The sequence below is a fragment of the Eschrichtius robustus genome, chromosome 15 (genome assembly GCF_028021215.1).
Source record: "Eschrichtius robustus isolate mEscRob2 chromosome 15, mEscRob2.pri, whole genome shotgun sequence".
In the NCBI taxonomy this organism is placed as follows: Eukaryota; Metazoa; Chordata; class Mammalia; order Artiodactyla; family Eschrichtiidae; genus Eschrichtius; species Eschrichtius robustus.
Genome location: NC_090838.1, coordinates 19,819,484 through 19,959,255, shown reverse-complemented (window position 1 = coordinate 19,959,255; position 139,772 = coordinate 19,819,484). Strand labels below are relative to the sequence as shown.

General features: G+C 53.7%; 3 protein-coding genes across 6 annotated transcripts in view; 2 read left to right on the top strand and 1 right to left on the bottom strand.

Moving 5' to 3' along the window:
• The window catches only part of DTNB (dystrobrevin beta), a 251,519-nt gene extending 246,390 nt beyond the window's left edge, over positions 1-5,129 (top strand). For all 3 annotated transcript variants that reach the window (XM_068563945.1, XM_068563946.1, XM_068563944.1), the window contains 2 exons: positions 2,985-3,019; positions 4,882-5,129. In XM_068563945.1, coding sequence (XP_068420046.1) covers positions 2,985-2,989 — 5 coding nt within the window. In that variant the 3' untranslated portion in view covers positions 2,990-3,019; positions 4,882-5,129. The remainder of the gene's footprint in view (positions 1-2,984; positions 3,020-4,881) is intronic.
• A 26,874-nt stretch (positions 5,130-32,003) lies between these two features.
• LOC137777337 (basic proline-rich protein-like) lies at positions 32,004-34,793 on the bottom strand. The gene is made up of 3 exons (XM_068564144.1): positions 34,543-34,793; positions 33,387-34,403; positions 32,004-33,258 (listed from the first exon to the last, which is right to left on the bottom strand). The coding sequence occupies exons 1-3, from the start codon at positions 34,791-34,793 to the stop codon at positions 32,004-32,006; spliced, it is 2,523 nt and encodes an 840-aa protein (XP_068420245.1).
• DNMT3A (DNA methyltransferase 3 alpha) lies at positions 32,857-138,628 on the top strand. Of its 2 annotated transcripts, XM_068563893.1 has the most exons (24): positions 32,857-32,944; positions 60,226-60,473; positions 73,322-73,426; positions 87,453-87,723; positions 93,648-93,691; positions 94,133-94,279; positions 118,151-118,366; positions 118,591-118,749; positions 119,178-119,285; positions 119,501-119,657; positions 119,986-120,135; positions 120,243-120,287; positions 121,036-121,115; positions 121,685-121,797; positions 121,916-122,099; positions 122,347-122,431; positions 124,648-124,793; positions 125,607-125,697; positions 125,888-126,036; positions 127,407-127,492; positions 129,290-129,359; positions 130,052-130,170; positions 130,937-131,074; positions 131,645-138,628. In XM_068563893.1, the coding sequence occupies exons 2-24, from the start codon at positions 60,408-60,410 to the stop codon at positions 131,655-131,657; spliced, it is 2,742 nt and encodes a 913-aa protein (XP_068419994.1). In that variant the 5' UTR covers positions 32,857-32,944; positions 60,226-60,407; the 3' UTR covers positions 131,658-138,628. The 2 variants fall into 2 exon arrangements, with proteins under 2 accessions (XP_068419994.1, XP_068419995.1); XM_068563894.1 differs by having other exon boundaries at positions 130,937-138,628.
• Positions 138,629-139,772: the final 1,144 nt, after the last annotated feature.

Below are 139,772 nucleotides of genomic sequence, written 5' to 3'. Positions count from 1 at the left end.
GTGGCTTCTCAGAGGAATTAAAAGCAATAGAGAAAGGTATCAGCACGGGACAGTAATGCTTCCTCATTTTATTGTATATAAAACCTTCTTAATAACTTATGTTCAAAAGAGCTGTGCTAAATGATTTCCATGTATAACCTCATTCAGTCCTCAACAACCTGGTGAGATATGTAATATAATGATATCCCCATTTTACCAATGAGGAAATAGGCTCAGAGAAATTTAGGTCAACTAGCTATTAAGTGGTAAAGACTGGATTTGAACTAGGTATTTCTCACTCCAAACTTCATGCTCTTAATCTTCATGTTTCTATGTTACCCTGAACAGATAACACAATTCTCTTTGGACATTTGAGAGTTAGCTGTTATTTCTGTGGTGTATTAATATGTCCAGTTGCTGGATTCCTTCAAAATATAAGCTCCACAGGGTAGAGACTTCGGTCTGTTTTGTTCAGGTTGTATCCCCAGTGCCTAGAACAGTGCCTGGCATGTAGTGGGATGTCGGTAGATTCATAAACATAAGGAAATAAGCAGGGTGGTGTGCAGGAGAACACTTTGTCAGGGAGAGAGGTGGGCGGCTGCCCTGAGGGGGCTGTGGAGCGTGCGATGGAGCCGGCCCAGCTCTCTCGGGTCCCTGTTGGATGCTCTGCACGTAACACGCTCTTCCTGTTTGATTCCACGGCCCCATGACGAAAGGATTCTAGACAGGGCTCAGGGTGGTTAAACAACGTAAGGCAGTAAGTGGCAGAGCCTGGACTCAGCCCAGGTGTCTCTAACGCCAGAGCCCATGCTTTAGTCTGAGCAGACTGCGAGACCATGTGAAGGGAGAGAAGTCTTAAGGAAGGGTGGAAAGAAGTGGATACGGGAAAGGAAGTTGTGATGGGAAAGGGGGAGCATCTTGGGAGGGGGGTGTCCAGAACTTTTACCCATAGTGGCTGGTGTGGGTAAGAGGTGAGGTCTTTGGAGTTTGTCAGCAAGGACACTGGAATTGCCAAGGAAGAAACGGGGAGGAGAAAAACATACTCCAGGTGCTGAAATCATCGAGTGAGTCAGAGCGAGGCCTGGGAGAAAGTGGCCGATAGCTATGATGAATTGCTGAGAATGATGTATTTGGCATCGAAAGGTCAGCAGTAGAGGGCAGCGGTGTTTGAAACATCTAGAAATGCGGCAAAGAAATGGAGAGAAGACTGACTTCCGCATACCGATGGGGGACTAGGAAGAAGGCAGGAGGGTTGTAGTGCAAGAGGTGAAGAGAAGAGGAGACACACAGAGATAGATTTACGCTTATGTAAACACATGCTACAAACACATGCATGCACGCACACACAGTCCAACCAGATCCCGGCATTCATGTGGAATGTTCTTGGCTGAAGACATAACAGCTGCTTCTTTGGCCTCTCTTCCCTTATACCCCCCTCCCTTCCCAATAGCTTTTCCCATGGCCTTTCCTCAGTCTGCCCCACTCCCCCGAAGCACACAGAGGACTGTGCCTTGACCACTTGGGCCTTGCCCTGACCACAGACTCTAGCCTTAGACCTGGTTCAAGTCTGGATGTAGGCTCTGTCTCACACATGGACTGGGTATGGTTTCCCTTGTCTGGTACCTGGTACCCTCAGGGGCCCTCTGTCTTGGCACCTGTGTTGCCCTGTCAACATCTCTTCTTTCTTTGCACCTCTTGCTTTGTATGTCTATGTGAAATCTTTTCGTGAGAATGCCTGAATTTCTGTTTCTGTGGCTTTTAGGTGTCATTCCCAAGGGGAAGAGTATTAAGAGTTGGGGTGAGAGATGGGTAGAGTTTAGAAAGGATGTTTGACTCTCAACATTGTATAGGTCCTAGGATATGTCCCTATAGCTAACATGTGGCTGTTATGTGTGTATAGTTCTAAAACCAAGGGTTTTTATGGATGGACCTTCTGATTCTCCACTGTGATCTAGGCGTGAGATTTTACTATAGACTGAGGTAGCAGTAACTACTGTCACCTAGGCATTAGAGGGCAATTAAGTATCAACCAGAAAGAACGATTTGCTTCTTTGGGGTTGAAATCATGCTGACATAATACAAACACAACTGGGTCAGCACCCTGTCAGGCATAGTCTGCTCAGCGCAAAAACTGTGAGAGCCAAATGGGCACTTTTGAAGAACTCACGACCCAGCCAGACTTCCCAACCACATTCACCTCTACCTCGGCCTCTCCCTGCCTACCCTGGCTCCCTGTCTGGCTGCCCCCTGGGGAATGCTTCTGCTCCGCTGGATTCCCACTTTGCATCCCCTCACCTTGAGGGGTCAGTACTTGTAACCAAGACTATATAGATGAAACGCAGGCTAACATAACTTCCCCATATTACTTCAGAGCCCTAAATTCGTCTCAGCTACTCCACGGCCTCATTTTCTGTCCCTGTGTCCTTCAGAATCACCTCTCCCAGAACCTGCCCCCACGGTGTTGGGAGCTATAAATCCAGTTTGCACACTTAACGCTAGTACGTGTCCGGTAGACTGACAGCAGTGGTCCTTGGTGAGAATGGATGCAGGCTTTTGAGGGTCCAGGCGATGGTTCAAGATTTCAGGGTGAACAAGAGTATGATTTAGTATCCCAAGCAGATATGTCTGCGGGAAGGAACTACTGCTCCTATCATAGTTTAAACCATTTTCACCTTGTTCACTTTCAGAACCACACAGACTGTGCCCCCTGATGTAACTGCTCCCTAGGTTTAAGGTAGATTCCTTTCTATGTTAGTATTATTGTCTTCCTCCTCCTGAGAGGCACTTGTTTCCATGGCTCTATTAGGTCAGTTGCAGTTGCTGGTTGTAGGTTGGGTGACTCCCCTCTGTTTTCATACCTGGTCGGGCAAAGTCGACCTACGAGGAGCAAAAGGGGAGAGGCAAGCCCAGGAGCCCATGGGTCAGGGAGGCCCCAGGAGAACATCCGGGTGGCGAAGAGACCCCGACTGTGACCTCAGTATATCGTTTGTGTCTGTGCTGCACAGGTTAGCGGAGGAGCCGGGACAGAGAGGAAGCGCGGGTGAGTACGGTGCTCTCTGCCCGCCCCACGGCCCCTTTCCCTCCGCCCTCTCCCTCCTCCCTTTCCCTCTGCCCTTTCCCTCCGCCCTTTCCTCTCTCACACTTCCCAAGCCAGAGCCACCCCAACACGTGAGAGCCAAGTTGGGGTTTCCTTTACGAGCCCAGCTGCTCCTCTTCTCTGCTCAGCCCCGCCAGCATACCGGCTGGGCCGTCCTGCACTGCTGCGGGCCTGGGCCTCAGGCAGGCCTTGGTGTCACCTGTGTTGGGATGCAGGTGGCACACCAGACGCCGCTGGCTGAAACCGGCTCTGGGAGCGGGCGTCAGAGGTCACTCCCGGGGCTGCCGCTGCCTCCTTGCTCCTGATTTCCCCCAGCCACTATCATTTCTCTCTGGGGGTCCACACCACAGCCAGCGTGGGGTCACGCTGACTCTGCAAAGCCGACCAAGTCGTTTCCCGTGATGCCTGGCCAAGCTGCACCTTCTCACTTCCTAAAACAAATTGATAGAAGTACAGATTTCCTCACAGGCAAATGCCCATTGCCTTTAGGAATTAGTCTTTCACACTTTTCCATCTCAGGACCTTAACTTTTATCTAGTTCCAGTTCCAAGGTATTGCAGTTTCGGGACATGCGCTGCACACTGAAAGGAAGGGACGAAAATAATTGGACAACTAATCTGTTCAAGAGAAGGGTTCTTTCAAGGATAGATGCCTTTGGGGCAGCCTTGAGATTTCTCTTTATTTTTCAGTCTTTTCTTCCCTCCCCTCCCCCACCTCTTGTGTTTAAAAGTTAGGCCATCTTCCTCAGTTACAGATCTTCCAGGCAGAAAAGCCAGGGCTGCAGCCCATGATCCAGAAAAGGAACTTTCCCAGGCCCTTCTCAGCAGTCTTATCCTGGAGCAGCCTCCGGGCTTTTCCTGACACCCCCGCCTTCCCCCCCTACCCCCGTCTGCACCAACCCGTTGGTTCTGTCCTGCTCGCACTCCAGGACCTGCTGTCTCTGAGCCTCCACTGACTCAGGGATCGTGCAAGCTAAAGATGGGCAGTGCGAGCTGCGGAAATTCTCTCGGTGCCCTGGCAATCACGGACCCTCCAAGGCTGGGGCGGGCTTCTCCCTGAACTCACTGCGCGTGCAGACGAGGCCCTTCCTGACAGCAGGCCTTGGCTGCCGCAGCCATGAGGCAGTCAGGAGCTCACTTGCCCTCGGGGAGCCTGTCAGAGCCCCTCTCCTCAGGGCACACAGGAACTGGGGGACGAGGAAAGGCGTGTCTGCCACCTGGCCCACCCCTCTTCGTGCACATGAGGAAACTAAGGCCCACCACCCAGGAGCTTGGTGCCAGAACTGGAATCGGAGCTGGATCCTCTGCTCCTAGTGCTGTCCTCTGACCCCAGGAGGAATACTGAGAAACTCACCACTAGTGGAGAGTCAAATGAAAAGCCTGCACACTCAGGTGGACCCTTAAGTTCTGCTCTCTTCGGGCATGAGGCTAGGACTTTCTTCCCTTCCACTCAGTGCTTCTCAGCACATCTCTGACCTCTTTGCCCTTCTCAGTCACAATTCTTCTTCCCATGAAACCACCACATTCCAAACCTTGCACTGCGAACACAGTTCTTTCCTGGAAACATTTCCTGACCCTGTGACCTAAGCAAGGACTCCAAAGACTCGAGATACCCCCAGAAAAGAGAACGCGCCCTTCCCTAAAAGGGGGTGTGAGCACTGTCGCTCTTGGCACGTCCCGAGTTGAAAGGTAAGCGTCCCAGCAGCGCCATCCCTGCACATTGTCTTGTCCCCAGCAGATGTTAGCAGCCTTTGCTCGGAGACCCTCGGCAGTGCCCGGGAGTCACGGTGCGTCTGTCCTGCACAGGCACAGGGGACGTGGAGTGAGCTGGCACCGACGCGAGCAAGGCGAGGTGTTCCCCCAGAGGCGCATTCCTGTCCATCTTTCCGCCGCTCACCTGGACCAGGCTTGCAGGCTGCCAGACGTCACCACCCGCTGGGGCGAGGGGAGCCCAGACGGTGGGAAGTGGGAGGGACTGCTGGTGCTGCCTCGGGCACACCCCCCACCTCGCCCAGTCCTGCATGAACTAGCATCTTCATCACTCCCCTCCGGGCACGGTCTCATCTCTGCAACAGGAATTTACTGGAGGTTGAAAAGAGAAAAGAAACAGCACGAATCTCCTGTGTGTGTGTGACCTGGTGGAGTTCTTGCTGGCGTCTCGCCAGCACTCGGGGTGCTCCCCAGGATGGGGGCACAAGTTTCCGCCTGACCTTTGACCTTTAAAAACCAACAGGTTTTCTTCCCTCTATCATGCAAAGACAGCTTCAGGCCCTGCTCTGTTCTACCAACATTCACACCCTGGCCACTGTGCTAAAAATAGCCTCCTTCCTTTCTCACTGCCTAGGCTTCCGCCCTGTTTGATGCCGCTGCGCTGCTGCCCAGGCCGGAAGCGGGAGCAGGGAGAGAGCTCTACACTGCAGCCCCGACAAGTCCTCCTCCTTCCCCTCCTTCTCCTCCTCCTTCCCCTCCCTCCCCTTCTCCTTCTCTTCTCCTCCTTCCCCTCCCTCTCCTCCTCCTTCTCCTCCTCCTTCCCCTCCTTCCCCTCCCTCTCCTCCTCCTCCTCCTCTTTCCCTCTCCTCCTCCTCCTCCTCTTTCCCTCTCCTCCTCCTTCTCCTTCCCCTCCTTCCCCTCCCTCCCCTCCCTCTCCTCCTCCTTCCCTTCCTTCCCCTCCTTCCCCTCCCTCTCCTCCTCCTCCTTCCCTCTCCTCCTCCTTCTCCTTCCCCTCCCTCCCCTCCCTCTCCTCCTCCTTCCCTTCCTTCTCCTCCTTCCCCTCCTTCCCCTCCCTCTCCTCCTCCTCCTTCCCTCTCCTCCTCCTTCTCCTTCCCCTCCTTCCCCTCCCTCCCCTTCTCCTTCCCTCTCCTCCTCCTTCCCTTCCTTCTCCTCCTTCCCCTCCCTCTCCTCCGCCTCCTTCCCTCTCCTCTTCCTTCTCCTTCCCCTCCTTCCCCTCCCTCCCCTCCCTCTCCTTCTCCTTCCCTTCTCCTCCTTCGCCTCCTTCCCCTCCCTCTCCTCCTTCCCCTCCTTCCCCCCTCCCCTCCCTCTCCTCCTCCCTCTTCTCCTCCCTCTCCTCCTCCTTCCCTCTCCTCCTCCTTCCCCTCCCTCCCCTCCCTCTCCTCCTCCTTCCCCTCCTTCTCCTCCTTCCCCTCCCTCCCCTCCCTCTCCCCCTCCTTCCCTCTCCTCCTCCTTCTCCTCCTCCTTCTCTTCCTTCTCCTCCTTCCCCTCCCTCTCCTCCTTCTCCTCCTCCTTCCCCTCCTTCTCCTTCTCCTCCTTCCCCTCCTTCCCCTCCCTCTCCTCCTCCTCCTCCCCTCTTTTCCTCTCCTCCTCCTTCTCCTTCCCCTCCTTCCCCTCCCTCTCCTCCTCCTTCCCCTCCTTCCCCTCCCTGCCCCCCCTCCCCCTCCTTCCCTCTCCTCCTCCTTCTCCTCTTTCCCTTCCTTCTCCTCCTTCCTCTCCCTCCCCTCCTTCCTCTCCCTCCCCTCCTTCCCCTCCCTCCCCTCCCTCTCCCCCTCCTTCCCTCTCCTCCTCCTCCTCCTTCCCTCTCCTCCTCTTCCTCCTCCTTCCCTTCCTTCTCCTCCTTCCCCTCCCTCTCCTCCTTCCCCTCCCTCTCCTCCTTCCCCTCCTTCTCCTCCTTCCCCTCCCTCCCCTCCCTCTCCTTCTCCTTCTCCTCCTCCTTCCCCTCCTTCCCCTCCTTCCCCTCCCTCTCCTCCCTCTCTTCCTCCCTCTTCTCCTCCAGCCAGGGCAGAAGAGTAGCCAGGCCAGGCGCGCTGACCCGTGACCACCAGAGGGAGCACCGTCCAGGTGCTGGTGCCGTGGTGGCCCAGCCTCTCCCCTCTCCGGGTTCCATTCTGCTCCCACACACATGATAATCAATCCCAATTCCCGGTGATTTTCATTTATTCTTTCCTCCTCCCTGGGCTCCAGGATGTTATTTTTAGTAGCAGGACTGCTATAAATATTTATAAAGGGCAGTGACTGGAATGAAGTGAGAGGCTCCACAGCTGGCTCTCGCAGCACCCGCAACACACACGCCCCTGCAGACCCCTGCCCGCTGTCTGAGGAGGTCTGTGCAGAGGCCGTGGGCTCACCCCATGGCCATGCTCGGAGCGTCATGCGGAAGCCTCGCGAGGGAGCAGTCAGGGTGAAGCAGCAGGGATGGGGCGCTCTCCATCCTTCCCTCCACACATCCTCCTCCCTCGGTGACTCCCATTCCTGAAGGCGGTCAAGGCTCCTGTGGGGGGACGGTGCCCTTGTCTTAAGACGAGGCATGAGGGTCAGGCGCAGCTTGGAACACTCCAGATGTGTGAGAGCGGGAAGGAAAATGGGAGCCAGGGAGCTGGTTTCCCCCAAGGTGTAAGAAAGAACACTCCCCCTCTGAACCTCACGAGAAGCCCCCGCGCCTGGGGGAGAGCCTGCGCCCGCAGCGGCTCCCACGCTGCCCTGCCGAGCCCACGCTGACCAGCAGTGAGCTGAGGCCCCGGGAGGCCGCAGCGGCTCTGGTGAAAGAGAAACCGCACGTTTCTCTGGTGTAAAGGTGCTCCCCCGCGCTCAGGAAACGGGGATCCCAGCTTGCCTGGAGGGCCAGCAGGGGCAAGGGGGAAGTAAGCAAACGGAAGGTTCTGAGGGGGACACTCAGTGCCAACCCATGGGGAGATCAGGTGGGGAAGGGCTGGGCCGGGGCCTCCCAGATGACGCTGTTGGGTGACTGCTTCCCCCACAGCCCTGACTTCTCACTTTGTAGGCTGTGCCCCTGAGGACAGGGCAGAATCCCCGCCTCCTGGTTCCTCCCATGGACTGCTTGCTTCTCAAAGAGCAGAAAGATTCAAACGGACAGTCAGATTAAAAGCACCAGTGGCTTCAAAACAGCCAGGTGCCTGGGCCAGCTGCGGTGCCTGTGCGGATGTCTCCTGGGCCCTGCCTGGCCCCGCGGGGCTGACGCTCTGCTGCCCTTTGCCAAGCAGTAGCATCAACGTCTTCGAACACAGGAGAGGCTCCAACCTCCCAGCCTCCCACTGTTTGCCAGCACCTAAGGGTGGTAAGGGGACTGGAGAGAGCCACAGGGACGACTCAGCTGCCGGCTGGTCCGTTGTTTAAATAAATTCTCTACAGTTGATTTCTTTTCGAGCTAGAATATCTACCATTATCTAAGGCCCCTGAGGTGCCTCCTGACTGCTTGGCATCTGCTTTAGAATGCAAACCCATATCAAAAGCTTGAAGCTGGCTCCCTTTCCTCAACCCTGACCCGGAATGGGACACAGGTGGTCATCCTATAGTGGGTACGTACGTACTTCTTAATTGCTCTGTGACCATTCAGGAGCCAGCCTACTTTAACCTAGGTAGAGGATCTTTTGAGAGAACTGACATATACCGTCAGCATCGTGGGCCCCGTGGGCTGGTGCTGATTTGTAGCTGTGAAGACCCCTGGAGAGGTCCCAGATGCATCCCGGGTCTTGAGGAAGTCGAGGCCCCACCAAGCTCAGGTTCGTACATCCCAGCCATGCTGAGGTTCCATTTATTGTCACAGCCCTCTCCTCTGCTGGGTGTGCTTTTTCTACCAGCAGACTCCCTCTCTTCTGCATTGCTTACGCCCTGCTCCTGTAGCCCATGACAGCTTCGGAAAGGTACAGTTGCTATGGCAATGCCTAGAGCCATCTGAATTCCTGCTGCACCTTCTGGAAGAAAAGGGCATGTGAGGAGCCATGCAGTAGATGCCAAACCTAGCCTTCCCTAGCCTCCTCTGTCAGGGGTCAGGTGACTGCTACAGATGGAGTGGGGGAGGTAGGTCGCCCACCTTCCTTGGGCAGATATTCCATCGCAGCAAGCCACATGCACCTGGACAGGTTGTCCGTGTGTGTGGTTCAGAAAAACAAGTGAGGTCTCCTACCAGGGCCTCTTAGGTGTTAAGAGACAATGCCAGTGGTTCTCAAACTTAGAATCAGTATCCCCTGAGGGGCTTCTTAAAATATGGAGAGCTGGGTCCCACCCCCAGAGTACCTGATTCAGCAGCTCTGGGGCGGAGCTGGAGAATTTGCAGTTCGAACAAGCTCCTGGGTGGTGGTGGTGCTGCTGTAGGTCTAAAGACCACACTGTGAGGACCACTGTACTACACATTCATGAGGAGAAAAGCATCCACATCAGTACAAGAAGCCATCGCCAGTCAGGTGGAAGAAGGCCAGCGTCCGCTGTCTGCTCTAGAGGGAGGAAGGGCTTCCCGTTCCAGGAGGGCTCTGCAGTCGCACTTCTTGGCGAGGATCCCCGGGGGATGGGTGATCCTAGACTGTTTCTTTTTGGTCCCCACCAATCAATAAACAAAGATCTGCCCCTAGACATGACGGTGGGGGCAGCGTCATAGGCGAGGCCTTGAACTTGCAGAAGACCAACCTCACAGATGCGTAGTGGCTGAGTGGGTCCTGCACAGTCTAGAATGTTAGCGGTCAGGGAGACAATGACCTGCCTGGCTCGGGAGGGAGGGAGAAGAGGGGAGAAGGGGTGTTGCTGGCACTTAGCCCCTGCAGTTGGCGCTTTTACACCAAGATGCCTTCCCCAGAATGCAAATACCATATGCTCCACTAAACGATATTCAGGCCCCAGCTGGGCGGCTTACCTTCAGCCTACCTGAAGCTCCCACTGCCTGGGGTATTGTTCTAAGAGAGAAAGCGATGAGAGGAGGACCCGATAGGTGTTGCAGCCCCTCCCAGTTACAAACAGCAGGTGCCAAGGATTCTGACACCTCTGCACACTTAACCCCGCCTGGAAAACCAGGGCTCTAAGCGGTGGGCTTGGTGACTCTCCCACCGGGTGTGTCTGCAAACAGGTGGTGTGTGCTGACGCCATCTGCCTCCTGCCTCCTACCCCACGGGGGGACAGCTGGCATAGGGCCAGGCGTGACGTCAAATGGGTTTACCAATTCCAGAAAGCACTATTCGTTTCCCAGCTCTGTGAAGGTTTGGGTGGGTGTGACTGCTTTCATTTAGAACACGTAGAATCCTTAAGGGAGGCCACGAGGAGAACTGGGACTTGCTGGGGAGGGGGTCCTTTGAAGAGGCAGACACCAGATAGCCATGCTTGGTTTTCTGAGACAAGTGGAGCCTAGCACTGCTAGAGGTAGAGGTTAGGAAGGGACATGTAGCCTAGCATGGGACTATTATTCAAGAAGATACTTGATATGCACTATGTGCCAGCCATCAGGCCCCCTCCTCAGGTCTTCAGTCCTCACTGAGTGCAGGACCTTAAAGGTTAAGGATGAAGCCCTGTCTGAAGGCATAACTAGGGGGTGGGGAGTGGGCTTGGAGGAACTGCACTGCCCTCTGAAGCCCATCAGCCTCAGGACAGTGGGTGCCAGCTGAGGCCACTGCAGGGAGGAAGGGAAATGGTCACTTAGAAGTGTTGATCTTTGGGCCTGTGAATGGGAGCGGAGACCGGGAAAAGGGTGTCCCCATGAATTTAAGGGTCATGACTAATACATACTTTATAGCTCCTGGGGCCCAGGCACACTACCAGTGAATAAGCAGTTATAGTTCGTAATCAGTTATAGCCTGAATCCTCTGCAGCCCCAGCAAGTGTCCTCAGACACACTTCACCCAGCTTTGGTGAGGGGGGCAGTGAGTCCTCAGCACATGCGCACGGGAATGTACACACACGCACACACACACTCGCACCTGGGGGGCCCTCTGGCTCGCGAGGTTTAGGTGTCAGGTACTGCGGTTTTCCCTGAGGAGAGCAGAGCCTTAGACTCGGCGCCTGACTTGGGGCTGGGAGAGTGTCTACACAACAGGCCTCAAGATCAGCTGCACATGCTGGGCTTTTCATTCAGGTCCCTTACAGGTCACACCTTCACCACCACACCTGTTCCAAGGCCTCAGTCACTTAGTCTCCTTCCCTCCCCCCAGAGATGGCATCCTTGCCCACCAGGCATTCAGCCCCTCACTGAGGAAGAATTCAGTCTGGGTCCTGAATTTAAAAACCTCTAGAAATTCTCCCCACAGCTCCTCAGAATCCCAGGCCTTGTGGTCAGGGCTCCCTCCAGGCTCCCTCAGAAAGCAGGCCTTGCAGCTCCTCCTGCCTCTACCAAGCCTGATGGCCACTGGGGGGCGATAGGCCATGTGGCTTTGGTTCACCTCATCAACCACCTGAGGAACTCTGCCCTCTTTGGGGCGCCCCTGATGGCGTTGGTCTTTTAGAAGAAAGAACATGCCCCAGGCCTGCTGGAAGAGCAAATCTGGGACGGGGCAACAGCTGGGTACAGATGTTGCTTGGGAGGGAGACTTGGTGGGGGCCAGACAGCCAGCCTGAGTGCCCCTCTGGGCCAGCGTCTGGGGATGGGAGGACTCCAGGCTTGGGATCCTCTGTAGGTCCCCCTCTTCCCTTGACTGCGGGTCAGTATTTGTCCTATTTTCCTCATTGCCTCGGCGACCGTTCTGGGGTCACCCTTTGCGGCCAGCCTATCCTGGGAGACCAGAGTCTGGCCATCAGAGGAGGGGAACAGAGGATGGGAAATACGGGAGCAGCAGGGTGCTGTGAGGGCTGAAGGACCAAGGGAGGAGAGCGCAAGAGGAAGAAAAGGATGGAAGAGAGGCAGAGCCCAAGGTGAGGGGGGACATTTCACAGTGAGATACAGGGGACTGGACTGCAGGCTGAGACAGGAAAAACCAGGATGGAGGAAGTGAGGAGAGGCCGGTGAAGGAGAGGCTGGGAGGAGGCAGGGTCCCAGGTGGATTCTCCTGCCCCGGAGCCCTAGGTGAAGGGCATCTCGTTCCTTTGCCCTGGCTCGCTAGCCCCACATTTTACCCTAACTATCCCCACTGGCTTTCCACCCCATCCCGATGAACTCAGGCTGGGGACAGGGCTGCCTGTGCCTCCCTGGGACCTCTACTACCCCCTAGCACCGCCCCTGCCCCGGGCGCAGGCCTTGGCCTCCCCCCACCCCCACCCCCACCCCCCCCCGCACCCGCCAAGGCAGAGGCCTTATCTCCCCGCCCCTCCCTCCGCCCCACATCCCACCCTGACCCCAGCCCATTTATGGAGCCGCTGCAGCCTCCGAGGGGGCTGATGGAATTTCCCTGGGGCTTGTCTGGTTCAAGGAGTCGCTTATCTTCCCGCCTTCAGCCATCACTGGAGAGTGGAGCGGAGTTAGACTGGGGTCACTGGGAGGCCTCTGGAGCCAAACTTTGCAAACCGTGGGGTTTAATGCCAGGGTGGAGCTGGGAGAGGCCCATGTTTAACATTTCTGTTTACCGAGGCCAACCCTGACCTGCCCGTGGCCCACCTCACCTAGCTCCTAACTGGTCTTTTCCTGCCCCCATTTTATGATGGAGGTTGGGTCTTTCTTCCCCTGCATATGCTTTCCTGGGAGCCAGCTCCCTGGACAAGGTCACCATCTAGATGTGTTGTAGACACAGAGCTACCCTCACAAAGGTCTTTTGGCTTGGTACACCCAGGGGCACCTGAGACAGGAACTCCAGCAGAGACCTGGAGGCGCCCCTTGTCTGGAGAGTACTGTCCAGGCCCTGTGAAGACGAACCAAGGAAATGCAACTCTGCCTTGAGAAACCAGCCAACAGAGTGACTTAAAGACATCTAGGAGGGAGTTAGTGAAGGAAAATACTAGAACAGAGAAAACAAGATAATTACACACATAATCAGCTGTAGCCGTTGTGTTAGATGCATGAACATCTAGCTTACTGATGCTGCTGGCTGATGAGAACCAGGTGGGCTTCTTCAAGAGGGCTTTGCTCTAAAAGGAAGGGAACGAGCATATATTAAGTACCTGCTGTGTGCCAGGTGTGTTCGCATATGCAAGCTCTAGTGTCATCGCCCAACCAAGCTGCGATGTAAGTTCATCAATTCAGAGGACGAAGACTCTGAGAGGTCAAGTAACTTGCCCCAGATCACACAGCTGGGAAGTGACAAGCCCATCCATCTGCTTGACTGTGATGCAACTCCACTTCCCACCATGTCAGACTGCTGAAATGGCAGAATTTCAGCAAAATTTCAAGGAAGAGGAAGAATATCCCAAGTTTGGGAAAGGAGGAGCAAGGAGATGGCTCAGAGAAGGGAAGGGGAGTGTTGAGTCAGTTGCCTTAACTGGAGCCTGATTTGCCTACTTTGAAAACCAAAGTGGAGAAATAATTGCCCAGATTTGCTGATATTTAAGACAAAGATTCTTAACCAGGATAGTGTCTCTAATTCCTACTGCCACCTCCACCTCTGGTCATACCCTTCTCCTGTGCTCCCTAGTCAATGCAAATGGAACCTCTACCTGCCCCAGACAGTTTCGTTAGTCTTCCCCTAAATACAGACTCTATGAGACCAAATCCAGCAGGAAGAGAAGGAAGGGACAATGGCATGAGCCAACGCCTGTGTGTCACGCACCCATGCCGTTCTGGGCACATTGATGACTTTCCCTAAAAGGTACGGCTGGCACCATCACCCCCTGTCCACAGATGAGACAGCTGGAACAAGAGAAGCGTTTTGCCAGGGACACGGGTGGCAAGTGGCAGGGACTAGAATCCAGGCAAGCTGTCTCCAGAGGCACCTCCTAAGCCCTATGTTCTGCCTCCAGGGCCAGCAGACATTGACTGAGCCAGGGTTCTGTGCCTGGCGCTGTGCCTTCCACGTGTCATCTCATGCACGCAGGGAAGGAAGAGGCGGAGTCTCAGCCTTGGGTTCAGCCAGGTGGCATTTCACTAGGCCCACCCTGCAGTTGGCGCGTAATGTCCGGGGCGCCTCCATTTTCACCCTGACTTTGCAGGACAGGTTTGGAAGGCCCCCTATCCACCTGTCACATTCAGCTCTGACCAGGCCTCACACTAAGGGACTTACTGGGGGCTCCAGCAAGAGCCCCGGGTGGCAGAACCGCCCGTCCCCCATCCCCTCTATGGGGAGGGACATCAACAGGAAGTTAATTGTTAGCCCCACAGAGACACTGTGATGTTGCCACTGCTATTCAAAGGTTAGGGCAAGCTGGAGAGCTTTAGAGTGTGAACAAGCCATCTTGACCCAGGAAACTGACGCCAAGGATATCGAATGGTCCGGGGCCACACAGGAAGGTGATGGAGGAGCTCTTGGAGGATGTGCTGGTCCTTCCGGGCTTCCTTGTGTTAATATGCACCAAGGGACCTGGCCCCGCTGTTTAGGATCATCCTGAATGTTAGGACAGGGTGTTTAAGGACGCTCCTCCTTGAGAACATAGCAATCACTCCACACCTCACTTTATAACCTGGTCTTAGGTGAATCCTTGAGCATTCACCCCACCCTCCCTGCCTAAGCCGTGTCACAAAGCATGCTCATTAACTGCCAAGGATGCTTCTGTCTGCTCACCAGGCTTTTCCAACCATAAGACAGAGGGTCCCCTCCACACACGATATCCACCTTCGGAGAGGAAGGTCTGCCTGGAGCCCTGTCCTCCAGTGATTACAGAGGGGATCCCCTCCTCTCTGCTGCTTTTAAGAATCTTGCAAGATTAGAGGGGTAAATAGGTACTTGTTGCATTAAAATAGAGTTCCTAATTTGCCATCCACACTTAGTCATGTGTGGAAAATGTTGTCTCTGCCCTCAAGAGGCTACAGCCCAAGGTAGGAGGGTGTATATGGAGAAAAGGCAATAATGCAAAGTGATGCTTGTTAATTACCAAACACAGGGTACAGAAAAGTGCTAAGGGAATCAGAGAAGGAGGAAGAGTTTCACCATAGGTAAATAAAATGATACCCAAACATGAAATAACAGAAGTAACATACCTGTCTCCTATTACACGAACTCATTCCTTCACTGGCTCACACACAGCCTGTCCAAGGCTGCTTTTAGATGGAGTTCCAGTGAGTTCTTTTACTGTTTCCTACATTTGTAAGATCTTCAGTGTGCCTGGTCTGCCCCGTTAGCGTCTTTGTTTTTAAAAAACACATACTAAACACTATTTTTGAAGCAAAACCTTCCTCCTGGGATACAACTTTCCTTCACTGGCCCTTGCTTTTGAAGTCGCGCATACCCTTCTCCGAACCAGCGTGCCTCCTCTGAGGTCTCTTTCAGGCTGGAGGCCTGTGGGGTATCAGTGTGCTTCGCCTGTTTTCAATTAAACCCCTCAAGCTGAAGCGGAGTAAATGGCTTTAGCAAGTTGATTTTCCAAAGGGTCAATCTTATTTTTGAACCAACATGTCAAAACAAAACAACTCAACCTACAACACACACAAAGCAAATAAATACATCTGTTTGCCGATTTACCTTAAAAATTACTAGGGCAAAGGGAGATGCAGAGGGCACACAGGGCTTCCGGGGAGGGGAGGAGGATCTCTTTCAGTTTCCCCCGCCATGGTGGGGGAGTCAGAGAAATGGCAGCACAAACCGGTGTCCTGGCCTCAGGGTGCTCAAGACTGGGGTCAGGCCTGGAGGGTTGCTGCCTCCTCCCCTGCTCCGGCCCAGGATCGGGCCGGGCTGATGAGAAAGCACCCACTTGGCCTGCGGTCGCCTGCCTCCTCATCCTTGCCCACTATAGACGCTGGGCCAGGAGGGGTTCTGGCCCCCGTGGACATGGGCATCAGAGGCTGGGAAGGGGGATGCTCCCTCCTCAGCCCCACAGCAGGCTGACACCTCTTGGGGGGGGGTGTTAGCGGGTGACCCACACTGACGCTGGCACTTGCGCCTGCCCCGATCTCACCTGCCCGCTTGGCCCTCTGGGGAAGGAGCGCTCTGAGGAGCACAGCCCCAGTGGCTGAGTCCTTAGCATCTGGACTAAAGAGGCAGACACTCTGCTTGCTGTTTGGGGGCCAAACTTGAGGGTATAACAGAGGGTGGCTTAAAGTCATTTTCTTTGGCCCAGAAGGTATTTTTAAAACAATTTAGTGGGTTGCAAATGGTGAAATATCAGAAGATTTCATAGAAAAATCCAGATTTACAGCTTCTCTGGAAAAGTTAGAATATCTGGCTGTACTGGTCCCATGATTTCCCCCATGGCAACAAGCCTGCTAAAGACCCTCTGAAGACTCTCAGACACCCTCCTCTCTCATCGCCAGGCCTGTGTGTCCTGGGGCGCTGCTCTGGGGGCCGCCGAGGGCATGGAAACGTCGGGCTCTATCTTGCTCGAAGGGGTGTCCCTGCATCCTCTGAAGCCCCAGCCAGAGAACTCCCACCCCAGCCCCCCACCATTCCCAAGCAGCAGCCCACAGGGAGCCTCTCTCTGACTCTGAGGGGGTGTATGGGAAAAAGGCAACAATGCAAAGTGATGCTTGTTAACTACCAAACACAGAGTACAGGAAAGGGCTCAGGAATCAGAGAAGGAAGAAGAGTTCAACCATAGGTAAATAAAATGATACCCCAAAATTAACAGAAACAACATACTGTCTCTTCTTACATTAACTCACTCCTTCACTTGCTCTCATACAGCCTGTCCAAGGCTGCTTTGAGATGGAGTTCCGGTGAGTTCTCTTACTCTTTCCTATGCTTGTAAAGTGTTAAATATGCCTGGTCCGCTCCATTCACGTCTTTGTTTTTAGAAAACACATACTAAAAGCTATTTTTGAAGCAAAACCTAAAATCATTTGCACTTTGTTGCTACTTTCTAGAGTGTGACCTCAGACAGGTCACGCCTTTTTCTCTGCATCTACAAAATGAGAAGATAATTCTAACTTGCATGTTGTTTATAAAGATTATATTGAAACACGTGAGACACCTGGAACGGTGCTCGGCATGTAGCAAACGGTCAATAGCCGTTACTCTCCTTCCTTCCTCTGACACCGCAGGTGCTGCCCTTTCAGGCCCCTCCGCCTCGGGGAAGGGCTCCTGAACCCCCTAGGCCAGGCCTTCCTGGACTCACAGGTGAGAGGCTGCGCTGATGGGGACGTAGGAGCCTGGTGCTGCCAGGGCCTAAGCTCCACACCCAGTGCCAGGTGGCTCAGAGTCACCCCAGGGAGTCTCCCCGGGGCTGGCGAGAGCTGCTCAGGCCTGGGGCACCGATTCATCTCCCCTGCACAGACACGTGAAACGCCACCTTCAGAGGTCAGAGGATGGGTCCGGAACGCCAAGCCAAACCTCTAAACCCCGCTGCAGCCTTCACATCACAGAAAAAACCACTTCTGGGGGTGGGAGCTGACTCAGGAGTGCCAGGTAAGGACCAAGACAGGCTGGGGAGGGCCACCTCACAGACCTCACCCCCACCATCGGGTACACCCCTCCCCGGGAACTAACTGCCCCTCAGCGGGCGAGGCAGTTTTTTCAAGACTCTGAAACACCAAGGTTTAGCCCAGCCTTTTCTCCCAGGGCAAAGAGGCTGGTTCGCCTTGGATGAAAGAGAGCCCTCTCTGAACAACTTACCCTTCACCGGGGATGCTGGGCTCTCCACCGCTACATTGAGACTAAGGGAGGGTTCTCTACAGACCAAGAAGAATCTGCTTCATTCATTCACTTAACAAATATTTGCTGAGCAACTACTATGGGCCAGACATATTCCAGGCCCTGGGGATATAGGAAAGAAGGAGACAGGGTGCCCGCCCTCAGGAAGTTTACATTTTAGTGCAGGAGACAGACAACAGTTGTGTGAGGGCAGGTGGTAAATGCTCAGGGGGGAGAAGCATGGTGAAAGTTGAGAGAGTGAGTCATGGGGGGAGGTCATGCATGAGCTCTTCAGGGTGTAGGTCCCCGCCCCTACTTTTTAGGTGAACAAAGAGAAAACACACACTTACATTTGGCAGGAAATTCCCCCGGTAGGTCTCCAGTTGAGAACAGACTCTCTTGCCCTCGCTGTTTATGACTCTCTGGATCATGTCCCACTGTTGCCAGCCACCTGGGCCAGACTCTCCCAGCAACTAGTCCAGCCTCAGACTTACCCTCCTGCCTCATTTTCCCTCCTTCCTCCCCCTGCAGTCCACCCCTGGGTCCTGGACTCTAGGCCTTTGTTTCACACCCCAGTGGTTTTTTGTTTGTGTATTTGTTTTGCCAGTCCTTCTTTGACCACCTTCTCCAGTGACAAAGTTTACAGTCCCCCCATCATAGCCAGTCCCAGAGGATGACTTTCTATCTGCAGCAAAAAAAAAAAGAATATTCTGGAAGTTACACACTTTCCAGAGCTTTCCTCCACCCTGACCATACAGGAGGCCAGGGAGCCCATCCTGGCTGCCCCAAGGTATCCACCAAACCACCTCCAAACTCCTCCTACTCCTCCCCGGCTTGCCCACCTTCACAAGGGAGTCTTCTAAAATGAGATCAATTTAACTTCAGTCTGTGCTCTTTGGCAGAGTGGCCCTGCAGCCACTGCACTCAGTGCTATACTTCCTCAAAACTCCTGCTCCTCTCCCAAGCACCAGCCACTTCTCATTTATTGCCACAAGGGAGTTTTAAAATTTGACATGTGTGTGTAATTGCTGATTTGTGTCTGTGAGCTACTTGAGGGCAGGGCCCAGGTCTGTTTTGTTCATCAGTGACTGCAAAACCCTGCTCAACGCCTGGCAGAAAGTGGACGCTTAACAAACATTTGTTAGATGTGCGAATAAATTACACTCACAAGTACAATTATATTGGTAATTCACATACAACGTCAAAGACTAAGGAAACATGAAAAAAGAAGTGGTTTTGGCTGAGTGGCAGACCCTAAACCTTAGCTTCCTTATAACGGTATATTTATTATAAATAGGTCCAACCAAGAATTTTTCCTGCTGTGTAAATTTATGAGGTGTCTTATAAAGGTATGAGAAATGGAAACTCAGTTAATTGTAAAGAAAAAATAACATGACACACATTCACACACCCTCAGTTAATTGTAAAAACAAACCACACACACACACACACACACACGCGCGCGCGCGCACGCACACACTTCCTCCCGCGTAGCTCAGGAGCTTTGACTGGGTGCTCTGGGTGCTGTCCCTGAGACCTGCCTCTGGACACGGAAAGAAAGCAAGACCAAGTCCAACCAATCAGAAGTCAGCACCTCCAAGGCCCCGCCCCCTCCACATGGGTGACAGACAGCAGACTCCGCCCCAGCCCAGCGCCACCTGGAGGTCTAGGCGGACAAACGCGGCGCCTACCGAGACGCTTCTCTGGCAACCCGAGCGCGCTGAGCTGGCCCGGGTATTCGTGGTCCGCAGACTTGCGGCCTCCGCCCGGCACCACTCAGGCCGTTTAGGGGGCTACTGTGGGGTCATTGAGGGGGAGCCGCTGAGGCGCTGTCGACAGCTGTTAACCTGTTCACTCAAGTGACTTTTCCCACAACTTTCCGCTACTTCCTGTTGTAAATTATCCCTGCTTGGCCAGAAGAATGGGTGTGATGAGGAAAATCGGCTCAGAAAAGTGAAACAATAGTGCTTGCAAATGCTTCAGTAGCATCTCTGTTGGGCCCAATCTGCATGGACCCGGAGAGCGGGTGGCGCCCTCTCCCTGGTCGCCAGTCAGCGGGGTGGGGACGCAGGGGCTGCCCTCCAGCTGGTGGCCTAGACGTCCCGGCAGGAGCCCAGGCTGCGGCCTTGCGCTCAGATCTCAAGGCCGGGCCGCCAACGTGTCTTCAGCGGGCCCCGCCCTGAATGGGCCTGACTGGGTGGCCGTCAGCCCTGCTCTCCCTCACCTGCTCAGGGCACAGAACTAAAATCACCGTTATTCATTTCATGCTCCTTGTTCCTAATTTGAAAGGAGGTCTGAGGTCACAGTCAAGTAGCCTGTGCTGAGGGTAAACTGGGGCAGACACTGTTGGCGCCCCTGAGAAATATCCTTTCCCTCTCTCGTGCAGCCTAACACCTAATGGCCTCTATTTCCCCTCATTGTTCCGATTACCTGCTAGTTCCCTTGTCCCCAGAGACGTGCAAACCCCAGTGCTGGTCACAAAAATTGGCTCCCATGGCCCAGGTTCTCTCCCCCACCCCCAGCCTCTTTTTCCCTCTCCACTGCCCTCCTGCCCTGTTCATGTACCTCAGTATCCCCAGGGCTACAAGTCATGTTCAGCTCCTGGGAATTCATTAATTGTAGAATAAAAGGCTTGGTCTCCAGTAAAGAGATTTCAAGACATCGGGGGGCAGGTGGGTTTTCTAAATACTGTTTGGATGCCGGGAACCTGGGATGCTCTGGGGGGAGGGTACTGCAAGAGGAGGGGGAGGGTTAGAGCAGCGGGGACAGAGCTGTGGGCCCGAAGGCCCATACTCAGCAGGTGAAGAGCCTGGGTCCGCTGTCGCGGCCATCCTCATGTGCTCGGGGGAGTCCTGCCCCACCCTGGGAAACTCCATATGGGTACAGAGTGGGGCTGGGCGTTCAGGTCTGGTCCTGCTTGGTCACTCAGTTGCCAAGATGCCCCTCCGGGCCTCAGTGGCCTCCTCCTTAAAACTGGCATAACAGTCACTGGCCTGAGTGCCTCTGGGATTGTAATTAGGATCTAATGAGAGCTTGATCTGAAAGCCCATCTCAAAGATTATGTCCTATTGAGGGTATTTTCCTCATTCTTCTGTCCCCTTAGGTGACAAGGAATAGAGAGAAGGGGTGAGACAACTGATAAAAGCACTGTTAGCTGCTTTTTTAAGAGTGCAAGGGGTTCTGCTCTCCCAGCCGCCTACCAGATCCTTGGGGGTCATTTCTAACATCCCTGGCCCTGATCCTGTGTTGGGCTAGAAAAGGAATTCAAGTCGGAAAGGAAGGCAGTCCTGGGGAGTGGAAAGAGCTATGGAGTTGGGTCCTGTCCCCCCATGCCCCAAAGATGCTCCTGTGCCTCGATGGCGAGTGCCAGTTGGTGGCATGGAGATGGTGAGCCAGGTGCCTGCTTGTGTGGCTCTGCTCTGGGCGGGGCGTGGGGTGGGATGAAGAAGCAGCCCATGCAAACAACCCAGCTCGGACCTTCTGGGAGCTGGTGGGCACTCCGTCTGCAGAAAGGAGGTGGGACTCCTGAGTTTGTCCATGTCTCCCTGAAGTGCTGGGGGCAGCTGGGATTTGGGCATCACCACCTGTCTCGCTCCGTTCTGTCGTCTGCCCCTCACACTCTTCTAATACCGTCCTGTCAGGGCCCCCTGGGGGAGGCTCCGGTTGTCTTTGCTCCCCATAGTACACTGCAGCCCAACTGGCTTCCTGGTATGCAGACCCTTATATAATCCTCTCCCCTTGAGTGTGGGCTGGTCCTAGTGACTTGCTGTTCATGAACAGAATAGGGCGAAAGCGTCTAAGACTCAGTTATAAAAGTCTGTGTTGGGGGGCTTCCCTGGTGGTGCAGTGGTTAAGAATCCGCCTGCCAATGTAGGGGACACGGGTTCGAGCCCTGGTCCGGGAAGATCCCACATGCCACGGAGCAACTAAGCCCGAGCACCACAACTACTGAAGCCCGCACGCCTAGAGCCCGTGCTCTGCAACAAGAGAAGCCACCGCAATGAGAAGCCCGCGCACCGCAACGAAGAGTAGCCCCCGCTCGCTGCAACTAGAGAAAGCTCGCCCGCAGCAACGAAGACCCAACGCAGCCAAAAATAAATAAAGAAATAAATTTTAAAAAACAAATAAAATAAAATAAAAGGGACACAGTAAATGTGTAACACATTAAAAAAAAAAACAACTCTGTGTCAGGACTTCCCTGGAGGTCCAGTGGTTAAGACTCCAACGCTTCCACTGCAGGAGGCACGGGTTGAATCCCTGGTCGGGGAACTAAGATCCCATGTGCCACGTGGTGTAGCCAAAAAATAATGATAATAAAAATTTAAAAAGTAAAATAAAAGTCTGTGTCCTCCATCTTGCCCTCACACTCTCGCTCTCTCCTGTTCGCTCTAGCGAAGCCAGCTGCCGTCATGTTAGCTGCCCAGTGGGAGGCCCACGAGGCAAAGAACTGGGGGCAGCCTCTAGCCAACAGCCAGCATTGAACTGAAGCCCTCAGTCCAACAACACGTGAGAAACTGAATCCAGTCAGCGACCATGTGAGTAAGCTTGGAAATGGACCCTTCCCCATCAAACCTTGGGATGACTGCCGTCAGACACCCTGAGCCTGAGACCCCACCAAGCCACCCACAGATTCCTGACACACAGAAACTGTGTGATAATAGATGTTGTTATTTAAGCCACTAAGATTTGGGTTAATTTGTTATGCAGCATAGATAAAAAATACACATTTGGCAGGATATGTACATTTCCTCCTTTCTCCTCAACCCTGTTGCCTCATCAGTGCTAAGTCTCTTTGTCCTTGGCCTTCATTCACTCCTCTGGTTCCCACCCTCTACTCCCTGCCCCTGCCTTTCGGAGGCTCCTCTCTCTTTGCCGTCATCTCTCCCACCACCTAATTGGGGTTTCCCCCAGCATCTCTGTCTCCATACTCCTTGGAGAGCCCCTTGCTCATGGCTTCAGTAATGAGTAAGCACTGTGTCTATGGAGATATTCTTCCAGTCGTTTCCCCCATTCCACCCGCTCATCTGCGTTCAGTTCCATTTCTCCCCTGGCCCGTGAATATATACTTTATCTGGATGTTACTATAACAACCCAAATCAGCTAATATGTCCCTCCTCGTCATCTCTGTTTTCAGTCAGCAGTAGATGTTCCCTTCAGAAGGCGACTCAGAGCTTCCCCGGATCCCCTGCCAGAGCTGAGCACAAATCTCTCTTCCGAGCTGCCTCTCTCCAATTGAGACTCATCTTCTTTACACACGACTTTCAAGACATCAGATTATCACTCACTCTTGAGTCTCCATGCTTCCTGCTGAGCCTGCCTGGTGTTTCCCACCAGTAGCCTTATGTGGCTCATGCAAATGGACCAGGGCTCACACCACATGCCAGTTCTCGCATATTCTGCCTGTGTACCCTGGTACAAGTTGGTTCACTTCCCTGGCCCCGGTTTTCTATCCTGTAGCTAAAAACTAGAAATTCCCCAGATGTTCTTCAACAGGTGGTTGAAGCAAGAAAAATGAAAACACTATTGACACACACAACAACCGGGATGAACCTCCAGAGAATTATGTTGAATGAAAAAAGCCAATCTCCAAAGGTTATATACTGCATGACTCCATGTATATGACACTGTTGACGTGTGAAAACTACAGAAACAGAGAACAGATGAGTAGCTGCCCAGATGAGCAGTTGGGGCGGTGGGGGGAGGTAGCGGAGAAGTGGGTGTGACTGTAAAAGGGCAACATGCAGAATCCTGGGCTGATGGAAATGCTCTCTAACTTGGCCACGTCAGTGTCAATAACCTGGTTGTGATATTACACTTAGGTTTTGAGAGATGCTATCATTGGGGAAAACTGGTATAGGGTATAGGGGATTTCTCTGTAGTAGTTCTTACAATTGCATGTGAATCCAAATTGATCTCGAAAGAAAAAGTTTAATTAAGAAAAGACACCCCCTTTACTGAGTTGCATGGAACTCAACTTATAACCTAGAAGGTACATTACCTAGAAGGTACGTTCATTCCTAGAAGGTATGAATGAAAAAAAAAAAATCACTGCTGTTTTTGAATAATTTGACCACCTATAATTCGTTTTTTAATTCTTTTTTCTTCATTTTTTATTGAAATATAGTTGATGTACAATATTATAAAAGTTACAGGTATGCAATATAGTGATTCACAATTTTTAAAGGTTATACTCCATTCGTAGTTACTATAAAATATTGGCTATGTTCCCTGTGTTGTACAATATATCCTTGTAGCTTAAAAAAAAAAATCACTGCTTTTAACCCCCTAAAATGTTTGTATTTGAAAAGTAGTAACAGAACCACAGGCTTCCAATCTTTTACCTTGACCTTGAGTGGCACCTCCACAGAAAGCTAGGTGGACTGTGGCACGGCCCACCGTGCTCCCCTGAGACCATAAGATCCGGTTCAGTACACCTACTTTCCTCCCTGCTCAGGCGCGCCTTTCCTCTTTCGGCTGGAGGAGCAGTGAAAAACCGGGAAGAACTTAGGGAAGTTCCTCAAGGCAGAGTAACTGAGTCTGAGGGTTTGGGCCGGGGCAGAGGGAGAGAGATTAGGGGAAGTCACCACAGGCAGATCAAGTTCTCGCCCTCACTGTGCCTCCCCTCTAAGCCCAGGATGCCCTCACTGACCATAACCCAACCATCCTCTAGCCCTGGCTCAGATCCCGTTTCCTCAGGGACACCTTTGCTCCAGCCCACACCCCTTCTTGTTTGAGCTTCACAATTTAGCTTGTGATTAAGTGGCTAACGTTAGTCTGGATTGTGTCATGTGTAAACTCCTCACAAGCACAGACCAGCTCACCAGGTTCCTCGGTACAACGCTAGGCACTGAATACACGGTACAAAAATGACTGTTGGCTCGTAACACAGTCAAAGGGATAACCTCCTCAATTCATGAAGAGGTCATCAAAATCAAGAAGAAAGACCCACAACTTGACAGAAAAGTGGTCAAAAGATAAACTGAGAGCGCTCAGTGTATAAATGCAAATGGCCCTTAAACACATGAAAAGACGTTCAACCTCCTCACAGTCAGAGAAATGCAAAACAAAACGTATATGGCGAGATCACTGCTCACCCAACAGGCGGGCAGAAGTCCAAGAGTCTGACTACATACTCAGTTGGCAACATTCTCTTTTAGTATGTATTCCTGGTGAGAAGGCAAAATACTACAACCCCTGGGGGTAATTTTTAAAACTTTTTATTTTAAAACAATCTCAAACTTACAGAAAAGATGCAAATATGGTAAAAGAATTTATTTTTTTTCTAAACCATTTGTGAATGTGTCAACATGGTGCCCAATCACCCCCCAAAACTTTAGTATAGAATATATTTCTTTTTATCCTATACTAGAAACGTATTCTTATAAATAAGGACACTCTCATAACTAGAGCACAAACATCAAAATCAGGAAAGTAGCACTGATCCATTACTACCATCTAATCCTCAGACCCAATTTACATTTCTCCAATTGTTCTAATAATGTCCTTTATACCAAAAATATCCAATCCAGAATCACACACTTACTTGTGATGTCTCTTTAGTTTCTTTTTTTTAAATTAATTAATTTTATTTATTTTATTTTTGGCTGCGTTGGGTCTTCGTTGCTGCGCGCAAGCTTTCTCTAGTTGCGGTGAGCGGGGGCTACTCTTCGTTGCTGTGCGCGGGCTTCTCATTGCGGTGGCTTCTCTTGTTGCGGAGCACGGGCTCTAGGCGCGCAGGCTTCAGTAGTTGTGGCTCGCGGGCTCTAGAGCGCAGGCTCAGTAGTTGTGGCTCACGGCCTTAGTTGCTCTGCGGCATGTGGGATCTTCCCGGACCAGGGATCAAACCGTGTCCCCTGCATTGGCAGGCGGATTCTTAACTACTGTGCCACCGGGGAAGCCCCCTCTCTTTAGTTTCTTTCCTTCGATCTGGAACACTTCCTCAGTCTTTCCCCGGCTTTCATGACCTAGACACTCCTGAAAAATACAAGTCAGTTATTTTGTAAAATATCCCTCATTTGGGGTTTGCAATGGTGTGATGTTTGTGTCCTCTCAAAATTCATATGTTGAAACCTATCACCCAAGGTGATGGTATTAGGAGGTGGAGCCTTTGGGAGAGGATTAGGTCATTAGGGCAGAGCCCTCATGATTGGGATTCGTGCCCTTATAAAAGAGACCCCAGGGAGCTAGCTTGTCCCTTCCACTGTGTGAGGACACAGAGAAAAGACGGCTGTCTATGAACCAGGAAGCATCACCAATCATCTAATCTGCTGGCATCTTCATCTTGAACATTCCCCAGATCTGTGAGATAAGTGCTTGTTGTTTGTAAATCACCCAGTCAATGGTACTTTTTTATGGCAGCTCAAAGGGGCTAGGACAGGGTTTGTCTGATGTCTCCTTGAGATTAGATTCAGGTGATGCATCTTTGGCTGGAATACGTATCACAGAAATGATGCCGCGTTGTTCTCACTGCATCCTGTTAGGTGGTCTATCATTTCAATTTGCTCCATTACAGATGAGGTTAGCTTTGATCACTTGATTAAAGGGCTTTTCCATTGTAAAGTTATTCTTTTTTCCCTTTGCAATTAAAAAGTATTTTGCTGGGAAGTACTTTGAGACTGTGTAAATATCCCATTCCTCATTAAACTTGCAATTTATTCCTTTATTTATTTCTAGCACTGTGGACTCAGGGATTCTTATTTTACGCAGTGGGTTTATAATCTGTTGGTATCGTTATTTTGGTGCTCAGATTTTCCCATATTTTGCCAGTGGGAGCACTTTTTTGTATCTCATCATTCTTTGAGTGCTTCCTTAATTTTTAAGTGTGACATGTTCTGGGCTCATCTTGTTCCTTGCTTGACCCGACTCTAGAATCTGCCATTTCTCCAAGAAGGTCCAGTTCCTTTTAGTAGAGAATGGTATTTAGAAACCAAGATCTGGGCATGAGGTATACTCATCACTATTGAGGTTTAATTGCTTGTACGTGTTCTCAGTGGAGAGAAAAAGAGGAATATATGTATGCATATATTGGGTTGGCCAAAAAGTCCGTTTGGTTTTTTCCATAAGATGGCTCTAGTAGCACCTAGTTGTCTTTAACTTCATTTGAAACAATTTTGTTAGATTGTATTGTGACAGCTGTCATATCAGTGTGCATTTAAAAAAAACTTATCAAAATTAGTGAATTTTTGTGTAGCCATTTTAATATTGAAGATGGAAGAAACATAGCAACATTTTTGGCATATTATGCTTTATTATTTCAAGAAAGGTCAAAACGCAACTGAAATGCGAAAAAAGATCTGTGCAAGTGTACGGAGAAGGTGCTGTGATTGATCGAACATGTCAAAAGTGGTTTGCGAAGTTTCGTGCTGGAGATTTCTCGCTGGACGATGCTCTGTAGTCAGGTAGACCAGTTGAAGTTGACAGCGATCAAATCGAGGCATTAATTGAGAACAATCAACATTATACCAAGCGGGAGATAGCCAACATACTCAAAATATCCAGATCAAGCGTTGAAAATCATTTGCACCAGCTTGGTTACGTGAATCGCTTTGATGTTTGGGTTGCACATAAGTTAGATGAAAAAAAACCTTCTTGACCTTATTTCCACATGCGATTCTCTACTTAAACGTAAGGAAAACATTCCTTTCTTAAAACAAATTGTGACAGGCAATGAAAAGTGGATACCGTACAGTAATGTGGAACGGAAGAGATAGTGGGGCAAGCAAAATGAACCACCACCAACCACGCCACAGGCCGGTCTTCATCCAAAGAAGGTGATGTTGTGCATATGGTGGGATTGGAAGGGAGTCCTCTATTATGAGCTCCTTCCAGAAAACCAAACGATTAATTCCAACAAGTACTGCTCCCAGTTAGACGAAGTGAAAGCAGCACTTGATGAGAAGTGTCCAGAATTAGTCAACAGAAAACGCATAACCTTCATCAGGATAATGCAAGACCGCTTGTTTCTTTGATGACCAGGCAAAAACTATTACAGCTTGGCTGGGAAGTTTTGACTCATCCGTTGTATTCACATCACACCTTTGGATTTCCATTTATTTTTGGTCTTTACAAAATTCTCTTAATGGAAAAAATATACACAAATACATTTTACGTCTATATTTATTTCTAGACCTATCAATATACAGGGTGAGCCTCAGGCTAGAGTGAGAGGCAGAGGCTAAGCTGTCGCCGGGAGGAAGGGGCTGAATCAGCACCTAGAAATAGGGGAGGGAAGTTTATGGCAGTTGCTGTGGGAAATCCAATAAGAGGGTAAAAGGAATTGAATAAAAGGACTGTGTACTGGCACAGGCAAAACCATACAGAATGAATTTATGTCTATATGATTTTCTCTGTGAATGAGGATAATGACATTTTATGGGTTACAAAGCACTTTTATTTCCACTCTTTGCCGTAATGCTCACAACTTCTGTGGTGGGCATGAAGAGGTGTCCACTCAGCAGCTTTGGGTCTTCAGGGAGCTAGTTACTAGTCCATGGAGTTCCTAGGAAATGAGCTGACTGGCAGCTGGCTGAGGTTTTAAGAAAGGGATACTGCAATCCTCAGACCTAGGGCTCGCCCAGCCTCTGAAGGAATCCCTAGGAAGCCATGGCCATGCCAATAAGGAGCTGGCCTTCCCCAAAGGAGACTTCTTCCCTGCAGGCCCTCAGGTCCAGCCATGGAGGACAATAAGCCAGGAAGATTCTCCCAGGGGACCAGGCCAGGATCCAGCTCCCTTGTGGAGAAGTGAGCGAGTCCTGGCTGCCCCACCAGCGGGGTGGACAGGCCACCCCTGTGTGCTCTTTCCCTTCTCCTCTCTTCCAAAGTCAGTCTTCATTGTGGATAATCTATTTTATCTCCACCATCGGAGACTTGGTGTTTGGGGGATGGTTAAATTTATAACTTAGCCACTGTTACAGATAATAAGAAGCCACATGTAGACCACTGAGAGGAATGCACATTACTCAGATCCTGATTGTCTTCCTTTGGGAAGGAGAGTAAGTGGAGTTTGGGTTGTACATGGTAAGGGTTCTTTATTTTAGAAGGAGCATGTTAAAGATATCTTTATAGGGACTTCCCTGGTGGCACAGTAGTTAGGAATCCGCCTGCTAATGCAGGGGACACGGGTTCAAGCCCTGGTCCGGGAAGATTCCACATGCCGCGGAGCAACAATGCCTGTGAGCCACAACTACTGAGCCCACGTGCATCAACTACTGAGCCCATGTGCATCAACTACTGAGGCCCGCGCGCCCTAGAGCCCGTGCTCCGCAACAAGAAAAGCCACCGTAATGAGAAGCCCGCACACCTCAACGAAGAGTAGCCCCCGCTCGCCGCAACTAGAGAAAGCCTGTGCACAGCAACGGAGACCCAACGCAGCCAAAAAAATACATATATATATATCTTTTTATTGAGGTGAAATTCACATAACATTAACCATTGAAAATGTACAGTTCAGTGGCATTTAGTACATTCACAGTGTTGTGCAACCACCACCTCTATCAAGTAGCAGGACCATTTTTGAAAGTGCATGTGTGGGGAAAAGAGGGTATACGTGGATGCTGGGTGGCCATTGGGTGGAGTGCAATGTGTTTGCCCGGTGCCCCTTGCTTTGGAGAGCAACAATGCCCCTTTTCCACGGGGTGCTGGTTGGATCTGTCAATCCCCAAACCACCTCTTGCACCCACTTAAGGGGCGGGGGGCATGTGATCCACGCTACCCCACAGGCTGTAGAACCTGGTTCAGAGTGGGCTTGTGACTAGTCACAGCAATTGAAGTAACCCTCAGGACTTTTTGGCTAGGGATGGCGCCGTGAGTGAGGGTGACAATGAAGCACAAAACAGGACAACTGTGTCTCAGATCTTGAGGCACAGGGGTTGGGGGGGTGTTGTTAAAGGACATGGAACCTCATGTCCTAGAAGCATTAGGGAGGTTCCTGAAAGAAAGGAAATTATATTCTTCCACTGGGGCTCTAAGTTGGGAGAATGTGAACATGAGACAGCTGCCCACCATCTTGGAGTTTGTTTAAAGTAGGGAAAAGTGCCAACGTAGTGGGAAGCAGACAAGAGTGATGGAGAGAGAGCCAGCTCTGGAGCTGGCATTTGAGTCCCTGGATTTACCTGTGCCTGAATCCCCAGCCCTGGTCTTCCCAGTTGTCTAAACTCTATACTACTTAATCCTTTTGTTTGTTTAAGGTGGTTTAGGCAGGATCCTGTCACTTGTTTGTTACTACAGATGACCGATACTGCCCTAGCATATCCTGACTGATACTGCCCCTCACCCTAGATGATCTAGGGTCCACCAGGATACTGGCTGGGCCACAGTGGGGCAGACAGAAATGATGGGGCTGTAGGAGCCCAAAGGCAAATCAATCTGAGCTGGACCCAGTGTGATTTGTGGTCAGAAGGGCCCAGTAGGGTTAGCCAGCATTAATGTGTCCCTACCTGGGACAGCCTGGAGGGTCCTCCTCATGCCGAAAACGCCGAGGCCAGGCTCTGGAACCAGCCCTGTAGCCACACGGTTGCTTCCTACTGGACACAAGCAAACCCCCCAACATGATCACCTTGGGCCTTTTGACGCCAGCAACACAGACATCCAAGGTCACACATCATGGACTCCCAATGATTTCATCATAAATGGTTCTACTGAATAGAAACTTGCTTTGTTTTTGTTTTTGTTTTTTTGGCTGCACCACATCGCTTATGGGTTCCCGGACCAGGTATTGAACCCGGGCCATGGCAGTGAAAGCGCTGAGTCCTAACCACTGGACAGCCAAGGAATTTCCTACTGAATAGAGACTTACAGTTGCCCACTTGACCCTGAAAATTTCGGCTTGTTAAGAGTAACTGTAAGGGGGCTTCCCTGGTGGTGCAGTGGTTGAGAATCTGCCTGCCGATGCAGGGGACACGGGTTCGAGCCCTGGTCTGGGAGGATCCCACATGTCGCGGAGTAACTGGGCCCGTGAGCCACAACTACTGAGCCTGCGCGTCTGGAGCCTGTGCTCCGCCACAGGAGAGGCCGCGATAGTGAGAGGCCTGCGCACCGCGATGAAGAGTGGCCCCCGCTTGCCGCAACTAGAGAAAGCCCTCGCACAGAAACGAAGACCCAACACAGCCAAAAATAAATATAAAAATAAAGAAAAAAAAGCACAATACAACGGATACAGTCAGCCCTTTGTATCCACGTGTAAAAAAAAAAAAAAAAAAGAGTAACTGTAGGGAATTCCCTGGTGGTCCAGTGGTTAGGACTCTGTGCTCTCACTGCCGAGGGCCCGGGTTCAATCCCTGGTCAAGGAACTAAGATCCCACAAGCCGTGTGGTATGGCCAAAAGAAAAGAGTAACTGTAATGTTTTAAGGTAACTATAATGATTTCAGAGTCAGATGAAACATGCTTTGAATCCTGGCTCTGCCACTTCCCAACTGTGTGGCTTTGACTGAGCCTCAGTTTCTTCATCTATAGAGTGAAGATAACACAAACTACCTCAGAGGGTTGCTAAGGAAAAGTGCCAACCTGGTGCCTGGCGCACAGGGGACACTCAGTAAACTATCACTGCTATTTGCGGGCAGTATCATATAAGCCCTTAAGGAACGAAGAGGTATGGCAACCATCTTTCTAAACATGGTCCTCCCGTTGGCCAAACTTTAGCGTGTCTGTGGATGCCCATCTTGATGTTGAAAGCAAAGTGGCACAGAACCTGTAATGCACATATTCATTCATCCAAAGCTTATTGAGAACCTACTATGTGCCAAGTGCTGGGCTACAGAGATGACGGGGTGGTCTCTGTCCTCATGGAAGGAACATCCCAAGTCTCTGGAACTGGCCAGGTGGAGACTACGGATAGCATGGCCTATCATCAGCGGCATGGGGTGACCACTTGAGTGAGGGTGACAGGGAAAAAGGCCAGGACAACTGTGTAGGGAGCGGCCTCTGACCTTGGGGCATGGGGAGTGGGCAGACTGAAGGACCTGGAAGCATTAGAGGGCTCCTGGAAGGAAACCTCTTGGATGAAAGGTCAGCTCTGTGTCCCAAAGAGTTAGGTAACTGTTCCTGTGACCCCTGGAGGGTTGAAGTTGGTGGCGGTGGAGGGAAAAGTACGACTGGTTTCAGCAGTGAGGGCCTGAGTGTCCATAAGTGGGATGGTGGGTGCCTGGGGAAGGGAGCACACCATGTCCTGGGGCAGGGAGCTCAGGGCACTGCCATGTAGCTGAAGCACTGGGTGGAATGGGGGTACACAGTGGCAGATGACTGGTGGAGGTACAGGCAGAAGGAGCCAGGCTGGGGAGTCAGGGGGCCCAGCACCAAGCCCTAGCGGTGGCAGTTGGCAGAGTGATGAGCAGAGGGGTGGCTGTGCTGATGGAAGTAGACAGAGATGCCCCAAGTCAGAAACCTGGAGCCCTGGGAACTCTATGGGAAATGAGAACAACCCTCGCGGCAAAGGGGTGAGTAAGCATGAGGGCGGAGTGTAGGTGTGTGCACAGAATCTTAGAGCTGGAAGGGATCTTCAATGTCATTTAGTTCCACCCCCGAGCCATGAAATCTTTCAGTCTTCCACTGACCAACTGAGGACACTCAACTCTACTTGGACACCTCAAGGTACGGGGAACTCACTCCCTTCAAGGGGGCTCATCCTATAGAGGTGCTGGAGCCTCCCAGACAGCCTGGATAGGCCTGGCGCCCCGACCTTGGTCCTGTTGAGTGGGCCGGCCTCCACTCGGCGGCGGCACCTGGCGGGGGTGGCGGGTGGCGTGGGGCTTGCGGCGCGGATGGGCCGGCGCTGCTGTCCCCAGCCCCAGTGCTGAGGCAGGCAGAGTGCAGTGGGCTCTGGTGGAGGTCGGGAGAACTGCAGGGCGAAGACCGCCGGGGGCTCCGCGGGCTGCCGGGGGGAGGCACTTGACACCGGCCGCGGGAGAGGAGGGGCCGCTGTCCCTGCGGCCAGTGCTGGATGCGGGGACCCAGCGCAGAGGCAGCTCCAGGTAGCGGGGCGCCCCGCGGGGGGAGGGCTGCCGCAGGCCCCCGGCGGAGTGGCCGGGAGAGCGGCCGAGGCGGGGTGCCCGGGCCCAGCGCAGGGTCGGGGTGCAGCGAGGTCCGGCCCTCCGACCCGCAGCGTGCGGGGACCCCCCCCAGCGGGGGCGTAGAGGCCGGGAAGTCGGGCCGAGGGCGCTAGGACCGGCCGCGCGCCCAGGCCGCTCCCGTCGCGGCGCCCCGGGGCCCCCAAGTCGGCGCTGCCTCCCGGGCCGGCTCCGCAGCGCCAGGGCCGGGGCCAGCGCGGCCGCGGGGGGCGAGCAGCGGGCGGAGGCCTGGGCCCGCGGGCGGCCGGAGGGAGGGAAGGAGGAAGGCGGAGAGAAGGGGTGGGAGGGGGGGACCCGGCGGAGGAGGCGGAGAGAGGGAGCGCGACAGCGAGCGGAGGGAGGGAGCGAGCGAGGCAGGCAGGCGGGCCGGGAGGGAGGGAGGGAGGGCGCGCGGGCGGCGGCGGCGGCGGCGGCGGCGGCGAGAGCAGAGGACGAGCCGGGACGCGGCGCCGCGGCACTAGGGCGCGCAGCCGGGCCGGCCCGACCCCACCGGCCACACGGTAATGAGCGCCGCTGCTGGCGGCCCGGAGGCCGGCCCGGAGGCGGGCGGGGAGGAGGGGAGCCGGGCGGGGGGCACGGCGGCGGGCAGTGCCCGGCTCGGGGCACGCTCCCGGACCCCCGCAACTCGGCGCCGGGCGCTCGCGGGGCCAGGGCTGCGGGCGGCGACGGCGGGCCGGGCTGGCCGGCGCGGCGCGGGGGATTTGAGGGTTTGTTTATGTCCCCGCGGGCTCGGCAGGCGCCCCCTCCCGTCCCGCCCGCTCCCGGCGCGGAGCCCCCTCCGCGCCCCCGCCCGGCTCCGGGCTCAAGTTCAAGTCTATACAATGCCGCGGGGGGCCTCCTCCGCCGCCGGCCTCAGCGGCGGTGCCCCGCTAGGCGCTGCCGCAGGGGCCCCGGCCTGGCCGCCCCCGCCTTCCGGGCCCTGCCCCCGCCCCGGGGCCCAACCTGGGGCCTGCGGCCGGGGCGCCGGAGGGCGCGGACCCCGACCCGGAATAATCGGCTCCCGCCGCGGCCCGCAGGGAGCGGGGGAGGGGGGCGGGGGCCGGGCCCCGCGCAGGCTCCGCGGCGGCGGCAGAAAATGGCAGCCTGGCACGACCCGGCCCCCCGCCCCTCCCCCCGGCTCCCGGCCCTCCTCGGCCCGGCGGGGCGGGGGACCCGGGAGGCCCCCGGGGGCGGGCCGAGGGGTGATCGGGGGGCCGGGCCGGGGAACGCTGCGCAGCGATCTTCCTCCGGCCACCTGTGGCTGGGGGAGCGGGGTGCCAGCGGATCTGGGAGGGGCTGCGGGGGTGGGGAGAGTGCCACTTGGGGGGCACACCTCTCCGCGGAGAGTCGGGTGGCGCGCGGGGGGGACGTCGTGCCTGGCTCCTCCCTGCCCCCGCCGCGGGCCGTGGGAGCCGGGGCGGCGGCGGCGGCGGCGGCGGCGGCGGCGGCGGCGGTGGCGGCGCCGCAGTGTGGGGGCGGGGCGGGGGCGGGCGAAGATCCCGGGCCGGGGCCGCGGGGGCCGGAAAACGCAGGGGTGGGAGCCGCAGGGCCTGGGCCCGGAGCGTGGCTGGTGGGGACGCCCCGGGTCGCCCCCTGCAGCAGCACCCACCCCCCTGCACACACTCAACACGCACGCGGACACACTCACGCACACGCACCCCCGCTGGGCCGGTGCAGACGTGTCCTTGAAAGCTTCGCATCCGCACGGTGAAGGACGAGGCCTCGCCGAGGCTGCGGATCGGGGTCTTCGGCCCCACGTCCCAGCGCCCCGGGAGACCCCAAGCTTCCGAGCCGCAGGCGGCCTCGGTCCGTGTCCCGCCCTCACCCCAGCTCCCCTCCCCCTCCCTCCTCCCTCCCCCTCGGCTCTGACGGAGCTGGCAAGGGTCCAGGGCCCGCCCCCGGCCTCCCCCAGCCCCCCATCGCTGGGGCCCGCGGCCCTCTGGCTGCCAAACTGCTTTTCGCTTTCCTGGAGGCTCCCTTCTTGGGGGCACCCACTCCCTTCCCTCTCCCCCCCATTAGTTCCCCCTTTTCTCTCCATCCCTTCTGTCCTTCCTCCACTCTCTAGTGCAAAGCCAGTTGAGTAGGTGTTGGCCCCTTGGGTGGGGAGTGAGGGGCTTACTGGTTCTCAGGGGCTCTCTTCCCCAGCTCGCGAGAGGAGCCCCCTGTGCTTGCACCTTGACCCAAGATGGCGTCCTGCACCCAGCTGGGCAGCTCTGGCCTGTGTCTGGCAGGGAGGAAGGGCCCGGGCCCCGGAGCCACACAACTCGCCCCCTCCCAAACCAGAAGGGACAGGAGGTTGCAGGAGAAGGGCCGGCCGCCCTGTGACCCAGCTTGCCCCTTGCTGCTGGGCCCGGAGACTGCCATCACCATCCCTGAGGGACTGTTCAGTCTTCATGTTTCACCCTGGGCTGCCAGCGCTGAACCGGCCTCCTGGGCTGGCGGGCTGCGGAGGGATCCTGGGATCAGGTGCTGCTCCGCTGTGCCTCCTCCCTCCCAGGCAGATGTGACAGCTGCAGCCGGGGAAGCTTTTCTCCTTGGGCGATGCTGGAGAGCTAGGACTGGCCTCTGGGATTTGGGGAGCCCAGCTGTCAGGCGGACCCTCTTTGGGCTGTCCCCTCTGCTGGCAGGGGTCGTCTCCTGGTGGTTTCCTGAGCTGCCTGGGTTTGGAGGCTTGGGCTGTTAGGAGTTCCTGCCAGGTTGTTGGGCCAGGTGGTCCCCCTCTGCCTCCAGGTCCCATCGAGGCCCTGGTTGGGCTGTTTGACAGGGATCTCTGTGAAAGCGTGAGTCTGTGTGCGTGTGTGTGCATGTGTGCACATGTGCTGCACGCAGGCAGTGGCCCAGGCAAACTTGTGTGGCGGGTCTGGCACCTGCCCGCCTCCCTTCCCGGGCCCCACTCCTCTGTGCCCTGGCTCCCTCTCCAGCCTCTTGTCCAGCTCCTTGGGGCCTGTCTTCAGCTACTCATCAAATGCACACTTCCTGGCTCGGGCGGACCAAGGCTCTCCTTGTCCTCCTTCCCAGGCTCGTGGGCCTGCAACAGGAAGCCGACCTTAGAGAAGGTGAATTCCTTCTAGACTCAAGGAGTGTGGTCCACAGTGCAAGGGCTGCCCCCCGCCCCCCCCAGGCACTGGAGAAGCAGAGAAGAGGACAGCCATGCCATGTGTCAGGGTGTCTGCGGACAGGATTCCTCTGCGGGGTGAGAGTTGGACTGCAGCTTGAAGGTCCATTCCAGCTTTTAAATTCTATGGCTCTGATTCTAGTGGTGGAATTTCAGACCCAGGAGTGGGGGCGGGGTGGTCTCGCCTCACAGCGATAATCAGGAATGGCTTCCAAGGAGAGGAGGCCTGAGTGAGAGCAGGGCCTCCTGGGGGGTGGGCCTTTGAAAGGAGAGGGTGGTGTGAGGGGTGAGGGCCCTTCAGGAGACAGGTTTGTCACGTCTGACTCCACAGAGAGTGTAAAAGTGCAGCCTCTGGTTAAGCCTTCACACGTGTGTGTCCTTCTGTAGGTTTACGTGTACACTTGTGTGTGTGTGCGCAATTTCTGAGGTTTCCTCCCTGAGTCCAGTTTGCGGTAAGCTCCTGAGTTCCTTGTGGACCTTTTTGAAGCTGAAACTCTAAGCTTCTCATCCTTTCTTGGTCTCTCTGGTGACCAGCCCCCATCCAGGAGCCCACCCAGAGTCATCTCATTAGAACAAGATATGCTCCTAGTGCTTTTCCTAGCACAGTCACACATCACCACCATTGGGCCCCTGAAAAAGCCTGCAAGGAAGACAGACAAGCTATAAAATACTTGCCCAGGGTGACCTGGCTGGGAAGAAGCAGGGCCAGGCCTGCCCTCTGGGGAGCTTAGACTGTCTCCTGCTCCAGCTCTCCCAGGCTCCTGCACTGCGTGTTGGTCTCTCCTCTCAGTTTGTGGTCTCCACGGGACCTTGCCCTGGCCGCCTCTGGTCCCCCATCAGACATTTTGTGGGGTTTCCATGAGTGTCTGCTGGACATCTGTGTTTGCGTCCCTGTCCTCCCCCGAGTGGCAGGTTTGGTGGCCTGGCTCTCTTCTGCTTGCTGCTGCTCTGCCTTCCCCGAATAGCCATCGCCTGCTTATAGGCCAGTTCCTTAGGCTCAAGCCCACCTGAAAAACCTAAATTCTTTCCCGGACTCCATCAAGGCTCCCTTTTGTGGGAACCAGATAGAAAGGGGACTCTGAGAGCAGTCTTGACAGCTCTCTCATGGGTGAGTTAAAAATAGACCACCCTCTCCCCATCCTCGGCCTGAAATGTTACCATTAGAATCCAAGCCCTAGAGTTTAGGGTTGAAAGAGAACTTGAAGCTCTGAGAACACCTGGAGCTAGGTTGGGGGCTGTTTGGGTGTGGAGCCAGGCCCGGTTTCTTCCAGGACTGGAAGTGCTACCCAGAGCCCGAGGCCGGAAGGGCCAACTGTGTGCCTGTCACATGCTCCCCTCCCTCGGCACCTCCTGCCACCTTCCACTCTCTTGAGCCTGGGGTCCCTGACTTGGTGCCCGTGTCCCCTTCCCCCATCCCATGCCCCATTGATAGTTGAGTGTGTCTCTGGCCTCTAGCTTGGGAACAGGCAACAGTTAGGGCCACGGAGTGGCCTGTGGGAATTGTTTCCACTTCCATTCTGGTGTCTAATGGATGGTAGTGCCGGTCAGGAGCCCAACTGCCCTTGGAGGCTGGGCGTCTCTGTGGGCCTGTGTGCTCTGCTGCGCCTGAGCAGGGCTTTTAATAGTAAACGAAAGGTGCCAGATTCCTTTCCACTCAAATCTTGAGGGCTCGTTTTCAGTCATGTCTCTCTTTGACTCTCTTCCCTTAAGAAGAACGTACCAAATCCGAGATCCGTGCAGTGTCGGAGATTTGCGTGTGTGTCTCCAAGCCTGCCTCCCCTTGGCTAAGTGTGTGGGCAAGCCAGGGTGTGGTGCACGTGTGTCTGTGCATATTTCTGTGTACGCGGCGCGCAGCCGCGTGGGGACAGAGAGCCTGGACATGAGCTTGCACATGAGCCTGTCTCAAGGCAGCCGAAGGGAGGGCCCCGGAATCAGAAGGAGCGGCGTTCGGACACTTCGCAGTTGTGGGATCTGGGGCAGCGCGATTTCTCTGAGCCTCCAAGTTTCCTCACCTGTAACATGGAAACAAGACCAGGCGCTACACATAGGTTGTTGTAAGGATTAGAGGAGATAATGCTGGTTCCGCTCTTGGCAGAGTGCAGGCGCTCAGCGTTAGCGTGAGTGGCGTCATCATTTGGGCGGCTCGCGTGGCCTGGCACTGCAGGAAGTGCTCTGTGAAGTCTTGTCCACCTTCCTGCCTCTTGCAAAATCTTGGACAGATGAGGAAAGTGCTGATTCTGATTGAAAAATCTTCGGAGGTGGGAGGCTCCTCAGTGCCATTTAGCGATCTGTTCTAGAGTTTAACAGATCGCGTTGTCAACAGGTTGTCTTTGTATCCACCTTAAACCCCTTGTGCTATAGCTTCAGCTCTTTATTCGGATTCTGTCCCGAGTGCAGCCTGTTTGTTGCCCTGTACCAGGGTCTTGCTGGGCAAGACCCTGTGCTGGGCTTTGAGGGGACACACGGTGAGTTTAGGGTGTGCCCAACTAATTAGTGACCACAGACCAAGGTCAAGGGAGAGGGAGAAATAAAACACTCAAAGGACAGTGAGGTCACAACCAACTGGAGGGATCAGGAAAGGCTTCTTGGAGGAGGTGGCTCCTGTGATGATCCTCAAAACACAGAGATGGGGCTTCCAGACCAAGGAGAGGAAGCCAGGCTGCCGGGGATAGGGTGGCTGGAGTGTGGCGGAGACTCCAGGGCGGTGAACAGGGCCTCGGAGGCCAGCCTGAGGCCCCACGCTGATTTGAGGGGAGTGGGCCCCTGCGCTCTGTAACTCCCGTGTGGCCTGTGGAGAATCGCTTAGAACTTCCCTGCTTGTGGCTGTGAGGGGAGGCAGGGGAGACTGAGGGACGAAAGGGAGGGAGGGGAAGGGGCCGGCTGAGCTCATTTGGTATAGGATCTTGATTCCTTTATATTCTGTAGACTAGAGTTTAAGAGCTCAGACTTGGAGGGAGACAGAGCAGGGTTTAAATTACACCAACCCCAGGGGGTCGTGGCGATTAAGGGGAATGCCAGCGGGGCAAGGTCTCTGTCAGTGATGGCAATCATGATGTGAATGGGCGGACGAGGGTCCCTGGCCTGGCCTCCCAGAGGTCTCCGTGTCCCGTTTTTGCATCCCCTTCCCCAGGCAGAGGCACCCCAGCATCCAGAACATTCCTGTAAGGGCTGCAAGCACAGGGAAAGGGGGCATCAGCAGACCCTGACTCCACCCTGCCCTCTTCCCTCCCTCCTCCATGTGCAGCTGAATTGAGCCCCCAGGTTGGAGGGGAGGTGCCCGGGCTGGCGGCCGTGCCCCTAGGTGTGGCTGCAGGTGCCTGGCAGGCCCCGGCAAGGACAGCAAGTGGGCAGGGCCCGCCAGGCCACATCTCCCTTGCTGATCACATAGCAGGCCTGTCTGGAGGACAGCGACAGGGGGAGGAGGTGTGGACGCCTGGGGCTTTCCTAGCTGCATCCCAGCAGGGAATGAAAAAATTTTTTCAACTGTAGCTCAGCAATGCCCACTCCTATCCTGCTCTGGTCCCCTCTGACCTCCAAGGTTTCCCAGCCTTATTTACATCTGCAATCAGATTCCTATTTTCTCTTTCCTGAGGTCATGGCCCTGCTCACTGTCATCCTTATTGATCTTCCCTCTCTGTTTCTGTTTCAAATGTCAAGGTCATTTTTAATTCTGAGCAGTTGTTAGCTGCCCCCGTTTGGGTGTACAGAGGGGATGGAGGACCATCTCTCACAGCTCATAACTGGAGGGCTGGAACTTGGGTGTCCTGACGCCTAATCTGGTGCTCTTCCTGCTCTGCGGCTATGTAGACGGATCCAGGGGTCAGTGGGGAAGATGTTCCAGACCTAACAGATAAGCTAGAGCCCGGTATGCCAGCGGTCCTTACTTGAAAAGGTTAAAAGATGCTCAGAGGGGACATTATGGGACAGTGGGGTCAGATCTGTGGCTTACTGAGCCGTGGGTTGGATGTGGGCCCTATCATGGTGAATGTCGGGAACGCCTGGGCTGGGAGGCTGGGGGACCTGGGAGCCTGCCTTCCCTTGGAGGTTCCCCAGAGGACACCAGGAGGGGCAGGCGAGGGCGCTCGGGCCCATGCCAGGCAGCTGGGATGCTCTGGCACTCCAGCAAGCGGAACCTGTTGACAGGGGGCTTCTTGAGGAATGGTCCTGTGTGATTAATTTTGTAGATTCTGAAAGGATACCTAAATTTGTGGATAAAAAGGAATCTAATCAGATTCTCCCGGAGGCTTTGAAATGAGATAGGAAGCGTGTCTATTCTGACATGTTAGATGTCCATGATATGGTGTGGGGTTACCCCAATAAGCAGTGTGCAGAGTGTGATCTCATTTTTGTAAAATTCCTTTAAAATACATGCCAGTATGCACACTTATAGGCTAGCAAATGCTTAGAAAAAGTCATTCTGGAAGGATAACCCAGCAAACGTGTCAGCAGAGTCCTTGCCATTTTACTTTATACACTTTCGTAACCTTTGCAAAAATGTAAAGGCACATGCATTCCTTTCTTAATGACCACAACAAAAATAAAACCACACTTTTAAAGCTTCTGGATAAGAACTTACAAAAATTTGAGTCACCCTTGGGCTGGAAGGGTGGACTCTTTTATAATGGATACGAAACTGGCTTGGAGACTGACAGCAAAGGGTGGGGCTACTCAGGTACTTGTCTTTTCTGGAAAGGTTGCAGGGAGATTTATTGCAGACCCTGAGGTCTCCAAGCAAAGGCCTGGCCTGGTAGGGATTGGGTGAGAGTGGAAAACAGGCAGCTGGCAGCACCCTGGTTCACTCCGGGGCAGCAGACCAAGTTCACTTTATAGGCTGATGACTGGAAACTCTCAGTTCTGACCCAGGATGGGAAACAAATCATTGAGGATCTTCCCTGAAGGCTTCAATCTCGCTGCTGTTGTGACCCAAATGGTCTCGGTATGGACCTCAGGTGACCCAGCCCTGGCATAGCCTGGGGAGCCACATGCAGGGAGGACAATGGGGCTTCAGGAGGCCCCGCCAGGGGTGGAGGGGATGCCTGGGAAACTCGTCTGGCATGTGGGCTCAAGCTGTGCCCGCCTCTGTGATCTGGAGGCCCAGGAGCAGGTGGCAGTGACCCAGGTGACAGGGTGGAGAGGTGAGGAGGGACAGATATAAATTCCTCTGCCTGTTGCTTGGCAACAGTGCCCACCTCCCCCTTCCACAGTCCCATCCCCCAGCCCCCGCCCATGGGTGCCATCTTGGAGCTTGCTGTGCCCTCTGAGGCTGCCCCTGTTAAAAACAACAGGAGAAAGGGTATGTGGACTTCTCTGGCCCAGCCCTGCCCCACTCCTGCCCCTGGAGTGAGGCAGGAAGATAAATAAAAGGACAGTAGCATGGAAGCAAGCCCAGAGCTGGTCCCTCTGCAGACCGCCCGCTGCCCCAGGCTGCAAGGGGACAGACATGCAGGGCAAAGAAGTGACTGGCAGGCAGGCAGACCTTGATTTGCATCTCAGCCCTGCTACTGCCATAGCTACCGAGGGACCTAAAAGTCTCTGAGCTGCAGGTTTTTCATCTGTGAATCAGGGATAAGAATCGCATCCACGTTTTACTGGTATTGCTTGAATCAAATGAAATACTGTGTGAAAACTGTCAGCACTGCGCCCAGCACATAGTAGGTATGCAGGAGGTGTGAGTTCTTTTTCTCTGAGTCGGGTCAGGACAGGGCTGCATGAGGGTGAATCTGGGGACCTGGCGAGATGGCCCCGTTGAAGGCCCCCTTGCCTTCCAAGACCCCACAAATGTTGCCTGTCATCCTCATCACCCCTTAGGGGTCACAGGGCCTCCATTTCCTCTGTAAAGCCAGGATTTGGCTGGTTGATCTCTGAGTGCTTCAGCCAGCCCTGGCCATCTGATCTCTGGGCCTTGAATCTTGATGTACTTCTGTCAGTTTCTGGAGAGTCCATGCCCAGTGGGGACCCAGTAGGTCCCCCAAGCCCTGGGCCCTCACCCTTCCTGCCCTCTGCTCTCTTTGGGTCCAGAGCAGGCAGTGGCCTCTCCTCTTGTTGCTGGGCCTGCTGGCAGGGCTGGCTCTGCCCCCTGGCCCACAGGCATGGGAGGGTCTTGACCACAGCCGGGCCTGGCAGCTGGCACACAGCAGTGGTTCCTAATGGTTTTATTACCAGCAACAATGTGGTGCTTGTTGCCATCCTCTCACAGGCCTGTGATTCCCAGCCCAACTAGTGGTGGCCTGAGGGCCTGCCTGGTACTGGAGGCTCAGCTGGAAAGCCCAGTGGGGCAGGGCAATTGCCTCTGCATTTTCTTTTGTCAACACCCTCTGTGCAGCCTGGACTCTGAGATGGCATGGTGATATGCTGGGGCCCCAAGTTGGCAGGCCTGGCAGCTCTTGAGTTTTCTCTCCAGAGGGCCCTTGCTTCAGATTCACAAATAATGTTTATCTATTCATTTATTAAAGACCTACTATGTGTCAAGCACTGGCTACAAAGATAAAAGAGACTGAGCTGGTCCTCAAGGAGCCCGCAGGGGAGATGAGAGTCTGGCAAGGTGACCATTACATTGTGGGTGGGTGGAGAGAGCTCTGCAGCGTGTACCTGGAGCATTATGGGGGCTCAGAGAAGGGACGTCTCATTCAAGGGGGGAGGGAAGAGCAAGAAAGGGTTTCTAAAGGAGGTGAGGCTGGAGCTGAGTCTCAAAGGGTAGGGAGCAGTTAGCCAGGTGGTCCGGGGCATTTTCTCCCTTGATGTGGCGGGAGTGATGGGATATGGGGGATCATGGGATGTGAGGCTGGAGGGCTGGGCCGAGCTGGACCACGGAAGGCCGGGATGTTACCCATTCGTCGGCGTTGGGCTTGGAGTAACGTGCCCGTATTTGCATCTGAGAAAGATCATCCTGGGGCATCAAGGAGGAGAACTTGGGCAGCTGAGACTGGGGGCAGGGAGCCCAGGCAGAAGGCTGGTGCAGGAATCCAGGGGAGCAGCAGTGCAGGCGTGGAGGAGGGCTGCTCTGTGAGGCATTTAGGTGGGAGTGACTGGGTGATGGAGAGGGTGAGGGGAGCTGGCTCAGCCCGCCGCGTGGGTGGAGGTGCCATCCGTTGAGAGGGCTCGGCTGGAGGGAGTCTGGGAGAGATCTTCCTGTGGGAGGCAGGGCTAGAGTTGGGACTTGAGGATGGTTAGGATTTTGTGCAGGCGGAGCCTGGGCTGGGCCAGGCTTGCAGAAGAGGGAGGGCCTGTGTCACCAGGCCTGGATGTGGGGACCCAGGAAGGCGCAGCGTCCAGGTGATGGATTAGAAAGGCGGGCGCATTTTATTCCGTAACTGGTAGCAATCCCTGCAGATTTTTAAGGACGGAAGTAACTTAACCAGGCATTTGTACCACATACATTGGGCATACTGATGTTTGGGGGCTTGAGCAGGGGCTTCTGCTTCTCAGGTGCTCCCCCGAAAGATGAGCTGCAAGGCCTGGACCCTGTTCTTCAACTCCCCGCTGCACAGCCTGGGGTGAGTGTCATCACCCTCTGACAGTGGTATGTGAGTTGCAAAGTTGACATCCGCTCTGGGTTTAGAGGCAGGTCTGCCAATGTAGGAGGGGATAAGATGGGCACAGCAGTTTTGGTAAACAAACAGAAAAGAAACAAAAACTGTTTCTCTAAAGTAGAAATAGGAGTCTTTTGTGTGTCACAGGAAGAGCTGTTTCCAAAGAATTTCTAGAAAAATGGCGTGAACCAGGTCAGCATCACTGAACCCGGGCAGAGGCAAGAGGCGGCATGGCATTGTGCCAGGGCCACCAGGCTCGGCACTGAACAGACAGTGGTTTCACCTCAGCCCTGCCACCTCCTAACTGAGTCCTCCTCGGGAAGATCGCTTAACCTCTCTTAGCCTCAATTTGCCGTCCGCAAAGTGGAGACAACCTTCCAGACTTGTGTCGTTTGTTTGTTTGTTTGTTTCAAACACTGCTTCTTGCCCTAAACTTGGATATTTTATGTCACGTGTCTTTTAAAAGAATCCTTCTACAGTTGGCCTCGCGGGTATTTGAGGATTAAAATTCAGCTGTGCCTGGTCCCTGTCTGGCGCTGAAGAGACACAGCCCCGTACCGCGCGCGCCCCTTTTCCCCCGTCTCACATGCCAAGTTTCCTCTTGCTCTTTGCCTCCCGGGAGGCCTGACCCCCCAGTGGGTTTTGAGTTCCATGTTCCTGGGAAGCTCCACTTATCATGTTCCATTGACTCTCTTGTTCCCCAAACCTGGGTCACCCCAGTGTATTTGAAGAGAATCTGCTGAGCTAAATGGGAACTAGGGGAGGAGGTCAGTTCCTTGTCTCTTTTTAATGGAGGGGAGGGGAGGGTCTGTGCAGAGCTGCCCATGGCTGTGTGGAGAGCAGAGGACGAGGGAGGGAGAGGCTCTGACCCATCCAGGGCCCGGGCGGACCATGGCTAGGACCTTGCCCAGTAGCTGGCTCCTGTGCCAGGGAAAGGGGTGCAGGGCCCTAGTGGAGTCTGGGAGATGATCTCGGGGCGACCTCGGTCTGGATGGGGAGGCCAGCTTCCTCTGTGATCGGGCACACGTGGTGGCCATTGGGCTGTTTTGTGGCCCCTGTGACATGCAGCCATGGCCACGGGGAGACCTTGGAGGCATCTCTGCTCTCCGGAGGAGGCTTGGGTGGGAAGCTAGCTCCTCAGCGGGGGCTCCTGTGGAGGTGGCATTGGCGAGGAGGCCTGGGCCGGAGTCAGGCTGTGCCTGGCCGTGGGTAGGGTGGGTGGGGACCACTGTCAACTTGAGTGCAGAAACCAGTGTTTCCCTGGTTGGTACAGACCTGCGCTTGTACCCCTGTCACAGGGGCACCCTCTGGAAGCTGGTGTGTGTGGACCGAGGGTGTGGTGGTGTAATCACACGAAATGTACAGCATAATTAATCCGGCATACCCTTAGTGGTATGCATAATTGTGCTGCATGGTAATTAGGTGTAAATGGTAAGCAGTTCACATAAATGTTTTTGTAATTGGTATTAATTTTGCAGAGGCAAACTAAGTTTATGTGGTTTCTTTTTTCTTGCTCTGTTAGTTTTCTAGCACAGGCAATTCCTAGCTTTTGGAGGAATTCTACTGCAAATGTTTGTTTGTAGGGCAATGTTTTGTATTTTCTCTCAGAACAATGTTATGAATGGTTATGAGGTTCCCAAGCTGGTTTCCAAATGCCTCTTTGGCCCACACTTTAGGTGAAATGTGCGACGCGTATGCGGGGAGGCCTCGCCTGGAATCCTCCTGCTTCAGGTTCCTGGAGCCTGCCTGTGTGTGTGTGTGTGTGTGTGTGTGTGTGTGTGTGTGTTTGCACGCACATACATGTCTTTCTGCATGTGTCTGTGTCTGTGTATGTGAGTGCGCCCGTGTGGGTCTGTGTCTGTGTCTCTGTGTATGCCTGTGAGCCCTGAGGCCACAGTGGCAGGTTAAGGGTGCTGGTAAAGAGGTTATTTATTCTGGTTGCGAAGGCCCTTGCGCTGGGGGATTAGGGGAGGCCTCGCGGCATTAGCTGGGAGAGAGGACACTGGGTCAGGCCACAGCAGCCGTTCAGGAGCCAGCGAGAGCCATTCCTGGGCGTTGTCTGAAGTGAGAGTCTAGGTTTCTTAAGGACACTTTACTGGCCTTTCACCCTAATTAATGACATACTTTTTTTTTTTTTTTTGAATTTTTGCATTTAATTTAATTTTATTTTTTATACAGCAGGTTCTTATTAGTTATCCATTTTATACATATTAGTGTATCTGTGTCAATCCCAGTCTCCCAATTCATCACACCACCACCACCGCCCCTGCCGCTTTCCCCCCTTGGTGTCCATACGTTTGTTCTCTACATCTGTGAATGATGTACTTTTTAAAAAAATTCATATGTATTGAGCGCCTACCATGTGCCAGGTATCATGCTAAACACTCAACTCAAATTCTCTCATATCTTAAAATAGACTCAGGAGGTAAGGACTCTTATTGTGCAGTTTGGTAAAGTGTGGCCTGCGTCTGGGCGGCAGAGGTTTGAGGTGGGTTCCGGCCGAGCCCCCTTAGAGCTGAAGGGGTGGATGAACTGCACCAGGGCCCCCGGGCCAGATGCTAGTGATTCTGGGATGTGCTACCCAGGATCCTGGGCTCTTCTTCCTCCCCTCGGGCCCCCTTCCCCCCCTGCAAGTGGTTTGGTTTCGGTTGGGGCAGAGGGTGAGGAGAAAGCAACCAGGGAGCAGCAGGTGGTTCTGACAGCAGTGGGCTCTTTCCTGCACTCTTGGGTGGGCAGGGGCTGTGCTCCAGCAGCAGCTCCCAGACTCTGAAGACTCTTTGGGGGACCTCCTGGTTTGGGCCCGGGAGGGGGTCAGCTCTGTGGCCTGGGAGGAGTGTGAAAAGGTGCGGGCGGGGAAGCATCGCACGGATGGTGTGAGGAGAGAGTGGTCCCAGGCAAGCCGGGGACCAGCTTCCAAAGGCCTGGGCAGGCGGGAGGCCGGCTGTCCCCGCTTCCCGTGGTTCACAGACACCCTGATCCAGGTCCCTCACGACCCCCGACACCCTGGGCATCTGGGGGTGGCGGAGCCTGCAGACCCCGTAGCGGGCGCACGTCCTGGCCTGGGGCAGGTGGAGCAGGGGCCTTCCAGTTGGCGCACTGCCTTGGGGAACTCTGGCAGGCGACCCCTAGAATGGGCTTGTGGGGGTCCCTCGAGGTACCGCAGCGCCGTGCTGGCGATGTTGCGGCTGCCTGGGAGTGATTTCACCGCGTCCTCTCTGCCTCAGGGGTCTGGCGGAACAGGGAGAACGGGGAGGGTGGGTGGCAGAAGAGCAGGGTGCAGGACATGACTCTGACCTCATCTGTTTCGGAAATCACACACATCCGTCTCCACGAGAAAAGCCAAATGACCACACAACAAACTGGTTAAAGACCCCTGGGAGGGTGGTTGAGGAGGAGCGATAGGGGCTGGGGGTCCTGAGGGGTGGGGGAGGGGGCTGGGGGCCCTCTGGAAGGATCCCCCCTCGTGGAGGAGAGAATGCTGTGAACGTAGACACAAGTGTGTGGGAACAGGCAGTGTGAGCTGGGGGCCTGGAGCGATGGAGTCGGCTTGGCGAGGTGGGGGCCAGGTCAGAGCGGTAGGCTGAGGCCAGACTCGGAGAGCCGGCGGTGTAGGACCAGAGCGGAGTTCAGATCTTACAGTGTGTGAAAATCACTGGCATCATCGAGTTTTAAAAAATAACAGGTTTATCGAGATATGATTCACATACCATACAATTCACCCATTTAAACTATGCAATTCGATGGTTTTTAGTACATTCACGGAGTTGTGCAACCATCACCACAATCAATTTCAGAACATTTTCATCAGGCATCATAGGTTTGATTGAGGAAGCCATGTGTGGAAAATCTTTGCTGAGAGGCTGGGGTGGGAGGGAGGGACACCAGAGGCGGTGAGACGCGTTACAGGGTAACTGCCAAGGTCTAGACCTGTGGTCCCGAGGGCCTGGAGGGCAGGGGTGGAGAATAGGGGCCCGAGGATCAGGTGCCTGGTGCAATGTGGGCACTGAGGGGGGAGGTGGGACCTGAGTTCTCTGCGGGGTTTTGGGCTTTGGCAGCTGAGGGGAAGGTGCTGCCACCTCCACGTAGAGAGAGGAGCCACAGGAAACATGAAGCATCTGGTTCTAGAAGAGTAGGATTTTAGGTAACTGCAAGTCATCCAGGTGGGGATGTCCAGAGAATAAAGATGGAGGCCTTGCAGTAGGAAGTCTGCACTCATTTAAGCCCAGGTAGCTCAGCAGAGGAGAATCTAGAGAACAGCTGGATCACAGCGGGACCCGAGAGGGGTGCCCACTGGGCAGCAGTGGGAGCAAGACCCCAGCCAGCCAGGAGAAAGAGCGGAGGGGCCTGAGGGTCAAGAGCATGGAGCCAAGGGGGCAGAGAGGGCCAGAGAATCCCCTTGTTCATGAACTTGCAGGGGTCTCCTGTTCACCCCAGTGCCCAGCTTGGCAATGACACTCAATAAAGGATTGCTGAGTGAGTGCTTGAAGCAGGGAATGATTAGCCGGCAAGGAGGCTGAATTGAGCTCAAGGACGCCAAGGATGGAAAAAGGCCCTTTGAAGCCGTGGGTGACTGTATCTGTCAGGGCCGATTCAGGAGACAGGAACCACATAGTGATTTGAACAGGCAAAGTTTAATATAAAGACTTATTAATGATAACAGGAGATTGGAGTATTGAGAGATTGGCTGATAAGAAGTAAAAAGATCTGCAAAGAATACAGAAATAGCATATATGAGAACAGCCACTACACCGAGGGTTGCCATGGAGTGCCCAAGGAAGGGGCCCCCAGGGCTGAGATCCTGACCTTGATGCCCCTGGCTCCCTGGATGACAGAGAAGTCACTGTGGTGCCATGTTGGCAGAACTTGCTGGAAACCTGCCCCCCGGAACTCACTGGAAGTCCATCCTTTTGGGTCCCAAGGAAAGTTGTTCATGAGGAAGTATCTTGCTGGAGGCACAGTGCTACTAAACTACCCAAAAGGAGTATTGGATGAAGCTGCTGGCCGCTCTTGACTGTCAAACACTACTAGAGCCACGTGCTGGGGAAGCACCCTTGCTGCAGGAGCCAGGCACTGGAGAAGCTGTGACAGGACAGGCCTGGCCACTAGGGAAGCCACAGGGGCAGCAGGATCTGACTGCTGGAGAAGTTGTATACAATGCAGAAATCCTTCAAGAGAGCTCACTGGTTCTAGGAAAGAAAACTCCTCCTCCTTCAATGTCTCTCCAATGCCCTCTACTGAGGGAGTTTGATGTCATGCCAGCTGGCAAAGAGGACATATTTAAGGGGCCTAGCTTCATTTTCACAGAGCAGGCAATGAAGGGTGAATAAATTAACTGGCACAGTCTGCTACTTTGGCTGCACAGCTTCCATCTGCCTCCTTTTACACACGTGAGCGCCCCTACAACAACCAAATAGTTGTATTTCTACCTACCAAGACACAGCTATCCTGCTTCCCGTTCTTACCCTGTCTCCCAAATGAGGCATCCCAGCACTTATTGTATCAATCACTGTCTACGTGAGCAACGCCTCAAATTCAGTCACAGTCTCACTGAATATTCTGTTACCTAAAGACTAAATTGTAACGTTAACTTCCAACAACTTGTATATAAAATATAAATAATGGGAAGATGAAGGAAAAAGAAGAAAACGGTTACCATGTACGAATAAACACACATCTATATCAAGTAAATAGAAAACATGCAAAAGTACTATAGTTCTCATTTCTATATTTGTTCACAAGACCACGTTTGCTCTCCGGCTTCCTTCTCCCATTTCCCATCCTGTATCTCCTCTGCACTCAGCCGGAACCTCAGCAGGGCAGGATTCTTTTACCTGGTGGAGTGACCCAAACCTTGATTCTTGAAGGATCTGAATCCTCGGTTGTCCTGCCTTTTTTTTTTTTTTTTTTGGTTCCTGTAGTTTTTCATTAACCCTTACTTTTGGGCATGGAAGTCCTAAGAGGTACCTGAGAGAATCCTCTGGTTCCAGAAATTATCTTCCTGGCCTCTATTGTATACCAGCAACCCAATTTCTCCTTGGTAACTAGGATCAATCACTCCAGCTTGTGGAGTAACTCCTCTTTGTCTGTTGGTTCAGCGGCGTTAAGGGGGTCCCCAAAAGCCAGGTCAGTGACTAGTCTTCCAGTGGAACCACTGCGGTGTCCTCTTGGCAGACAACATTCAGAGCCCCTAAACCTTTTCAGAGATGTGGGAGTGGAGTGGGGACCAGATGCAGGGATCAAGGGGAGAGTAAGTGAAGAGGCTCTGGAGCTGGCACGTGTGGACCGTTGTTTAGAGAAGGCTCGAAGAGCCAAGAATCACACAGGTGTGGACCATGGGCCACCTCGGGTGGGGGGGAGGGGAGGACAGAATCAGACCCAGGCTCATGGCTGTCCAGACAGCAGGCCCCGCCAGGGTCCACATGGCTGATTCTCATGTGGACTTTCAGCCTGGACCCTGTGCCCTGCCTCCTGGGGCGTGGGAAGCCCATCGACTGCCACTGCACACACGACCCCGACCCCCAGTAGGGCTCCTCCTGACTCACCGTGTTCGGAAATGCGTGCTCCTGTACGGAACTCTGTATTGGCTCATTTTGGCTCCCAAGAACAACTTCAGCTCCTTACCAGCGTCTATTTTGGGTACAAACCTTTTTTTTTTTTTCTCCTCCCTGCTTTTGGGGCTGTGTCATGGTAACCATAAGTGTGAGCAGAGAGTCTGATTCAACTCAGCGCTGCCGGTGTGGCCACCATAATGGCAGCACTTGGTGTGATTAAAAATGCTCACGCTGGTGGTGCCCTGGCCTCGAGGGTGGTGTGAGAGCCACAAGTCATCTTGTTGTGACTTCAGAGCCAGACAGATGGGCTTTGAAGTGGGGAACAGGATGGCAGGATTGTTGGCCTGTCGCCAATGGCTTTCGGTATTCTACGGGCAGCTGGTGATTTGGGTGGGAAGGACTTTTCTGGAAGTCAGAGTCACGGTATGATGACATGCATCTCCCTCGTGTTGAGAGAGAATGAGCAATCAGAAAGTGGCACTGGGACCTCCCCCTCCCCCTTATCCAGCCTCAGTCTTGTGACCAAGGGTGGGGGAAGACGTGGCAGATAAACATCTCTGTCTGGGAGGCTGTGATATCTCCCCTCAGCTTTCTGCTGCCCCCAGCTTACCAAGCTTATCACCACCCTGGCAGATGCTTGGGTGGTGTGGGGCACAAGAGACTCTTGTGTCTTCTGTCACCCACAGGACTCATTTGCACCTCCTCCTAAGGTCAAATAGGAAATTCAGCCGTGAGGCTGTTATCTGCAGGCTGGTGTCACATCAGGGGCACAGAGAGCTGATCTGGGGTCTGTGCTACTCATGCTCATCCATGACGGGGTGTCGCCATGTTTGTAAGGACTCTTAAGTTACATGGACCTGGACTCAGAATCCTGCCCTGGGACTTTCTACCTGCACTGCTCTGGAGAGGTAATTAACCTCTCCAAGCTTCAGCTTATCCTTCTATAAAATGGGAATAATAGTAGAACCAACTTCATAGACTTCATAGGTTGGTTATGAGGATGAGACGGGACAATGCATGTCCCTTAGCACAGTGCCGGACACACGGTAGGTGCTCAGTAAATAGTAGGATGAATAAACGAATGAATGACTCCCTCATCTGGCAGGGCACCGAACACGATGATTAGAAGCTTGCACTGCCTGTTACCACCCTTCCCCCTGCCCTCACAGCCGACAGGCCTCACCAGGAAAGGGAGACTAACTGGAAACTTGGTTTTCTGATCAATTCATTGGGAAAGTTAACATGTTTGCAGTGGTCACATGCTAATTGTAAGAGATCATGATGAAGTGGAAAGCTGTGGGCTTCAGCGGGGGACAGATGTGGATTTGCATCTGGTTCCTCCACCCACGAACTGTGTGACCTTAGGCAGCTTTGCTAACCTCTGCATGCCTCATTCTTCTCATCTAGAAAATGGGGATAAAAATAGTCTCCACTTCAAAGGGTTGGAGTGAGGTGTGAGGATGTACAAGATGTTGAAATTGTAAAGCTCTTTTCACAGGGCCTGGCGCGTTGTAAGAATCGTAATCAGTACAAGCTCCATTTGAGTGAAGTACACTCACGGGCACTCCAGGGATGTCAACAAAGGAGAGAAAACTGTGGGCTGGGTTAGTCAGGGACTAATAATTGTTAAAATTTATTGAGTATATTCTTTGTGTCAGGCACTCTTGTTGGCATGTTTCTTAAAGCAAATAATTTTAATGTTATTTCGTCCATTCTATTTTTATTTTTGGCCACGCCGTGCGGCTTGCAGGATCTTAGTTCCCTGACCAGTGAGGGAATCGAACCTGGGCCCCCTGCAGTGGAATTGTGGAGTCCTAACCACTGGACCGCCAGGGAATTCCCTGTTAGCATTTTTAATGCATCTCACTTTAATTCTCACAACAGGCCTGTGAAGTGGCAAGTGTTATTTTCCCCATTTTACAGCTGAGAAAACTGACGCACAGTTATGCCTCAGGTCACACAGGTGACGCTAATACAGACAGGATTTGAACCCACGCAGTCGGGCCTCCCAGGGAAGACTTCAGGAGGTTAAGATTAGTATGTGAGTCAGGACCGTCAGCCACAAGGCACAGACTCACTCACACCAAAGGCACAGACTCACTCCCACCAAAGTAGGGAAAGTTTCACATTACCAGGAGGTTCAGAGATGCCCTGCCTCCAGGTACAGCTGGGCCCGGGGGCCCAGACAATGGCCTCAGTGTTCCAGCGTCTATCTCCATCCCTCAGGCAAGCTTTCCCCAACACAGCCAGCAGCTCCTGACTCACATCCCATCATGTTAGCATCTTTCCTTTGCACCAAAACGCTCCTGGGGGGCCTCTGATTGGCCCCGCCTGGTCACATGCTCACTCTGTGACTAGGGTGAGGCGTGGGGTCAGCACAAACACCACAAAACCCCACTGGGAAGGAGGGGAAGGTAACTAGATTGAAACCAGCAAAGTCCACTGCAGAAAGGGCAGACTTCAGCTAGAGGGATGAAGAAGGACCTGGTGCAGAGATGGTCAGATATTTTTCAGCAATTCAAAGAGAGGACTTGAGATGGAGCGGGAGGGGCTCTTATGGTGATCACATTAGGGTTGTTTTTGATGGAGGAAGGATCTGGGTTTGTGGGCAATTATGGTTTTGTTTCTGGAAGAGGATGATTCCTCGCCGGCCCTTGTTGAGGTGAGACTGGGGTGACGATCTAGTCAGTGCTGGTTGGAGCAGGCTTGGAGGTGAGGCTTTGTGGTGATTGATTGGCTCAGGGGGTGCTGATAGGGTTGGGATCGGTGAGGAGGGTGGGAATGGTGCTGGGGACGGTGTGGTGGCAGAGCTGGGAGGTGACGCAGCAGGACGGTCTGGAGGCTTCAGGAGATGGTTGAATTGTGGATCTTGGGTCTGAGATGGGCTGGTGAGCGAGCTGGGCTGTGGTTAGGGATGTGGGCAGCAATGGCATGTCGAGGTGCAGTTTTGGGGGAACGTAAGGGAGGTGCACCATGCTGCACATGGGCTGGACTTGGTGGAAATGATGTGTTGCGAGAATTAAACATTTCGTGAGGGATGTGATGGTGGGGCGGGGAGGGAGGTACCACTTTTAGAGCTGATGATGGAACTCTGTGTGGGTGTGAGGAGCTGATGATGGGTGTTCTGTGGGACGTGACGGTTTCATAGCGTAACAGAGGTGGAAGGACTTAGCTGCACTCTTATGGAGGAGGATGGAGGCCAAACCCATCCAACGGTTGCAGCTGGATGTAAGCCCTCATTCCCAGACCCATTCTCTCTTTTCAAAAATTACTTTTTATCTCTTCACAGTATTACATGCATATAATTTAAGAAGTAAAGAGGACTAACATCTCTTCACCAAATGCAGTGGTTCCTTGCCTCTTCCACCTTCTTCTTCTTCTCAGAGGCAACCACTTTTAGCTGTTTCTTCTAGCAATTTTACATCTCATGGGTCTGAGTAATGTTCGTATTTTTGACTCTTCCATTGTAGACATTTTCCACTGATTTCCTATTTGGTGAATAAGAATTTAGCTCTCTTATATGGCCAACCATGGCATTCTACCCAGCCAACCTCCTCAATATTTCTTGTGGTAGACATACTATCAATAGTACCTCACCAGGGGTCTTCCCTGGTGGCACAGTGGTTAAGAATCCGCCTGCCAATGCAGGGGACACGGGTTCAAGCCCTGCTCCGGGAAGATCCCACATGCCACGGAGCAACGAAGCCTGTGTGCCACAACTACTGAGCCTGCGCTCTAGAGCTTGTGAGCCACAACTGCTGAGCCCGCGTGCCACAACTACTGAAGCCCACGCACCTAGAGCCCGTGCTCCGCAACACGAGAAGCCACCGCAATGAGAAGCCCCCCCACCGCAACGAAGAGTAGCCCCCACTCGCCGCAACCAGAGAAAAGCCCGCGCGCAGCAACAAAGACCCAACGCAGCCAAAAATAAATAAATTAAATAAATAAATAAATAAATAAATAAATAAATAAATAGTACCTTACCAGTGTTCTTTCAAAAATGTCTTATGTGGGCTTCCCTGGTGGCGCAGTGGTTGAGAATCTGCCTGCCAATGCAGGGGACACGGGTTCGAGCCCTGGTCTGGGAAGATCCCACATGCCGCGGAGCAACTGGGCCCGTGAGCCACAATTACTGAGCCTGCGCGTCTGGAGCCTGTGCTCCGCAGCAAGAGAGGCCGCGATAGTGAGAGGCCCGCGCACCGCGATGAAGAGTGGCCCCCGCTTGCCACAACTAGAGAAAGCCCTCGCACAGAAACGAAGACCCAACACAGCCATAAATAAATAAATAAATAAGTCTAAAAAAAAAAAAAATGTCTATGCCTCTAATGATATACATATATGTATGCATGTAGCAGGCAGGATAATGGCCCTGCAAAGGCGGCCACATCCTAATCCCCTGAACCCGTGAATGTGTTACCTTATGTAGCAAAAGAGACTTCACAGATGTGGTTAAGTTAAGGATCTTGAGATGGGGAGATTTATCCTGGATCATCTGGGTGGGCCCAATGTCATCATCAGGATCCTTGAAAGTGAAAGGCAGAGGCAGGAGGGTCAGAGTAATGTGATGGGAGAAAGACTGGCCATTGCTGGCTTTGAGGATGGAAGGGAGCCAGGAGCCACGGAATGTGAGCAGCCTCTCGAAGTTGAAAAAGTCAAGAAAATGGAACCTCCCCAGGGCCTCCAGAAAAGAATGCAGCCTGCCAACACCTTGATTTCAGCCCAGTGACGAGAACCATTTTGGACTTCTGACTTCCGGAACTGCAAGAAACAAATTTGTGCTGTTTTAAGCCATTAACTTTGTGGCAATTTGTAACAGAAGCAATAGGAAATTAATACACCAGGTAATATGTCTACATCCACATACATACATACAAACATGCATACTTATGTATGTTATGTATACATACTTGTTAAATCAACTAATGCAACTATTCACAGCTGAGCTTTATACTGTACTACAATAGTTTCCTTTTTTCCCCCTGAAATGAATAATTACCTTGTTTCTTTTTTTTAAATTGACTTTTGTCATTTTTTTCAAATAGTTATTTATTTATTTAATTTGGCTGCACTGGGTCTTGGCTGTGGCACGCAGGATCTTCATTGCTGCATGTGGGATCCAGTTCCCTGACCAGGAATCGAACCTGGGCCCCCTGCATTGGAAGCACAGAGTCTTAACCACTGGATCACCAGGGAAGTCCCTACCTTGTTTCTTTATCTGCCTTATTTTCTTTATACCTTTTGCCCATTTCTGCTACACCTCCTAATAGCTGTCTGTATGGCTTCCACGAGGGCAGTCACATCAAGTGTTATGTTTCAGTTCCATTTTTTGAGTTATCCACTCCCTTGCTCTCGGGGCGTGTGGCATAGTTAGCTGCCGTTCGGTGACTTCTTTTTGTTGTCCTCCTTGGCATTCCCTTTGCCTTCCTTCTGGTTGGAATTCCTGTTTTCTGGAGCCCATGTCTTCTTGCTTATTTTACTCCCCCGTTTGGAGCCCATTGCCGAGGACAGGTCTTCATCTTTATCCAAATCCATTCAGTTACTGAGTTCAGACCACAGAGTAAAAACAGCAAATGACACCTGTAGTTTTGTCAGGCTAAAAAGACAGTTCAATGGAAGCAACCTAAGTGTCCATCGACAGATGAATGGATAAAGAAGATGTGGCACATATATACAATGGAATATTACTCAGCCATAAAAAGGAACGAAATTGAGTTATTTGTAGTGAGGTGGATGGACCTAGAGACTGCCATACAGAGTTAAGTAAGTCAGAAAGAGAAAAACAAGTACCGTATGCTAACACATATACATGAAATCTAAAACAAACAAACAAACAAACAAAAGGTTCTGAAGAACCTAGGGACAGGACAGGAATAAAGACGCAGACGTAGAGAATGGACTTGAGGACATGGGGAGGGGGAAGGGTAAGCTGGGACGATGTAAGAGAGTGGCATGGACATATATACACTACCAAATGTAAAATAGATGGCTAGTGGGAAGCAGCCACGTAGCACAGGGAGATCAGCTCGGTGCTTTGTGTCCACCTAGAGGGGTGGGATAAGGAGGGTGGGAGGGAGACGCAAGAGGGAGGAGATATGGGGATATATGTTTATGTATAGCTGATTCACTTTGTTATACAGCAGAAACTAACACACCATTGTAAAGCAATTATACTCCAATAAAGATGTTAAACAAAAACAAAAACAAACAAAAAAACCCCAAAAAGATACATGTACCCATATTTTGATAGCAGCACTGTTCACAATAGCCAAAACATGGAAATAACCTAAATGTCCAGCGACAGATGAATGGATAAAGATGTGGTACATATATACAATGGAATACTACTCAGTCATAAAAAAGAACAAAAAAGGCCATTTGCAGCAACATGGATGCAACATGAAATTGTCATACTAAGTGATAGTATTATCATACTATCAACTGAAATAATCATACTTTCTCAGAAAGAGAAAGACAAATATATCACTTATATGTGGAACCTAAAATAAGGCACAAATGCACCTATCTACAAAACAGAAACAGACTCATAGACATAGAGAACAGATTTGTGGTTGCCAAGGGGGAGGGGGGAGGGAGAGGGATGGACTGGGAGTTTGGGGTTGGTAGATGCAAACTATTACATTTAGAATGGATAAACAATAAGGTCCTAATGTATAGCACAGGGAACTATATTCAATAACCTGGGATAAACCATAATGGAAAAGAGTATAAAAAAGAATGCGTATGTGTGTATAACTGAGTCACTGTGCTGTACAGTAGAGATTGCCACAACATTGTAAATCAACTCTACTTAAATTAAAAAAAAAAAAGTTCAGTGGTAGAGGGCATGGTGGTGCCCTTCCATGGTGGAAGCACTCCAAGTTAGAGGCTTTCCTCGGATGTCTAGTGGTCCTTGGTTGTCCTTTCAGGGTTAAGAACAGGGGACTAAAAAGCTGATTGGAAGCTGGCTGACTTGCAGATCCACATTGGTTGACCTAAACAAGCCATTTGGAAACCATTTGTGTTCTGGTGTCAATATCTGTATCCTTAGGCCTTTCTTCTTGCACTGGTAAGATTCTCCAGAGAAGAAGGTAAGGTCTGGCTGCCAGGATTCTAGGAGCCCAGTGGGGGACTAGCCTGGGGGACTCAACCTCAGCATTGAAAATAGCCTTCATCTCCTTGCTTTTATTACTCTTGCTCTCAACGGTGCTTGTCAACTCTCTGAGCAAAGGCCCTCCGTGTTGTGCTCTCTAGAGAGTAAATCTTCAGACTTCTGGGGGAGGTGGATTTAGGGATTTTACTTCTTTTGTTCGATCCTTTTTATTTTCACACATGCATCCTTTTCACCCCTGGTCCCGGAGATACATGGTGCTATCATGCCACGTGTCTTTAAAGGACTCTGTTATAGATCACTTGTCATGTTCTGTCTGAAATTTGCCTGCCACAAATCTGCTTTCCAGACCCCCACATTTTGTTGGTGGCGTCTCCTCTCTGTTCAGCCCAATCTTGTGACTTTATGTCTTCTTTATTTTATTTTTTTCTGGCTGCACCATGCGGCATGCGGGATCTTAGTTCCCCAACCAGGGTTCGAACCCGTGCCCCCTGCAGTGGGAGCGCAGAGTCTTAACCACTGGACCACCAGGCAAGTCCCTTTATGTCTTCTTTAAAAAATCTTTCTGCTACATTGGGTTTAGAAGGTAGCGCTCTTGGGTGTGTAGATTCAAAATCCCAGTCCTTTTCCACAACAGTTTTGTAACTGGAGCGGTGAGGATGGTGACCATGTCAGTTGTGATACCAAGACATTTTCATGATAGGATTCCTCAAAACAACTTTTTTTAAGTTGTTATAAAATTGTTCCTGGCCACTGTGGACGTTAGCAGTATAAAGGAGAAAATAAAAGCTGCCTATTGTGGCGGTAGGGCTCTTGGCAAGGGTTTTTGTTTGGTGGTGGTTTTGTGGTGCAGCCCTTGGCATGGGTGAGGAGGACGCTTTGGTGCCAGGAGCAGCAGGGCCGTCATGTCATGGTAGACACATGCTGCTGTGTTGGGACCGTGGGCCCAAGAGCAGGTCTCTTCCCTTGGCAGGGCTGCTTGGGAGAAGAAGGAAGCTTCCAAGGACGGGCGGGAAGCGCTGTGTTCAGGCCTGGACCTTGGCCACCACCGTGGGCTCTGGAGCTGTGCAGTGCATGGCCTGCCCGGCGTGTGCTGGATGGTCTTAGATGATGCTGGGTGACTTTGAGGGACACTTACTGACAAGGCTGTTCCACTGAGTTACACAAAGGAACTGAAAGACTGACCCAGGTCAGCTGTGTTTGCTGTGAGACAGTGTGCAGCTCATGTCAGAGGGGTGAGCAGAGGAAGGGGCGGAGGAAAGAGCCTTTCCTTTCCTTTCCGGGGTGTCTGCCCTCAGGGTCAACACCCTGTGATGTTCTGCTTTTCCCTCCTGCTTCCTTCCTCTGTCACTAGCCACCAGAGGTTCTCTGAAAGTTTTTTCTTACAGAAGCCCCTGGATGTTTCTAGGCCTCAGGGCAGCATTGAGACAAATACCCGGGAGAGGGCTATCTGCCCCTGACTTACTTTGTGCCTGGCTCGGCACGGACTCCATTCTAGGGCTCTCGGGGCTCCTGGAGATGGCCCAGCCTCGTAGGATCCTGCCCTTTGCCTTTGGGGCCTCCAACAGCTTGGCAGGGCAGGGCTAGAAGACGTTCTTGAAGATCATCTAGTCGACCTCTTCCATTTTATGGATGAGGAAACTAAGGGCCAGAGAAGTTCTTCCCGGGTTCAGTGTTCTTCCCAACCAGACCCTGCCTCTCTCAGCTTGCTCATCCTTTTGAAGATTTTGATGTGGTGGGTGATCGGGGATATTTGTGCTAACAGACAAGGGGTGGGTTTGAGGGGGACTCGCGGGCTGGCTGATGATGGTCAGAAGCCTTGTGGAGTTCTGGGTTGGCCCGGTTGTCTGATGGGCTCTCGGGGTTGTTTCTGTGGGGTGGTGTAAGCTGGGGGACGGAGCTTCATAGCGATGCCCTCAGAGCCCTAGAGTCAGAGATCTGGATTCAAGCCTCTGCCCTGACACTGCAACACGGATAAGCCTTAGCCTTTTGCAGCCTTAGATTCAACAGTAGATGGTAGTAATACTTGTATCTGTCCAAAGAGGAAGGCCCGTCCCGGGCTTGGCACCGCATCGGACACACGGAGTTGCTCTCGCTCCTGCACCCGCATAGCAGACGTTCCTCGGCCCAGCCTGGACCAGCGCTACACCTGCGGCTTCCTTAGGGCTCACCTGGGGGGCGGGAGCACCTTCAGCCTGTCCAGGCTCTAACTTATGGGGCCCCTCGTGTCCGGGCCCTAAGGAGGCCCCTCCCAGCGCCAGCTTCCCCCTCCACACCACCCCCCCACCTCCCAGCCCAGCGCCCATCCCTGGGGAGGGGCTGCACCCGTGGGAGACCCAAGCCTGCGCTTTCTCCGGTTCCTGGTTTTCCAGGGAGCTCTGGCTGGAGGGGGATGGGAGAAGCAGCCCTGGAGGGAGGGGGAGCGGGGAAGCAGAACCGGGAACTGGAAGTGGAAGGGTGTGGGTGGGCCCGGATCCAGCCTGCCTCACACTTTCCTCCTCCTGCCAGGCCCCTCCCCGTGCTGGCTGGCCCGCGGAGGCAGGGGCTGGGCCCAGGCTCCTCCTGGGGGGTGGAGAGCCGGAGATCTCTCTGCGGCTCCTCCAAGCCAAGGGGGTGAAGCCACGACCCCCCCCCCCCGCCGCACCCCACCAGCTGAGGCCTGTGGCCCGGGCTTTGTTAGTTCACTGGCGTGAGGCCCGCACCTGAAGCAGGGACGCCGAAAAGCCCCTAAAATTCAGCCATGTATGCGTTCGCAGGGCCCCCTGGAGCCCACAGTTTCCCAGGGCAGGTGGGGCTGGTTCGCGGGGTGCGGGGGGAGCGGCCTGGCATCCTCCCTGGCTCGGTGCGGCTGCGGCCTCGCCGCCACCCCCCCCTACCGGGGCGTCCCCTGGACAGCCCTGCAAACCCAGGCAGGCCTTCAGCCTGGCCGCAGCCCGGGTTCACCCTCAGCCTTCTCCGGGCCCAGGCGCCGGTCCTAAAGTGAGGTGACATTCATCTCACTACATCCTGTGACTGCCGCTCACTTCCTCCACGTGGTGGGGGCGGGGTGGGGTAGGGGCGCGGGGAGGACAGATCAGAAGGAAAATGTAGCCGGCTGGGGACCTCTGGGATTTCCCGGGGGGCGGGTGGGGGGAGGCTGCGGGAAGCTTTCAAAGGAAAGAACAGCCGTGAATGAAGAGACGGGAGGGGGCGGGAGGCGGCTGGAAGTCCCACAAGTGGCGCCCACTGTGCCGCGGCAACGCGGAGGCCCGGGAGACTGTCGCGCGTCGGAGGCAGGTGCGGCCCTGCTGCCGATTCGGCCTCGGTGCCCGCATCGCTGGGTGCCCGCATCGCTGGGTGCCCGCATCGCCGGGTGCCGGCTCGGCCTGCGCCTGGGAAGAGGAGTCAGGCCAGCGTAGCCCCGGGGCCGAGGGTCTGGCCCTGGGAGCCGGTGGGGGTCAGCTGGGGCCTGGAGTGGAGGTGCCTTGCCCTGCTGACCCCTCTTCTCTTCCCCCCACAGGTGGAGCCGCGGGAAGCCCAGCCCCACAGACAGCCTGAGGCCGCGTTTCACCCTCCGCGCCGGGATCTATGTTTAAGTTTTAACTCTTGCTTACCAAGACCACGATAATTCCTTCCCCAGAGGCCAGCAGCCCCCCAGCCCCGCGCAGCCCCAGCCTGCCTCCCACCGCCCAGCTGCCCGCGATGCCCGCCAGCGGCCCCGGGGACGCCAGCGGCCCCGCTCCGGAGCGGGGGGAGGAGGAGCGCAAGGTGAGCAGCCGGCTCTGCTGGGGGTGCTGGGCGCTGGACCGCGCCACTCCGTCTTCACACGGGCCTGTAGGGAAGACCTATCCCCCTGTCTTGGTGGTGAGCACACTGAGGCTTGCAGAGGTTAAATCCTGGTGGTCGGGCTCCGGGACCGAGTCTTCAGCCCCCCTGGTGTGTGAGCAGAGCTTCAGACCCCAGGCGTGTGCGATTGTTAGGGCTGGCCTTGCAGGGTCTCCACATCTGGCTTCCTTTCTGGATCGGCCTCTTACTAGCTGTGTGTCCTCAGGTGAGTCACTTTACCTGGGTTAGCTGCCTCTGTTTCCCCAGGGGGGTTAGCAGCTTTGGGGAGGCCAAAGACAAGTTCAGGGGGCTTTGTAGATGGGAGGCCTTGTGAGGGCTGTCCCGGCCGCACAGACAGCCAGGCTCACCACGGTGCGTGGCGCGCTGCGTGCTGTGTGCTCAGGGCGGCACCAGTCACAGTGGAGATGGTGATTTCCCTCCCCCGCCCCATCCCTGGCGCTGAGCAAGTGTTACTTCTGGCCATGGAGCCAGTGACCTTGTTTTTGGAGCCCCATGAGGGGTGACCTCTTCACCCTTCTGCTGAACTCCAGGATGGCCCTAAAGCAGTTAGAGGAGATGCCAGCAGACCGGTGGGCGTCGCTGCCGGGCTCCGACAGGCAACCTCGGGGCCTTACCAAGCCGTGCCCACCTGTAGGCAAAGTCATTCGAATCCCCAGCACGTGGACTCTGCTTTTCTCTTCTGTGGAATGGTAGACCCTGCCGCCACCCTTCCAGGGAAGCTGTGCCAGCCAACGGCCTTCCTGGGGCGTCCCATCTGTCATGCCCTGGTCCCCGCAGTTCCCTCTGCCTGTTCTCTCCCTGAGCAGGAGTGAGGGGTGGTGATACTTGGTCGTATCTGAGAGTAGCAGGGCATGCTTCTGGGGCACAGTTTGTCCTCCTGGAACCAGGGTGGACACCTGACACCAGGTGTGGGACCACTGAACACTCTGAGGGGGTCAGCTCTGGTGATCCGCCATCAGCAGCCGTTCCAAGACCTGCTCCCTGCCCACCCTCCCGCCGCGCGTGCTCAGCTCCTTCTGGGCTTGTTCATTCTTAGAGCCAGTTTCTGTCTTCTGGGTGGTTTCCATCCATTCGGTCCTTGAGGACAGCCCTTGAAACAAGTGGGGCAAGGACAGACGGCCCTGGTTTGGAGATGAGGAAGCTGAGCCCAGCTTATCAGTGGGGGGTCCAGATGAGAGCCTGCTGTCCTGCATCGGAGTCTTTTTCACTGCCCCACCTGCATGGGTCCTGTTACGGACACACACACACGCACGCACGCGCACTGATGCGTGCACGAAGCCCAGACACCTGTCTTTCCAGCCCAGGATCCTGCAGAGTGCCACGGGATGGGGGACCGTGTATACCCCCAAGCTGGGAAGAAAGTGCATGCTGCAGCCCACTGGGTGGGGCTCCTAGGGGTTACAGGTCAGTCCCTTTCTTTCTGATCCCGCGGACTCAGGCGGCAGCAGACCCAGACCCTGCCGCCATAGAGTCAGGGCCACCTGCACCCACCTGTGCTCTTGAGTGGCAGCTGTGGCCATAGATAATTCCCTTCCCTCCTTGGGCCTGGCTTTGCTCTTCCGTTAGCTTAGGTGACCCTGACCCCTCCCCCCGGTCCCATGTCCTGACTGGTGCTGACACAGCTCCGTGTCCACGCACTTGCAGTTGGTGGTCAGCTGCACCCCCCCCTCCGCCAGTTGGAGGACGTGGGGCAGCCGGGCCACATTTCTCCTGTTACTGGACAGGGCTTCCCTGGGCCGCAGAGCCCTCGGCCCCGCCCATGGAGAGCCGCAGACAGGCTCTCTATCATGACAGTTCAGGACAGAGAAAAAGCACTGGACAGAGAGTCACGAGTCCCAGGCCCCAGGCCTGAAGATGTCACTTATTGGAGATGTGACTTCAGGCCCTCTGGGCTTGCGTTTGCTCAGCTGTAAAATGGGGATAGTAACTCTAGCTGTGCCTGTTTTATGGGGTGGTTGTGGAAGTCAGATGAGGTCACGGGCATGGAGTGCCCTGCAAACAGCAAAGTCTGGTCCAATTATGAGGGATTACGATTGCTATTATTATCTACCCATAGTAACTGCTCTGGCTCAAGAGGCAACAAACACACACCCAGGCCCAGAGCCTGGTGCTGATAGAGGGAGCTGACAGATGGGGGCTGGGGTACGGCGGGCGCTCTCCCCGGTGTGCATGCTGGCTCACCTGGTACACCTTCCTGGCACCGCTGGGCTGGCTCCCGTGCAGCCCCCAGGAGGGCGGGCAGAGACGCCGACAGCCGCCCACGCCCACGGCAGCCTGTGAAAGCCAGGCCTGGGGCAGGGGTGCCGCGTGGCTGCAGAGGGGAAGATGGGTTTGGGCCACAGCCCAAGGAGTCTGGCAGAGTTTCCAGGGGCACCTGGCACAAAGGAACTGTTTGGTGAGCCAGAGGGCAGGGGTGTGGCTGCCCACCGGCCCCTTCACCACCTGGCCCCGTGTGCCCTTCCCGCCTGCCCCTCCCCCCCCACCGGCCACGCCTCCCTGTACCTTTCACTCCAGTACTTCCTGGAGCTGCCAGGCCTTTGTTTATGCTGCTTCCTCTGACTGATGTGCCCTTTCCCTAATCTTCTCCCCTCTCTGATCAAAGCCCTGGCTTCAGTCTGTCTTGAATTACAGAGAGAACCAGCGGTTCTCAAAATGTGCTCCCTAAACCAGCGGTACCAGCAGCACCTGGAAGGCTTAGAAATGCAAAAGCTCGGGCCCCACCCCAGACCTGCTGAATCAGAAACTCTGGGGACGGGACCCAGCAATCCTTGTTTTTACCAGCCCTCTAGGGGATTTGAGAAGTACTGGTGTGGATAACATCCAGCCCCGCAGCTGCCCCAGGAGAGCAGGACCCCAGCCACCATCGTCTGGGTGGATCCTCAGGGCCCGACTAGCACACAGTAGGTGCTCAGGAAGTATCTTGTGGATAGGATGGAGAGGAAAATGAGAGTGGATAAGACCCCTTCACAGGAGAACAGTCCCAGAGCCCTGATCAAACAGGCAGGGCGCAGAGCTGTGCCTCTGCTGGCAGTGCAGAGAGGCCTGTGTATGTGGTGTCCTCGTGGCACCTGCCCAGCAGCCTCCCCAGCCCTACTGTCCATGTGTTGGGCAGGGACGGGGCAGCTTGGGGAGCCTGGGAGGAGGCAGGCTCGGGGGGTGTGTGGGGGGGGTGTGGAGGGAGGGATGCTGAGCCCTGGGACTCTGGCAGTGAGGGTCGGCTGGGTAAATCTGGCCACAGAAAAGGGAGGGGGAGCTGGCCTTATGAGAGATGGGAGGGGAGGGGAGCATCAGGAAGTCCAGGAGCCTTGGTTCTGGCTCAGAGGGGATCATGGAGATATGGTGCCAGGCCCTGTGTGGAGGGGAGAGATGGGGGCAGAGGGAGCAGGATGGGGGACCAAGAACATTCCAAGCCCGGGGCTGGAAGGGCCTCCTCAGATCCCCAAATGTGAATCAGTGCCTGGCCAGGAGTCCAAGCCCCAGGCTGGGCCCCTGATCTTGCTGTTCCCCTCTTTCCCCGAGCCTTAGAAACATAACAGATGCATTGAGTGCTGACTATCTGCTAGGTGCTCTTTTAAAGTCTGTACTTGCATTATCTTATTTCATTCTTACAACTGCTCCATAAGGTAGGCTCTATTATTTTCATCACTCTATCTTATTAAAGACTAAACTGATGCTCAGAGAGGTTAGGTCACTTGTCTAAGGCCACACAGCTAGTAAGTGGTGGTGCTGGGATTCGAACCCAGGCTCCTGTACCTTTCAGGCTGCCTCCTGTGTGAAAGGGGATGGAATGGATGGTGCCTCCCAGCTGTGACGTTCCATAGTCCTATCCAAGTTTCTTCTGAAAGTCAGAGAATGCTTTTCTCTGCATAGCAGTGCTCTTGCCCTGGGGTCGATGTTGGGGGCACTTCATCTCCAGCAGGAGCTCACGTACACAGGCTAGTATGTGTGACTCAGTATACGTGCACACGCACATACACACATGTACCAGGTACATACTCTTACGTGTGAAGACACTGCTGTGGACACGTTGCTTCTTTCCCTTCCTCCTTCCTCCTTCCCTCCTTTCCTCCTTTTCAGACTTAGGTACCTTACCTGGCACATAGTAGGGCTCCACGAGTTTGTTGGGTGAACTGAATATACCTTGCTGGAGGACCTAGTAAAGGGAAGGGGATAGGAAGATACCAGGATGGGTAAGCCATGCCTGCCCTCTGGAGGAAAGAGGCCGCTCCTGGATGGCTCGCCCTGAGCTCACCCTCTCCTGCTGGGTAGGAGAAGCGCCTGTTGGGGGGTACGTATTTGTGCTGGGGGAGCACAGCAAGTGTGCCCATGTGTATGTGTGCATACCTGTGTGTATATCTATGCACGTATGGCCAGTGCTGTGGCCAGGGCTCCTCCCTCCTCACCTAGGTCCAACCCAGAGGCCTGGCAAGTACTGATTTCCCTCGGGCGCCGACCACTTCCTGCACTCCGGTTCCGAAGTTCAAGGGCATCCTTGGGTGGGGTTCCCCCGGCTCCAGTCTCAGCTGTTCTTGCTGGCCCACAGATCCGGTGCCCGCCCCGGGCATGCCCTGCCTTTAGTGCACTCGGATGCCCACACACGGTCACTCAGGGCCTGCTGTCTGCTTTATAATCGTCACTATAGGGGTCTCTGAGGTAGCATCCCTCTTACACATTCAAACAGTTCCAGTAAAGGCAGCTTTGCCCTTACCTCTTCGGGAACACAGCTAATAATAATAATGGCGTGTCCGTTTTTAGCTCAGTGGAGTCGATCAGATACTTGCGCGTGGAGAGCAGGCAAGTGATGTAAGCAGTGCCCACCCCAGAGCTGACTGGGCCCTCCATTTTAGGGTTCAGGTTCTCTAAAATTCTCTAAGTTAACTGCTATTACATGTCAAGTTTAACTCTGCAGTCAATACAGTCTTAAGTGGGGGTCAGTTGGACTCTGGAGATAGACCTGTGTTTGAATGTGGACTCAGCTACATGACTGCCGAGCAGCGAAATGAGAGATTTCCGTGAGATGGTGTGTGTGAGTGGTTAACACAGTGGCACAGATTTAGTCTTGTGACTTATTTTGGATAGTTAACTAGCTGTCTGTCTGTCTACCTACTTACCTTCCTCCCCATCTGCCTATCTCTCTACCTGCCAACCTATCTGCACATTTGTGGCGAAGACCCACTGCAGCCCCGAGGACTGAGAGGCGGGAGAAGAGTGGGGACAGTGCAGACGAGGGTGTGAATGGTGTGGGTTTAAAGTCCCCTGAGCGCCCACGGCCTGTGGCCCCCTCTCCCTTTACCCACTGAACAGAAGCAAAACTGAGGCAAGTTGCAGGATGACCTAACTCCTTTTTTTTTTTTTCGCTGCGTGGGGTCTTCGTTGCTGCGCGCGGGCTTTCTCTAGTTGCGGCGAGGGGGGGCTACCCTTCGTTGTGGTGCGCGGGCTTCTCATTGCGGTGGCTTCTCCTGTTGCGGAGCACGGGTTCTAGGCACCTGGGCTTCAGTAGTTTTAGCACGTGGGCTCATTAGTTGCGGCATGCAGGCCCTAAAGCACGTGGGCTTCGGTAGTTGCGACACGTGGGCTCAGTAGTTGTGGCTCGCGGGCTCTAGAGCGCAGGCTGGGTAGTTGTGGCGCATGGGCTTCGTTGCTCCACGGCCTGTGGGATCTTCCCGGACCAGGGCTCGAACCTGTGTCCCCTGCATTGGCAGGTGGATCCTTAACCGCTGTGCCACCAGGGAAGTCCCAGGGTGACCTAACTGCTGATGGCAGGGGCTGTGCTACCTTCAGAGGCTCGCATGCGGGGCCACGGCCGGACCCAAGGTCCCTCAGGTCTTCCGTGCTCTCAGGTCTGGGCTGGGGTTGGAGCCCATCCCGGCCAAGAAGCAGGTCCCACAGGGCCTGGGCGGGGAAGCTGAGCTCAGCTCTGCAAAGGGAAGAGGGCCGGCGGGGAGCTGAGCAAGAGTGGGTGTCCCAGGATGACTGAGAAATGGGAAGATATCCTTCCTTTCTGGCATCTGGACTGAACACAGGGCCTGGTCATGTCCTGCAGCTGCCTCTGTGGAGAGCCACAGGGCTATTAGGGCTATTACTTGTAATCACCCCACTTAGCATGTGCACGGTGTGGAAGGGTGTCTGAAGGAGTGTCCTTTGCCCGGCAAGTAACTCACCTAATCCTCACAGTAACTGGAGGATCCCCATTTTACAGATAGGGAGTTGAGGCTTAGAGAGGTTGAGAAACTTGGTAACAGTCACATGGCTACAAAGTAGATTTATCTGGATTCTTTCCGTCCACCAAGCCAGGGTGGCCGGTGGGGTGGGAAGGAGATGGTGGGCTGTGCAGAGCCCGGGTGGGCTGCTGAAGGAGCGAGGGCGAGGGGTCTTGGGGGCCGCGGGGGTGGCTGCTAGCAGAGCGGGCGTGCTCCATCCGGGCCCTCGGCACAGCACAGGCACTCGTGTGTTTATGTGGTGTCTCTCCCTCTGAACTGAGTTCCCTATTTGCTTATCTCTATATCTAGTACATAGCTGGTGCTCAGTAAATGTTTTTGAGCACATCCATGGGCCTGGCCTCATGGTGGCCCTAGGACCACAGGGGTGGGCACGGCTGGGCTGCAGTGGGCTGGGTGTGTGCTGGAGGGAGTCTCCGTTCCGGAAGGCGGTGAAGCCCCAGCATGGTGCACGGGGTGTGGAGGGCCTGGGGAAAGCCCACAGTGCGCAGGTGCCTGGGAGCTGTGCGGGCGTCGGAGGGGCCATCAGGACACGGACACTGCCTTCTGGGAGCATGGCCTTTTGGGAGTCATGGAAGACCTTCATCGATAATTATAATACGAAGCCCACTGAGCAGTCAGTGAATATCTGTTGAATATTGTTGAGTAGTTGAAACAAAGGACTGATGAGCTTTGGGAGGTGACTGAGAGCAGAAAAGACGGGGGGCTTGGGAGGGCTGCGCGGAAGTGGGAGCACCTACAGCAATTCCCGGTGCCCCTGCCCTCCCCGCCCGTCCTCCTGCAGCTCACCCTGCGGCCCGGCCTGGGCCTGCCGTGCATGTGCGTGTGCACGTGTGTACACGTGTGTGCGGGGTGCTCTGTGGGGTCTTGGGCCTGGTACTCAGGCACCCAGAACGGGGCTCTGCCTGCCAGAGAAGCCAGTTCGTTTCACTGAATTCCATGACCACAGACAGGCCCTGGGAGGCCAGCCAGCCAGCTGGCAAAAGCTGTACATGCTTCTTGTCCCAGGGGGCCCGGGCAAGTGGCTGGCTAGATCCGGCAAGTTCATCCCCTTGACTCAAACACCAACTTGAGACATCTGCTCAGCGGATGCTGGGTCAGTAGCATCCGGTGTACGCTCTGAAGGGAGCACGTACGTCTGGCTGGCTGGCTGGCTCTGGGTGAGGGCCTCGTGGGATGTGTCTCTCTTAGAGGGAGGGGTCCCCGTCTAGGCATGAGGTCCCTGAGACAACTGCGTGTGGATGTATGCGTGTGAATGCCAGCGTGTACCTTTACCTTGGCTTGCCTGCCTGCTCATGGTCATGCATGTGTACACGTGTCAGGGGCACACGGCATAGTAGGGTATAGTGGCATGTTGCTGTGGAAAGACCCAAGGGCTGGGAATCAAAAGATTTAAATTTTGGTTCTAAAGGCCTCCCTTGCTGGCTCTCTGATCTCTGAAAGTTAGGTAACCACTCTGAGCTTCAGATTTCCCGCCTGCGTAATGGAAAAAAATAATACCAGCTCTACTTTCTGTAAAGCATAAGAATAAAATGAAATAACGTATGTGAAAATGCTTTGTTAATTACCATGTACTGTACAAATGTGAGAGATTATTATCATCATGGCCCAGCTCCTCAGAATGCGAAGTTGTGTGTGGCCTAAAATAATCCATCCAGTGAGCTGTGTTAAAATGTAGGTCAAATCATAGCCTTAGAAGTTGAGAGAGGCTGATGGTGACTACCTAATCTAACAGGCCACCAAATGTAGAGGGGCTTTGAAAACTGTAAAGAGTTACATAAATTGAAGTGACATGATTATGTTTAAGACTAGAAAATACGTTGTAGTCATCCTGTTTCCTGACTTTGAGTCATAAAGATCAGAATGGCACTGGAGCCTCCTGCTCGGTTGTATTCGTGCAGGTTTGTGGATTTGTACACGTGCCTCTCTCTGTGTGCATGGACTTGTTTATTGAACATCTACTATGTGACAGTCACTCATCAAGTATTTTGAGTGCCTGCCCTGTGCCAGGTGCATCGCTCTAGGCACTGGGGACGGACACCAAGGTGAATAAGACAGAGTTCCTTCCCTCGAGGGGCTTGTGGCTTGGTCATGATGATAGCTGGCATTTGCAGTGCTGGATAGTGGGTGCTATGGGAGAGGAAGGACCCATAGACTCAGTCTAGGCGGGGTATGGGAAGGAGGGGCCCAGGGGAAGGGAATCTAGGAAGTGAGGTTGGAAAAGTGAGGGGAAGGTAGTCGGGGCAGAAGCAAGGGTCTGTGCCAATGTCCCAGGGAGGGAGCAGCCCACATTTGCACCTGGCGTGGTCGGTTTACGATGGGTGGGAAGTGCTGGCCAGATCCTAGGGCCTTCCTTCACCCGGGCTAAGGAGCTGGGCTTGATCCTGCAGGGCCCTGGGAGCCCCCTCAGCAAGGGCTTAAGCTCTGTGGAGTGACGTAATCAGCTTTGCATTTTGGAAGGATCACGGAGCCCCAGTGTTCCTGAGTATCTCACTGCGGCGGTACCAGCCAGATGTTGGGGTTTGTCTGTAGCACTGAGTGATGGCTGCATATGCCGGGCAGTGAGCTGGGGTTTGCATGGGGGCGGGGAGTGACGGGGAGGAGGGAGGGATACACGTTTGTGAATAGTTCTGGTCAGGACCTGCGGAGCGGAGGAAGTCAGCGATTCTTGAGTGACTCTCATGTGTCAGCTTTCCATATATTACCTCATTTAATTGTTATACCATTGCTGTGAAGTAGATATTATTATCCCCATTTTGTAGGTGAGGAATGCTAGACTAGAGAGGTTAAATAGCTCGAAGGGACTAGGGAGTAAATAGCAGAGCAAAAAGTCCAGCCTGCCCCCTCTCCGCCCCAAAGCCCACCTCACTAGAATTTCTGCCCATTCCTGCCTCCTCCCACTGGAAGGACTGACTAATTCAGCCCCTTCACTTGACAGATGAGGAAACCAACCCGGGCTCAAGGCTGTTCCTGCTAAATTTGTTACTGTTTTCCAGCTGCTCCAAGTCACTGTGGATCAGATTCTTCCCTTTCAGAGTATTAGTGACGCCTCCCAACTCAGTGCTACTGGCAGATTTGATAAGCATATTTTACATTCCTTTGCTCAGCCCATCAGCAAAGATATTGAATGAAACAGGCCCCATGACAGATGCGAGAATGAACCGCTTGATACGCCTCCTTGAGGGGCACGGCCCCGAGCCATCTGCTTGCCCTTCTCAGTGTATTACCCCTCTCACTTGTGGGTGTGAATGCGGGCAGGCCCAGAGCAGAAGGTATCGCCACCTCCCTTTGCCCCGCGATGTCGCTGTATCACGGGAGAATGACGTGTTGACCGAAAACGGCACGCTTTTCACAAAGCCGTGCTTCAGGGCTAGATGGAAAGGGTATGGGCCAGAGTCGCTCAGACCTGGGTGCGACTCCCCACCTGGACTCTCGTGGAGACTCGGTTTCCTAAGCACACCCCAGGGGTACCGGAGGGCAGAGTGTTGGACTGGGCATCAGGTGCCGTTCCCCGCTTGGGCCCGAGGGATAGGCTCAGGACATGGCCCTGGGGACTCCCCGTTCTCAATACACCAGGACCTGGACAGATGGTCTGGCATCAAGGTCTTCCACCTCTTCCTCTTGGGGATGTTGCATTGAATTAAATTCAACAGGGAAGGATGTGCTGAGCATCTCCTGTGTGTCAGGCAGAGCACGTGTGTGGAGGTGAGGAATGACAGCAAGTCTCCAGATGGCACAGGGGTTGCCTATCAGGGGCCCCCAAAGGCTTTCTCCACATGCTAATGGAAGCTGGGGCTTGGTGGTCCTGAAACAGCAGGTGTCTTTGTTTTCAGTCAGCACAGGCAGCCTGGTAACTGTGGTTCCTTAGTGCTAATCTGAGGCTCTGATTGGCTTTCCCGTTTCTGATTAGTTCAGAGCAAAAGTTAGAAAATCAAATGAATCCCTCTGTAAGAGATGCAGTGTGCTAAAGAAATAGTTCAGAGCCCAGAATTTCTGGGTGGTAGGAGTCTTTTCAGACCCCACGGCCACCCAGACTGATCCTGACCCACCTCGGCACCCCCTCTTGGCTGCTACCTGTGCATTCCACGCCCATGGCCCCAGCCACGAGCAACGGTCAGAGGCTTGGCTAGGTGTGGCCTAGTGCTCTGCAGGCAAGTACAGGGGCTGGGTGGGCCTCCTGCTGCCGGGGGATATGTAAGTCCTCTCATCGAGGGGCATGTGGAGAACCCACGAAGTGCTGAGTCTGTTGTAGGCTCCGGGTATTCAGCAGTGAACAAAACAGGCAAGGGTACGAAGCATTTAGTCAACTGTCTTCTTAAAAACCCGAGAAGCAGGCAGAATGGACACCTTCCTACCCCCACTTTATGGATGAGGAAACTGAGTTTCAGAGAGAACAGTCCGGGAACTAACACATGGACGAGCCGGGCTCATACCCATTTTGGTTTGCTTTAAGCCCCATGCCTTTCCACGACCTTGCGTGGCCTCCAACTGTTTTGTAAATGCCGAGTTACCTGGTCAGCACGATCAAGACGGTGCCCTTTTAGCCATGGTGTAACCTGACCAAAAAGCACCATCTCAGCTGAAATTCACTACCCTTGGGTAGATTCAGTTGGAACTTTCACAAACGTTAAGCTGCATTGGTAATATTTTCTCTCTGTGTGATCCAAGTGATTGTTTCTTAAATGGGGGTGTCTGTGGGGTCTCAGAAGACAGCTCAGCACCAGCAGGCCTGGCTTACCACGGGGCATGTGGCCCTGAGCCGCCCTCAGTCCAGGCCCACAGAGCTGTCATGGAGGCCTCTCCGCCACTTGGCTGTCCCCCACCTCGGCCTTTCTGCCCTCACAGTTTCTCTGCCATGATTTCCTGAAAAGAGCCTCTCAAGGGTCTCTGGTCCTGGGGCAACCTTTCTCTCACCACCCTGGACCCTCACCTCCTGTCCACAGCTGGCACTGGGCTCCCTGTCCTTGGCTTCTTTTCCAGACCTTTCTCAGCTGGGTTCCTTAAACTGTCTCTCCAGCCCCTCTCTGGCCCCTTGGTCCTCATTGCCGTGTCATTCTGCACAGCTTCCGTCTGAGGCTGACCATTTCCACGCCTAACCAAATCGCTCTGCCCTCGACTTCTTTGCATCTGTCGACTTTGCCTCTTGGGTTGGCAGCTCCCTTTTTTCTTGCACCCACAATACACCGGCGTCCCCTTTCTGCTCCTCTGAACACTCTCCACCTCCTGCAACTTGACTGGAGTCTCCCCTCAGTGCTGAGGCCTGCGGCCTCTGTCATCTTCCACTCACATGTCCTCGGAGGGCTCCCGGACTCTCAGCTGCAATGCTGAATCTCCCTCCTAAATCTCCTTCCTGGGCGGGTCTGTCCCAGATGTGCCTCGAATGGATGGATGGACAGAGGGGGCCAGTGCCACTCTTCCCACTGGTCTCATGTCTATGACTGGTCGCAGTAGGTTTCCATCTGCATGTCCCACCATCACCTGAAAATTAATGTGGCAAACCACAAGCTATTTTGAAATCACAAAAAATGAAAGTTGAGTGGGACATTGAGGGCCACCTCGATTCAATCCCCTGGGAATCTGTGCACCTCTCCTTTTCTGTGGCAGCAGCATGGCTCTGGGCTGGCGCCCTCCCCTGGGAGGACTGTGAAGATGTCTGTGGCTGCTGACGTCATGCAGGGCACGAATGGCAGCCTGAGGGGCCTCTGCTGGGTCAGGGTCCCTTTCTCTCTCCTTCCCCAACACAGTTTTTGCTCATGATTAGTCATGCTGGAGCCGGCTGAGTCAGAAGCAACTTGTGGGTGGTTTGTGGCCAGGCTGGAGCAGTGAGGCAGGAGGACTTTCTAGGTTTATGTGTCTGCCCCACGAGACAAGCATCGCAGGGCTAGGCCCTGGCACGTGCCAGGTGAAGGGTGGTGACAAAACCAAACTCTGGTCCAAAATTCAGCGAAGGAGGGGCATCACGATGAACCAAGACACGGTCCCTGAGATGCTCCCGCGGGGTGACAGGCACATGCAGTGCCTACGCGATGTGGCAGATGCTTCAGGGCAGGTGTATGTACAGTGGCTGTAATGCCCTCCATGGTCTGTGGTAGGCCTCTCCTTCCAAGGGTTGCATGTCCTTCCAATAGACATCGCTACGTGTCATACTTCTCTTCATGTGATTTTATTCTCTTCAATAAAGGTGATTCATTAAATACAGCATTAATCATTTTTGTACTTGTGTTAGATTTTTTTCATATAAATAAACTCATATCCAGAAACAAATTCTTTGTCAGAGCATGTGTTACGATTCTGTGGTTCAGAGAACGTGTCCACCCGAGGGAGAGCTGCATTCTGCTGGGGCAGCGGGGCGGCTCTGAAGTCCCCTGAGGATCAAGTTGAATCGGCCCTCAGGGGTGGCCCAGCTCTGCCAGTCAGGAAGCGGGTGAAGACCATCCCTGCCAGGGGGACCAGCATGGCACAACCCCGGAAGCATGGCTGCCCTGCGGGTGGGACACTGGGGAGGGCTCTGGGGTCCAGCCCTGGCTTTACAGGCTGTGTCTGTGCCCACAGGAGGGAGAGGAGCAGGAGGAGGCCCGTGGCAAGGAGGAGCGGCAGGAGCCCAGCACAGCTGCCCGGAAGGTGGGGCGGCCTGGGAGGAAGCGCAAGCACCCTCCGGTGAGTGAGGTGGCGTACCCCCAGCCCAAGTGCGCACGCGCGCACGCACGCACGCACACATGCACACACACACACGCACGTGCACATGCACACTGTAAATGCCAGTGATGTGTGTCCTGCAGGGACCTGGGCACGCTAAGGCTGGGGCATGGAGTGTACCCCTCCAGCTGTAGAGCCCAATTCCATTCCCCATTCACTGGACCCCCAAAACCACCCCCAAACTTTCCTATTTTCTGCATCGAACTGGAGGCCCCTAGAGGCCAGGGGACTTGCGCTGTGGGTCTTGTGGGACTTGAACCAGGCCCCTGACTCTCAGCTTCATTCTGGAAGGGCAGCAAGAGGGGGGGACTTGTTTTTCCCTAGCCTGCCTGCACGGGCCCCTCCCTCCCCATCCAGACACCCACCTTGGGTCTCAGCCCCACCTGGAGAACTTGGAGGAAGGGAACTGAGGTCTGGAAGTCTGATCAAAGTGAGTAGGGAAGAGATGCAGGCTGTAAGAGAGGAGGATGGCTGGGCGCTGTGTAAGTCCAGTAGAAGTGTAGACCCCGGGCTTCCGGGTGCCATTGCCTCTGAATCTGGTGGGGTGGGGGGGGACACTGGGGTTGCCCAAGATGAGGAGTGCTCCGGAGGGCAAGGCCCGTGGGCGGCAGGAGCCTGCCTTCCCTTATGCCTTAAACTCAGAGGCAGAACAATAGTTATCTGCCAGCTCCAGCCACAGCTGGTTCCTTTCTTTTCGTCCCTTCCAGCTGAGAATGGGAAACTTGGAGCAAGAAGGTAAAGAGGAGCCAGGAGCCCCGCATTTGTAACTCAGCCCTTCAAGGAAATGTTCTCAGCGGGGCAGGATTTTCCTCCTTGGGGCAGAGAGCAGGGTGAACGTGGCTGCAGTGAAAGGGGCAGCGGAGGGAGGGAGGGAGGGCGCGCTGCACCAGCTGGAGGTGAGGGGGGTTCTTGGAGTCGGGAGGTCTGGGAATCTGCAGGGCACTGAAGTGCACCACTGCCACTTCTGCTTGGAGATTTGGAGGGGAAGGGGGGAAGAAGTTAAGTCATTTAACTGGTAAGTAATTTTAAACACTTTAATATTAAAGCAGACATGGATATTTTATGGCCTGGAATGAAAAATTCACATGCCGTTGAAAGATAAAATGGGACTTCAAAGGAATTTTCAGCTTGCAGCAGACTCCAGGCTGCACTCCCAGATTCCCGGGGGTCCCTCCACTCTCCTCCCCGCCCTCACAGAGCACCTGGCGGGAGAAAGTGGAGGGGCACAATGCAGGCTGAGTCCGAGCCCACCCGTCATTCAGAACCTGAGCTGCTCGTGTGCTCGAGATCTGCAGAGCAAACTCCGCCTTTCCCTGGTTCGGGTGCTGGGGACGGGAGCCACCACCTGTAGCAAATGGGACCTGGCAGCCCTTTGACTCACATTTGTGAGTCCCTGGAACCAAAGGGAGGGCACATCACTGAGAGGTGGGGTGAGGCCCCAGGATCAGAGGGTGCAGGGAAATCAGGGGTTAGTGTGGAAGTGTGTCCAGAGATGGACGATGAGAGGGAAGAGGGGCACGCCCAGGGGGTCATACTCCCCTGGCCTGGAACAGTGCCCAGCATGGAAGGAAAAGCACTGTCTTTAAAATCCAACAGACCTGGGTTTAAATCCCAGCTCCACCACTGACCACCTGTGTGACATTGAACAAGTCACTGCCTGAACCTTGGGTTCCCGTTCTGAAAAATAGAGATGATAAAAATGCATTCCTCCTAGACCCCTGTGAGAATTAAATGGGTTAAAACACCAAAGAGCCAGTGGTCAGCAAAGGTCGGTCCTGCCCTTACCCGAAACAGAAGCAGCAGCCCTGGATTTACTGCTTCCCAGCTGTGTGACCTTAGCAAATTACTGAACCTCTCTGAACTTTTGCTCCCTCATTGGTAAAATATGGCTGCCGGTAATACCTGCCCTGTCCACCTCCAGGGGTGCTGTGCAAACAGCAAAGTGGGCTCCAAATGCACAGGGCCAGCAGCGTCATAAACCGACATCCCCACCCCCGGAGAGGCCAGTGGGCCAGGGGTCTACAAGGCCTTTCGGGTGGGAGCCTGGCATCGGCCTCTCAGCAGCTCCAGTGGGCAGCGGTGCACATCCCGTGCAGGTCAGTGTGGATGTGGTCCAGTCCTAAGTGAGGCCCTGGGAAGGGAGAGAGAGCGTGGGGAGGCAACGCTGACTGGGGAGGCATGGGGCTGAGGCAGCTGTTGTGAAAGGGACCCCTTGCACGGTGAGGGGAACAGAGAACAGCCAGCAGGTCTTCCCCGACAGCAGGCCCGTGGACCCCAAGGGAGCCCACGTGGGGGAAGTTTGTGCTGCAGCTCAGGGCCAGCCCACGGTCTCCTGGGCCTCGGGCCACCTGGTTCACTTGCGGAGCAGGTGCTGGCCCAGGCCTCCGCCCCTCCCCAGCCGAGGAGCACAGCAGGGAGGGTTTCTGGGGACCCGGCGCAGCTGTGGCCCTGGGAACAGATTGACCAGGGAGCTTTAAAGCAGTTGAGTGTGTGTCATCGAGCTAAGCCTGGAAATGGGGTGGGAGGGTGGGCTTGGCTCGAATCCTGGCAGGTGGAACAGAGGGAGCAGTGCTGGGAGTGCAAACGTTGGTGCACATGTTGCATATCCACTGCTGGACGGGGCGGGACGAGGTACATCCAGTGGTGTCCTCACCGCCCCCCGGCCCGAGGCTGTGACATCGTCTCCAGAATTTGCCCCCGAGGCCTGCCTGTCCCTGAGTGCCTTCCACTTTCTCCTGCTCCTGCGTCAGCCTCCTGGCTGCGCCCTCAGCCAGATCAGGCCTCACCTGCCCCCAGCATCTCTCTAGACCCCCCGGCCCTCTCTTTCTCGGTGACAAACACATTACACCTACTGAGCACCTGCCAAATAAATAAGACTTATTTCAACCTAGTGTGCTAGAGAGGAGGCCACATGTAATTACACTAAATACAGCCCAGGGCACGTCGCTTTCAAGAATCTCTAGGAGCTTTATTCTCATGGGACAAGACCTGGAACCCTCCATTTGCCTCGTCGCCATGTGACCTCTCCTGCCTCTGCACTGGTGCTCAGCGTCCAGCTCTTTTTCCAAGGAAACCCCGCCTCTTCGCTGCTCCCTGATCACCCCAAGCACGTGTGTCCCGCTGCCTCGTAAGCTGTTCTGCAGCCTTCCCTTCTCTCTACCCGCCCGGTATCACAGCCCACCAAGGCCTGTCTCGCAAATGAAGCCCAGTGCAGCCATCGTGACCCACACTGGCTCTCCCTTTTGAACTGACTGTGAAATTAAAATGAACACTAAGAAGTAAGACAAGATATCAGCCCACCAATCCCGGGCTTTGGTCCACACACCTGACTGCGAAGCACCAGTCTGCGAACTGTTTTGTTACCTGTCTGTACAGAACTTGAGAATCAGCATTTAGAAACCTTTATATCAATTTGATACTGTCCCCCACACCCACAGGCATGATTTTGTGTTTTACAAAAGTACCATTTCCTGGTGGACTGGGAATTTAAAAAACCTAAACCAAAGCCTGGCTTTTCACACAGAAAAGCTGGTGGGGAGAGCTTGTCTCTTCCACCAGATCTGCCGTTTAGAGGCACCCCCATTGCACTGTCTACCTACTCACTGAGGTCAGCGACCATGAAGAAAGCCTCAGAGTGGTGCAGCACTCAATTGTCTGCAAGGGCTTTCTACACCGTGACCTCATTTGATGCCAACGATGAACCTGTGTGGGGTAGGTGGAGGCCACTGGCGTTACCATCCCCACATTCAGATGAAGAGACTGAGGTTCAGGGAGGACGACCCGGACTCGGACTCCACACCTCCCGACTGCAGAGCCCACAGCGCTCATTCCTCCTTGCCACTCCAGCCACACCATCTGGAAGACTGGGTATCCCAAATTCGCTTTAAGATAACATATGAATGCAGGGCTGTTTGAAAAAGTGTGTAGACCTGGTCCAGAAAGCATCCAGAGAAAACAGAACTGAGCAGGGCAATTGACCCAAATACCAGGGAGCCTGCGGGTAAGTGGGGAAGGCTGCGGTGGTCTGAGGAGTGAGCAGTGGGCCCATTTCAGCCAAGCGGCCGTGTTGGTCTGTGGCACTGGCCTCAGAGCCAGGATGCGCGCAGCCGGAGCAGCAACAGGAAACAGGAAGCCGGCCTCAGGGCTGGGCGGAGCCTAGAAAGGGAGCTGGCACCTGGGTGCAGGGCCTGCTGGCTGGCCAGTACCCACGACCAGAGGAGGGGACAGCAGCGTGCAGGGCTGGTCTCTGCTGGCCAGCGAGTGTGGGCCTGTGTGTGGGTGTGAGCGTCGGCTGGGAGGAAGAGGCATCTTCCTGTTCACCGGCTCCGAGGACGTTGCAGAGTAACAAGTGAGGGTGTCCGAAGCTGGTTCCTGCCTGATCACAGACCCAGACTGCCCTGCGACCGCCTTTGTCCTATGTGCTGGTTACCGCTGGGGCTCCAGGAGGGACAGTATCTGCCCTTGCCCGCCAGACCCTGGGGTGGGGACCGGCCCTTCAGGGCTCCCCGCCCTGTTTACTAGGTATATGCACTTATTCATTGAAAATTTATATTCATCAACTTCCTCCAGGGTTATTTTTGTTCAGTGGGAGCACTCTGAGGTCACCTCTTGCTAAGAATAACCCAGAAAGGGGGGGAGGGGGAGGGGAGGGGGGAGGGGGAGGGGGCGGGAGCAGGCACCGAGCTCAGCCAGACTGGCCCACAGCCGGCGTATCTCCTCACTCCTCACTGGAGGCTGAACCTCCATCACAACGCCTGAGTGAGTGAGTTCTTGAGGGCCAAACTGCTCCACTTCAAAGCAAAAGACTTGTGCGGTAAGCTGTGTGAAGCTGCGGGACCGTTCCACTGCAGCTTAAGCCAGCCGAGTACCGTTTAACTCAGTTATTGGGCCTTTGCAGTATTGGCTCATTTTCCCACCTAATACGACCGTTTGATTCTTAAGACAGAGCTCAAATCCCCTCTTTGTGTCCAGGTTAGAAGGGCTCCTTCACTAACCCCTGGAACCTTGACTCGGTGACTTGGTGCCCCTTGTTTTTATGCACAAAACTTCCTGAAAGGGTATCTCCCATTCCTGGGCCCCGGCCCCTCAGGGGGCATCCCTGCCTGTGAGCCTGTGTCGGCCCACTGCTGCCCGTTCCCCTGTGTCGTCATGCTTTTGAAGGCGTGGGGAAAACAGGGCTGTCAGACATCTCGCGAGGTTAGAGACTTTCCTTGTAACGGTGCCCTGCAGTCTCCTCTGCTCATTCCCCCAGCTGATCAGTCAAACCAGCGCTCACAGAGCCATCCAGTACCCCAAGAGCCTGGCCCGTGGTCTGGACCTAAAGTGCCGAAGACATGTTGGGGGGAGGGGCTGGACTTGGGCCTTTGAAGGGAGGTGATGTGTGACAGGGGAAAGTGGGAGGTTTCCCTACCTAGGACCTTCCTGAGCAGCGTGTGCAGGGACGAATGTGCGCGGGGACCCGGCGTGCTTGGGGGAGGCCGGACCGTGCGCAGACTGGCTTGGCTGAGTGGACGAGGGTTTCATTTAAGAACACCTTTGATCTCGGGTGGAGAGGTAGTTTGCAGGCAGCCTGAGGGTTTATATTTTATCCTCTCAAAAATGTGCTGTGTTTATCTGGAGGATTTTTGAGACGGTGGGAGGTGTGAAGTGATGGGCGTCGTGTTTTGGGAAGCTCACTCTGGCATCCATGAGCATGATGGGTTGAGCACAAAAGAATGCAGGGAGATAGGATGGGGTACATTGGGGCCAAAAAATGCCCCCACAGCCTGTTGGGGGGCGGCCGTGATGGGACAGAATTGGCAGGGCCTGCAGTGCTGGGCTGCGGACCAGGGAGAGGGAGGAAGGTGCTGCCGGCCCCCAGGGCCAGTGGCAGTGGTATTGTCAGAGACCGAGACTTCTGGAAGGGAGCAGGTTTGGCAGGGGCCCTTTCAGAGGCTGATCTAGGTATCTGGTCTTATTGGGGGAGCATCTGAGTGAAATCCCAGAATCTCCATTTTGTTTTCCCAAAAACCCCTGTTTATTTTCATCCCTCCCCGGCCCCTTCCCCAGAGCCACATGTTCCAGGCCCTCTCCAGCAAGAGGCATTCATTCCCTCCGGTCCCGAGCCCCGTGGGCTTCCTAGGACCCCGTGGGCGTCTGCACCTGCGCCACTCCCGCTGCTGCAGGGACCTTCCGCACACGCATCTGGGCAGAGTTGTTGACGCCGGTCTTCTTTCATCATCCTCACCTAGAGAATTTTGTGCGTTTCGGTTCTGCCACCTCAAGAAAGATATACGGAGATGGAAAAGCTCCAGGGAAGGGCAGCTAAATCGATGAAGGGGAAGGCGAGGCAGCCAAGTGAGGACAGACAAGAGAGGTTACGGCTCTCCAGTCTGGAGAGACAGAGCTGAGCGGGGATGTGATTAAAGCTATGAAGTCACGCCGTAGGGTGGGGCAGGATGAGCGTTGCCCCGGCGGGGGTGGGCGGGGGTGGGGAGACACCCATCAGAAACTTCAGAAAGGTTCGTGAAGCACAGACAAGAAAGCACCATTTTCCATGCTGAGTTCCCTTCTCACCCAACCTGTCACCCTAGGCCTTGATGTAGAGGGTGAAAACAGAAAAAAAACTGCAAAAGAGGTTTACTTAAATACGACCTGGATCTTCTCTACGTAATGGCTTTTTCAAGGGAGGCTCCAGCTCACCCTGAAATCCTTTGAGGTTGACTTCAAAGAGCACAGCCAGGCCCTCTTCCAGGTGGACAGGTGTCCCTGCTGGAAGCGGAACCCCGGATGGGCCGCCACTCACCAGGCGTGCTAGTTCTTGCATCCATTTGTCACAGCTAGCAGGGGCCCCGACTGAGTGACCTCTAAGACTTCACCACGCCCTGAAGTTCTCTCCTCAGTCCTGAGTCTCTCTCTCTCTCTCTCTCACACACACACACTCACACACAGGCTGGAGAGATCTCTGGGGAGGAGGGTGGGAAGGAAGCTCCCAGCCTCAGTGGTGAGAGAAATGGTGGCACCTAGAAGTCATACCCAAGCTGGGGTCAGACTTGCCAGAGCTGGCCCTCTTTGGCCTCTGGTCCTTCTGTCCCTTGACCCCACTGGTGGCCCTTTTAGCCCCTTCACTAGGGAAAAGGAAAATGGAAGGGTCAAGGTCCTGGTTCCAAAGTCTTGGGGTCCGACTCCATTCACCCCAGGGAGGCTGAGCAGGGAGGCACGTGGGCCTCTCTCGGGAGCGGGCGTGGGTGACCTCTCTGGCTCTCCCTGCCTCAAGGCCACTTCCGGCCGATCAGAGCAGAGGGCTGCCAGGGGAAGGGGCTGCAGGAAGGCCTGGGGCAGAGGAGACGGGGGAGCCCGGGCCCAGTGCCAGCGCTTAGGGGACAGGGCTGCCCCGCTTATGTGGACGGTTTGGCTGTTTCCTGAAACGAGAGTCAACCTGGGAAAATCCAGGGCGTGGCGGGGAGCTGAAGGGTCTGCGAGGGACTGGAGTGAACGGAGGGCGCGGGTGGAGGGGGGCTGTTGGCGTGCTTTTGTTGACATCACTCTGGGGCATCTGAGCACATCTCTGTCTTGCGGCTGGTGAGCGGGTGTCTCTGGGCCATGGTGAACCCCTTGTATGTCTGTGCATGGGATTGCGTCTCTGTGTGTCTTTAATCAAGAGGCCATAGCTGGCCAGACGCCAGGGTCCCCAGCTGGCACAGAGCTGAGTGTTCCAAGTGCCTGAAAGGCACAATGGGGATGAGGGGGGAGGGGGGAGGGCAGGAAGGCTGGGGAGGGCGAGGTGAGGCCACCCCACTTCTGCCAGCCTCTGGGCCTCCCCCCGCCGGAGCTGCCCCAGGGTCTGGGGGTGAAGGCCCCTTTCAGCAGCAGCTCCTGGCACAGGAGGAGAGGGTGAGTCAGGTGCCTAGAGCCAGGCCAGAACATGGCTCCGACCTCCAGGGCCTTCCAATGGTAGAGGCAGGGTCCCAGGTCTCCCCCCTCCACACCTGGGCCCAGGTAAGCCTGCGCCCAGGGCTGTGCTGGAGAGCTGACCCGGCGCCCTGTCTCCCTTGTATCATTTCCCTCGCCTCTTATCTTTTGTGTGCAGGTGTCATACCTGTCAAACAGGCTTCAAAAATCCCTTTTCTATTTGGAGCCCCGGCACTCTGCCCCACCTTGGGAGACAAGGCCTCCCTTCCTGAGGGAGGGTTGGGGTTCTGGGGTCTGGTCCAGACTTCCAGCAAAGGGGGAGCGGAACGGGGCAGGGTGGGCGGCTGGGGGACTGGCTTTGGCCTGCACAGGTTCACTGCAGGAGGTTCTTTCTGGCTTTGCCTCTGGCCTTTCCCTGTGATGGCTGCTGCCTGGGAAACAGCTGCAGCCTTTCCCTGGCCCTGCTCAGGCACATCAAAGCCTCCTTTTGCCTCCTTGGATCCCTTGGGATTTGAGGTTGGGCTTTTCCTGAGACTCAACCCAGAGGTGGGGGCTGGCTTTCAAATGCCTCTCCTGTACCTGGGTCATTTTGGAAGCTTTACCACTTAGAAGGTATGTAACCTGAGGCAAACATTGGAGACCTTTTCCTTGGAAAAGTGAGAGTAACACGACCCATCAGGATAATTGGGATAATTAAGTTGATCAATTGTATAAGCATAGTTATGCCAAGTCCTCTGCTTAGTACTGGGGAGCTGTCGGTGGAATGGTTGGAAGGAAGAGAAATAAAAAGATAAATAAGGCAAAGCTCACAGTCTAGGAGGGAGACACACAGTAAATAATTAGGTAACATGTGAGGAGTGCTCTAATGAGATAGGGTGTGAAAGTGCTTTGTAAACAAATGTGGTGTGCGGTGGGCTAGGGGATGTGAGTGAATGCTGGGGTGGACTTAAGGGCCAGGCTCCACAGGGGCTTTGGGGGTGTTGGGGGCAAGGCTGAGTGTTCCAAAGACCAGGGCCTGGCACAGATACCTTCCGGGGTGTGTGTGTGTGTGAGAGAGAGAGAGACAGACAGACAGATTTTAAAATGTTCCTTAGACGACGGAAAGTAGAATAGTGGTTGCCAGGGACTTGGGGGATGGGGGAGATGGGGAAATTTTGTTTAATGGGTACAAGAGTTTCAGTTTGGGATGATGAAAAAGTTTTCAAGATGGACGGTGTTAATGGTTGTACAACAGTGTGAATGTACTTAATTTCACTGAATTGTACACTTGAAAATGGTTAAAATGGTGGGTTTTATGTTGCGTATATTTTACCAAAATTTTTTTTTAAGTTTTAAAAAAATGGTCCCTAGAAAAAGTCCCTGGTCCGTGCCCCTGTCCTCAGCCCAGGGCTTTTCAACAACAGCACCATCCACGTTTGGGGCTGCGTAATTTTTGTGGTGAGGGCTGTCCCCTACCCACCAGAAGCCACTGTCCGTCCCCCCAACCCACAGTGTGGTGACCAAAAGTGTCTCAGACATATTGCCAAATGTCCTCTGGGGGGCAAAATTGCCCCCAGCTGAGAACCACTGCCTTCACTGCTTGGAATAAGCTGCTCACAGGAGAGGCCCAAGGAGCAGGTGGGCAACAGAGAAGCAGGAGGCATTTCCCTGGGGTGGAGGGGTCTCGCCTGGAAGGAAGGCAAAGATCAGCAAACTCTGAGGGGCCCCGGGAGGTGGGCAGGGTTTGAAGACCCGGGGAGAGGCGCACTGGGCGGGGGTAGGCGCACAGTGGGTGATGGGCATCAGGCTCTGCTCAAGTCTGTTGTGTCCACCACCCAAGGGAGGAGGAGTGAGGGGGCCCGTGGCTGCCATTCCCATTCTGCCACCACTCCTGCCGTCTCCCCGTACCCTACGGGTGAGAGGAAGGGGAGTGGAAATTGTCACCTCTAGCCGCTGGTGGCGCCTTCTACAGGGACCAGGGGCTTCTGCTGCTACCCCTCCCCGCCATGGGAAAAATGAGTGTCTCAGGGTGTGCCGTGTCTCCTTTCAAGGCAACTGTAAAGAATAAAAGCAAACAAAAACAGGATTTTTAACAGTTACACCTGACATGCAACCAAGTTGAAACTCCCTCTAGACGTGTGAACTGGATGCTCTCACTCGTACGTAACCTGGTCTTTGGCATTAAGGGATCAATTACGACTATTGAACACCTGCCAGGTGCCCTACTCCACACCCAGTCTAACCTAATAAGGCAAGTCCCTGCCTCTAGGAGGCGACAAGCTAGTGGGGGGTGGGGGGAAAGGAGGGCACAGGCCTGGCTGGGGTGGCCACTCCTAGTGGCTTCCAGGTCTGCTCTTCTCACCTGAGATGCCCTTTTAGGGAGCACCCAGCTCTTCCCTGGAGATTTAGAGTCGCGTCAGTCCATTTGCCTGTGGACCTCCTTCCTTCCTCTCAGTGGTTTCTTCTGGGTGGATTTGACCTGCCCAGTTACCCTGAACTCCAGAGGGAGGGCCAGTGAAGGGCCACTACTCGCGGTGTGTGTTGGGGGGTTCTTGATGGGTAAGATGGATCAAGGGTTGACCGTGGCAAGAGTCAGCAGCTCTCCTAAGCCCAGAGCTTTGATTGACTCAGGGTCATCCATGACCAGAGAGGGCGGGCAATGGAGGATGGGCTGGTCGGGAAGAGAGGAGGGGGAGGACTCGTGAGATCGGGGCGGATTTCAGCCCGCTGAGCTACCCTCGGGGCTGGAGCTGTGCCGAGTGCTCCCCTACCCCTCATCCACCCACCTCTGGGAGGATGGCGTGTCTCATGCTGCTGCAGACTGGGGTCCACCAGGGCAGGCCTGGGAGGGGTGCCCGATCAGGGTGGGTTGGGACCCTGGGGCTGGGTTGGGTCTCGGAGCAGGTACTCCTGGGTCTCTATGCTATGGAGCTGGCAGTCAACAGGAAGTGAGTCCCAGGGTGAGAAGAGGCCGTGTGGTCCCCGGGCAGGAAGTGAGTGACAGCGGAGTTGTCTGAGCAGTTTGTGGGGCTGGGAGCCTGCCCCGACTTGAGGTGTCTGTGGGGAAGCAAGTGGCTAGAGGAAAGGAGGACACGGCCATGGTAAGAGATTGGCGCTGACCCAAACTTCTCAGCCTGCGTTGGCCAGCGGGATCCCCTACCCACCTCCCTGGGAGTGCTGCGTTTGGGGCTCTGTGGCGCTGGCACAGCCGGACCTGAGGGTAGCAGTGGGGGCCCAGGCGTGCCTGGCTCTGTGGGTTGCCTGGGCCACCTGACTCTCTCACACACAGGAGCCTCGAGGAAGGAGAGGATTTATCCAGGGAGGGGAGTTCTAGGCCAGGGAGCCTGCTGGCTTGAGCAGGGAGGTGGGAAAGACCTTCTGAGTCCTGAACAGGGTGTGTGAGTCCTGACACCTGGGGATGGCAGCTGAAGAGAGAGAGAGGGCCTGGCTGCTCCCCTGGCCGTCCTGCGTTTGGCCTCCTGGCTCTGCCGGCTTCGGCCCCGAGTGCCCAACCCTAGGGGAGGACTTCTCCCTTCCGCCAGAGGCCATAGGCCTCCTCTTCCTCTTGCTGCGGCCCCCCACCCCTGCCGCTGAGGCGCGCACACGTTTGTAGCTTTCTGCGGGAGGTTTTCTTCCTGGAAGCAGGCCTGCCCCCAGCCGTCCCACACAGCCCTCCACACAGCCGGGAGAGCAGCCTGGCAAGGCCGCGCGTCCCCTCTGCTCGCCCTCAGCTGCTCCGTGCGGGGACTCTCGTCCAGGCAGGACGCTGGTTTTTATTTTTGTTATCTTTTTCCAAGGCCCTCGTCCCTATTCGCCACCTCGGGGGTTTCCTCACCATACAGCAGTGGGCTCAGAGTTGAGATCGTAGATCCTTGGAGGCTGCCGGGCCTTGCAGGGAGGGTCTGGGGAAACCAGCGCTCTCTCAGGCTTTGGGGGGGGGGTGGTGCTTCAGGGATACAACCCTCTGGAGGGAATTTGGCAGGATCTACTCACACGTAGATGGGCAGGCCCTCTCCCCCCAGCCGGTCCACTTCTGGGACTCTGGCCTACAGAAATCCACAGGTGCGCAGAGCTGTTAAGTGCAAGGTGTTCACTGCGGCAGACAGCAAATCAGCCCAAAGGCCCACCATTAGGAGATGGTTTGAATAAATTAAGGAGCATCCATTCAATAGAATGCTGAGCAGCTGAGACAGAATGAGCCCGACCCATCCGCACTGTTATGGAGAGATGCCCGCTGTGCTCGCTAAGTGAAAAAGCAAGTTGCAGAACAGGATAAGTCATATGGTCCCTTCTCAGGGGAAAAAAAAACCTGGATCTGGATGTGTGTATAAATACATGTGTATAAACATGTAACTTACACATGATTGTAGATGCATAGGAAAAAAAAGTCGAGAAAAGATACACGCCAAACTGTCAACAAGCAATTAAAAAATTTTTTTCTTTTCTTAAATTTATTTATTTAGTTTTTGGCTGCATTGGGTCTTCGTTGCCGCGCGCGGGCTTTCTCTAGTTGCGGTGAGGAGGGGGCTACACTTCGTTGCGGTGCGCGGTCTTCTCATTGTGGTGGCTTCTCTTGTTGCTGAGCACGGGCTCTAGAGCGCACGGGCTTCAGTAGTTGCGGCACGCAGGCTCGGTAGTTGTGGCACGCGGGCTCGGTAGTTGTGGTGCACGGGCTTAGTTGCTCCGCGGCATGTGGGATCTGCCCAGACCAGGGCTCGAACCCGTGTCCCCTGCATTGGCAGGCGGATTCTTAACCACTGCACCACCAGGGAAGTCCCAAACTGTTAATAATGATTCACCTGTGGGGAGTGATTTTGGAGGTACAGAAGTGAAATAGGAGCTTTAACCTTTTAATACTACTCATTTTTGTGTGGTTTGAATTTTTATAATATATGTGTCTGACTTTTATAAACAGAAAAAAACTTAAAAATAAGGAAACCCTCCATTGGTCTAGCCTAGTCATCTCACCTTACAGGTGGGGAAACTGAGGCGCCCTCTTGAGCCGCACCTTCCTGAGGTGTTTGCTGAGCTGGTGCCGCTCCCGCCCTTCTCCAGGCGGCTGATCTGCAGGGGAGCCGATGGGCAGGGCTGCTGGGGGCGGCCTCGTGCCCACGGATGTGGCAGAGCGCCAAGTATAGGGGACTCTTGTCTCTCCTGCCCCAAGAGGACACCTTCGTTCCTTCTGATATGTCCTGGCCTACCTGCCCCCAGATGGCCAAGGACGAAGTGCTAGCCACGCTCTGTCCTCACAAAGTGTGTGGCCTCAAGCTAATCACAAAATTCTCTGAGAGCCTCCCCAGGGAGGTCGAGCGGCTCTGAGGGGTAACGGGTGAGGAGCTTTTGCCCACCGTGCAGTGACACGTATGAAGGACGGTTATGACAACTCCCAATGTGATTCTTGTAGCGAGCTCAGTTCTGAGACTCTTGGGGACAAAGCAAGACACTTCCTCTTGGAGGGGAACACGGCGCCGCGTGCTAGGGAGGGTTGCTGCAGAGATTGCGGTTGCTGGCTGGGGCCTTGGCTCTCCTGGCATCCGAACACCCAGGAAAGGCTGTGGGCCAAAGCTGAGGGAGGGACCTGTGCTAGGCTTTGGGGCCCAGAGGAGGCCCTCTTTCACCCTCACACTCCACCTGGCCAGGCAGCAGCTCGAGAGACCAAGAGGACGGCCAGGGGGGCTTTGGCACAGAAGTCAGATCAGCCCGGGGTTACTAGCATCTTCTGAGGAGGGGTCCTGGTTTGAAGTAGGGGTAGTATGAGGAGCACCTGATTTCAGTAGAGGCCACAGAGAAGACTTGGGCACCCTCTGTCACCTCAGTGGGTGGGGATGGCCTGGGCTGGGGTGCAGCCGGCAGGGGAACCAGGCTGTTAAACCTGCTTGGTTTCTTCTCCCGTTTTCTTAACTGGAGTCCACAGACCTCTTGACTTCAGGGGGCCAGGCCTGTGAACCCCTTGAATCTGAGCGAACAATTGTGAGTGTATTTGACTTCATAAACATTTATGTGAACACAGTTTCCTGGACAGAGGGTGTATAATTTTCACCGGAATCTCAGATGGGTCAGTGACGCAAAAGGGGCTAAAACCACTGGTCTAATGCTCCCCTCACGTTTATCTTTCCAGGTGGAAAGCAGTGACACGCCGAAGGACCCCGCCGTGACCTCCAAGTCCCCGTCCATGGCCCAAGACTCAGGCCCCTCAGAGCTGTTACCCAACGGGGACTTGGAGAAGCGGAGTGAGCCCCAGCCAGAGGAGGGGAGCCCCGCTGGGGGGCAGAAGGGCGGGGCCCCAGCAGAGGGAGAGGGTGCAGCTGAGACCCCGCCCGAAGCCTCCAGAGCCGTGGAGAATGGCTGCTGCACCCCCAAGGATGGCCGGGGAGCCCCTGCAGAAGAGGGTAAGTCCTGGGCAAAAGCAGGGCAGCCTCTGCTGGACTGGCTGGGATCCCCCTGAGGGTTAGAACCTCGGGGCCTAGTGGGTCCCAGGAGGCCTGGGCTGGGCACGGTAGCTGAAGGTCTGCTTGCCAAAGCTGTGCCCTGCAGGCTGCATACAGCCTGCACACATGTTTTATTTGGCCCATGTAGTATTTTAAACATTTAAAAAACTGAGTTGCCAGTATTTAAGAATCAAGAAATTTCACATAAAAATCTGGAGTTTTGGCTTCTCATGGAAAAAAAAAAAAAGCTAGATCTGGCAACAGTGGGTTTACAGAATGCCATTGGTTGCTGGACTGGGGTGATGGCTGTCTCCCCATAGGCTGGTTGTATGCCTCGCTTTCCCTCAGCCTTTGCCCGGTCTGCTTACTCTTCCGCAAGACCTGCGGCTCTTCGGGATCCACACGTTGGTAGCCCCTGGCCTGGGCGCTCGAGGGCAGCAGATGTCCTTGTGGATGTTAAAAACCCAGTGGGCTTTTCCCAGTGCAGATGTCCTGAGCCCACCATAGTTGAGTGGACCGGACTGAAGTTTGGTGGTGACAGATTGCGGGAGGGGAAGAACAGGGGGGAGTTGGGTGTGCGCTGCCCAGCCCAGGCCTCTTCCTCTGAGGACTTTGTGGCCTAGCCCTGGAGTCCTGGAAAGTTGCCCACTTTTCTCTTTAAGGTTAAGCCAGCGATTTCGGGGCCAACAGAGCTGTAAACATGTTAGTAATGAGGACAACTAGCATTTGTACAGGGCTTCACAGTTTACGAAGCACTTTCTCATATATTATCACATTTGATCCTCCCAGGGCCCTGCCAGGTTGTTTTGCATATGTGCATTTTAATTTCAAAAAGCCTTCCTTCCTAAGTGTACATGATGGAGTGAATCAATCGATTAATTGGTACAACTTAATTTTGCATGCATTCAAACCTAATATTCGTGCAAGGTAGAGAGCATCTCTGGAAAAGAGATTCCCAAATTTATTTTAAAATATCTTTCATTCGTCTATCATTCAACTAATATTTATGATGCTCCCACCATGTGCAAGGCGCTTTCTGAGGTACTCACTCTGCATTTGTTGTTTTGTCTACTCTTCCAAACAATCTTCTTCAAGAGGGATTATTATCCTCATCTTAAGGTGGAAAAAAATTGAGCCTTAATGAGATGAAGTGACTTGGTCAGGGACCCCAAGCCTGTTAGTGGCAGATCCAGAATTCGTTCCATCTTGGTCTCTAGCTTCTGAGTCGGTGTGCCCTTCCCAGATCCCCTGCTGTTCTGCAGTGGGGCTTGGAGTGGGGGATGGTCCTGAACTCTGCACCTCCGGGGGTGTGTCCTGACTTGTGGTGGGAGTGGCCAAGGGGCCAGAGTGGAGTGAAACTGGAGGAGAGGGAGAAAACGCCATCCTCCCCTTACAACGGCCAGATGTGCAAGAGCAGAACCGGGGAACCCATGGGCCCTTCCCACCAAATAGGCAGCTCCTGGGACCCCACCATGGCTTGCACCCAGCTGCCACCCAGGGCCGGGGCAGCCCTTGCTGCCTGGTGGGATGGAACCAGCACTCCAAGGCTGCTCTTAACCCGTGAGAGTTTGCTTTCGGTTTGGGACTTCCCCCGGCTCTGTTCGTTCTCAGGAGCAACTGCTTCGGTCAGTGAAGAGGGGTTTATTAAACACCCATTTGGTGTGTGCCGGGATCTGGGGAAACCATCATGAACAAAAACCTGGTTCTTGTCCTGGAGGACCTCACAGTCCACTGGAGAGATAGATGTTAGTGAGAAATGCACACTTAAAAGTGTGTGATTATACACGGAGATAAGTTCTCTAAGGGAAAATAAACATGGTTCTCTGAGGAGCTGTAACAGAGGAACCCCAGCCAGCCTGGGCTGTTACACCTAAGCTGAAGGATGAGCTGGGGTTCACCAGGGGAGGCAAAGGGCCGGGAGGGGGTGAGAACAAGTGGGAGGGAGCATGGTATCCAGGGACCTGACAGAAACCTACAAGTCTGGAATTGGGGGAGGAAGGGAGAAGGGTGTGCGACAGCAGACAGGACCAGTGCAGCTTCAAGGCTGCCCTCTCAGGGGTTGACATGATCGGCTTTGCATTTTGAAAAGATCCCTTTGCCATCTGGATCCTGGAATGGAACAGAGGGGCTGGGAAGCAGGACAAGCGATTAGGAGGCTGCTGCAGGCGCCCAGGGGAGGAGGGGGGATCTGGGGAGCTGTGGATGAGTGCCAGGGACACAAGGGGGAAGAGGAGAGATGGTTCAGGGGTTACTCCTGGGTTTGGGACTTTCACATATTGAGCGGATCCTTCTCAGAATCTTAGTGCAAAGTGCACTGGGCAGAAACATCCCACGTGTCCTTGATCTTCAGAATTTGGCCTTGGAGCACTCCTGTGTGGCCCCAGCTATTCAGGTAGTGGAGATGCTGGCAGGGATCAGAGCTGGGATCCCTAAAGGTCACTGTGAATTGCCTGGATGCTGAGACTGGTGAGCTGTTACCTAGAGGGGTGGGCAGTGGCCTACTGGAGGCTCGGCCACTGGTGCAGCAGTCAGCCACATAGAACACATATGCAGCTGCTCGGTTCCAAGGAGGAAGGAGACTGAGGCCCCAGGGCGGCAGTGAATTGGCCATGGTCTCCTTTCGGTTCCCCTCATTCCAGGTCTCTTTGCAGGCGCCCCATCCGTCTCTCCCGGAACCAGTCTCATTAGTTCCTACACAGGAAAAATGGAGGGCTTTAAGGCAGTCTTGGCCTGGGCACCCTCCCAGGAGCCCCAGATCTTGATAGTACAACCAGGAGAAAGGAAGAGCAGGGGAGATGATGAGTAATAAGGACAAGAGCCACCTGGATAGGCAGGTGGTGGCCCTGGAACTGCTCCTGCACTCTTAGCACTGAGGCCGTCATGATGATAGTAGTAACGATGGAAATGTGGCTTTCTTTTTTATTTTATTTTATCTTATTTATTTTATTTTTTCTGAATATTAACTATGTGTTGAGTGTTCTATGTCCTTACTACTCAAAGTGGTCCATGGACCAGCAGCGTCTCCTGGCATGACCTGGGATGTTAGAAATGTAGAATCTCAGGCCCCACCCTAGACCTACTGAATCAGAATCTACATTTGAAAGAGATCCTCATGATTTCAGTGCATATTAAACTTTGAGAGGCCCTGCTCTTTATGTAATTCTCTTATTTAATCCTTGCTAGCATCTGAGGAAGACTTTTTTATCCCCCCATTTTTCAGGTGGGGAGACTGAGGGTTCAGACAGGTTAAGTAACTTACCCGAGATTATACAACTAGTAAAGGACCAGAGCAGGGTCAGCACAAAGCTCCTCTCTGCTTAGATTGAACACGCAGTATTGGGCTAGTGACTGCCCTCTGAGGCCAGCCTGGCCTCAGCCCTGTCATTGAGATTTGGGTTCACTTTAAAGGGAATTTGGGGGTGGCCCCTGGCAGAGTGTAGCCTCAGACCAGCAGGTAAGTGTTAGAAGCACCCTGGCCTCCCCTGCCCCCAGGACATGAGATGCCCCAGGGTCATGTCCAAGCCTGCCAGGGCCACCCTGGAAGGCACACAGCCACCTGGCCCAGCCTGTGACCCTGGATCTGGGCCAGGGGCAGATGGACTGCAGAGGGAGTGTCGAGAGAGCAGCTGACCCCCCTTGACTCAGGACAAGTGCTGCATTCTAAGGCCGCCCAGTTGGTTGTTTTGCTGGGACGGGCTGGAAAGAGTGTGTGTGTGTGTGTGTGTGTGTGTGTGTGTGTGTGTGTGTGTGTGTGAGAGAGAGAGAGAGATATCACTCAAGTGGGCATGCGCAGAGTATGTCAGGGAGAAAATTCCAGAAAGAAGCCAGTTGGAAACCGCATGAGGAAAAATTCTGTTTCGGGGAGCATGGGGGCTGGGGAATGAGGAAGGGGGGAGCATCAAGGTGGTGCCGTGTAAAATAAGCTAGCCGGCTTGGGAGTCAGGAGCTCTGAAATCTGATCTCAGCTCTGGAAGTACGTCTCTCCGCTCCAGGGGCCTCAGTTTCCCCATCGAAGGGCTGGACAAGTACCCCATCATCTCTACAATTCCTTCAGCCCCAACTTTCTTTCATTCTAATGAATAGATGATTCCCCATAAACCACATGCCACGGAGGGTCCCTGAAGGAAGGTCCCAGGGGCCACCAGGCTGCCTCCTGATCTGAGGGTGGGCGCCCCCTCCTAGCAGCCCAAAGCCTCACTAGGGCAGAACGGAGGGTCTGAGAGGAGAGGGGACCCCCGGGAAGGAGGGAGGTCCGGAGCTGGCGAGAGAGGAAGCCCGGCTTCAGGATGCCCGAGAAAAAGTTGGGGAGCTGGCTGTGGTGAGACAAGAGGGCCTAAAGGAAGCTCGAGGAGGAGACAGAGAAAGTCCGGTGAGACATAAAGGCCTGCTGTGTACACAGCCTTGGCGAGTACACGTGCCCCCCACTTCCTCCCGCCCCTGGGGGCAGCTGGCACCACGGAGTCCACACCTCCCACTCGCCCGCAGGTGCTGGCCCTGCCCTCCCCGTCCCCGGGCTCCAGGTCGCCAAAGCCCAGAGCAGAGCCCCGGGTCTTCCCCGGTGAGAGAGGGGGAAAGAAACATCCTCTTCAGGGACTGAGGATTCAGAGACCTTCAGTGCTGTAGCTGGTTTCCGCCTCAGAGCCAGGAGATGCAGGAGGGGCTGTTTTTTCCGTTTTGGGCTCTTTGTCTCCCCTTCACACCCCCCTCCCCGCCCCCCCAAGCGACCATGAGCCAGCCTTAGTGACCTTCCTGCTTTGGGCCCAAGCTCAGTACTCTTGGCTTCAGACAAAGGAGTTCTGGGGCCCAGGTGAGAGGAGGCTCACCTCCCACTCTCCTCACCCCCCAGCCCAGCCCCATCCTCCAGCAGGAAGCTCAAAGGCATAATTAACCCAGCCTACAGCCAGGCCAGGACTGCAGACTCCGGGATGTGATGGGCCCGGGAAGGGCGTTTGAGAGGTGAGGACCCTGAGCGGGGGAGGACCAGGGTAGTAGGAGCGCAGGGACATTCTGTGCCCCCTGCCCCGGACCCTTAAAGACGGTACTGCTGGGGCTTCAGCCCCCAGGGGAACCTTCCCTTCCAGGAACTGGAATCAGGGCCCATTGAGGAACCGCGGGGAAGAGGAGCAGGGAAATGCTGCCTTCCGGAAGCATTAGAAGGGTTATGTACCTTGATTCAGTGAAGAAGAGGCCTGGAAAGGTTACAGAGGTCACACGGAGACAGTTGGAATCCAAGGCTTCTAGAATAAAGGCTGAACTCAGGGACCTAAGAATGGGTGGAGAATGGGGTACCGAAGCAGATATTCACGACAGAAACGCAATATTGAGAACTTCAGGAGCACCTTAGAAACCATTTCCAGCATCTTTATTTTCCAGATGAGGAAACTGAGTCTCAAAGAGACGAAGTTGTTTCAGCAGAGTCTTGCTGCAGTCTCCCTGTGCCTTCCCCCACCCCCTAGAGCATCTTTGCTGCACCCCACACATACAAGTCAATGCTCCCTTCCAGGGCCAGGGAGGGCTGTGCAGTCTGGCCCCTCCTCTGGGAAGGGAGCTCTGTCTCGACTGGGAGCAGCCAAGGGGGCTATTTCCAGACCCCTTCTGTGTGCCTGAGGCACTCAATGGGCCAGAAACCACAGTGCTGGCTTTTCTGTTGTTCCTTCGGATTTGGGCCTCCAACCCTGCCCCAGTCCTTTTTCTGCCCTGGCTGTGCTCTGAGTCCTGGGGCCAGCATGACGCCTGGCACACAGTAGGCCATCAGGTTTGACACAGGAATGACTAAACGGTTGGAGAAGCCCTATCCCCGTGGCAGGGACCCCAGGCACAAGGTGAGGCCTCCGAGCCACTCCTGTAACCCTGCCGACAGTCCCTTTGTTCTTCCCTCTCCACAGGCAAAGAACAGAAGGAGACCAACATCGAATCCATGAAAATGGAGGCAAGTGTTTTCCTCAACCCCCAGGGGCTCTGTGGATCCTGATTCTAGGAGAAGAAAGCCACCGCTCTGACCGACTGTGGCGAGTGTGTGTGAGGGGGCCCAAGGTGGCCCCTGGCCCCTTCTTTACATGTCCCTCTGTGAGGAGCAGAGGAAGTGGGTGTGGAGGTTGGAAGGCCCCCAGCGAGGCAGCCAGCTGGTCCCCCTTCAAGACCAAGCACCTCCCCTCCCAGTTTATGTCCTGCCCCACATCCCTCACTTCTCCAGCCCAGACAGGGGCTTGGCCCGCACTCGCAGGGCTGGCATCTCTGGCCAGGAGTCAGAGCTCTGTGTTCTGCTCGAGGTGAGTGCCTCCTTGGTTTCCCCTCCAGGAGGAAAAAACCCTGCAGCGGGGCTGTCCGTGCTCACCTTAATGCCAGTCTGTCTCTGTCGTCTCTGTCCTAGGGCTCCCGGGGCCGGCTGCGGGGTGGCCTGGGCTGGGAGTCCAGCCTCCGCCAGCGGCCCATGCCGCGGCTCACCTTCCAGGCGGGGGACCCCTACTACATCAGCAAGCGCAAGCGGGACGAGTGGCTGGCACGCTGGAAAAGGGAGGTGAGGTGCCTTCTGGCCTGGGCCCCAGCCTGTCCCATGGAACTGGGAAACCGGAAGTTAGCTTCAGCCACTGTCTGCAGCTGTTGTCAGGCCCTGGCTGAGCCTCAGTTTCCCCTTCAGGTTAACCTCTCGCACTTACAGGGTACTGCTGGATCCCTAGGCAGTGGCTGGGTCCTTTGTTCTTTCAACAAATGTTATTGGACATTTACCGTGTAACCAGGCAGTGTCTTAGGCTTTGCGCGTGTAGAATTCCTGCCCTCATGGAGCTGACATTCTGATGGGGCAGATGGACAGGAAACAAGTAAACAAGGGGTTGAAATAGAGGTTAACAGAGGCCTGCTTTAGGTGGGGTGGTCAGGAGAGGCTTCTTGGAGGAGGTGGCATTTAAGTTCAGGCCTAAAGGAACAGAAGAGCTGGCTCTATGAGTTGTGGGGTGGGGGAGAACATTCTAGGCAGAGGAAATAGCACAAGCGAGGCCCTGACTTGTTTGGCTATGTGAAAGACCGATACTCCCAGAGTGAACCGAGCAGGGGAGAAAGTGGGGCCAGATGAAGCTGGGAGGTAAGCAGGGTCCAATCATGCAGGGCCTTGAGGTCCCTGCCGAAAGCTGGTTTAACGCTGTGTCCTGGGAAGCCGTTGAAGGTTTCTATGCAGGGAAGTGATTTGATGTGGATTAAAGGAGCAGCAATGGAGACAGATAGGGACAGATCCGGAGATTTAGAGATAGAAACAGCAGGGCTTGCTGATGGATGGGTGGGGTGGGGGAGGGGAGGGAATGGAAGCACGACTCCCAGGGGTTTGGCCTGAACACCTGGGTGATGGGTGTGCTACTTCCTTAGGTGGGGAAGACTAGGGGAGGAACGAGTTTGGGACGGGAGGGAATCAAGGGTTTAGCCTGAGATGCTGAGGTGCCTGGAGCCTGGAGGCTAGGGAGGTCCAGGCTGCAGGTCAAAGATGAGAAGGCGTCAGGAGCAGAACCTGGCAGAACCTGGCGTTTAAGTCCACTGATGAGCTCATGTAGGAAACAGGAGGAGAAAGCAGAGACAGTGTCCCTGGATTCTGTCCACAGAAACCCGACACTTACAGCCACGTGGAGAGGGGGAATGGCAGCAGCAGGACTGAGAAGGGGCCTGGGAGGAAGAAGAGGGAGGAAGCGCCGCGTCTCAGAAAGGAGAAGGTTTTCCAGAGGCAGTGGCCGCCCAGCCCTGCGGAGGCTGAGTTGAGACAGGCTGTTTGCACCTGCCGATCTGGAGGTAGCTGGTGACTTTTCTTAGAGAGGCTTCTGTGCGGGTTGGGAGGGAGAAAGCCAGCCCAGGGAGGGCTTCAGTAGCGAGAGGAGGTGGTGCCGTGGAGACCAAGGGGCAAAACCAGTTTACGAAGCACCACTGTGGGGCTGCTCTCCTGTATGTCTGGTTAGTAGAGAGAAGCCCGTTGACCTACCGGCACCAGGAAGGGAAGGGAAACGCGAACTGCCACCACGTGGGGCCTTTCACCTTCACTCTCACTTGTCTTTACCCCAGGCCTGCAAAGGATGGTGTTATCCCGTTTGCATTGTGTGAGAACTTGCTCTAGAGAAAGTTCAGTACAAGGAAGGGGGTGGGGTGGGTGGTGGCTACTTGATTGTTTCCAGTTCCTTTGGGACCCAGGAAGGCAGAAATTTCTCTCCTGGAGGAGCCTGGAGAAGGGACAGCCTGTCCAAGGTCTGGGAGAAGAGAGGCTTGACTCTGAGCATTAAGTGTGGTCTTTGGGATGGAAATTCATTCGGGACCTGGGGCTATTCCCCTGTGGCCTGTGGGAGGGGCTTTGCTTTTTAACCCCTTGTTCTGAGTGGCCTGTATTTCTGCTCTCCCTTAGCCCTAGGGCCAGAGGCTAGATATAAAGACTTCTTTTTTTTTCTTTAATATTTATTTGTTTATTTGGCTGTGCCAAATTTATTTGTTTATTTGGCTGCGGGATCTTTTAGTTGCGGCATGTGGGCTCTAGTTCCCTGACCAGGCATGGGACCCGGGCCCCCTGCATTGGGAGCACAGAGTGTTAACCACTGGACCACCAGGAAAGTCCCTAGATATAACGACTTTTACGCTTGAAAAGCTTCTAGAAATTTGGTGATCCTCAAACTGTGCTCCCTTGAAGAAGCAGTATGGAGGCCTGCTCTCAGTTGCAATAAAAAAGGCAGTCTTTTCTCAACTCACAGGGAAAAGTAAGATAATACATTTTCTCAATTTTAAAATTTCCACTAAAATTTAAAAAGACTTTTTAAAAAAATTATGAACCTGTTCTGACATAGACAGAAATAGAGAGACCAGTATAATGAACCCCCACGTACCTATCACCAAGGTGCAACAACCATTAAAAGCTTTTCTAGAAAAAAGAAACCTTTGGCATCTGCTTCCCCCAACCAATAAAGGTCATCAATGAGCGTGAACAGAAAAACTTTAAAGTTGATTTAATTTACAATATTTTAGGGGTGCGTGACTTGAGATGTGGAGACTTGCACCCAGAATATATTTTCTGCTAGTAACGTTGTTCCTTGTTCATATGATACAACTCAATATTTCCACAACTTCCGGCACAAGCGCTAGAACCCTTGAGCCCCTTATTTCAGACTAGGGGCTGGGGCTGCAGAGGTACGAGCTGGCCACAAGCTCACTCAGGGCACAGGGAAGGGGCTGGAATGGGATTCGAGTTCAGGCTCCTACTGCCACGTGGGGACCATCCCCAGAGACCACACTCGCCCTTCTTGGGCTCTGCCAGGGCACTAGGGAAGGGCTAGCTGCAGGTAACAAGAGCACTGGGGAGGACTTCCCCGGTGGTCCAGTGGTTAAGACTCTGTGCTTCCACTGCAGGGGGCTCAGGTTTGATCCCTGGCCAGGGAACTAAGATCCCATATGCCTTGCGGCCAAAAAGAACCATGGGGAAACACAGGTAGCTCTCGAGATTCCCAAGCGCCCCTCAGGCTAAAGAGCAGTAACCGTCTTCATCAGGCCTGTTTTCTAAGTGGCTTGCGAAGGGGAAAGAAATCCGTCCTCCTTTTGCAGTTTCCTCTTAGTTCTCTGGCACTTGGCCCTTTCTTCTGAAACTGCCTCACTAGGCCTTTCTGACCTCGTCCCCAAGATTCTTCCCCGTCTCCTCCAACTGCATCTCCTTAGCATCCTCCTCTGTCCCTTGACTGTGTCACCCCCAGATGTCTGCTCCCGCCCTTGATAGTGGCACCCCCAGATGTCTGCTCCCACCCTTGATAGCGGCACCCCCAGATGTCTGCTCCCGCCCTTGATAGTGGCACCCCCAGATGTCTGCTCCCGCCCTTGATAGTGGCACCCCCAGATGTCTGCTCCCACCCTCGGCCAGCCTTTAAAGACTTTTTTTTTTTTTTTTTTTGGTTGTGTTGGGTCTTCGTTGCTGCGCCTGGGCTTTCTCTAGTTGCGGTGAGCGGGGGCTACTCTTCCTTGTGGTGCGCAGGCTTCTCATTGCGGTGGCTTCTCTTGTTGTGGAGCACGGGCTCTAGGCGTGCAGGCTTCCGTAGTTGTGGCTCTTGGGGTCTAGACCGCAGGCTCAGTAGTTGTGGTGCAGGGGCTTAGTTGCTTCATGGCATGTGGGATCTTCCTGGACCAAGGATTGAACCCATGTCCCCTGCATTGGCAGGCGGATTCTTAACTACTGCGCCACCAGGGAAGGGAAGTCCCCTCGGCCAGTCTTGATCCCCTTACCACTGTGTGCTCTCATAGATCCTACTCCCAAAAAGGACACATTCCCTACTGCCTAATACAAGCTGTTTCCCAGACAATGCCACTGGGAGGTCCCGCCAGCATTTCCAAACCTCAGAATGTGACACCTGCCCTTTGAAGTTCCTGCAGGGCACCATCATTGAGCTGACAGTCAGAACCCTCCCTGTCTGAGTGCCGAGTAAGATACTGGAGCTACCAGAAGCCTAGGGGATTCCTGGTTATCCTATGTTAGGGCGAGGGATCGGGCACCTCAGGAAGAACATCACCAAGGGACTTAGACTAATTCTGCCAGGGGTCATCCTCAAATCAGCAAGAGTTGGCTTTTGGCTTTTAAAGGATGAACTTGAATTTAGGGAAGCGGAAGGAAAGGCACTGCAGAAAGAGACCTACAGCATGTGCAAAGGTTCGGAGGCACAAGACAGTGTGGGCTTTTCAGGATTGGAAGTTCATGGTGGTGGGTGATGGAGCACAGGGTGCAGGTGCAGGGCTCAGAGCAGCAGGAGTGTGGCTGGGAAGCTGGGCGGGGCCTGAGGGCCTGTGCGCCCTGCTGTGGTGCTTCACCTGATCCCAATTTGCACCTGGTCCACATGCCCCACCTGTAGGGCCTTCTTCCCTCAAAACATCCCCCTCGGCTTAGTTTCCTTTTCCCGTGACCACCCTTGTCAGTCAGTCCACAGTTACTAAGCGAGGTCTGCTCTTTACTGTGCTGTCCATCTGAGATTATCTGTCTCCCCAGGCCTTTAAAAAAAAATTAAGAAGACTTAGAATATCACAAATGAATGAAATTTTAAATAATTGGATGAGGAAAATGGGGCATTTCCTCCTTCCCTGAGGCTGAAGTGGGGATTCCTGCTGGAACTGGGATGCTGATGTCTGTGTCCCATCTCCTATTCTCTGCATCTCTTTACCAGTCCTTTTAAGGATTAATCTCTGCTTTAGTCATGACCATGTCCTGCTACAAAACCAGCAGTGGCTCTCCACTGTCTCCCCATCATGTCAGAAATCCTCTGGTTGTTTCTCAAGGCTTCAACCCTCACTGTGACCTCCACGATGGCTCCACCCCACTTCACTACCATTCTGTAATAGGAAGGTCCCCTGTGAGGGACCAGTCTCCCCTTTATACGTCCTTCCTCCCTGCTGTTGTTCCTGCTGTGCTTTCCCCTATCCATTCTTCAGGGTTGAGTCCAAGAGTTGCTACCTCCTCCAGGAAGCTCTCTAGGATTTCTCCAGTCCACACTGACCTCTTCCCTCCTCTGCACCCCTGTAGTCCTTACTGTTAATATTGTTGGGTTTAGCAGTCAATTACACTTCACAGAGTATTTTTCACTAACTCTTTCTTACATGTTATGTCTTCACCAATCATGCCCAACCTGATTTTGGGCAGGGAGAACAGGCTCAATGAATACCTGTTGGTTGACTAAGCAGTTGGGAGGTGGGTGAATACGAGACCTCTTCTCAGGGAGCTCAGGGCCAAGCCATCGGTTTGCAGGGGTGCTGACAAGTGTACCTGGAGAACAGCATGGGGCTGGGGGACTGTGGGCGGGCTCCCACGGGTAAGGCAGTGCCCGAGTCTTCGCCACCCTGAGCTCCTGCTGTTCCCAGTGGGCCTCCGCTGTGCTTGAGCCGAGGAGAACCTTCCTTGGTCTGGCAGAGCTGGCCCAGGCCTGGGCAGCTGGCAGGGCAGAGGCGAGGCATCCCTCCACCCAAAGGAGGGCAGTTCCAGGCTCCTCCTTCTGACTATTTTCGGAACACAATGACCCTGAGGGAGCGCTTAGGAAGGGCTTCTCACAGGTGTTACTTCATTAACCCTCATTACTGAGAGGCAGAGGCCTGGCCAAGCAGCTGGAACAGTCATTGAGTCAGAGAGCCTGCAGACTCCCAGTGTGTATCACTGCTTATGGTTTTAGGACACAGTTATGGCCAGGTGATGTTATGACTCTCATTAATCTCTTCACCCCAACTGATTCTAAATTACTTAGAGCCAGGGTACCATGTCCTGCTGATCTAGGATCTGGTTTCTTTCCTGGCTCCCAACCCGAAAGGAAGGACTTCTGCATCCTTAGACTTATTAGATGCGTAATACATATTAAATACTGATAACGAATAACCTGTGGTCCAAATATCACAGTCTCTCCTCCCCTCCCCTCTCCCTCCTGCACTCAGACCCCCCTCCCCTCCTCACAGGGTGCCCTCACGGCCTTCTCTTTCCTGGAGGTGAGTCCAGATGCTGACTCAGCTACTTACTGGATGTGGGACCTTCAGCATCACTTACTGAGCACAGCTGAGGTCCCTGTGCTGTTTCTAGACTTGGCTGTACTCTGCTCTCCTGGGCATGTCTCATCTTCATGGGAGTAGCACTCACCAGTTTGTTTTCTGCTTCTGCCCAACCTGAGCTTGTTCAATGCGGGCCCTCTTGGCACCTCTGCCCCCAGGGCTGCCATTCAGGAGGTACTAGGTAAAGGTTGGCTGAATGAATGAATGAATAATTCGAATCTCAGAGTTGTGTGGGTTAATAAGGTATACTACATAACACTTATAGCACAGGGCTCGCATATAACAGGACACGGATAATGTTTTTTTGTTTTTTTGTTTTGGGCTGTGCAACTTAGCTTGTGGGATCTTAGTTCCCTGACCAGGGATTGAACCCGCCCCCTTGGCAGTGAAAGCATGGAGTCCTAACCACTGGACCGCCAGGGAATTCCCGGAAATGAATAATTTTTAAAAACTGATTTTACATAAGTATTACACAAATACATTCCTGTTAAAAAAAAAAACAAACCCATCCCTCCCCAATGATTTTAATTCCCCCATCAGAAAAGTACCTAATGCTATCAGTTTGGTGTATATATGACATGATTTTCTCTATCTATCTATGTGTGTGTATAAATATATAATTTTGCTTCACAGTTGCTTTTTTTTTCTTTTCCTTTTTTTAATATATATAGAACCACACCGTAGTTTCGTTTTACAGCTTGGCTTTTCGCTTAGAATAAGTCTGGGCAATCAAGCCACGTAATTACTGTTCTATTCCACCATATGGATTACCACGATTTTTTTAACCATTCTCTTACTGGTGGACATTTGTGTGGTTTACAGTATTTTACTGCATAAGCACTGCAGCAGTGAACATCTTGGGTCATGCCTCTTTGTGCATCTGTTTCTCTAAGATAGATACCTAGAAAGAGAAATGCTGGGTTGAAAGGAATGTATATTTTGCATTTGATACAGTCTGCCAAATTGTCCTCCAAAAAGGGCAGTGCCAATTTATGCTCCCGTAAACAAGGTATGAGAAGATTTCCACCTTTGCCAACATCAATATTTTGCTAATCTAACGGGTGGGAAAACGGTATCTTGTTATGATTTAATTGGCATTTCCCAGATAATAAGTGAGGTTGGACATCTTTTCATATGTTTATTGGCCATTTGTGCTGCTGCTTCTGTGAGCTGAGCAAATGTTGCTTCCTCTTGCTTTATAACCCTGCAGTCTCAACAGACTGTGCTTCCTGTCGGCCTTGGGAAGAACAGCCTGTGAACGTCCAGCCTGTGAATGTCATCTCCTGCTGTGCTATATTGCATTTAATAAGCAACCGCTAAGCACCTACTATGTTGGGGGGGCATTGTGCTGGGGGCTTTGGGAATAAGGAGATGAATTAAGTGTGATCTCCTGGGCTTTAGTACAGGAGATGTGAGAAATGGCAACACAAAGTAGACCATTAAGGTCTAAAACCAAATTATTAGCAAAGTATGTGCGTAGCCGTTTTAGGGGATTCCGACTGGCAGACGGTCCTTGGTTAGTCACTATATATAAACTAATGAAAACCTGAACCCTTGCAGGATGGCCTCAAAAACAACATCACCCTTGAAGGAGATGATGCCATTTGGAGCAGGCATGACAAGTATACTTTACCAAAAGGCTGAACACATTTTAAAGGGACTCCTGTGACAGCTCGTAATCAGTAGTGAGTTCCAGGGCTGGCCTTTAGGACGGGCTGTGAAACTGTCATCATAGAGGCGCCCCATTGTCTCTTAAATGGACCGGCTGTTTGCACACTGGCGTGTTCATTCCATCTGGGGGGCACAGAGAGAAGAGCTCTTAGAACAACCCTCACTTTTTAGTGGTGAGAAAACAGTAGTGGGGAGGGTGGTCGTAATTTGAGTCTGGTCCAGCAGCGACCATGGCCAAGCCTGAACTAGGCCAAAGGGGTAGCTTTGTGAGCACCTACTTCATGCCAGGGACTGTGCCGAAAGCATTAACTTTCGCCGCAGTCCTAAGAGATGATAAAGTTAATTTGTATATCAGGATTCACAAAATGGAGGCCACCCCTGTGGCCCAGCCCAGTTCACAAATCTAAACCTAGGTCAGTGCATGGGAATTCCCTGGTGGTCCAGTGGTTAGGACTCCGTGCTTCCATTGCAGGGGGCACAGGTCCGATCTGGGGTTGGGGAACTAAGATCCCAGCATGCCTCGCGGCACAGCCCAAAAAATTTAAAGAATAAAATAAAACAAATAAACCTAGGTCAGTGCAGTTACAGGAAACTCTTGCCAAGGAATTCTAACATCCACCAATCACAATCCTCCAACTCAGTTTAGCGAGCTCACCTTCCCCTAGGAAACAGGACCGGCTGCCTTTTAAGGAAATTCCATCTCTCCTAGCCAATCACGCCCTGTTCCGCGGTGCCTCTTCTAACAGTAGGTGAACCTCGCTCTCGCCCAGCATCCCTGGGAAAGAGCGCTCGCAGCTCTGAGGTGCTGTACTCCCCCAGTCCAAGGACTGTTCTGCCTTGAATAAAGGACATCAAACTTGTCACTGAATTGTATTATTTTTTCATTTGACAGGTATATTATCTGCAATTACTATAAGAACTAATTTTTATCCCCATTTTACGATTAGGAAGCTAAGGTTTCCCTAGGTGTGGAGGTTAAGAGCCACGTGGATATCCTTGTGGAGAGGCCCATGGGCTAAACCAGACTCCAGATTGCATGCTGCTTCCGTTTTGTACCCAGATGACTCCACTAGAACCGGGTCTTCCTGGTTTTCAGTCTTGGCTTCCCCTGAAACAACAGAATGGGGTGCGAGGGAGCACACTGGCCCAGCCCTCCTGCCCATGCTGCCTCACCCCACCTCTGCCCTCACCCCACCTTGGCTGCCGATGTTCAGGCTGCTGGGTCTTGCCAGGTTTGGGTCCTTTTCACCCTGGGGACCCCTCGCGCACTTCCTGCTCCACTCATTTGGTCCTGAGCCCTTGCCCTTGAATTGCTGTTTTTTCATGATCTTATGTTTGATGTTGTGAAATTGGATTAAATGAATGGAATGAGATTCAGGAGGTCTGGTTTCTTGGCTCAGCCTCTACCCCTGATCAATTTGAGAAGGTCATTCTCTTCTCTGCACTTTAGTTTCCTCGTTTGCAGTGTGACACAAATAGACTAGCCAACCCCCGAGATTCTGAAATTGCATAATTTGGGGGGAGGAGGACTGGGGTCATGACCTGTAGCTCCTTTTATCTCTTATACGACCTTGTACGTACATCCTAAATTAAATATTTGAGTGAATTCTCAGACTTCACATATATGCCTCTTCAAGAGGCACATACACGCCTCTTCAAGAGGCACATACATAAAACATCTTGATAAAGATGCTTAGAAAAAAACTTTCATAAAATTCACGTTTTGTGCTAGAATCTAGCTTTCTTTTCCTCTTCACGATGGTCCCCTTTTCTTCCTCTGTGTTTTCTGCCAGGATCAGAAAGGTGGGACATGAAGCTCATCGTAACTAGGCCTGGGCGAGGGAGGGGCTTGAATCCATCACTAAAAAGCTGATGTTGCAAAGGTACCCCCATCTGACAGGCACATCTTCCTGGGGCATTTCCTTAGCTCAGGAACTCACATCCTTGTTCTGACTTTGGTCACCATGTTCCTAGGTCTGCCCCTGACCGCTAGTTTTCATTAGTCACACAATCATCTGTTCATTATTTTATTTATTTTATTTTTGGCTGCATCGGGTCTTAGTTGCGGCATGCGGGATCTTCGCTGAGGCATTCGGGATCTTTCATTGTGGCATGAAGGCTTCTCTCTAGTTGTGGCACTTGGGCTCCAGGGCGTGTGGGCTCTGTAGTTTGTGGCACACAGTCTCTCTAGTTGAGGTGTGCGGGCTCAGTAGTTGTGGTGCGCAGGCTTAGTTCCCTGACCAGAGATCGAACCCGCGTCCCCTGCGTTGTAAGGCAGATTCTTTACCACTGGACCACCAGGGAAGTCCCTGTTCATTATTTTAGAGAGTTACAAACCTTGACTGAGCAAATACTTTGTGCTCAGGCTTTCAGAAAACTCCATATGCATCTGGGTCTCTACTGTGTTCCCACATGTTCTAGACACTAAAGAAACACATTTAAAGGAATGTCAGAATCCCACCCTGGGAGAGGTAGGCAGGTAAGTACTGCAACCCAATAAGGGTTGCAATAGAAATGTGAGGAAAGGGGCCATGGGAGCAGCTAACTTGCCCTGCCCAAGGAGCCCGGGAAAGCTCGCCAAAGAAGAGACATCCTGCAGGCCTGCCACTGGGACAGGAGTTTGCCTAACAGGGACAGTGGGGGGAGGGCATTGAGTGGGATCATGAGGTAGGTGGTCCAAGAAATTCTCTAGGAGTTTGGGATCTAGAGCACCTTAAGATTTCTTGCATATTTAGTTCAGCTTTTAGAAACATCCTCATAGCCCTTGCTACGAGGCAAACAGGAGAAGACGTAATGGTGCCCTTCTCTCTGCTTTGTTTTAAAGATCAGACCATTAGTTAAGGAGGTCCAGGGAGGCTCAAGCATGGCGGGGGTCAGCTGGACTCTGTTAAGGAGCCAACACTCTAGATGAAGGAGTGAACGGACTTGTGTTAGTATTTCCTAAATACACAAAGCAACGTGCTGGCGCTGTAGGAGACTGCTACACCCAGCCCCAGGGCACACACGGTCTAGAGGAGGAGGCAGGAGTGCTCACCGTGAGTTGCTGTGTCAGATGCGGCAGGGGCTCGTTCTGTGCTCCTGCCACCAAGAGTCTGGTGAGCACAGAGGAGGGCGAGAGAGCTTCTGCGGGAACTCCTGGAAAGTTTCCTGGAGGAGGTGTCCTTTGAGAATTCCAGTAGGGATAAATAGAGAAGGTGTTTCAGGGAAAAGAACCACTGAGGGCAAAGAGAAGGAGGCATGAAGCTTCTGGTTTGTTTAGGGAACAGCAAGAGATCTGGTAACTAGGTGGGGGAGTTGGGGAGGAAGAAGAGAGAAAACTACAAAGGGAGATGGTCAGATCATCACCAGTCTTCCTCTCATAGTGAGAAATGCAGGCTTCACTGTGTAGAGGGAGCTGGAATGTGAGAGAACTGGATGTGTATTTTGGGAAGATAACCGTGGCCGCATTGTAAGGGGGCCCAGAGCAGGGAAGGTTAGAAGAAGGACCAATTAGGAGGGCATTACGTCTGGTTTTAACAGAGGGTCCAGGCAGCGGGAGGCAGACTTGGTAGATAGAGCTTGCCTCTGGTTGGCGGGAAGAGAGAAACCTGCCTGGGGTTTGGGGGCTGGGGGTGAGGGGGCATTACCTCAGCTAGGGAGGAAGAGCAGGTTTGGGGCAGGAAGGTGGTATGGACTTTCCATTTTCTTAAGGATGTATTTTGATGAGCAGAAGTTTTTCATTTTAATAAAGTCCAATTTAACCAAATTTTTCTTTTATTGGTGTGTGTGTGTGTGTGTGTGTGTGTGTGTGTGTGTGTGATCTCTGAGTTCTCTGCCAGTTCTCTGAGAGGTTTAGCAGGCGCTCAGGAGTCATCAACCAGGAAGGCAAGTGCAGGGTGGTGAGCAGGGAGGGAAGAGCCCAATGCATGGAGAGCAGCCCTGCCTTGAGAGGACCAGGGTAGGGAGGGACAGGCACTTGGGGCCTCTGGGAGCAGCTGGCTGGCATGCTATATGTGTGTGTTTGTGTGTGTGTGTGTGAATGTTACCATTTTTCTGACTTGCCATTCTTTAATAACAACTCTTCACAGATGCCATATGACTCTAGTCAATGATTAGTGGGCAGTATATTTTAATTTTTCACTTCTAACTCAAATAGATTAAACAAAAATAGGGATAAAACAGTGCAGTCTCCTATATATTTGAATCTAGATACTGTTTAAAAAGCAACTATATGGGGCAAACAAAAAAAACAGAAATTGAGTTGGACTTGCTTTATATGTACCAAAGATGCTATTAGAATTCAGTGTTTCTTAACGGGCGGGTTTGTGTATTACCTGGGCAGTGCGTTAAAAAGGCACATTCCCAGGCCCCATTCTGAAACTAGGAGGCAGAAACTCTGGTCTGGTTCCTGAGAAATCTGATTTTCTAGTCAGGTCCCCATGGTTCTGGGGCTTGTGAAAGTTTGAGAACCACCAAGCTTCAGATGATTCGAAGTAAACCAAATCTGACAGCAGAGATTCCTCCAAAAATGCATTTATTGTATCACCTACCACCCTGTCACCCACATCGGGGGTCTCCCCACACATTCGGATCACCTGGGAGTTTGTTTTAACCACCGCTGCCTGGGCCCCTCGCTCTGGGTCCAGTACATCTGGAATTTAGCGATGGGCCCTGGCCCAGATCGTTCCTAAAACTCTCCAGGTGATTCTGATGTACAGCGGGGTTGAGACTCTCAGACCGTGAACACACTGAGCTGAGGAAGAAGTACGGGCTCTAAGGCCGGCACAGCTAGAGAACCGTTTCCAAACGTAGGTGGGGGGAGAAGACCGGAAAGGACTTGGTTCGGGGATTCAAACTTTTCCTTTGGGATGGAGATGGTAGGCATTCCTGCTGTTTTCAGCAACGGTTTACCGCAATGCTTGTCTGCTGGGCTTCTCCTGGGTCTCCTCTTTGGACCCTGAAACTTGATAGGGTCTGCATGCCTGAATCTGAATAGTGGTCCCTGAGGCCCCTCCCTTTGACCCCTGGAGGCTGGAGATGGGGTTGGGGGAGGGGAGGAGAAAGCAGCCCAGGCTGTTCAGGTTTACCTGGTTCCTTTTGACCCACACCGCCCCCCAGGTATAAAATTAACATTTCTCTCCAGAGTCTAGTTTTTAAAGCAAAGTGACAGTATCAGCTTGTGCTCAAGTAAACCTGTCATAAGATTCTTTCCACCTCTTAAATGATATGCCCTCCTGACTTCCTTTGATCTTATCTGTAATATTCAGCAGATATTTGTGGTCCCATCAGACCGATTAAGAAACTAAGATACAAAGAAGCTAGGTGCGTACTGACCGTCTTGGCGTCAGCTGGGGTCCTCTGCTCACATCCTGCTCTTTCTGTTCTCCTGGCGAGGGGCAGGTGAGGTCTGGGGACCCACAGCAACGCCACCGCCACCCCTGCTCCCTGCCCAGAGCCTGCACTCCACTCGCTCCGGGTTAGGGGAGGGAAGTGCTGGGGGCAGGAGACTTGGGTCTGTGGAGAAGCCTCCCCCTCTGCAGCAGACCCGGAGCTGTAGGGAAAGAGGACGCGGGTTGGCGCGGGGAGGGAAGAGGCAGCAGCTGAGGCTCCAGGAGCCTGATGGCAGGTCTGGAGAGTTGGGGCTTCCAAGCCCTCCCATTAGGGAAGTGTGGTAATGACCTGGGAAGGAATGGGGGAGCCAGGGAGGAATGAGGGCTGCCTGGGACAGAGGCGGGGAGATGGAGAAGTGAGGGGTCAGCGAAGAGGTGGCTCCCAGACCCTGCATTTTACTCTCCGGATCAGAATTTATGTGACTGAGCGGATGGTGGAACAAGCCCCAGGCAGCGCTCCTCCCCAGCAGGTGTCCATACAGCTGTGCTTGTGCTTCTCCCTGGGAAGCTAATGCAGTTGCAGATGCCCCCAGTGATCTGGCCGAGCTGTCTGAGAAACCTGGGAGGTTGGGCCCGGTCCTGGTTCACCCTCTCTCATCCTCCCTTGAGTCTTCCTGCCTTTCCCGATCCGGGCCACCTCGGATTTCCTTCAGCACATGGAGAAAGCATCTCCACCACATAATTTACCATCTAATTGCATGCTGTCTTGAATGAGGGCTGTGGTTTCATGTGTGGTGGGTCTTGGGCACACAATTAGGCTGTGAGTAACAGGAGGGTGGAGGCCATCTCCTGCACTGTCTCCTCCACGTCCTCCCTGGCCCGGCTATTGCATGTGCTCGGGACTCCTAGTGCTCCTGGACCCTAGTGTTTAGGTGTGTTTCGGGCAGGCTCAGAGGTTGGCTCCAGGGTAAAGCACAGCCTCCTTACAGTTCTGAAACCAGACTAGACTGGCGGGGGAGGGGGGTGCCCCTGCCCCATGGCATTTGCCTAAAGCTGCGCCTCTCCTGAGCCCAGGTTTGGGGAGGGCACCAAGCCCAGCCGGCCGGCACCCTGCAGTTGCCATGGTGACCCTTTTGCTTTCCTTCCGAAGGAGGATGGATTTCTCTTTCAGCCCAGATCATCTGCCTGGGCAGCCACCATTCTGTTCACCCTGGGGACCAGACTGCCCAGCCCCACTACCTTCCACTTTCTGCCACAGGAGACGGTTTGTTGAGAGGCTCGGTTTTAAATCCCAGTCCAATATCAGACGACAGCGTGTTCTCGTTTCAAGGGGGAGCAAGAGAGACAGGCCCAGGAGATGGGGCAGCTCCCCTCAGATGTGTGTTTACCTCCTCCTCCTCAGTTTCTGGCTCTGACCCTTTGGGTGGGGGGCTGAGTCCCTGTAGGCCTGTTGTTTCCTCATTTGTAACAGCCAGGGCCATTGGTGGTCTCCACACCTGGCTGGTATCAGAATTACCTAGGGAGGTTTTAATAGATTCCTGGGCCTGGGCCCTACCCCAAGCCAGCTGATCTCCATAGGTGGGGCCCAAGAATCTGTATTTTTAAAAATCTCCTCGGGTGATCCTGATACAAATAAACCCAAGTGAGTATGGGATTCTCCTGGCAAGGTGATCTGTGAGGCCCTCACAGGAAGGAAAGGAAGCTCTGCCCTGTGCTGAGGATTGACTGGCCTTACTGGGGTCCCAGGAGCTTCCGAAGAGCCCGTTGTAGGTCAGTCTTGTCAGGAAGCCGGTGTTTCCTGGTCATGCTGGCTAAGCCAAGACAAGGCCCCCACCTTTTCCCCACAGGAGAAGCCAGGAGAGAGAGGATGACGGGCTGGGGGGGGGGGCGCGGGGGGGTTGCCATAACAACCAGCTCCAGGCAGAGGCCTCCCTTCCAGGGGCTGGTACTTCACCCCAGCAATGGTGGTTTCCATGGAGATGGGTTACTGAGGGACAGGGGGAACATTTGCCCCATTTAGTGCATTAGTCAGGAGCTGCCAGAAGGCAGAACATCTCTAGGTGGGATCCTTGGACGCCTGTCAACTTTGAGTTCCCCCCACCGTGGCCTCTGCTCTCTGGGTGCAGGTCTGACGCTTTCTCCCTGCTTGGTTGCTCTCTCTGCGACTGGTCTCCCTAGCAACAAGTCCTGCTAACTCCTTGTTGTTGGCTCTGTGGCTATTTTTAGCTTCATTGCCAGCAGCCCAGTCCTGGTCATTTGCTTGCAACCTCCATATGGATTGCAGGGGAATAGGAAAACAAAGATTCCCGGCCTCTGTTGGGAGCCCTGCACCTGGACCTCTTAGCACCGATAGGAACTTTGCTGTGGAAAGTACCCGTCCCCATCTGGGAACTTGGTCAGTGGACTCCATATGAGGCTCCTGAGACAATGTTGGATTCAGTTCAGCAAACACTGCTTTCATCCTCTACAACGTGCAAGAGGCTCTGGTCCACACTGCTTGCATGTGAACCTGAGTAAGATCCAGGCCCTGCCCTCTAGGAGTTTTAATTTTGTGGAGGAGAAAGATGAGGACACAATCAGCTTAGTACAGGCAAAGACCGGCAAGTGCTAGGAGAGGGTTACAAAGTGCTCTGGGAGTATGGAGGAGAAGGAGGGACAGGGTAACTTTTCAGTGGGGGAAGATCAGGGCGAGGGGCTAGAGCAGCACTGTCCAAAGAACATTCTGCAATGAGGAAAATGTTCTAAAATGTGTCCCCGGTACAGTAGCCCCTAAAACCCACACGGGCTCTTGGACACTTGGGATGTGGCTAGTGCACCTGAGGAACTGAATTTTTATTTAATTTTAATGAATTTAAATGGCACATGCAGCCAGTGGCTCTCTTATTGGCCAGTTCAGGTCTAGAGAAACCTTCCAGGTGGAGGTAACTGGTGAACTGGGCCTAGAAGGATAGGTAGGGTTTTGGCCAGTGGAAGGTGAAGGGGAGAAGCAAGGAACAGCATGAGCAAAGGCACAGAGGCAGGGAAAGGGCATATTTGGGAAACAGCAAGTGGGTGGGCAGAGTGTGGGCTGTGTGATGTAAGTGCTGCAGGTTGTGGGGGCCTTGAATGCCATGCAAGGAGCGTAGAGTGTAATCAGCAGGTAGTCACAGGTCTACTGTGTAGTATTGAGGCTTGGGCTGCAGATGGAAGGGCAGGATCAGAAGAGACATCCATCTTGATCTTGTAGCCTCTGCCTGGATAAGGTCTCGCTGGTCTTGGGGTCAGTGGGAATGTTTATGTGGCAGAAAATACGCAGCGTCCTCCCAATATGTGGCTTTGCAGATGGCTTCTTAGGGATCCCAGCTTCTCTGATTCTGAGTACAGGGACTCAGGTGGTAATGTCCTGTTTGAGGGAAGCAACATAACCTCCCCACCTCCCACCAGCACTGGATTTTATGACAAAGCACGCCACAGAATGCTGAACTTTGAGTTAAAACCAGTCAGGCAGGCGTGGCATTCCCACCTGCGCCTGTGGGAGTTGCTGCTCTTGGGGGGAGGATCACGACTTAGCATCTCACGTCAGTTCTGTGAGCTGGAAAGTCAAATTCACGGCACGTCTTACAATCGTGCTCTTCAGAGACAGGAGTGTGACGTACACCAGGATGTTCAATTTACAGATTTATAACAGGACTTGTCCTTTCAGCGCAGATCCTAGTGCTTGTCCTGATGTTTTCTGGCAACTTACTGGTATCAGAGTCACTGGAAAATGTGATTAAAGTTAGAAGTTTGCTTGATGAACACGGGATCAGTGCTGAGAGTCCGGTGTCCTTAAGAGGTATTTTCATCAGGGCTACTGGATCACTGGCTATCCGCCTGCCAGACAGGAAACGTGCCCTCTCTTTCAGGTCGCCCTCCCTTTTGGACCATGCTGGATACTTCCTCTCCAACGCTTCTTTTAGGCTCTTGACATCCACCAGATCTTCTTTTCGTCCAGGGGTTCCTCCTCTCAACATACTTCTAGAACATTTCCAAGAACCTGGCTCACTTTACATGACCCTGCTATTTTAGGTTGACTATCTTTATCTTAATCAAGACCTATCCCAGTAACCACCTGGGAGGGTTACTTTGGAAGGTCGAGGACGTATATGACCTGAGGATCCTAGAAGGCTGCCCTAGTTTTTCCCTGACCTTTTGCTAAAGTCACCTCTTATCCTAGATCTCCGGGTCTTTTCTGCGTTGAGGTCTCTCTCTGCCCACCAAGTACAAAGAGGACAAGAATCTCAGTCTGAGTGACTTACAGTATAGAAAAGGGTAAGCTTACCTGTCTGTGTAGCTACAGGAGAGGGGTGGTGCTCTAAGCAGCGAGGGGACACCGTTGAATTGGGCTTCTTTTTGCTTAAGTTGGGAGCTGTGTGGAAGAGGTAAGATTTGAGCTTAATTTTACTAAAACAAATTTTTTTTATTGAGGTATAGTTGATTTACAATATTATATAAGTTTCAGGTGTACAACACAGTGATTCACAATTTTTAAAGATTATACTACTCCATTTATAGTTGTTATAAAATATTGACTATATTCCCTGTGCTGTATACTATATCCCTGTAGTTTATGTTATACATAGTAGTTCGTACCTCTTAATCCCCTACTCTTATGTTGCCCCTCCCCCCAATTTGAGCTTAATTTTAAAGAATGAGAATAAGGAAGTTTGGCAGCTGGAGGGAAAGGCTACTTTATTAAGTGGGCCAAGAAAAAGTGAAACTGATGGCCCTGGTCCATTCTGACACTTTGAGTCCTGACTGCATGCATAGGCATCATTACTTACTGAAGAAGTCCCAAGACCGTGGAGTGTAGAGTCTAAGGTGTTTAGCCACATAATAATGGAAAAGGAGATGTCATAGATGAGACAGTGTTTTTAAAAAGAGCCGGCCAAGCCAGATCAGAAACTTCATTTTGAGAGGAGGCCTGGGGTGAGGTCTAAAGTGGCCTGTTAACAGGGCTTGGATGCCGGGGAGGCATCAGTGAGAGAAGCCAAGCAAGTCTTATTATATTCCTTGAAGGGTGGGAGCAGGCAAGAGGTATAAACTCACGGCTTCTCATCTCTGCTTGGGGATCTCCTGAAAAATTATACCAAGCAGGTGCCTTGATTGGGTTGAAAGATGGCTTGGAGCAGAATAGGGCCTGTGTTTTACGGAACGGCTCCTCTTTGCTGTATGGGTTCTGGGTCTCAGTCAGGGTTGGGAGAGGAAGTTTGTACTCCCTGAGTATTATTTGGAGAAGGCTCTCTCTGATTTGGAGTCCTCTTCCTTTTTCAGGGCCTGCTTGTTCTGACGGCCCCCAGAAGGGTGCTGAGCCCCAGGAGGGATGGTAGGTAGGCTCTCCTTCACAGCACATCTTTTGACCTCCTTACACCAGCACCTGTTCCAGCTGGTTTGTTCCCGCAGCTTGTGGTTGGAAGCCAGGCACCTGGGGGCATTATCTCCTTAAGTGATGCTGGTATTCCGGGGCCTGGGAGGGCAGATGTCATCACTCCTGTTTTGCAAGTGAAAACAGACTTCTTGGAGTTAAGTGGCTTGTCCAAGGTCACAGTGATAGAACCAGAACCCCAGTCCAGAACCTCTGAGAGTGTGGCTGGCCAAACAGCCCTGCCCTGCTGGGTATTTACCCTCAGCTCCCCTGCTCTTCCTTTTAACTCATCTTGCAAACTGAAACCAGGCTAATCTTTCTTTCTTTTAAAGAAGTATTTATTTATTTATTTTGGCTGCGCTAGGTCTTAGTTGTGGCATGCATGTGGGATCTAATTCCCCGACCAAGGATGGACCCCGGCCCCCTGCACTGGCGCGTGGAGTCTTACCCACTGGACCACCAGGGAGGTCCCCAGGCTAATCTTTCCAAAATACCCTTTCACCCTGTCATGTAAGAAAACCTGCGGTTATTCTTCACTGCGATAGGATATATCCATCAACATCTCTCTCCGCACCCCTTAGCTTTAGTTGTATTGTGGGGTGGGAGGTGAAGGTGGGCAAGTGTTTTCCTCCCTATCCAGCCTAACATCTCTTATTTCCTACCTATCCAGCCTCATTCCAAATCTGATTCATCTTCCAGGTTCAGTCTCTGCTCCACACTGACCTCCTTAACCTCATTTATCATTGACACTACTTATTTTTGTTTGGCTTCCAAGCCATCCTGGCCCATCAGGGTTGGTATTTGTGGTGTAGTTCTCTTTAGAGATGCTTTTCAACGATCTTTTCCAATCTCTCCAAGTCTAGTTGAATTTGTCAGCTCCTTGAGGGCAGGGCCAACAGTGTCTGCTTCTTTGATGTGGGGAGGGAGAGAGAGGGGGGGGGGGGGAGAGGGAGAGAGAGAGAGAGAGAGAGAGAGAGAGAGAGAGAGAGAGAGTGTGTGTATGTATGTATATATATACACATATATATTCTTCTTGGGGGGAGGGGCCTCTGCTCAGGAGGAGGGAACTTGAAATGGTTGAAGCTGCACCTGGAGGCTCCACCTGGAGGCTCCAAAGGAGTGCAGTCTTGAGCAGCAGATGTTTGTGCCTGGGAATGAAGGAATTGCTATACTTCTGAACTCCTCCTCCCCACCCCCCAACCCCGCACCTTGCAAACAGGAAAATGAGACATCCAAGGCTGACCCAGAGTGACCTAGGGGACCCAGGGACTTGGCCAGGAAGTGATTTTCAAAGCCTGAACTCCTCACGCCACGCCGTTTAAGGCAGAGGAGACCACCCCCGGCAACGCTCCCAGTTCCCGTTCTGGAGCGCTCCCAGTTTTGTACGGGCGCTTTCTGCCCATCTCTGTGTGCTCTGAGTTTTCCTACAGTTTCCTGGGCCTCTTCGCTCATCTGTAAGCTTTTCCTTTTTTTTTTTTTTTTTGGTTGTGCTGCGACTCACTTTTAACAACTTTCTCCTGTCTCTCCCAGACGGCCCGAAAGCTCCTCTCTCCTTTTGCCTGAGCTCCTGGTTCTCTGGGCGCTCGCACCTTACCTCCGCAGCTGGAGGGCAGCCCCTTCCCTCCCGGTTCTCCTCCTTCCCTCCCCGCGCGGCCCGCGGGCTCCCGGCCTCGCCCCCCGGCTCCGCGCCGGGCTCTGGCGGAGTTGGGGGAGAGGGGGCGGGGAAGGCTGGCCGGTTGGAGGGGCCGGGCACCGCCTCCAGCCTGGCCTGGGCGGGGCCCTGGGAACGGGCGGAGGCCCAGCCGCGCCCCCCAGGCCCCAGCGCCGGCCCGCGCCCCTCGGACCGAAGGAGAGGGGCTGGCCCACTGCCAGCGTCTGAGAGCCGGCCCCCTCCCCCGGCCCGCTCGCAGCCAACCAGGCACTCCAGCGGGGCCCACGTGACCTGGAGTTCTAGACAAAGAAAATGTTCAATCCCTCCCCCCCACCTCCCCCCTCCCCCTCTCTCTGGCCCCCTCCGCCCCCCAGCCCCATCGCCCCCTTCCCCTCCCCCCAGACGGGCAGCTACTTACAGAGCTTCAGGGCTGGGGCTCACACCTGAGCCGGACCACAGAGGGGCTGCACCTGGCCTTATGGGTAGGTTCCTGGATGGAGCCCTGGGGAAACTGGGGGCGGGGAGGCGGCCGGGGCCGGTGGGAGGATCTCTGGGCCTGCAGCCCTCTGGGCTTGAGAAGAGTCAAGTCTGCCTCCCCGGCCCGCAGGAGCTGGCTCCCCTGCCTGGCCTGAGTTCTGGAGATGCTGAGTTACTGCTGTCCCACCCACTTCCTCCTCAGGAGCCCCAAGCCCCACTCCTTCCTGCGCTCAGGTGGGACCAGGCGGCTCAGGGGCCAGCAAGAGCAGGCCTGGTGTGAGCCTGGGGCAGTGGTCAGCGAAGGCTGGGGGGCAGGCCCCGGCCGTGGAGTTGGGCTAGCAGCGGCGGTTTTGCTGAGCTGGCTGGCAGAGGGGTTGTTGGCATTTCCTTGCTGACCTGTGTTCCTGGCTGGTGGACCACGCCGTCCTCAGGCCGTGCCAAGCTTGTGGCCTCTTGAGAGGGACAGTTTCCTCTCCTGCCTGTTCCTGGGAGCCACCGTCAGGCCGCCAGAAAGAAGTGGTGTCAGGGTGGGAGGGAGCAGTGTGACCCTGACAGGGGGCTGTGGGGTGGCCTGACGCCGGCCTGTGATGGGAGAGGCACCTGGGACAGCCCGGGGTCCGCGTGGGTCCCTGGACCTCTGACCTTTGGAATGGGAAGCAGCCTGAGTCGCAGAGGGAGGTGGAGGCGGGACAGCTGCCCGAGGAGATGGGACTGGATGGGGAGGCCATGCCTCCACCAGAGTGGAGTTACCAGTGGCTCTCCAGGCAGAACAAACTCCAGGCCAAGTGGCCTCCTCGAGCCGCCGTAGTGGGGCTGGTGTGGTGTCTTCCTGATCCTGCCCAATCTCTTGGCTACTCTGGGGTGGGACCTTCTGAACTGAGGTGGGGGGGAGCCTTTAGCCCAAAAGCCCCAGCCCAGAGTTAACCCTTATTTCTCCTATTGTCCGGGGGGTTGGCATGAACGTGGAAAAGGGGCCTCCTGCACTGCCCTAGGCAAGTCTATTCTAATGAGCCCCTCCCCCACCCAGCCACCCTCTCGCCTCTTCTTCCCCTTTCCTCTTGCCTCCTGCTGCTAACCCACCCCCTTCTTCCTTCCCCCACCCCTGCTGGCCTTGTCCCGATGGAGGCCCCTTCCTCCCCTGCCTGCCAAACCATGCTGGGTGCGTGTTCTCCTGCACCTACTGGGTTGGGGGCGCTTAACAGCCATCAGCAGCACCGTCTGACAAGCTGGGGGAAGTTGTGGGGGAAGAATAATGTTCAGGAACTCACTGTGGAGGGGTTGAGAAGAGAGACAAAGGGGCTGAGGGGGAGTGAGGAGGGTGGTGTCAGGCACGACTGCCTTCTAGACTGGGGGAGGCCGGGGGGAGCCCGACGCGCGCGCCCCGGCCCTCCCCAGTGCTGCTTGCTGTGGATCCTTTCCCACTGCTGCCTCTTGCCACCTGCGCACCTTGTTCTGGCTGAGGGGGCCTGTTGCCCCTGGAAACTGGGTCTTTTGGCAGAATGGTGCTGCCTTCCAGCCAAGGCAGCACCCTGGTCTAGGTCAGCGGCCGTGCCTGAAGTTCACGGAGGCATGGTGGAGGGAAGGGAGCAGAGACTGCTAGGCAGGGCATTTATCTCAGCAGATCTGGCCCTGGGATAGCACCGCTGCAGCTGACAATTCTGAGAGAGAACCTCTCTCCCCACAGGGTTGAGTGCACACCTAGGCACACCTTGTGGGTGAGGAGGAGGTAGGTTTTAGGAAGGGGTGGGGCAGAATCCCCCAGGTGAGGGTGGGGCTTGGGAGGGAGGAGCAGGTCCTCTGCGTTCTTCCACCACCCCCCCCCACCCCACCCCGGAGCTCGCTCTCCCAGCTGTTTGTGGGCTGGGGGCAAAGGATGCTTTATCCCATTTTAGAATTTGTTGAGTCAGAGAAAGAACTAGGACTTCCATCCTTGTGTTTTAGGAATTGCCACAAGAAGCAGATTTGGTCTGTGGCCAGGAGGCAAAGACTTGAAGATAGAACAAAATAAAATGAATCTAAGAGACAGTAGACCACTGAGCTGTTCTTAACCTGGGACCTGGGGGTCCATTGACAGGCTTTGGAGAGTCCTTGGAATTCTTGGTACATACATATGTCAGCTTCTCAAACCAGTCAGAAAAGGTTAACAGAAATCCTTCAGTTCAAACTCCTTTTTAGGTGGAGCAACTCAAGGGACTGCTCCAAAGTCGGCTGTTAATTAGTTGCAAGGCTAAGACAGGAATATAAATGCTGTGACTTCCAGCTTAGAGGTCTTTTACTACAGGTAATCTTGAGGGTGGGTTTGTATTCACAGCGCTAAGCTCTCAGGGAAAGCTTCGTGTTGAAGATGGGATTTTTTTCCCTTTGAATCTGGTGTGGTGAAAGCGGGTGCAGAGCCTTGAAGCTTGAGGGCCACGTGTCCTAGATTCAGCTGTTGGGGTGAGATGGGTGAGATTAGGTTGAATGGCCCTCAGAGCTAAGTATCAGGTATTTCATTCTCCTCTGCAGGGTGATGGGAATACTGGAGCAGGTTTTGAGAAGGAATGGGCATTGCAGGTCATAGCCTGAAAGATGAGCGTGAGACGGTGAAAGGATGGAGGCTGTTCAAATTGGGAGAATACTTGGGCTTGGATTAATTTGTCAGTGGGATGGCAGAGAGGATGCCTGGCTATACTGTGGACTCCCTAAATAGTTGTTGAAAGAATAAGTGTGTTTATGGATCTGAAAGGTGCACATAGAAAGAAGACATAGAATCTGGTGACAACATACCTTAGATGTAATCCTGAGAACTCCAGGATGGCGTGTGAGCACGGGAGCAGGCAAGCTCTTCTGGGGCTTTTCGTGGTGGTTGAGCAGATGGGGAAGGAACCGTGCGCTCTGAACACAAAACAGTGATTTCATCGTTACGTATCACAACAAAACTAGAATTGTGGTCTGGAAGCCAAGACCGGGAAGAGAAGGGGTCGATTGCCCAGGAAAACTGTGGAGAAAAGGACAAGAGGATCCATTTCTAGATCGGGGAGTAAGATAGGAGAGGATGGAGCCAAGGTCTGTGCCTAATCTAAGGTGCATGATTAGTATCTGAATAGAATTGATCTTTCTGTATCAAAGGATGGGCAACTGATGATGCTGACAATTGAGGAAGATTAGACGAGGGAGGAAGATCTCCTAAGAGGCACAGAAGGCTGGAATTGAGCCAAGTGATCTGAGCTCACCTCTCAACTTCAAGTCTTTCTGTTTTCCGTGACAAGCTGGTTGAGTTGATGAGGGAAGAACTCCTCTCTCCGGCCCCTTACCTTCTGTCACTGTCTCCAGACCGTGGAGAGATTGAGAAGAGCCCCTTGAGTATCAGCTCAAGGTAACTTCTGTTCCTTGTTTCCCCAGGCTGAGAAGAAAGCCAAGGTGATTGCAGTAATGAATGCTGTCGAAGAAAACCAGGGGTCCACCGAGTCTCAGAAGGTGGAGGAGGCCAGTCCTCCTGCTGTGCAGCAGCCCACCGACCCCGCATCCCCCACTGTGGCCACCACGCCTGAGCCCGTGGGGGCTGACGCTGGGGACAAGAACGCCGCCAAAGCAGCTGATGATGAACCGGAGTACGAGGTGAGCGGCTGGCTTCACCTGCCTCGTCCAGCTCCTCCCGTCCTGCTCTCTCTACCCGACCCCAGGCCTCTTTGTCTCTCCAGTCTCGCTCTGTCCATTCAGATGGCGCTCCCTCCTGGCTGTCCTGACCCTCAGATGCCCAGGGCTGGGGTTGCTTTGGGGGGAATCAGGGTGGCAGGGCCTCGTGACCACCATGTAATGACTTCTGCTCCTTGGGGCTCCAGGACGGCCGGGGCTTTGGCATTGGGGAGCTGGTGTGGGGGAAACTGCGGGGCTTCTCCTGGTGGCCAGGCCGCATTGTGTCTTGGTGGATGACGGGCCGGAGCCGAGCAGCAGAAGGCACCCGTTGGGTCATGTGGTTCGGAGATGGCAAGTTCTCAGTGGTGAGTCATAGGGTTTGGCGGTAGCCTGGCAGGGGCGGTGGGGGGGGAGGAAGGGGTCTTGGTCCCAGGGCCTCTGGTTTTAGCTGGGGGCGTGGTTTGGAATTGGGATGGTAGGAGGGGGCTCTGCTCGTCCCCACTCTGTATATGTGTGATTGGAGGAAGCCCTTGAGATAATTAGGTTGCACTCCAAGAGTCGGATGCCTTCCAGGAACCCTGTACCCAGAATTCCCTTCCACCTGCATTCAGGTCCTCCCCGACACCGGGGCTTGGACTCCTCCTTGACGTCATGTAATTATTTACTGGTGCATCCGGTCCTCTTGAGGACGGAGGCCGGGCCCTAATGCCCCCACCCCTGACCACACCGGGCAAGTGGTGGGCGCTCGGTGAGTGTGGAAGGAGGAGCAAACGAGGGCGGGTTGTGCCTTCAGGTGTGTGTGGAGAAGCTGATGCCGCTGAGCTCCTTCTGCAGCGCCTTCCACCAGGCCACCTACAACAAGCAGCCCATGTACCGCAAGGCCATCTACGAAGTACTGCAGGTCAGTGCCCCTCCGAGGGACTCAGCAGGGGGAGCTCAGGCGGCAGGGACCACCGTTGGTCTGGAAGCTGGAGCACAGGGGTTAGGCCTGGGCAGAGGGTCTGCCTGGCAGGCCCTCGGGCCTCTTTTTCTCCTTACTCGTTTCCTTTCTGCACCTTCTCCCACCTCTTGCCTGAGCCCACCTTCGCTACTCTCCCCACACGTGTTGCCCTCCAGGTGGCCAGCAGCCGAGCGGGGAAGCTGTTCCCGATGTGCCACGACAACGACGAGAGCGACACTGCCAAGGCCGTGGAGGTGCAGAACAAACAGATGATCGAGTGGGCCCTGGGAGGGTTCCAGCCCTCTGGCCCCAAGGGCCTGGAGCCCCCAGAAGGTAAACGCAGGTGCACTAGCAGCTCCGCACCCAGGCTAGGAAAGCCGTGCTTAGGTGGGGCCGTCAAGGCCTCCTCCATCAAGCTTCGCAGTGGGAATGGCCGCCGTCTCCCTCTCCCTGGGGCCAGGTAGGGGCAGTGCCAGTCTGGGACTTTGAACAAGCTGCTCCCCCTTGGCTTGCTGGCACTGGAGACTTGGGAGCTAGGGACAAGCTGGGCACCGGGCCGCACCCTGCTACACCCCGTTGTAGGTAGATGGTCCAGGGGGAGAGAGCTGGGATTCCTCGTCAGCCAGTAACCGTGACCTCATCACGTGCTTTCCCGATCCAGAGGAGAAGAACCCCTACAAAGAAGTTTACACAGACATGTGGGTTGAACCCGAGGCAGCTGCCTATGCACCGCCCCCACCAGCCAAAAAGCCCCGAAAGAGCACAACTGAAAAGCCCAAGGTCAAGGAGATAATTGATGAACGCACAAGAGGTAGTTGGTCTGGCTCTGGAGAGAGCGGCAGGGTGAGGCCGGCGTTCAGAGGAGTGGGCATGACCCCCGAGGCCTCCTCTGACGCCGGGCTCTCCTCCCCTCTGCAGAGCGGCTGGTGTACGAGGTGCGGCAGAAGTGCCGGAACATCGAGGGTGAGTCCTGAGGGGGCAGCTGGGCCTTGGCCCTGGGAAGTCAATTGTCTGTTCCACTTGGGCCCTAAGGTGGTGGCCGGCACAGAGTACTATAGGTACAGAGAAAGGTACGATGCCGTGGGACATCAGTACTTGGTGACAGGATGTGTCCTGCATGTCCCACCACCTCCAGCCTGCTTGACACACACATCTATTTTCTGGTGCCACGATCTTTCCTGTCGGTGGTGGGGGCTGGTCATTAGGGTTTGGGACACTCCAGTGGGTCAGAGAAGGGTGGCCTCTCTTGGATCTGAACTTGCCCTTTTACCTTTCCTCACCTTCTCTCATCTGGGGGTCATTAGCGCATCCCATGTCTGTCTCCCTTGGCCCAGTGATAGTGTGTCCAGCTCGGGGCCCTCAGGGCCAGGAAGGATGAGGGCAGGGGCCCAGGCCTTAAGGATTGACTGCCCAAGGACATCTCCAGAGTAACCCAGGGTCAGGCCCCGTTCTCACAAGTGGGTTCTTACCCTCGTACCATGCCTTTCCTGGAAGGCGGCATTGCTGCTCAGGGAGATGCATGGGCTCCTGAGATTGGGGCCACACTGCCTTGCCTCCCTGTTCCATGGGGCCGCTTCCAGACTCTTTCCTGCCTTCTTTTCTGGCTACTGCTCCAGCACACCCCTTGTTATAGCTTTTCTGGAGCCGGGCTTTGGCCCAAGGGGGGAGGGGGCCCTTCTGTGACACTCACTCTGCTTCCTCTGGTTTCCAGACATTTGCATCTCTTGTGGAAGCCTCAACGTCACCCTGGAACACCCTCTTTTCATCGGAGGAATGTGCCAAAACTGCAAGGTAGGGGCACACCCAGCAGAGACGAGGCCCCTGGCTGACCACACCTCCTGGCCTCTGGGCTGTAGGCGCCTGGGGTAGCTAGCTGTGGGGGTGACTCCGAGGTTTGCTCTTGAAGCAGAGTCCTGATAAAATGGACCCTTGGGTTTCAAGCGTTTGACTTGCTGTTGCTTTTCCTCCGAGAGATCCTTGCCCCCTCTAAAGCCCCATTCACGTCCCCAGATGTGGGCTCACAATGTCACAGTCACTAGTGTGAAGTGGGCGTGGACAGGCTGATGGGTGGGTCACTGTGCCCTGGGTGCGGGGGACCACAAGGCGGTGCGGGCCTTCTTTTCCAGGCCTTCCCACGTGCCTCTCCTTGGTTTGTCCACTGCAGTGGGGAGACATGGTGTCCCCTTCCCAGATCTGTGGTCTGGGCTGGACCCTGGCTGGATGGGTGGCGGGGTCGTGTCTCCAGGGCTGTGTGTCGAGGTTTCAAGGCCAAAGCCCGGAGGCTGGGTTCATAGCCTGCCTTCGCCCTGGCTGGCCTGGGTGCTGCCTGGTGGTCTCTGAGCCTCTGCCGTGCTCCCTAGAACTGCTTCCTGGAGTGCGCGTACCAGTATGATGATGACGGCTATCAGTCCTACTGCACCATCTGCTGCGGGGGGCGCGAGGTGCTCATGTGCGGGAACAACAATTGCTGCAGGTGAGGCCCCGCCCCCGCGCGTAGTGACCCTCCCTCTTTGCCCTGCACTGCGGCCACACTCCATCCGGGACTGGCCTTGGGGTGAGAGTCCCCTCCGCTCCACTGGGCTTCATTCCAGGTGCTTTTGCGTTGAGTGTGTGGATCTCTTGGTGGGGCCGGGAGCTGCGCAGGCGGCCATTAAGGAAGACCCCTGGAACTGCTACATGTGTGGGCACAAGGGCACCTACGGGCTGCTGCGGCGGCGAGAAGACTGGCCCTCTCGGCTCCAGATGTTCTTCGCCAATAACCACGACCAGGAATTCGTGAGTGCTGGGCCAAGGGTGGCTCTTCTCACCCCCCGCCTGCCAAAGCCAGAGGGCAGACTCCACCAGAGTGAGAGCGCTTCGGTTGGTCGGGGGCCTGGGCGCTGGGCAGCGGGGCCTGAGCTGCGAGCGGGCTGTGCAGGTCTGGAAATCCCAAGTGCTCACAGTTGGCCGGGAGGCCAGCCCCGCGTGCGGGTCTGTAGGACACTCCTGGACACTCACCTGGCCTGTTGTGCTGGCTGCCTAGGACCCTCCGAAGGTTTACCCACCTGTCCCAGCTGAGAAGAGGAAGCCCATCCGGGTGCTGTCCCTGTTTGATGGAATCGCTACAGGTGAGAGTCATTGGCATCTTCGTCCTGGGACGTGGGAGCTGGGCTCAGGGGACTGTGTGTGCATAACTTTGGCAAAACAGAGTGACAGTTAACATTACAGCTGTTAAAATATTGCCATAAGGAGGAAACTTTTGTGTTCAATGAAAAGTAAAAGTAATTGGTAAACCAGCATGTTTGGTGGGCATTCCCTTAGTGGGGGCGCGAGGCCAGGGTCGGGGGACGGGAACGGGGGCAGTGGGAGGGAGGCGCTCCAGCAGAGGATAGAGCGATCACTGGTCAGAGACTATCGAAGATTTTCACAGAACCTCAAAGGACAGACTTGGCGACCAAAGCAAAATCACAGGCAGCCCTGTTGTGCTTTGATTATAAGTCGCAGTGAAAAACAAACTCTAAACAAGAGAGTTTAAAGAATATTTAAATCGCCCGTAATCCTATGATTAGTGTTTTGGTATATGTCCTTTTACGTTTTTAGATTTCAGAATTTTTTTTCTGTGCATGTGTGTGTTTATATAATCATACGTAGATAGATAAATAAAACAAAAGGATAGTAAAATGCATAGTAAATAGTAAAATGTGTGGTAATGTGCCTTTTCATTTATGATATCATGACTGGTTTTTCATGTCAACCAATATAGAACTACATTATTTATAAATGCTACATAGGATTCCCTGGAGGGAAACTACCATAATTTATTTAATGAACCCCCATTTGGTTGTTTACTTTTTTCCCCACCGCTATGAGCTGTGACAAGCATCCTCGTACGTGCATCTTTATATACTTAAACCATTAACTTTTAGGGAATACTGGGTCACCGTGTAGCCACTGTTTTTTGTTTGTTTTTTTTTTTAATGAAAGCTTCTTTATTTATTTATTTATTTATTTTTGACTGCGTTGGGTCTTCGTTTCTGTGCGAGGGCTTTCTCTAGTTGCGGCAAGTGGGGGCCACTCTTCATCGCGGTGCGCGGGCCTCTCACTATCGCGGCCTCTCCTGTTGCGGAGCACAGGCTCCAGACGCGCAGGCTCAGTAGTTGTGGCTCACGGGCCCAGTTGCTCCGCGGCATGTGGGATCTTCCCAGACCAGGGCTCGAACCCGTGTCCCCTGCATTGGCAGGCAGACTCTCAACCACTGCGCCACCAGGGAAGCCCCTAGCCACTATTTTTAATTTCATGTGGTTCTTGACATGAATACTCATATACACCCCTCAGCTCTGCCCCAAGGCTGAGGCTTTTCAGTCCTTAGGAACCAAATAGTGCTCCTCAGAACTTGTCTTCATGGGACCAAAGGGAGATAGATGGGCAGGCTGGGCCCAGAGACCTTGGCCAGAGGGTGGGGAAGGCACCTGGGCCAGATGTCTGTCTTCTGTTCCCAGCTCAGTGCTGATGTCATGTGAACCTAAAGGAGTTAATGTACAGCTTTGGTTTCCCAAGGCTAGAACCTTGAAGCCTTCTTAAGCCACGTCACACTCCAAGAGGCCGTGGAGGCTCCTTGTGGGGAGGTCTTTTGGGAGCAGTGGGAATGGTGCTGTGTCTCCTGACACAGGGCCTGTTCTGTTTCCTTGCCTCAATTCAGCAAGCCTTTATGGAAGGGCCATGGTCAGGAAGTGTGAGTAGTCAGTTCAGGAGGAAACGCACTGACTGAGACCGCCCACTCTGTCTTGAAGACATTTGCAACCCAAGAGAAGGGCTGGCTTAGGCATGCGAGCTGCTCTGAGGTGGAGGAGGTGCCACCTCAGAAGGTGCTGGGGCTTACAGAGGAGGGGAGGCCATCCTGGGGGCTGTAGGGTGGGGTGGGCATCAGTGAAACCTTTCTAGAGTAGGTGGCATTTACCTTGAGTCTTGACGGATGGTTGAATTTTACGGCAGGAGGTGATAGAAGGGCTGAGGAAGGACCAGTGTATGCAAGATACAGAAACAGCAAAGCCCACCCAGAAGTCACCTGTTGTTGTCCCTGGTTCCAGAAACCCCCTGCTGTCCTGTCTTAACTGTTTTCTGAGTAGATCAAATTAGGCGTGAAAGAGCCTCGATGTAACAACCTATCCGATGTCCTTGTTATTGATACTCCAGTTTGATCCAGAAGTCTCCTGCAGCTTTCAGGGCAGGGTAGGGCTTGGGCCTGCCTTTGACCCATGTGTCCGGCTGGCCCAAGGGACCCCCTGCAAAGACTGGGGTGCCAGGGAAGTGACCCAGTGACGGTGCGTTTTGCTGGCTGGCACAGGGCTTCTGGTGCTGAAGGACTTGGGCATTCAGGTGGATCGCTACATCGCTTCCGAGGTGTGCGAGGACTCCATCACAGTGGGCATGGTGCGGCACCAAGGGAAGATCATGTACGTCGGGGACGTCCGCAGCGTCACGCAGAAGCATGTATGTCAGTGCCGCCACGGCCCCGCCCACCTTCTCTACGTCACTTAGCTCCGGGGACAGCGCCAACTCCTCTCATTTTGTCCATTTGCTCTTTTCCTTTCTCCCCCCTCCCCCGTTGATCTCTCTCCCTTCTTCTCTTCCATTTCCCTCCTTGTCTCTAGAGGATCGGGGCAGATTCCAATGGGAGTTGGGGGCCAGGCTTCTTGGGCCTGGCTGGTTTCCGGGCCCTCTTGAGTGGAGCGCTGTGGGTTGCAGTGAGGTTCCCATCCCAGTACTGCTGGCAAAGGTTCGCCAGCCTCCATTTTGGGGAGGGGGGGATCTGGCGGGATCCTGCCTGAGTGGCCCCTTGCTTTTCCAGTTATCCATGTCGACCTCGAACTACAGGCCCTCAGGCATCCTGAAGGGCATATGGAGGGGTTCAGATGGTCCAGACACCTGCCCAAGGTGCGCAGAGCACAGAGTACCTTTCATTCAGCTGCCCAGCCTGGACCGCTGTCCCCCCTGAGTGGCTGCTTTTCCTGCTGGGGGCACACTGGTTTCCCTATTGGCCTCAGAGATTGTCCAGTTCAGCCCTTTCCCTTTATTATTTAGGAAACAGCCCAGAGAGCCTCAGTGACTTGCCCGTGGCTGCACTGTGTGTGCGCGTGTGTGTGTATATGAATGTATGTGTGTATGTAGAGAGCATACAAAGCAGCCGGGTCTCTTCTCTCCCATGCCAAAGTACTTTTTTGCCAAATTCACAGATCATTTCTCTCTCCCTTTCTGCCTCTGTCCCCGGACATCAGGCCCATCACATTACCTTTATCCTCCCAGATCCAGGAGTGGGGCCCGTTCGATCTGGTGATTGGGGGCAGTCCCTGCAATGATCTCTCCATCGTCAACCCTGCCCGCAAGGGACTCTACGGTAGGTGCTGCACTCACCCCTCCGCCTTCTGAGCTGGTGCTTCCGCACGTCAGTTTCCTACTTGGATATTTCTGCCCTGGGACGGCTACTCCCAAACGACCCTGTCCTCCCCTGCCCTCCCCGTGCCCGGGCCACACCACTGTCTCCTGCAGACAGCCCCAGCTGATGGCTTTCTCTTCCGACCTCTCAGAGGGCACTGGCCGGCTCTTCTTTGAGTTCTACCGCCTCCTGCATGATGCGCGGCCCAAGGAGGGAGATGATCGCCCCTTCTTCTGGCTCTTTGAGAATGTGGTGGCCATGGGCGTTAGTGACAAGAGGGACATCTCACGATTTCTCGAGGTATAGCCAGCACCCTTGGTTTGGCCAGCTCACCAATGGCTTCTACCTTGGACTGCTGCTTTATCCCTGTCTCATCTGCATTGTGGAGCTGGGGACTGGTGACTTCCGCTTTGCAAGGGGTCCGTTTGGGAAGCTCTGGGCTTCCCAAGTAGACAGGGAGGAAGCCCACCTCGGACAGAACCCGTGGTCTCACTGTAAGAGGTGGTGTGTGGGTGTGGGCCTCAGCACTTGGAGGACCTGACTGTTGTAAACAGGGTGGAGTGCCAGACTCCTGGGCTTGGGGGTCTGTGTGGTGTTTCCCTGGGGGAACCTTTGAGATACCAGAATCAATTTTCCCAACCAGAATGGCTTGTCCTCGCTCCCTGGCACCGTGACGGATGCTTTATGGCACCTGGGAAGAAAACACAGCTTATCTCAGTTTCTTTCTTCTTTTTTTTTTTTAATTTTTATTTTATTTATTTATGGCTGTGTTGGGTCTTCGATTCTGTGCGAGGGCTTTCTCTAGTTGTGGCAAGCGGGGGCCACTCTTCATCGCGGTGCGCGGGCCTCTCACTATTGCGGCCTCTCTTCTTGCGGAGCACAGGCTCCAGACGCGCAGGCTCAGTAATTGTGGCTCACGGGCCCAGTTGCTCCGCGGCATGTGGGATCTTCCCAGACCAGGGCTCGAACCCGTGTCCCCTGCATTGGCAGGCAGATTCTCAACCACTGGCACCACCAGGGAAGCCCCTTATCTCAGTTTCTGTTTCCCATTATGTGGGTCCCAACTTGGCTGAGCCTGGTTTGGGCTGTGCACAGAGGGTTTCTGCAGCCAGAGTCCTTCTCGGGGCGGGCAGTCTGGGAGCCCGAGCCTGTGCTCCCAAGTCTTGGGGGCAAACACCTCAAGCTGGTGTTCTGACTCTACACCTCAAGCTGGTGTGTTTGGCTCACAATGTGGACGTACTACAGTGAACACACCCACACTCGTTGGAACTTTCTTTCTCAAAGCCTCCGGGTAAGCCGGAGCTGTGTGGTCCAGTGTGGTGGGCATCTGCCATGTGTGGTATTTAAACTGACATTAAAATTCCTCAGTCACACCAGCCTCCTCTCAAGTACTCCGCCATCTGCAGCTGGTGGGCTAGTGGCCACTACGTGGAACAGTGCAGGTAGAACGTTTCCATCATCGCAGTGTGGACTGTGCGGGTCTGGACTGTTCCAGTGGGAGCATGTGGAACGTAGCTGGGTTTAATTCCAGCTTTTCCCGGGGGCTTCAGGCTCTCCCAGTGTGGCCTCTTGAGAGAGAAGTAAGAGCCTTTGAGGCTCTAAACTAGCAAATTTCCTGGCACTCTTACACTTCTCTCTCACTCATCTGTAACCTCTCTCCTGTTTTATAGTCCAACCCTGTGATGATTGATGCCAAAGAAGTGTCAGCTGCACACAGGGCCCGCTACTTCTGGGGGAACCTTCCTGGTATGAACAGGTTGGTGAGAGCTCCGTGCCCAGGTGGCCGCGGGTGGGTGTCTGCAGGCAGGATGACGGCCCGAGGAGGGGGCCAGCCTCCCCTGCTGACCAGCTTGCTGCTCTGCCGTGTTCTTCTTTGTTTCCTTTTCCTTGAGGAAGAAGGGGAATCAGGTGTAGAAAATACTTGCCTGAGAAACCAAGGACTAGTGGTCCCAAATGGGACCTTTAAAAAGCACACTCTTGACACAGAAGAGGACTCATCGTGCTGCTGAGTTATATGGTTGGTTCTCCTACGTTGGTGATGTGTCTAGAGTCAGCTGGTCCCTAGTCCCCTGAGGTAAAGCTGTGGAGGATGTGTTTGGGGATGGGAAAGAGAGTGGTGCCCACAGCTGGGCCACGTCCGGCTCCAGGAGAGAGAATCTCGAAGCGGCAGGCACCTTGCAGCTTAGAGGGCCCTGCTCCACTTATTATCCACACACTTTGTTGGCTTCAAGTCCTTTTCTGGAAGGATGCTCTTCGTTTAGGTTACACAGAGATTTTAATGTCCAGGAATGAAGAAAATTTCATTTCTTCAGCGTAATAATCGTACTATAAAAAGGCCGATGTGGAGAAAGGAATTCTGGTTGAGAGTTAGTGGTTCAAAAGCAGAGGGAGAGCCACCCAATCTAGATATCTATTATGGAAAGAAATATTTTGCAACATGTTTTGAGTGTGGATTTTAAGCCTTCTTGGTATACCTATAAATTGGGAACATCATTTAACCTGGCCTCAGTCATCTAATCTGCCTCTCTGCCAATGCCAATAGCATGAAGTTTTAGGAACTTCCCCAGTCTCATACCCATTTGGCAAAGCTGCCATCTTTTGCGAGGGCTTGTTGCTGGGAGGGAGATGGGTCAGTGGGAAGCTGACCTGAAAACTGTCTCAGTGTCTCCCTAATGTTCCCAGGATGGATGTCTGTGCGTATTGGAAAAATGGATTGGCTTATGTAGTCCAGTATTTTTATGGAGCCAGTAACTCAGTGTACCCTGACAGACCTTGCGGGGGATCGTTCTTACATGCTTCTTCCAACTCTAAAATTCTAGAACTCTGAGCTTCCAGGAGGAGCAGAGGTACCGCGAGGGACCAAGTAGAGTGTGTATGCACATAAACAGGGAGGAGTCTGGAGGCGCAATTTGACCATGGGTCCTGGGGTGATTCCCATGCAGAGATGGTGGACCGCTATGTGAAACCTTTATTAAGTAATCCTAAATGTCAGAAAAGGCCAGCAGCGAAGGTGATATTTAGTGATCTGGTCTGCCTTCTGAGAAGTGACACGTTCCGTGTCACAAAATTTTAGTCTTCTGGGGACTGTGCAGAATTTGTCTAGTTAACTGTACATTTAAGGTGTACAGTTTGATGAATTTCATCCAGTGTACAGACCCATGTAACCATCACCGTAGTCGAAATACAGAACATTCTGTCATGCCAAAGCTTGCTTTGTGATGGGTACTTTTAAGACTCAGTCTGTTTTTAAGTAACAGGTTTAAAAATAATTGGGCTTTTCCCCGTCTGGGCAGGCGTTGTCTGTTTATTTGTAGTTTGAGACCACTTTTGAATTTACCTTTAAGGATTAATGCTTGGTGGACTTGCGTCTGTGAGTGGCTGCAGTGTATGTTGCATGTGTTTTGGGGAGTTTGAAGGGGGTTACAAGGCACGTGGGTGACGGGGTCCTCTTTAATTTCCCCATGTGAGTCAGATGGCTGCTGGGTCAGGGCCCTGGGTGCATCCCTGCCATTGTCCTGGTTTCTGTTGTTACTCTCTCTCTTCTGCCTTCTAGGCCGTTGGCATCCACTGTGAATGATAAGCTGGAGCTGCAGGAGTGTCTGGAGCACGGCAGAATAGCCAAGGTTAGCCCCAGCGTCAAAGCCCTCTGCTGGGGGTGAGGAGAAGGACAGGATGAGCTGGGGCAGCACCAGGGCTGTGTCCTGCCTGCAGAGGATGCAACTGAGGGGGCTGTGCATGCAGTTGGCCAGAGCGGGAGGGTCCGGGAGAAAGCCTGGAGGGCACGGGGAGAGGTCAGGAATCCTTGCTGCCTGCAGCCCTTCCTTGCTGAGCTCGCCCGCTGGCCCTGTGGGAGGCAGACACTAAGACGTCTTTGCCAAGGTCCTTGCGTCTCGTACGGCTTTTGAATGATTGAGCCAGGACCTATTGCACGAGCCTTCAGAGCAGAGCTTCTCCTGTGATGTGGAAGCTCCACTTCTCTCTGGAGAAACCTCCTGGGACTGCTGGCACCCCAGGGGTATCTTTGCGCCCCTGAGTAATTTGGCATCCTTTTGCCTGTAAGTCACTACCCCTGGGAAAAAATAATTCTTAGGAGACTTACGAAGGACAGTGGCTCAAGCCTGTGGCCAGTGGGATTGGACTGAGGATGGCCGGGTGACCTCAGTGTAGGAAGAAGAGCAGGGCAGTGGGGTCTGCGGAGCTGACCCCAGCTCCTGGATGGACCACGCCTTGTCACCTTTGGATACACCAGTCCTTGGCAGGTGCCTGGCAGGAGCAGATGAGCACTCATTTCTCTTTTCCTCTCCTCGTCTTCTAGTTCAGCAAAGTGAGGACCATTACTACTAGGTCGAACTCCATAAAGCAGGGCAAAGACCAGCATTTCCCCGTCTTCATGAATGAGAAAGAGGACATCTTATGGTGCACTGAAATGGAAAGGTACCCACTCATGCTGGTGTCGGGCAGGAGGGCGTGGGAGGGATCTCTGCCTCTGCACCAGGCTCGGATCCCCTGCAGGTACCCAGTGAGCAGTGGTTTTTCCCAAGCATTTCCCAACATGGCAGATTCCTGGGGGAGGACTCCTGTGCGTTGTAAGGCTGGTTTAAAGTAAGGGGCGTCTAGGAATCAACCCCCGATGCCTCGGCTCCCAGCGGTCCTTCTGAACGCCAAGGAAGCGCTGCAGCTGCAGGAGCTTCCCTGCTTCACACTTGCTGATGTTATGTGCTTTGCAAACCCGGACAGTGTGGGACCAGGTGGGCCTTACAGCCTCAGCACCCTGCTTTGGTACAGATTGGACTTGGGCTAGATTCCTCATTCTTGGGGTACCTGCCATTTAGCCAGACAGAAAGACCATTTACACAAACAACCAGAGCAAGCAGGAACTCCTGACATCAGGCAAGAGTTTGGCCCCCTTGCAGAGTCTTCCGTTCTCTGTGGGGGAAGATACCAGGGATGTATTTTTATTACGTACAGAGTTGAGATACCCACTGTGGGTCTCAGTTTCAGGTGGAGCGTGTCCTGGAGGTGTTTCTCACAAATACTGACTCTGTTTCTACTGTGTGGGAAATCTCTCTGCAGTGATCATCTTAGCATACCTTCAGACCCACAGAGAGTAGCCGGGCGCCTGAGTCTCGAACGGGTTATTAAGGACACAGAATTGCCCAGGCTGGCGCTGACTCCTGCCCTCTCTGCCTTCTCTCCCCAGGGTGTTTGGCTTCCCTGTCCACTATACCGACGTCTCCAACATGAGCCGCTTGGCGAGGCAGAGACTGCTGGGCCGGTCGTGGAGCGTGCCCGTCATCCGCCACCTCTTCGCTCCGCTGAAGGAATATTTTGCTTGTGTGTAAGGGACGTGAGGGCAAACCGAGGTAGTGACACAAGGTTAAACAAACAAACAAAAAACACAAAACACAACAAAATACCAAGAACGTGAGGATGGAGAGAAGTATCAGCACCCAGAAGAGGAAAAGGAATTTAAAACAAAAAAAAACCCCACAGAGGCAGAAATACCGGAAGGCTTTGCCTTGTAAAAAGGGTTGGACATCATCTCCTGATTTTTCAATGTTAATCTTCAGTCCTATTTAAAAACAAAACCAAGCTCCCTCCCCACCCTCCCACCCCCTTTTTTTCGGTCAAACCTTTTGTTTTCTACTCTTTTCAGAGGGGTTTTCTGTTTGTTTGGGTTTTTGTTTCTTGCTGTGACTGAAACAAGAGGGTTTATTGCAGCAAAAAAAAAAAATCAGTAACAAAAAATAGTAACATACCTTGCAGAGGAAAGATGGGAGAGAAGGAAAGAAGGAAATTCTATAGAAATCTATATATTGGGGTTTTTTTGGTTTTTTTTTTGTTTTTTTTTTTTGTTTGTTTTTGTTTTTTTTTTACTATATATCTTTTTTTTTGTTGTTGTCTCTAGCCTGATCAGATAGGAGCACAAGCAGAGGACAGAAAATAGACACTCAGGCGGCAGAGTTCCCTCCCAGCCACTGAGCTGTCTTGCCAGCACCATTCCTGGTCATGCAAAACACAACCCAACTAGCAGCAGAGAGACGAGAACACCACACAAGACCCTTTTATACAGTATTCAGGTGCCTACCACACAGGAAACCTTGAAGAAAATCAGTTTCTAGAAGCCGCTGTTACCTCTTGTTTACAGTTTATATATATATGATAGATATGAGATATATATATAAAAGGTACTGTTAACTACTGTACAACCCGACTTCATAATGGTGCTTTACAACAGCGAGATGAGTAAAAACATCAGCTTCCACGTTGCCTTATGTGCAAAGGGTTTTAACCAAGGATGGAGAAAGGGAGACAGCTTGGAGGTGAACCGTTACCGTGGTGGGGTTTTTTTATTTCCCCTTGGTGTTTAACAAGGTGAAGGAGGAGAATTTGGGAACAGCATTCTCCCGTTTCTCCCTGCCAAAAAAGGGGGTGAAATTCAGTGGTCGGGACCGTGGAAAGCTGAGAGTGGGATCCATCCAGGCTCATGAGATAACCTTTTGATTTTTTTCAAAAAGGAGACTCCCTCGGCAAGATGGCAGGATGAGGGGTCTTCATTCCCAATTTCTCACATTAGCCGATTCGAGGGCTCCTTGCGGTGGGGTCAGAAAAAATCCAGAGTGCGGGCAAGTGACAGTTCAGACCCCACCTGGAGCAAATAAAAAAACATACAAAACGTACTGGTGCTTTCCTGTCTAAGTCGCTTTTTGTGTGTTCTTTTATGAGGCCCCCACCATCCACCCTCTGTGCACAAGGCGGCTTCCGGCCCCTGGAATGTGATGTTTTTGGTCATCTCCAAAGGCTGCAGTTTTATACTGGGAGGCTGATGACACCTTTTGTTATAATTATTCTTATGGTTCTGGTTATAATTATGTTTGTTTTCAGATTTTCTTTAAGAAAACAAAAACCCAACCCCCCCTCCCTTTAGGTTTCAAACCAAGGTGCGGGGAGCAGGGTGCTTCTAAGTTAGTGGTGGCCCTGGTGCCCTGGCTCCCCACCCCTCGGGCCAGGTGGGCCACCGGGCGCTGCGACAGCTGGGCGTCGGCCAGGGGGTCCCCGAGGCCGGCCTTCCGGGCGCGTCCCTCTTCTCTTCTGCTTCCCTCCTCTCGAGTCACGTGTGTCAGGGCTGGAGGGAGGACCAGGCATCTCTCTCCTCGCGTGTGTGATTGGAGTGGTGTGTATTTCTTTTCTAGTACTTGGTCTGATGATAGCTGTGCTCTTACCTCGAGTCAGCAGCACCTGGAGCCCCAAGTGCCCGACACTTGGTTCCGCTTCCCGGCGAGGCAGGCAGCCTGGTGTTGGCTGTAGGCAGGGACGGCATGTGTGGCTCCAGGGTGAGGGCCCAATGGGCAGATGCCTGCCTGGGTAGATGGGGTGTAGATAATGTGGCATATAGAGATATATATTTTATAATGGGAGGGGGGAATGGCACCTCCTGGGACTGGCAGGGCTGGGAGGTGTGCTGTCAAGCACATGGTCCCACGTTCGCATCCCTAGAAAGATAGGGCCTACGGTGATAGGCGCTATATAAATACATAGATAGGGTCATGTATAAGAAATATTATGTAGTGGGGAGCGGGGGAAGGAGGCTCAGAATGCTGAGTCTCGGGCCCCACTGCAGACAGGCCCCACACCAGTCAGTCAATCCCACACGCACACACAGGAACATGTTTCTATACCGATGCATAACGAACGCGCGTGCACGCACACGCACACACACAGACGCACGCACGCATGCACGCACACACACACACACACACACACACACACACAAAACCAGGGAGCTCCCAGCGCTCTTCTCCCCAGGATTCAGGACTTTGCAGAGTCGGCCCTGCAGCTCTTTACCTCTGTTGCCCTGATTGCAGGTAGATTGTCAATCCCAGAAGTTGCTAGGTGCTGAAGGCAGGAAAAGGAGGAGGTTTTCTTTTAGCAGGTGCTCTCCTCTAGCAGGTAGCGTTCTATCTCTTTTGCCCCTGGTGATGTCAAAAGACTCTTCTGTTAGCAACCTGTGACACTGACCTGCAACCCTAGGCACCAGTCCAGTCAGCCCTCAGCTCCCCCTACCTATTCTGCCCCGACCAAAACGAAACTGACATCCAGGGCTGTCTTGGCCAGGGGGCTTCCATTGGGAAAAAATGGGACAGTGAACCTCATCTTTTGAATAAAGCAAATTAGTAATTGGTGACAAAACTAAACCAGGCTTTGAATCCCGTGCTCATTGCTCAGGAGTAAGCTCACAGCTGGTGGCCGCAGTCTCCCACTCCTTTTAGCGGAGCTTAGTCCCGCACCCCAGGCTACTCATTTCCTTGTCAGATTGGTTTTTAAGGTGATACCCAGTTGCTTCCTGCCAGCTCTGTGCCGTGATGCCAGGTGGTGATGGTGGGCTCCCACGGGGCTGGAGCAGCTGTGGGGGAACCCCTCGGCCCTTCCCCCGTTGGAGTCTGTACCGAACTGTGGTGCTCACCCCACCCCCTCCAGCCAGGCTCCATCTTCCCGGCCCAGAGCCCACCAGCACTGCTCCGGAGGGCTGGGGGAGGAGGGCTGCCGCAGGCAGTCCAAGGTGCTCCCTCCCCTGGCGGCCAACGCTAAGGTCTTCCCAGCCCCAGTGTCAGGGCAGAGTCTCTTCCTCTGCAGACAGACTTCCTGGCTCTCCGAGGCCTTTTGTCCACTGCTTGTGCAGGAGTTTGCTTTTCCCAGTGGCCCAAGCTCCAGCCAGGGGCTTGGTGTGGGGAAGAAACTTGGTAGCCAAGGATGTGGCGAGCCTGAGGGGTCAGCGTGGGCTGGCCAGCTTGCTTGCTGTGGCTGATGACCTGTTCCGCACAGTCTGGCAACCTGACTAGGCCCCAGAAGGGGCCGGATGCACCCTCGCAGGGATGAGAGTTAACGATCACCAGCTTTTCTTCCAGCCACACCCGTGGGCTTGGTCCCACAGTAGAACTTGGTAGGGTGCAGGGGACCTTGGGATGTGCCAACTTGGCCACACCAGGGTGCTGTCCACAGTTGACTCCCGACTCTGGGGGTGCTCCTGGGGACAGGGATCAGGTCACCTTCTAAAGGGGAGCTGTGCTTGGACAGGCTGAGGTGAGGTCGCGCGGGGTTGCAGGTGGGGGATTGTGGCACTTGCCGTGCGTGAGGCTCAGGGTAGAGGCAGTGCAGCGGGAGAAACCAAGAAGGCCTAGGGAAGATTCTGGAATATGTTCCCAGTGGGGTGTTCTTTTTGGAGAGCAGGCCGATTTACAAATTCCTGGAAATGAGGGTTTCTAGGGACTGAGGATGATGCCCCCCTACTTGCTGCAGGTGCCAGAGGGACCTGTGCCTCTTGCCGGGGTGGGTAGCTGGGGCTCGGCGGGGCGCAGGGCCCTGGGTCGCCTGCCCGAGGAGGAAGCTCGTCTCCAGCCAGCGCCGCTGAGCCCCGTGGGCCTCAAGCTGGCTGGTGCTGCCTGCCTTTCCCGGGAGCCGACCGAGGAGCACAGGACCCGTGGGGTCTTGCAGTCAGTGATGGCAACCCAGGTGTGCCACTGTCTGTTTTTCTTTCTAGACCCCAGAACCTTCCTGCTATTGAACATTCTAGAAAGCAAACTTCCCAAAAGAGCACGCAGGACCACTTTGCTTTTGAGACGGGCCTGGGAGTGGTCGGCTGGCGAAGATGCCTGTGGGTTTTGGTGAGTCGCTAGAGTGCAGACTGTGACAGGCAGACCCAGCAGGTAGAAAGGCTGGTGGTGGACATTGAACCGGTCTAATGAGGGCCGGCTCCCCTTACTTCACGCGTAGCTGGCAATTCTGGGGAAGCCTGAATTGATGGGACGGGAATTAGATGGGAATAGCCCACCGTCTCCAGCACAGGAAGGTCTGTAACAGGAGCAAGGGAAGGACTGTTTCAGCAGAGCCATCTGGGGAATGTTCTTAGTCTTCATCTCTCTGATGACATCAGTATATACATAAAGTGGATCTTGGAGGTGGTTTTGAATTCCTGTCGCTGTTCTGCTTGGGGCAGAGAGGCTGTGGCACTGGTATTTTTCACAGGTGTCGTTTTCAGGAAACTTGCAGGGTTAGGGTCGTGGGTCCTGCCTTGCACTGTGATCTGATGAGGGCTGGTCGTTGCCTGTGGTCAGGGTAGCAGCAGAGCCAAGATGCTGGTGAGAACTGGGTTTCTAGCCAGGCCCCGTTTTGATCCCAGGAGATGAGGAATCTGAATTTGTCATCGGGCGTGGTCTAGTCTGGACCCTCCCGGCGCTTGTGATTAGAGATGACACTGGAGTTGTCCTGCCCTCTTTTCCTCCACCTCTGGAGGGATGGCGTGGAGCTGGAATGGCTCTCCCGGCCATTCCTTGCTGAGGCAGGGATTAACCACAAGTGTTTGGAGGATCTAAGAGGAAAGAGAATCGATTTATATCAAGGATGGACTCCACTGTTCTAGCAGAAGCTCTCGAATCTTTACATTTTGGTAAAGGAAGGCTGGGGTCTTTAGGAAGCGAGGTAGCCCCTCTTGCACCGGTGTGTTCCAGAGACCCGGCTGAGTGGGCCTTTGGTTGTTTATCGCTGATCCTCAGCAGTGGAGTCTGGGGAGAGGGAGAAACAAGCAGGTCAGAAGCAGTGAGGACAAGGATGGAAGGTCCTTTGCTAGTCGTGACTGGCTGAATTGCCCGAACGGAGGCCCGCAGATTCCTGTAACTCCAGTAACTGGAAAACTCCCCCCAGGGGCATGGGAGGGCGGCTTTCTCAACCTCCAGTCTCACGGCCTCCAGCCCTGGGCCTGAGGACATGAGCAGGGATCCGAAAGCATCACCTGAGTCCCATTTCACTTCACAGACTGATTTGGTTGCACAGCCCTAGAATCCAACCAACCACAAAAATGCCGAAATTCCTTAGAATACGCAGAGGGAGGAGGTGACTCAACAAGGTGCTAAAACATTTTATTAAAAATATATATTGTTAAATTAAGTCTGCTGTCTGGACAATGACTGTTTGTTTTGTTTTCTTGTAGTGGAGTTTAAAAGAGACTATTATTTTACTCTGATATATTATTATTAAAAAGGCATTTTAACTTTGTACTTGAAAACTAAATGAGCGATTTCATGTGTTTTAGCTGAGGCATTGAAGTAGCGGGTGCTTACTTATTTGTGGGAAATCATGTATTCATACTGAAGAATAAACTCCGTAGCTGATTTGGTAATAACTTTTACTGTTACAGACGATTTCGCTTTGACCCCGGCGGGAGAGCACTTTTACTGCACATTCCACGCAGCTAAATGCAGGACTTAACTCCCCAGACCCTTCCCTTCCCAGCCCTCTTTCCTTTCTCTTCAGTTCCTCTTCTGACTCTTTGTTGTTGTTGTTTTTTTTTCTCCCTGGTTCCAGCATCCTTTCACCACTGTATTTTTTTTAGGGTTGCTTCTCTATTTATTGACAATAATAATGTACATTTCACAGTCTGGTTCTGGGACATCGGGGAGGGGCAAGTGTGAAAGGGCCCTGCACGGGTCCCCACCCCCATGCCCTGGTGTTCTGTTGTATCTCTGTGTAAGTGATGCTCGTGACATAGCTGTTATGAAATAATTATAAAGAGGTCAGTGCGTACAGCAGATGTAGAAAGTCTGTCAGTTCCGCCTTCATCACTTTTTTTTTTTTTTTTTTTTTTTTTTTTTTGTGCCCAGAAGAATATAATAAAGCTCCTTTCTAATGTACTTGTGCTGGAGAACACTTGAATAAATGGACTGTTTTTGTGCAAAAAAGAAAAACGGAAAAAGCACCGTAATAATGTCCTTTTGTCTTGCGTCTCCTTTCCCCTGACATGACTGTTGGCAACCTTCTTCAGAGGGGTTAAGTGCCCAAACCGGGAGGTCCTAGCATTGGGTCTAGACAGTGCAGTTCCTCCCTTTAAAAACATCACCTGCATGAACATTCAATAGGGACTGTAAACTGGGTGCAAAAAAGGGTGGTTTGGTTGACTGGAAGCTCAAAGATAAGTTAGAGTGAGGCAAGGTTGCAGGAAGAGCAGATTCTGTCCAAGGCTGAGCTATAGAAATTTTCAGACTAGAGCCGGGAGAGGAGTGGGCCTTGTGCCTGTGTCAGACAAGCTGGAGGGCTTTGGTTATGGGCACCGTTGCTCTCTGTGTGGGGTTTCTCCAAAACACAAGGGCATCCAGAGGAGAGCAGCCGGGTGGTGGACAGTCTAGACTGTGCAAGGGACCCTGGGAGACACAGGTGTTTGGCCCCAAAAAAGGGAGAATTTAGAGAAGGGTGCAGACAATGACAGGGAGAGCCCAAGGGGCTGGGATGATTCTGGGCAGTTCCACGTGGCAGGCGGAAGTGGGGCCAGTTGGCTGAAGTCGGTCTATTTCAGCTCAGCATAAGAAGATCCTTTTTCACTACTGGCCAGCAGTACAAGGGCCGCCCTGAGTACAGTGAAGCCCTGGTCAGTTAAGAGGCGCTGGACAGCCACTGGGGCTCCTGCTGACTTTCCTTGAGACCCCAAGTCTGGGTTCTTCTGGCTGACCCACCCCTCCTCAGCACTATCTTGCAAGTGGACGGTGCCTTGCGGTTGGAAGAGCCCGTTCACACATGATGTCCCCTTTGTCCTCGTGACTCTTTGCCTGGCAGTTACTAGTTCCCTGTTGTCCCATCTAAGAGACTGATCTGAACACATAGAAGAACTGGGCTTTTCCCATCACATCTCCTCTCTAAGACCCCTGGCATTCCATGCTGCATTTCCATTTCCTAAGTGCCAAGCAGATCCCGCCAATGATTTCTTCTCTTCAGGGAGGGTTATTCAAGGTTTCTTTCCTACAGCAGATTTCGGGGGAGGTTTAGGACTGCACCACTTTGCTGGCAGCTTTGAAAGAAATTATAAGGGGGAAATTTGAGAAAAAGGGGAAAATAACAGGCTTTTTTTTCATGGGCACTTTTTATTTTCTTTACAAAATTGTAAATGTATATTTAACTGTTATCCTACTTTTTTCTCAATATTTTTCAATGTTGATGTAGAATTCTTTTTTAAAAAATGGCTGCATGGCATTTTCTTGTTGGATGTTTGTTTCTATATATATGCATTTTATTTTAGCTATAAATAGAGCTGCAATAAATATCTTTATGTGTTGGCTTTTCCCCCCTATATTTTGTATTTTTTTCTTTAAGATAACATTACCAGAAATGAGACTTACTGGGGCAAAGTAGATGAACATTTTGGTTGGCTCCTGACATATTTGCCTGATTTCCTCCCAAAGGTCAGCCAACAGTGTATCTTCAGCTCTGAGACTCTCAGTTCAGAAAGAAACAAATGTAGTCTTTAGCTTGACCAATTCAGAAATGTGTTAATCTCAGTGGGAAAGTAAAGACTCAAGACACTTTGTGTGTGTGAGAAGCTAAAAATCTGTAGCGAGAAGCCAGAGGTGGAAGCAACACTATTTGGTCACTAAGTTTTGAAAATTAGCTCACCTGGAGTGCCGGCCTGGAGGCAGCATGGTGGAGGGTGGAATTCGGACTGAATCCCTGAGACTCTAGCTCCAGGCCTAAGGAGAAATGGGAGGGTGTCTTTGGTGCCCTCTGGCTCTGAAAGCCAAGGCTGAGCACCCCAGTGTCATCAGAGCTGAGGGTGGGAGGTCTGGCTAGAGCTTATGGGAGGGAGCTGCTGGGGCCACTTCATTAATAAAAACCGTCCTGTGAAGTTCCTGGGTTTAAATGAGGTGTCACTTGATGGTTGAGGGGTTGGGAAAGACAGGGAAGGGTCAGGGCTGGGCAGGAGTCAAGATAGATGGGGAGTGACAGGGTCGACTGCCCAGGTGGGTCTGCCCCGGGTGGGGAGGAAATGCCACACACCACCAGGCCCAGGCTGGCTGGTTCAAGAGAACCTTCCCTGGGCTCACCAAGTTTGACTCAGTGGATCTGGAGTGGAATAGAGGAAGGAGGGAGAGAAGAGGCTGCCTGGGGGCGCTGGCTGGTTGGGGGAGCCAAAGCCATAAGTAGCAGGGCCAGAGGTGCAGGTCTGGGCACTGGGTGTAATTCCTGGGGGATGTGGGTGTTGGAGGAGGGGCTGCAGT

What these genes read in the sequence shown, in the direction of transcription:
- DNMT3A (XM_068563893.1), top strand. Translation starts at nt 60,408, where the DNA reads ATGCCCGCCAGCGGCCCCGGGGACGCCAGCGGCCCCGCTCCGGAGCGG. An exon ending in AATTGATGAACGCACAAGAG is followed by an intron (nt 120,136 to 120,242) that starts GTAGTTGGTCTG and finishes TCCCCTCTGCAG; the next exon opens with AGCGGCTGGTGTACGAGGTG. An exon ending in GAATGTGCCAAAACTGCAAG is followed by an intron (nt 121,116 to 121,684) that starts GTAGGGGCACAC and finishes CGTGCTCCCTAG; the next exon opens with AACTGCTTCCTGGAGTGCGC.
- LOC137777337 (XM_068564144.1), bottom strand. Translation starts at nt 34,793, where the DNA reads ATGGTGATGGCAGTCTCCGGGCCCAGCAGCAAGGGGCAAGCTGGGTCA. An exon ending in AAGAGAGCCCCTGAGAACCA is followed by an intron (nt 34,404 to 34,542) that starts GTAAGCCCCTCA and finishes GGTGCCCCCAAG; the next exon opens with AAGGGAGCCTCCAGGAAAGC. An exon ending in GCCCCGGCCGCAGGCCCCAG is followed by an intron (nt 33,259 to 33,386) that starts GTTGGGCCCCGG and finishes GGCATTGTATAG; the next exon opens with ACTTGAACTTGAGCCCGGAG.